Source organism: Ictalurus furcatus, chromosome 3, assembly GCF_023375685.1.
Source record: "Ictalurus furcatus strain D&B chromosome 3, Billie_1.0, whole genome shotgun sequence".
Taxonomy (NCBI): Eukaryota; Metazoa; Chordata; class Actinopteri; order Siluriformes; family Ictaluridae; genus Ictalurus; species Ictalurus furcatus.
In genome coordinates, this window is record NC_071257.1 from 6,998,982 (window position 1) to 7,143,160 (window position 144,179).

Sequence of the window (144,179 nt, forward strand, 5' to 3'; positions counted from 1 at the left end):
AATTGGTATCATTGTTCTCGGTATGACCAACGGAATCTATCAAGACCAGCCTCATGACAGTAGGCAAAAGGAATAGCTATTAGCATTTTTGGAAATAGCATTATAATTTTTGACCACAAGGTGGTGCCAAAGACACATGCCGAGTTTCGCAACGATTCCCCAAGTCGTTCATAAAATACAGCATTTTATAACTAAATTCAAAATGGCCGACATACAAAATGGCCGACATAGGAATGTTTCATATTATTGGAATCGGTATGCCCCACTGAGTCTATTTGATGATTTTATGACAAACTGTTCAGAAGTTATAAGCAAAAATGTGTTTTTTTGATATCTCCTGACCACTAGGTGGCACTGTTCCGAAACGGAGCAGGCACCCTCTACTCATGATACCTATGATAAATAATAAGTTTGGTATGAATACGCTAACGCCTTACGGAGATATACATTCACGTCCATTTCCGCATGCTCTTGGTCGAATTCGTTGAAGCGCCATTCGAAAATGGTACGGTTTATCAAAATTCTGTGAATAAAAGTGTCTCTAGTTGATGCAGGCCAATTTTCGTGCAAATCGGACAAACAGCCTAGGATGAGTTCGAAAAAGTAGGTTATTCAGAAAATTCAAAATGGCAGAAAAATTTTCATGATGGAAAATGACATCATAGGGTGCAGTCGAATCGTTTTGAGCCAAGGAATCAGAGGAATTTCATTTCTAGGACTCAAAAGTTACTAACATGAAGGTGAGTGCTAATTTGGACAGTTGGTGGCGCTGGAGGGATTGAGTTAGAGACTCCAAATTTGCTGTATTAACAGATCAAACAGGACTCTATCTGTGTGCTAAATTTCATAACTTTCCACAAGAAGTGGTTCTATGGGCGGCCATAGATACAAGAGAAGAAGAAGAAGAAGTTCTTTTTATATGTTTCAAAGAACATTAAAAGGGGAAAGTGGATATAAACATTGCAAATTTCTAATGATTTTTTTGTTTGTTTTTAATCTTTTTAAGTCATCAAGGGTCCGGTGTGGAAAGAGGTATCAGCTCTAAAGACACTGTATTGTAAAAAAGATTTGAATATTGCTTCAGGTTTTCTGTTTTTTTAGGAGGTAAGCCAAGGCTTTATAAATATTTTGGATGATTATTTCCCAGTTGATCCATATGCTATTTTTGGTAATATTAATATAAAAGTTTTAAGATGTATGTGGGGCACGGTGGCTTAGTGGTTAGCATGTTAGCCTCACACAACCAGCGTTGGGGTTTTGAATTCCACCTCCGCCATCTGTGTGCAGAATTTGCATGTTCTCCCCATGTTTTGGGGGGTTTCCTCCCCCAGTCCAAAGACATGTGTTGTAGGCTAATTGGCATGTCTAAATTGTCCATAACATGTGAATGGGTGTGTGATTGTGCCCTGCGTTGGGTTGGCACTACGTCCAGGGTGTCCCCCGCCTTGTGCCCCGAGCTCCATAGGATAGGCTCTAGACTCCCCCATGACTCTGTGTAGGATAAGAGGTATGGAAAATGGATGGATGGTTTAAGATGTTTGTTTGATGTTAAGATTGAGATGTCATTGAGTACTGCTATAATGGGGGCATGTAAGAGATGCTGAGGATGTCAGATAACGTATAACAGAAATTTTGATGTGAAAGTATAGCCAAAAGCCTCACAGTATGATGTATAGATGTATGAAGTGGGTGAATCCCATACAAGTGAAGTTTGTGTGTTGCACTATGGGTTGTACTGTATAAAATCTGTTAGAGTTTTTAAAAAAGTGCTATTCCATTTGGTAATTAAACTGAACATTAAACTGACAAACCAATTTTGAACACAATTTATTTTAAGCCAAATCTACTCCACACAGCTATTTTTCTTGCAGGTTCCTGGGGTCACTGTCTGTTTGAGAAATATTAACTGTAGGCCTCAGAAGCACTCCTTCCCTCAGGCTGCACGTGAACACTCATGTAGTATACTCGAGAAGTGCATGAAGCAGTGGCAGCTCGTCCAGCAACATTTTTTGCAATTTGACAAATATAAGCCAATGTTTGTTTTGCTTGCCTTTCTTTATGTTGCCCAATCATGAGGCAGAGAGGTCAGTGCCCAGCTTAGCTCCAGAGATATTATTGAACCTGCTGGACAAAAATGGGAACTGCAACAAGTGTTAATCAAGGCTCACTGAGGCAGGAATCAAGGTGTCCTATGCTCATGCTATTAACATTATCAGTGGAGGAGGAGCAGCAGTGGGATAGTGGAGAATCAGGGTTCTCAGGGTCACCATTTTTACACACGTGCAAAAAATTAGCTACAAACTCTACATATGAGAAAATGTCTTTAACAGAATTTTCAGCTGGCATGGAATCTCTGAAAACCATGAAAATGCAGCAGACCAAATCATTTGAAGGAGAAGAAAACTGATGCATCACAAACAATAAACATATTTTTACTTTATTCTGCATGCTTACTAAACCCTGCTGGGCCTGGGACAGCTTCCCTCATCCCCCTGTGATGGCAGAGCTGTGCCCAGGGGCACTTAGCCAGTCTACCTACTGGCATGAAACCTAAGAACCTGGAGGAGAACATGCAAAATCCCACACGGACAGTAATCCAAGGTCAGCTGTGAGACAGCAACATTACCATGCTTATTATCCTTCCAGTGAGCACCGCCGATTTTGCTCTATAGGACTTCTGGCCACGGATGTCTGCGGCATTGTCACATTGGCATTGAACACTTTTCTGTTGCACAACTCGGGAACCTACAATCTAGTATTTTAAGGGGTTTTTTTCTCTGTTGGAAAAAAAAAAAACAACAACTCTATGGCCAAAGATTGTGGACACCTGAACATCACACACACACACACACACAAGTCATTCTTCCCCAAACTGTTGCCATAAAGTTGAAAGCGCACAATCGGGGGGTGATGGTCAGGTGTTCACAAACGTTTGGACATAAAGTGTGCCTTAAAAATCCACCATGATCTACTTAAAGAAAGGCAACCTACAGCTTTTGGAGTGGCCCTCACAGTCCCCTGACTTAAACGTCATTGAAAATACATAGGTAGATATTAAACATGAACTAGGAGCGATCTGCAAGAAAGAGTGAATGAAAAAGAATAGAAAGACTCCAAACTGGTTACAAAAGCATTTACAAGCTGTGATATCTGCCAAAGGGGTGTTACTAAGTACTGTGTGTGTGTGTGTGAGAGAGAGAGAGAGAGAACATTCGCCACAATGCCTATAATGCAATTACTATTTTACAGGTTTATCAAACATATAATAACTGTGCATGAATATTTGTAGAAAATATTTTTGTTTTTTTTAAACAGCATGCTGCAGTGTGTTTACTTCATTTCACTTCAGAAGTCAACAAAATACGTAATTTGGTCAGGGGTGCCCAAACCCTTATACACAAACGTAGCATGAAGTCAAATGTGACAGCCTCTGTGACCTATTTTTGTTTGAGGCTGTGCTGTTGTTATTAAGGTTGTCCTGCGCCATCAAAATCTCTGGTTACAAGCTGCTGCTGGGACAACAGCACCTTAAAAACTGTATTTTAGAAATAAATAAACAAAAAATAAATAAAATAAGTGAATAAAGAATTCACTTGGATAAATAAATCTCGATTGAATCTTAAAAGAGCATATTGTAAATATTCTTTCATTAAAAAAATCACTGGCCTCTCAACTAAAATATTTAAAATCACAATAATTAATGAAGAAATGACTTCTGCTTGTGTGTACGATTTAAAGGCACTGAGAATGTTCTTATGACAATAATTCAATTGAAATGAAAATACATTTCATCCACCCTGTTGAATACAGATATGATTTCAAAGAAAAGCAACAAAAGATGAATAACAACTTTCATATGGCACATATTAGATGGTAAAATATATTGGATTTACTAATGAACCAGATACATCACTCCTCAGAGGACAAAGGCGATGCGCGCGCGCGCGCACACACACACACGCGCGCGCACACACACACACACACACACACACACACACACAGGGAACAAGGCAGGGTGATCATTCCTGAACAAACAAGATCATACAGGTCATAGACATGTCCATATTTATTTATTTACAACTATTTGTGCAAGAGAATCAATTTCAGTGATTTGAAGAGTAAGTGGTATAAAGCTGTTCCATAAGGATACCTGGCCTTCGCTTCTAACCCCAACGTGCTACAGTGTTTCTCCCTTTAATTTTGTAGTGTTAGATTAAAAAACAAAATAATAATAATAATAATGAATTTAAAACGGTTATAATAATCTACTGCTATTTTAACAAAGATCCCGCCACACTGACCTACAAGAGCTAACGGGTTTTATTCATGTCAGCAAAAATGGTTTGTCCATAAATATGCAGGAGGAGATGAGAAATGCCACGATAATGTGTGATATTCTAGAATAAAACTAAACTTTTAGTAGAGAACGTGAACAATGGGAACAGAAGCTAGTGATGGTATTAAAAACAACAAACAATGTGCTCTGATTTGATAAAATCATTTTATTGTATCAGTGGTTAGAAGTCATGATGATAAAGGCCTAGAATCTATTCGAGATCATTTTTCTGTGCAGCTTTATCACTGACATAAAATAAAAAATATTTTTTAAAAATCAGCATTTCAACACCTTGGTCTGTTCGCAATAGAGATATATATATATATATATATATATATATATATATATATATATATATACACACACACATATATATATATATATATATATACACACACATATATATATATATATATATATATATATATATATATATATATATATATATATATATATATATATATATATATATATATATATATATATATATATATATATATAGAGTTTGTAGTGTACCACACAATGGATAAACAATATGAATATAATTTAAAAAGTGTTGCAAAAGTGCAATGTGTGTGTGGTTTTTTTTTTCTACTGAAAACTGCACTTAAAAGGAACCCATACCCAATTTTAAAAAATAAAACAAAACAAGGATAACTAACAGGGTTTATTGTACCTAATTTACACGCGGAGTAACGTCCAAAAGTGGTGCTGATGCAGCTGCAGCTCTCATTCCAGTTATAAGACGTGGAAATGTTCTGTTAGCCCTTGTTCAAATTCAAATATAAAAAACACACCTTAAAAAGTAAATATGAACCACCGACTAATTGATTTGCTGTATAAGACATTAAAACATGTTGTTCAACTGCTTTGTAAAACCACAAATATTTTTGCAGGAATAAAAATGCTCATTGATTAAGAAATATGCTATACATCTTAATTTTTTTTTTAACGCCCCCTCCAGGTTTAACACCACCTGAGCTGCCACGAGTACAAAAAGTATAGATTATTCACAAAGATCTATACAACAATTTTTAAAACCAGTAGGTCCAAAAATAGCTGGGCTCAACGTGTCCCGAAAGACTTGGAGAAAGAAAGAAAAAAAAGAAGAAGAAGAAGAAAAAAAAAGAAACATCCACCCAGTGTTTAAAAAACAAAAAATTAAAAATAGCATGTAAATATATAATTGGAGCTTCTGTCAGCATTAGTATAAGACTTTATGTAGTGCATCTACTTATTTTAACTTATGTGTTTAGAAAAAACAAAGTTTTTTGTTTGTTTTTTTTTAAAAAAAAGGGCTGGATTGTAAAATTAAAAAAGAAAAAAGAAATTGTGCATTCCATGGATTATTGCTCTGAAGATTAAAAAAAAAAAGAAGGCACCTATCATGGTGGTCTTTCCCTGATTCAGGATCTGAGGAGATGTAGGAGAGAACAGGACAGACCCAGCACAGAGAAAGGAGAGTCACATTCAAGGGAGAAAAAGCACAGGGAGAAGGCTGGATGAGGTGCATTGTGGGAAGACACGATGGGGACTGCGCCATCTCGGAGGTAAAACAAAGCGGTCACACAGATGTAGTCACTCGGTCCACAGTGTTATTGACCTCGTTTTTGTTGGAGTCCAGGCCTTTGGCAGCGTTCAGATCGTTGCGGAGATTCTCCACCACCTTCTTCATGCTCCTCAGCTCTCCGGGGTGCGGCGTAGCCCGTCGCAGCAGCGTTCCCTACGACAGAGGAAAAGAAATAAAGAAAACAAGACCATCATTGGAGGTACACGAGCTATAGTTATAGACACCTAGTTATTGCTATTCATCACATTCGATCCATCACCGTTCCAAAACGGTTTCTTTCCCACGCTTGTCCTGTTACTCGGTTATTGATGAATCATTCATTCCTGGCAACAGTTGAGCGTACATGTTTGCTGGTCAATTGTCTGTTTTGTACTGTGTTATATTGAATTTTTTTGTGTAGTCACTGAGTTGCCAAGTTATTATTCTCACAGGGTCATGTGATTAACACGGCAACAGCTGGACCACATTCCGCTAATAATAATAATAATAAAGCTAAATGATAAAATGGCAGGTGAGTGTAGGTACAAGGTCAGTGTATTTAATAACAGAAAGGCTAACTTGGTGCATATTCTGCATTTATAACCTATAGTATCACTATACATACACTCACTGGCCACTTTAATACAAACACCTGTACGGCTGCACAGCTGTGCAATTATCAGACAATCATGTGGCAGCAGCACAGTGCATAAAATCATGCAGATATACATCAACGGCTTCAGGAAATGTTCACATCAAACATCAGAGGTGGGGGGAATGTGCTCTCAGTGACTCAGTGGCATGGTTGCTGGTACTTGAAGGGCTGGTTTGAGTATTTCAGAAGCTACCAATCTGCTTGGAATTTCACAGCCTCTGGAGTTCATTCAAAATGGTGCGAGAAACCATCGAGTGGCGGTACTACGAGTGGAAAGGCTTGTTGATGAGCGAGATCAAAAGAGAGCCTGATAGCCAGACTGGGTCGAGCCGAGAAGGCGGCTACCATAACGTGGAAAAAAAACATAAAAAACATGCCGAACCTGAGAAGACGACCACATTTTATCTACATGATTTCATGTATTGGATAACTGCATGAATGCGCAGGGATATACCAGTGAGTGTATAAATCTGTACTGTACTATTAGAAAACCGTTTAAACAATTCTCACAGGTCCCGGTCACATAGCAATACAGGTTTCTGCTCTACTCTTTTCTTACAACAGTGATACATTCATCACAGAACAGGGCAGGGCTATGTTTATAAAACAAGGCCATTTGACTGACTTTACTCCCCAATTCTCAGTGTACCATGCCAAGTACAGAATAAAACACCACAGGTCTGCTGTTACAGACAAATAATCAACGGCAGTGACTGAAGTCGAAGTAAGGCCCTAAAGCAAGGTCATAGCTTTAATTACGGATCCAAAATCAGACTCTTAGAGGGCTTTCGCACTGGCAGCTCAGTCCGAAACAGAGCGCGGTTTGCAGGAAAATTTTGTAATGTGAAAGCTGTCATGTGGACCAGGAAGCGCAGCGCAGTACCGAACCTGAGACTACCTGTAGGAGGTGGTCCAAGTTCGGTTGCTCTGGAACCGAGCCACGATTCCGGTGAATATGAGCGCAACTCGCACTCGGGTCCGCGCATGTTCAGGAAGTAAAGTAACCCGCGCGTGCGTTTTAGCCGAGGACGGCGCCATTACGACGTAGTTTCCACAACACACGTGTACCAAGAGCGGCAGGGGAATTTTTGGGACACAGAAGAGGTCCACTGCTGCGCATAATATCTGTTGCACCTGCGTTCGATAAAAATCAAGTGAGTCTGAAACCAGACCAACGCTGCAGGGGGGCGCCCGGGAACAATCGCACTCGGATTCGGGCCGCAGCAAACGTGAGCAGTGTGAAAACTACCATACTCAAAGGCTACCTTATGCTTTATATTCTAATTTTATTACTTCCTAAGTGTGTTTCATACCACCATGGTCACTCCCTGTATTAACAAAGATGAACTGTCAGGAATTTCTTGCCATTGGATTTTGTGTTTATACACTTCGTTATTTTTGCTATTTACTGTATGCACTTCATTCATTTAGTCGGGTTTCCAAGAATTCTAACAATCCTGACTCGGCAACCTACAGCGTAATCTCGGAAATCCACAGGCGTGAAATTTTCCTCACTCAAACTCGGGATTCTGACACTCTGACATAAGCGTTTGCACATTTGCATTTTAATTAACGATACAGTAAACACGTGCATCAAAACCAATCTTACAATTAGATGGTAGCAGTAGTAATATAATAGTAATAATCGTCCGAGTTGTTATTTCAGTTTAACATCACACACACACACACACACACACACACACACACACACACACACACACACACGGAAGCTCAAGCAGGTGATACGGAGTCCAGCATTTCACAATTCTCTCACCTGTTCATCGTCATCGTCATCATCGTCATCGAGGAATCGGATGGTGCTCATTCTATTCGTGGCTCTGTTGTCCCACGTGTCATCAGCCACATCGTTCACGAGACTCTCCAGAGCGCCACAGCGTGCCAGATTATCAGAGCCTACATACACACACACACACACACACTTTCCACTATCACGTCTCACCTCACCATTCCCAAAATATTTTCCCACAGCTGAAGGTTAAGCCAAAATACAGTAACCTCAACTGAAGAGTTCACCTGCGATACCCAGCAAGTAAAAAATGTCAGATTAGGGCTCAGATTATACTCGACTTGTATAAACCCGGACTTATTTAGAGGCTTTGTGCAAGAGTGTCTGTGCTCTCGCTTGATCTCTATCTCTCCCTCCCTCCCTCCCATCTCCCCTCAGTGACCTAGCCTCCATGGGTTTTCCACGCTCATCAGTCCGTGTCACGACAAATGATCATAATCCCTCGGCCTAAACAAGAAAACACAGCTGCTACTCAGAAGAGGTTAAGAAGTGACAAACTTTCTATTTGTCTTTATCGACACTACATTTACATTCATAGGCAAAAATATATATAGATGTATGAAATTAATTCTGGAGCACTCAGTGCACAGCAGTGGATGTGATGCCACTTGCCACTGTGGTCAGTGCTTAATAGCGACGAGTGTGGTTAGGAAGAGATAAGCTTCTTTAAGCCATGCAATCCAGTGGGTGTACATAAAACAGCTCAGGCGCAGAGAGAGAAAGTGCCAGACAAGATCAGAGATTTTAGGCTCTGTCTGCTTATCAAACATTCCAAAAAAATGTATTCTTCTTCTATAAGAATATGTGCTAGATAAGCACAGAGCAAATTGAAATCATACAAGCCATGGCGAGTCAAGTGCAGCAGTTTAGGGCTCTGATGTGGAAAATTATTCGAAAATTACGACAAATATAATTGAAAATACACATAATTGAATGATCCTTCCCCATGATTGCATACGGGGCGGACCATAATCCCTCACGATAGTATAAACCAGCGGTCACCAAACCTCTTCCTTGAGATCTACCTTCCTGCAGGTTTAATCTCCAACCAAAATCTAACACACCTGTTTTAGCTGATCAATTTCTTAAGGCTTCCAGTGATTAGCTCCACCCATAATTGTGCCCACCTGACCATCTAAAGTCTTCAGGAAGGTAGAACTCCAGGAACAGGGTTGGTGACCAGTGGTATATAGCACCAATAATCATTTGGCAGACATGTACACAAGGCAAGATTACAGTTTACAGTTAAGGGTTTTGCTCAAGTCCCAACAGTCATGGGAGATGAAATAGCTCTGTGTTCACTAAAATGGAATCTTAACTGGAGGTACCAACATTGCTAACAAGAAAATTCTAGCAGACAGACAGAAACAGAGAAAGGGGTCAAACATCTTAAACCAGTAGAGGTAACATACGCAAAATATGTTCAAACATCATACATATTTACTTTGAAGTATAAAATGCCCAAGTCTAATAACCATACCATTTCCCGGAGTCATTTTTTTATTTATTTATGTGAACAACAGGACTAGCAATCTTTCTTAGTAACGTGTTAGGCACCTTTTTCACTCTCGCAAGGCTGCTGAGGCAGAAGGACACAGATGAGCACTTTCTCCCCTGTGTCAGGATTCACATCTGTCTGGAACGTGAGCAACGGCTGAGATTGATTCTCCGACAACCAGAGAGCTTTGAGCCTCAGCGTGGTGAGAGACATGGGTAGATAAGTCAGCCTACAGAAAACACAGGGGACAACATGCTCACGCTGAGCAGAGACCTTCTCAAACACAGGAATTCATACATACAGTCGAGTGCCAATGTTTGCATACCCATAGGACAAAAAGAGAAAACGAAGAAATATAAAAGATATGGGGGGAAACATTTGGTGAGTTGTTTTTCTTCATTATCAAAAAAAAATAAATTATCAAATGAACTATTAAGAATGAATAAGAAGAACTCAGGGATACCTCCACCACCACCAAGTCTTGTCCTTTCCTTTAGTCTCATTACTAATCTGTACGTCTCAGACTCAAATATCCTTAAAATACATTCCTCAAAAAGCAAGAACGCTATTGAAGAAAAACTATTTCTGACATTTGACCTTGTTTGGATCAACTCTAAAATCTAATATCAGTTCATCTGCTGTGTACAGTCATGATTCTATATAAATCCTACAAAACATACTACCTCCACCACGTAGTGGCTTTTAATTCCCTCAGTTGTAATATACTGGCTGCCTTGCAGTTCTCCCTGTAGTTCTCACCTCGTTTCCCACTGAAGATAAGCAAGGTTGAGCCTGGCCAGTACCTGGATGGGACTGGCCTCTGATGGGATGGGAGACCTCCTGGGGAAAACTAAGGTTGCTACTGGAAGTGGTATTAGTGAGGCCAGCAGGGGGTGCTCACCCTGTGGTCTGTGTGGGGCCTAATGCCCCTGTATAGTGAGGGGGACACTGTATTGTAAAAACAGCACAGTCTTTCGGATGAGACGTTAAACCGAGGTCCTGACTCTCTGTGGTCATTAAATATCCCAGGACACTTATCGTAAAGGAGTAGGGGTATAACCCCGGTGTCCTGGTGAAATTCCCCCACTCCATTCCCCTTCTCCATCATGGCCCCCTAATAATCCCCATCTCTGAATTGGCTACATCACACTCTCCTCTCCACTAATATCTGATGTGTGCTGGGCGTTCTGGTGCACTATGGCTGCCGTCGCATCATCCAGGTGGATGCTACACACTAGTGGTGGTTGTGGAGATCCCCACCAATACAATGTAAAGCACTATATAAATGTAACTGTAACTAACTATAACTTGTACCCCACCTTAAGCACATTTTTTCAAGGGTTAAAAAACAAACAAACAAATAAACAAAAACAAACATTCATTAAGCAACGGTGAAAATGAACACTATATGATTAGTTCAGAATATACTTGCGTTACCATACAAATTAAATATATGAAGTAAATGATGCGTGACCTGAAAATGACTCCAATTTAAACAATGTATTCTTGAGTCATATTGAATTCATACAACTGCACCTGCCAAATATGTTAGTATGCAAGTGTGGGAAGAAGATTTATTTATTTATTTTTTACATACAAGTCAGCGTGACTATGAATGCCATCTCTGATCACAATGAAAAGTTGCAGGGAAATAATAATGGCTTTTGCTGGGTCATTCATATCTGCATTAGCATTATGTGCTACATGCTTATGGTACTTAAAATATGCCAAACCCAATTTACATACCACTTACTGCTGTGTTGTACCCACTAGTATGTTTAGACAGAACAAATGTTATAGGTGTGTTTATATATTTTCTATATTCGTATACAGGGTCCTGATCTGCCTTTTCAAATATCGGTGCCCCCTGTATATTTGGGGAACAAACGGTACCTAATTTGGGGTTGAATTATTCTGGGATTTACCCCTAACAACTCAGGCTTACAACTGCCTAACCTGTTTCCAGACAGATCAAAAACATGCAGCTCTGTAGCCTGTGAAATTTCGGCGGGGATGCGCGTCAGACGGTTGTCCCTCACACACAGCACATTCAGACTGCTGCAGCCTCCTATCTGTGAAAAAGAAAAAAAAAAACAAAAAAAAAAACAGATGCACACAAACATGTCAGAAGTAATAGCTCTAGAGAGGAAAGCATTATTATAGGAGCTTGGGAGTTGAGTGTAATAATATGGGGCAAATCAGTCATGACCAGGAATTAATCTCTTACAGCTCTCAATGTTCAGGTTCTTGAGAATCCCAGGCTATTATTAATGCAGTCCTGAAAGAAGAAACTGGAGAAAGGGCAGGTGGCAGACATTTGTTTGTCTTGATATGCGATCTATTTTACAATTGAACAAAAGGATGGATAAAAGAATGCACACGTGAAAAACAGCACCCCTGTAACACATGCAAGACTTGGTGTGGGATCTATACGCTGCTGATGGGGCTGATAGCGGGGCCTAATTTTAGAAGCAATTAGTGGTGATCTATAGCATGGCATTAATGGACAGCCAGACAGCGACAAATCTACCTTCCAGTGACTGAGCCTGACATTATATTATATACACAGAGAATATAAACAGTATGTACACCCGTAACCCGATCTCAACATAATAACACAGCAAGAATATATAGAGATAAGTGTTCAAAACTCATCTCTGTTACCTGTAAGGTGGGGAAGCTTATGTCTAAGACTGGACAGAACGAGCAAACAACAAATCTCATCCAAATAAAATGTATTAGAAAAGTAGGCCAGGAGTGTTAAGAGGATTTAAATGCAGTACATCTTACACCACCACACCTTGTATTTGAAAAAGTATCATCTCTAAGTAATCTGGATACTGAATATGTGGTGTGTAACAGCATGATGGAAATTTGCCAGCGCGTGGTGTGTGGCAGCACTGTGTGAGGTCAGACAAACAGCCGAGTGGCTGAACACGCTCGCTACACAATCTGAATCAGTGTGACACTGGGCTATTGTTTCAAGTCTGAGAAAGGGCTTTCAGATTGCACATTAACCACAGATTGGCCTCGCTTTGCCCAAGCGCACTGTAGCTACACGAGTGTGAGAGAGCCAGGGATGACCGACGCGGCCAGAATACAGTGTCATGATGTGCCAGTTTTGTCATTATACAAAACATGATTGTGATTTTAAAGTCTAAAGTGGCACAATATACAACCCCGATTTCGAAAAAGTTGGGACAGTATAGCAAATGCAAAAAAAAAAAAAAGAAAAAAGTGTCATTTGGAAATTCAATTCACCATGTACTACATTGAAAACACATTGTTAATGCAATATTTGCTGTTCTGCTTAATTTATTTTTTGAAAATATATACTCATTTCAAATTTGATGACTGCAACACACTCCAAAAAAAAGTTTGACTGTTTATCTCTATATAACATCACCTTTTCTTTTAATAACACTTAAGCGTTTGGGCACTGAAGACTCCAGTTGGTTAAGTTTAGCAGGTGGAATTTTCCCGCATTCAGCCATTATGCATTTCTTCAGCTGCCCAACTGTACAGGGCCTTCGTTGCCTTATTGCTAAGTGCCATACATTCTCAATCAGAGACAGGTCAGGACTGCAGGCAGGCCATGCTAACACCCGCACTCTCTGCTTACGCAACCATGTGCTTGTAATCCGAGCAGAATGTGGTTTGGCGTTGTCCTGCTCTGGATGGCAGCATATGTTGCTCCAAAATGTGTACATATCTTTCTGCATTAATGATGCCCTCACGGATGTGCAAGTTACCCATGCCATGTGCACTGACACACCCCCATACCATGACAGACGCTGGCTTTTGGAACTGACGCTGATAACAGCTTAGATGGTCATTTTCCTCTTTGGCCCGGAGAACACGACGGCTGTTTTGTCCAAAAACTATTTGAAATGTTGACTCGTCGGACCACAAAACATGATTCCACTGTGCTACTGTCCATCATAGATGAGACCGAGCCCAAAGAAGTCAACGGTGCTTCTGGACAGTGTTGATGTATGGCTTTCCCTAGGTAGGTTTAAGATTTCCCATTACTAGAACCAAAAGGCCCAAACCTGTTCCAGCATGACCGATGTCTCTGTGCATAAAGCAAGGTCCATGAAGACATGGTTTGCCAAAGTTGGAGTGTCGCTTGACAGGTCAGAGCTGTTTTAGCAGCACAAGGGGGACTTACACAATATTAGGCAGGTGGTTTTATGTGTTTATACATTTACATTTATTCAATTGTTTATCTTTAATTTTCGGTCCAGAGCACATTATTCCAAAATAAAATAGAGTTGTTTGGCCACAGTAACAGCAGAAATGTTTAACGGTGACCAAAGATCGCTTTTCAGGAGAAGCACCTCATACCAACCGCTCGGTGGCGGAAATGTTATGGCTTGGGGTTGCTTCACTGCCTCAGGGACTGGACAGCTTGCATTCGTTGATTCAAGTATGAATTCTGCATCATATCAATGCAAAGAGTTCTTGAAGATAACGTGAAGCCATCTGTCCAAAAGTTGAAGTTGAACCGAAAGTAGGCCTTTCAACAGGATAATGATACTAAGCATACTAGCAAATCCACCAAGGAACGGATCAAAAAGAAGAAATGGAGGGTTACGGAATGGCCTAGACAAAGCCCGGATTTGAATCTCATTGAAATGTTGTAGGGGGGATTTGAAACGAGCAGTACATGCAAGAAAACCCTCAAACATCTTCTAACTAAAAAACTATTGCCTGGAACAGTGGTTAAAATTTCCAGCAAGCTTGATGGACAATTATGCAAAATGCCTACAAGAAGTTATTTCTGCAAAAGAGAGGAATACTAGCTTCTGAGGCTAAGAGTGTGCTAACGTTTTCCACAGAAGAATATCACATCTATTGATATTTCTGTTGAATAAATGTAAATTATTGAAAAAGCTATTTTTCCTTGAGGTTTTGTTCATGTATATCAAGTTGATTAATGGGCACTGTTTCAAAGAGGATCAAATGTTTGCTTGTTCAAATATGTCAAAAAAGCCAACAGTTTTCATGGGGTGTACTTATTTTTTCCGCATGACCGTATGTAGCTAGGAGAGTGAGGAGTGACCAGTCAATAGGTCATGGGAGTTCAGAATGCTGATCATTTTCTGTGAAATTGGTCTCCCTTGAAAGCGAAGGAAAAAAGAAGAAACATCTCTTTTTTGACCCAATGACAGACCCTGGATCAATACAGAAATCATTTATTCAATTTCTTGTGAGAGAAGCAATCAGCGTGAAATAGAAAACTAAAGGACAATTGTCCCATGCTTTTGTTGAGAACCTTTATACAACCCCTCACTTGCAGCAGCGAGATGCTCAGAGTAATATCAATAACATTACAATTGCTTGTGGTTATTTTGACAGCATTAGTAAGTACAATAAGTAGAAAGTGTCAGCATGATAGTGTCACTAGTATACACACTCTGTATACTTACCGACCACCATTAAACACACCTGTCTTTTGGATTATAAAATTATACTCAACCTAGCATTCGGATTGAGCAAATCTACTGAGGCTTGTCTCGGCATCACACACACTACCCTACCATTCGACCACCGTGTCTCGTCACTGCTGAGCCAAAAATGGTTCGCCACTCAAATAATAAAGGCTAGGAGTGAAATAGTACATACCTCTTTGGGTAAAGATACCAAACGATTCCTGTCACAGTTGAAGTTTGACAGTTTCTTAAGCTTTCCGATACTTCTTGGCAACCTCTGAGAAAAGCAGATATGAAGACCATTTTATACAGACCTGAAGCTTTTATGTCTTTATTATTAGCCAGCTTGTTCAAGTAACTGACCTCTTGATGAGATAAAGGTACATTCACATGGCTGGAAAATGGTAATGGATGGCACTTTTCTAAGTACTGAGGTCAACACCGAGGTCATGTCATTTACAGTAATAATCTAACAGATCTCTTAAGCACCCTCAGGCCTCATTAAAATCCATTTCAAGGTCCAAATGGCCCTTATAACAAAATGAAAAATACTGCAGTGCCAAATGTGGAACAAGATGGCTCACACATCTTAATTAAGTGGAATGTGTGTGTGTGTGTGTGTGTGTGTGTGTGTGGAGCTCACCAGCAGTTGGTTCTCCGTCAGCACCAGTTCTGTAAGACTTTCGCAGTCTCCAATGCTCTCGGGCAGTTGGACCAAGCGGTTCTGATCCGCTTTCAGAATGGAAAGGCGTTTTAATTTTCCTGTGGGCAGACATGAGCGATATGGGATTAAAGTTTAAATGAAAGGTCCTAGGAGAACAGGTGCTCTCATATTCACCAGCAGATATTTTAGGAGCATGTTCAGAGTTTTGGGGGGGGGGGGGGGGGGGGTTAGTAGGCAGAACTAAGCGTAAGGTTTAGACTTAAGTGGTCTTTTAAGATTATTACTTGTTACGCTGTATGAGATGATCTTGGTCGAATTCTAAAACAGATTGAGCAATAAAGTAAATTACTACAATGTAATAAAAAAGATACTGCGATATCCGCAATGTTTCTGAAAAGGGTATTATGACATAATTTATCACAATACCCATATCATATCCAAGTATCACACAGCCCTAATGGCCACTATTGTATTTGTATTATTTTCATGTATCCTATATCCTGTCCTCGTATTGTTGACTTTTTTAATCATATTAAAATCATGACATTATGTTTATGATCATTTTAATCTGAGTGATATGGTGAAATAAACATGTTAGGAAAAGGCCAGGTGTTAAGTACAAAAAGCTGAATTTACTCCTCGTTACGTTTATTTAATCTTTTATTTGCTTGAAAAGCCATCACGAGGTGGCTCGAGCACGTGAAGAGTTTCTGCGTGTTTATTTCCGTAATTATTGCTTACATTGCAAATAAATTAAATATGTTGTAAACTTCAAAATTGGTTTTAAAGTTTGATTATTCCACCTAAATCAAAAGACATACCCAATGCAACATTCATTGCTAAACAGTGAACAGAACTTGCAAAACATAACAATTATGAAAATTGTAATACATCTGGGGGGTTAAAAGGCAAATGGAAGAAATGTACACATGGCAGGATCATATAGCATACTACTGTATTTAGCAGCAGAGTCAAAAGGATGATGCCAATGGTGAACGCACAAGCGTCTTCTGTGCAGAAAGATGTATAATGACTGACCTATGCCCTCTGGCAGGGCATCGATGAGGTTCTGGGACACCAACAGGTCGGTGAGGGAGAGCAGGCAAGCCATTTCCTCTGGGAGGTGCTCCAACTTGTTCTCAGACACATCCAGACAGAGCAGGTTCTTCATGCTTCCTATCTCCTATGAGAAATGAGGAAAATACACACGTTTAGAACTGCCAAGAATCAGCCCATAAGCCAGTGTGTGATTATAATCGTTCTTCTTATGTATAAACTCACAGTCCATACTTGTTGCTACTGTTGGTGCTTTCAGCTACTACATCCTTTTGCCTATTATATAATGGCAACTGTACAGACAGGAGGAGTTTGTTTTGGAGAATTTGGGCAGGTGATTAGTGATTGGTACAAGTTGTTGATTAATCTAGTACTTATGGAGAACTAGACGGTGCACAACTACTCATTTTTTTCTAGTCAACCAGTCATTCAAAAAGTAGTCAAAGACTTGTCCTTTTCCATTTTAGGAAATCGCTATTTTATTTGTGCAGCAAAGAATGTGTCAAAGTATACTTTATTTAACAATCATACACAGGCTGCAAATACAATTTCCAGTTGTTTAGGCTAGACTGTTAACCCCAAAAGTAAAAAAGTTGGTGAAATAAATGTGCAAAATAATACATTCACGTATCACATTACACTCCTTGTAATCTTCGAGTTGGCAGCTTGGTTAATTTTGAAAATCTGAGTGCACAGTGAGGCACAGACACACCTTATAGGTTAATAATACATTGATCAGCCATACATCGAAAGCACTGACAGGTGAAGCGAACAACATTGATTATCTCATTACAGTGGCACCTGTCAAGGGGTGGGATATATTAAGCAGCAAATGAACACTCAGTTCTCAAAGTTATAGAATGATAGAAGCAGGGGAAATGGGCAATCGCAACGATCTGAGCGACTTTTTCTAGAGCTAAACTGCGACAGGGCCATGGGCACCCGAGGCTCACTGATGTGCGTGGGGAGCGAAGGCTAGCCCGTCTGGTCCGATCCCACAGAAGAGCTACTGTAGCACAAATTGCTGAAAAGGTTTATGCTGGCTATGATAGAAAGGAGTCAGAACACACAGTGCATCACAGCTTGCTGTGTATGGGGTTGCGGAGCCACAGACCGGTCAGGGTGCCCATGATGACCCCTGTCCACTGTCGAAAGCACCCATAATGGGCACATGAGCATTAGAACTGGACCATGGAGCAATAGAAGAAGGTGACCTGGTTTCATCAATCACGTTTTCTTTTACATCACGTGGATGGCCGAGTGCGTGTGCGTCGCTTATCTGGGGAAGAGATGGCACCAGGATGCACTATGGGAAGAAGGCAAGCCGGCAAGCCGGCGTAGGCAGTGTGATACTCTGGACAATGTTCTGCTGGGAAACTTTTGTCCTGGCATTCATGTGGATGTTAGTTTGACACGTACCACCTAGCTAAACATTGTTGACCAAGTACACCCCTTCATGGCAACAATATTCCCTAATGGCAGTGGCCTCATTCAGCAGGATAATGATCCCTGACACACTGCAAAAATGGTTCAGGAATGGTTTGAGGAACATGACAAAGAGTTTAAGGTGTTGACATGGCCTCCAAATTCCCCAGACCTCAATCCAATCAAGAATCTGTGGGATGTGCTGGACAAACAAGTCTGATCCATGGAGGCCCACCTCGCAACTTCCAGGACTTAAAGATCTAGTTGAGAGTTCCCAAAAGCAGAAATTAGTGAATGCATTAATCAACTAGTTGACTAGTCTATGAAACCCTGTCCGATATACTCAAATTTTGCAAGTTAATATTCTTTCATATAAAAAAAATCCAACACCACATTCAGACAGCTGTTATTTTAAGCTAAAATGTTTAAAACTAAAACGTACCTGGTACTGTTGTTTGTGACAACAGAGACAATGTTGACTGCAAACTTTGTCGGCCAATGTTAAAACAGAAGGAGTTGAATCTCAAATGTCATATGTTAAGTACAGTTTATGCTTTACAACTCCATTATGTTTGGGAAGTGGAAGCTCGGTGATTAAGACATTGGACTTCTGATTGGAAGGTCATGAGTTCACATCCCAGCACCGCCAAGCTGCCACTGCTCAAGGGCCCACCAAGGCCCTTAACCTTCAACTGCTCAGACGTATAAATGAGATAAACGTAAGTCGCTCTGAATAAGCACGTTTGCCAAATGCCATAAAAGTCAAATGTAAATGTAGCCTATGTCCTGTGTACAGGAAACCATCTGGCCCTCATAGCGCCAACTAAAAGACGGCAGATCTGATGTGTTTACGAAATGTAAAAACGAAAATCTAAATATCAGCAACAAGAAAATATCCCTGTGGGTGAATAAATCAAAATGAATCTGAAACGTGTGTGATGAATTTGTGACGTTTCCATTTATATCCATAAGAAAAGCTGCATTTGAAAAGAGTTACGCTGACAGATAATCTCACTCTAGTGATAAGAAAAGGAATCTAGTGCTTTATTCCCAGAATGGCGATTATCTGTATGTACTCCTTCTGCCATCTTATTGGACATGTGACTAATGTGGCTAGTCATGCATATTGATCTACTTTCTTAATCTTATGCCTCTGGCATTTGGGCTTGTGGTCAGTAACACAGCTTGGCCTTTCAGAAAGCCTTAATCTTCTGCTACTAACAATAACTTTTTTTTTTTTTTTTTTTTTTTTTTTTTTAAAATGATCCCACCCACTGAAAATCAAACTGTGATTATCTGTTTTTACCAGCTGGTAGTTAATTCTTTGTTTAGCATTTTGAGATGCCATGTAATAAACCATGTAATTAGATGAATACTGCAGTACCTGCAAAGAGCAAACACATCCGGTTGAGAATGCACTGTGTGTGTGTTTTTTTGCTGCTGTTTCTCACTAAAGATTTCTCTATCTTTATTTTTACATTTTTCCTCCTTTTACACGTTTAAGGTTTGTTTTTGAGTCTGATGTACGTTTCATTGTTGCCATGTTTTTGTCATGTGTCAAATTGATTTGTTTCACGTCTTTGGGTTTCTTTCGCCATATTTTTAACATGATCTTCGGGTTTGAGAAAGGCGCTATACAAATGAAATTAATCCGTATTCCTGGTTGCTTTGGATCCGGATCCATGTGTGGGGGAGAGAAAAAAAAACACGGAGAACCTGGAGGAAATCCAGACGTACCAGAGAACATGCGAAATGGCACACAGACAGTAACTTAAGGATCGAACCAGAGACTGTGGACATACAACGCAACAATGCTACTATGCAACAAAGGGTGTAAACATAATCTGAAGGGGTTTTTTGTTGTTGTTTTTACCCTCTCTCAAAACATTGGCGAAAATCAACTTATCACGCATTTCAGTACAAACAAAATAGTTATTTCATCGCCACAAGTCTGTTATAAGATTAGTCAGGATTAGTTGGGTTTCTGTGTGTAGAGTATGTGTGAGCAAAGCGATGGGAAAGGGATGTGTGAGCCCCCTGCTGGAGAAACACCTCCAGTAAAAAGAGTTCAAACTGTCTCAGTTTTACTTGCATTGCCAGTATTAAAATTTTAATATCATCCTGATTACAAACGTGAAGCATCAGCAAATACTGCAATATATTTAAAAGTATAATATTGAGTTAAACGCTTATCATACCATGAATGTTTTCTAACACTGGACCCCCTCACACACAGTGGCAATAAGAGGACCTTAATGAGAGCATTTCAGGAATACTCTACCTTTGGTAATTCACTCAGCTGGTTTCCATCCAGCCACAGGTCCTTCAAGCTCACAAGGCATCCTATTGTCTCGGGCTGAAAGAAATCAGTGTTGCACAATTCAGAAAAACGAGGAGTAGGTGACAATCACCAGTATGCGCAGGAATGCAGAGCTATGCAAAACATTTGTTAACTGACACTCGAGTCTGTTTCAGCACATTGCTGTCTCTGCTGATTCACAAAAACAGGAATTGTACCAAACATGCAAAGAAGTTGAGGCAAATGTTCACATGAAGGAATTCAGTGGCTGTATTTTCTCAAAAGGTTTAGCTGAAAAGACTTAATTAAAACGGAATTCCAAAACCTACAGAATAACATTGGGTTCTCCGAAAAAATAAAGCAAATGAATAAAGCAGAGCTTACCAGATTATACAGCTCATTGTTCCCTACATCGAGTTCTTCCAGTCTGTGTAGCTGGGAAAGAGATCTGACAGAGGCAACAGATAATATAAAAGTGTGAAATCAAGCACGTACGCGCAAGCGCACACACACACCCACACCCACACAGTGTACTTACTCGGGTAAATATGTTAGCATGTTCTCTCTGAGTTCCAGTGATACCAAGTTAGTAAGGCTGAAAAGCACAAAAAAGGTATAAATACAAATTCTATGCATTTTAAATGGCAGCACTGTGAATTATCACTAAAAGTATTTATTATTTGAAAATTTTAAATGGGGTGTGTATATATATGTGTGTGTGTGTGTGTGTGTGTGTGTGTGTATATATATATATATATATATATATATATATATATATATATATATATATATATATATATATATATATATATATATATATATATACACACACACATACATACATATACACACACACACACACACACACACACACACACACACAGAGAGCAAAGAAAGGGCTTTTATTTCCAGCAAATTTCTTAACATGTGTAAATAATTGTATTAACATAAAAACATTCGACAACTGAAACAGAAACTGAAAAAGTTTCAGACATTTGATGAACAGAAATGGAATAACGAGTCCCTGAACAGGGAAGGGGGGGGGGGGGGGGGGATGTCAATATTAAAAGTAACAGTCAGTATGTGGTGGCCTCCAGCTGCTTTAAGTACTACAGTGCATCTCATCCTCATGGACTGCACCAGATTTGTCAGTTCTTGCTGTGAGATGTTACTCCACTCTTCCACCGAGGCATTTGCAAGTTCTCGATCACGTCTGGGGGGACACATGGTTAAATGTAATTTTCCACTGTAAGGACAATCAGCTGTCCTTCCTGTCTCCTTGTAGCACCGTCTTAGGCGTCTTACATTACAGACATTGCAGTTTATTGCTCTGGCCACATCTGCAGTCCTCATGCCTCCCTGCAGCAGGCCTATGGCATGTTCATGTTCATGCAGGTGAGCAGGAACCCTAGGAGTCTTTCTACTGGTGGGTCAGTAGAAAGGTCTCTTTATTGTCCTAAATGATTGTAACCGTGAGCTTAATTACCTACCGCCTGTAAACTCTTCGTGTCTTAAGGACTGTTCCACAGGTGCATGTGCAATAATTGTTAATGGTTCATTGAACAAGCATGAAAAACATTGTTTAAGCCATTTCCAATAAAGACCTGTAAAGCTTATTTGGATTTTACAAAATGATCTTTAAAATACAGTCTCCTGAAAAAGTTTATCTTTATTTCTTTTTTCTTTTCTTTTTGTAAAAAGTAATCTAAGCAATTGAAAATAACTTCTATTCTATTAACCCTATTTCTAGACATTATTACTCATTTCAAGCTTTGTAATTTTCTTATTCTATTGGCAGATCATTTTGGTCTTTTTAAAAATAATTGCTTAAAAGGAGTGCAATTATCTGACAATAGAACAAGACCACATCAAGCTTGAAATGAGAACAAACGGCATGAAATAGGTTTAATATTCTTATATTAGGTTTATTGTGATCATATAATAAATACTACAGAAATTTGACTATATTTAAGGTACAACTGTCTGTCTACAACAGACAAACACAAAAAAAATCTGTAGATTTGTCTTCCTCATGAACATTGTATCAACGAGAAAATGTCACGATGAATGGCGAGCGTTTAGCCTCCTCTGTAGATTAAAGTTCACCAGAAAAAAAAAAAAAAACTTGCTATGTACTGCTGTAATTACAAGTCCATGTATATGTGGGTGGAAGCAGCATCGGAGGGTCAAAAACACATCAAACAAGTAACAGAGTAAAGGTTTAGTGCATTTATTCATCTGGCACATGCCTATACCCAAAAATACAACCCAAGCATAAAGCTCATTAACTGAGGGTCTGAGCAACTGAAGGAGTGTACCAGTGAAGCATTGGCACTCTTAGGATGTGAAGCTTAACCTTTAAGTATGATGTATGCTTCCATCCGAAACAGGCTTCTGATGAAGTACGCCTCGGATTGGGTGGAGCGCTCTCGGAAATGGCCGCGTGTGATTGTATACTATGACTTTTTAGACTTAAATGTGCTTATTTATGTAGCCTAAACATGAAAGATTACTACATTGAACATATGTCTAGGCTGCTCAGTAAATGAAAGGTGATTTCAATTCAAACATGAATCATTCTGCGTAATAATACCTTCAAAATATATTTAAACGATATCGCAGTCTATTATAGGGTGCACAAAAGCAATTTACCATTCATGTCTTCCCAAATGGGTTTGCTCATTTCATGACGGAACAACGTCTGCTATAAAGAAGTGGAAGCGCCATTTCTTTTTTGAGCAAGACAACGGTTTAATTGTCTTAATGTAGTTGATGTGTTCTATTAAAAAATACTAATGATAAAAAAAAAATAGTAATATTTAAGTCGGAGGCTACGTTAGGGAAATGAAACCACAGAGTTGATCACAGAAATAAAACACGTGTCATGCTGTTATGGGAAAGTGATCAATGCTGGGGTGGCGTGATAGTGGTGGTACCATGCTGATTATGATAATTACAATGATTTTTTAAATTATTATTATTAATAAACAAGTCACTCTTAACTGTTTACAGGTGCATTTCACGTTAAGGAATGTCTGCAAGACAAGTTCATTCCTGTTACCAGTTACGTTATAAACTGTCGTTCCCTCACCAACCTCCCTTTTTTTCCCCTCTCATGTCATCTCATCTGAAGTTAATAAGACACACACACAAAAAAAAAAAAACACAGCTTGTCATATTAGACAGAAACCAAGAAAGTCCTCTCTTCTGAACATAAGACACCTGACAGTCCTTTCCAGAAATGTTGCGTTACATAACGCCTCCTTCTTTGTTAAAGAACAAGCTTTAATATATTTATTTATTATAAATATTAGCTTATGTGGAGCATTCTGCCATACAACTTCCTGTTAATGAGCTATATAAACTTGGAATTACTGTCACAGCCGTGCTGGTACAGAAAATTAATGCGCTTTCTGATTCAACGGCGAGAATTCAACTGTGGTATAAAACAGCTTACACATGTTATATATTTCCTGTCGTTTGGTTGGATCATCTTTCAAGTCGATTCTACTAGAAATGTTTCTTAAGAGGAACTTTTTGTAGAGGAGCTTGTTCTTTTTTTTTTCTTTTTTTTTTAAGTAGCTACCCATTCAAGTTTTGGGTTGTACTAAGCAGAACACTCAGAATACTTAGAAGCCTATAATTTCCCATTAAATATTACCAGTAATTCCCAATTTCTCCTTGCTACTTACTGCCTGCCCCTTATTTGATCACAAAGACCATGAACACTCTGGTTTATTTTTTTCCCCTCAAGTTTGTTCTGGGCTGCTCTTAGCAGCAGTTCTGAGAATGCATCGAGAAGGGTTGAGCTACTAAAAGAAAAGCCAGAAAATTCACTGTATAAAATTCACCTCAACTCCCAAAAGTGGAAAGAAAAAAAAAACTCTGAAAGTTAAAAAATACCCCAAACTGAAGCAGCCTATTCAACTTCAGCATGCTTCAGCATACATCCAAAGAACACCACATCCATCGCTCAAGTTACATCATCAGTGTAATTTATGATTTGAGTGTAGAAAGCCACAAGGTGTTTCCCTGGCTCAGACTTCAGCTTAGTCACATTATAGCCAGGAAACATTAAGATTTGAGCCATATGGAGGAACAAAAAAAAAAAAAAGTAGAGCTACAGGCTATTGAAGCCGCACACAAAGTAATCAGGGAATGAAAAAAAATCAAAGAAAAGGATACTTGGTAGGTTTTGCACAGAATTCAATATTCTATACAAATCTTCAGGAATTACATGTTTTCAAAAAAAAAAAAAAAAAACTTTGTAAGACTATAACCTTCAATCAATTTTACGTGCTGATTCGAAACAATTAGTTTCACTAAGAAATGTTTTACTACACAACTAGAAGACATTTATTCATTTAGCACATGCCTTTATTCAAAGCGACGTACAATTGAGCTGAGAAGATGAAGGTTAAAGTTTTGACCCAAGGGCCCAGAAGTGTCAACTCGGCAGAGCTGGGATTTAAAAGCACAGTAGAACAAAGCCTTAACCTCTGAGCTCTAATAATACTGTACACCGTGTTCTAAATGGATACACAAAGACACAAAGAGACGCAACACATTTTCATTACACAGGCCCTTATAAGCTGAATCTAATTCTTACCTTTCCCTTGGTCATAAATCAAGAAGAAACAGCAACAGCTCTTTCAATCCACAGTTCAATCCAAAACAGCCAAAACTAATCTGTGTATGATGTAGTAATGGGGTAAAAAGACCTGGAGTAGTAGTGGCTTGGTGATCAAGGTTCTATGATAAAGAGTGTAAAGTCACAAGGTCAGATCCCAGTGTTGCCAAAGAGACCTGCATAAGAATAGAAAAAAATTAAAATGTTTTTTGTTTTGTTTTAAATTTTTATTGATTGGGGAATGGTGGCTTAGTGCTTAGCACGTTTGCCTTGCACATCTGAGGTTGTGGGTTCGCCTCGTGTGTGTGTGTGCACGGGGTTTGCATGTTCTCACCATGCTTGGGGGCTTCCTCCGGGTACTCTGGTTTCCTCCCCCAGTCCAAAGACACTTGTTGTAGGTTTTACTGGCATTACCAAATCGTCCATAGTGGGTGAATGTGTGTGAGATTGTGCCCTGAGACTGATTGGCACCCTGTCCAGAATGCCCCCTTGCCTTGTGCCCCGAGATCCCTTGGATAGGCTCCAAGCTCCCCCACGAGCCTGTGTAAGATAAGCGGTACAGAAAATGGTGTATGGATGGATGAATAGAATTTAAGTGACAATTTCATTTGTGCAGCCTAATTGCTGGAGGGATTTCTTGTGCTGATGGGAGAACAGAGCAGGGTGGAATGGGGAGAAATACGGCCTAAAAAAGCAACACGGGGCAAGATTAAACCGACAGAGCACTGTGGTTTATAGCTATAAATAATATAAAAAACCTCCTCGATGACAGGCTTAGCATCATCGTGAGTTAGATTGAGAATTCACCCCACGCCCCGCCACTCTCACCGTGATTAACTGAGAAAAGTCATGAAACAATTTTGTTTCGAGACGTGAACCTGGGCTGCTGCCAGCAACAACATTCAGGATGATTCCTTCCAAACCAGATAAACCTGGTGCTGGATTTGTATAATGTTGAAAAGGAGAAAAGAAAACACCCCAGGTCATCATACCGCTTCAGGGAAATGCAAAAGAATTCAAACACACTTTTGTCTAATCAGAATAAAAGTGGTTGTTAACACTGCGGACACGATCATGAACGATTCGGTCACTGATCGATTTTCAGATTCGTGCCTAACTGCAGCTTCATGGGTTATTGTTTGGCATGCGGCTGCAAGCGTGTCTGGAGCAGCAACCATCCCAACACTCTGCTGGCAGATTATTCTAACATTTCCAATTCGGTCAGACTTGTTGATCAGCTGTCAGACAACGTGAGCAGTCTGACCAACCGAATTTCCCCAGAAACATGAAGGTGTTCGCATGGCAACAAGAACAATGTCAACAAAACAGCGTAATGACTGCACGAAAGCCAGGTTAGTCGAGTTGTCTGGCAATAACATACATGCCAGTATAGTATTTCTTTTTCATCCTTCCTTGACCAGCAACAAGAAGGAAAAAGAAAAGAAAAAAGACGTTAGGAGGAAACAGAGAGCGCCTTATATTTCAAGGGAGAGCGGTATGGGCTCTGCACTGAAACTGACAGATTGAGGGCTGAGGGGGAAAAAAATAAAAAAATAAATACTCTCTAAACTTTTAACCACTGAAATTTTACAGTGGGCAGAATAGTCTATATAGGGCGCGTTTCACAGCGTGAGCACTTGCATTATTTAGTGTGAATGCTGTAGTAATTGGCTGGACATAAGCAGTGATTGAAATGAGCAGTGCAAGGTCTATATCGGTCTAATCCACATTTCTGATAAACAGACTGCTTTAGATGCTTGATCATTATGTGTAAACGAATACACGCCAGACATCTAATAATCTACTGAATAATTTTTATGTATCAATGATTTGATGTTCATTTGATTACTAAAACAAGACTTCCTGAGAACTTGTACATTTGTGTTTATGTTTAGCTTGGGGAACAGATGCAGTTTCACTATGATGAAACCTGAGTGACAGCTGAAAGTAGCTAGCAGACGCTCGGTTTAGCTGTTTGTCTGCTGCTTGCAGTTTCACTATGATGAAACCTGAGTGACAGCTGAAAACAGCTAGCAGACGCTCGGTTTAGCTGTTTGTCTGCTGCCTGGCCACAACTCTGGCTTGACACTGATTAACTAGGCCTGATCTAAGATTATGAGCTATTTTTCGACAAGAATTTTGAGCAGCACTTTCCCCAAGTGGGTTGGATACTGTCCCACCCTAAAAGGCCAGGCCTGCCCTCAAGAGCACTCCAATTATATATACAGCCCACAGTGTTGCTTTCAGTGCACCACCTGGACTTCTAGCAGTTCAGCAACAATAACCTGCTGGAAGATAAATCGTCACGTCACACTGGGGTGGGGCCAGAGCCTCCACTAGATATTTTCAGAGAGCAAAGTTTTCTGCTTTGCTTTGATTACCATCATTAACAGTGAAATATAGTAAGAGCCATCATCTGTTCATCATCGCAGTCTGTACAGCATAGGCCGACACCCATGAGACCCACACCCATGAGACCCACACCCTATACCAGTATCATTATCGATGCATCTCTAATCACAATACACAAGATGTATCATTATTATAATTACTTAAACCTTTTTAAGGTTGATTAAATACGTATAAATGTTTCCATTCATCAGCAAAACGGTACCGCTGCTATGAAGTTATTTTAGCTTCACCTTTACCTATCCTAAGAACCTAAGTACTAATTAAAAAAATATTTTAGAAAGAAATTACTTACAATAACTTAACAATTAGCATAAGTGTGCACGCCCCTGGAATAATACTCTGTTAAAGCGCTTTTACTTGTAATATAGCACACAATCTTTTTGGGTGAGAGTCTACCAACTTCGTGCATCTTGATTTAGCAAGTTTATTCCATTCTTCCTTGCAAAAAAAAAAAATTCTCCAGATTGATCAAATTGCAAGGGGATTTCCTGTGCACAGCCCTCTTCAAGGTCATTCGACAGGTTTTTCGATGGGATTTAGATCTAGGCTCTGACTGTATAGAATTAAATTTGTGGCAAAAATATAGAACATAACTTTTCAAGAAACAAACAAAAATGAAACGAGAATAAAAAATGAAAACAGTGAACTCAGTGGCAAAAACACGACATGGTCTTCAAATAAACAGCATCCTTTGTTGACTGTTTTCTAAGCTTCGTTTTTGCTAGTCATGGTTCATGAATGAGGTTTTCGTGTACGCTCCACAAGTTTACGTTCACCATTCTGCCACAAATGTCTTGTGTGGGTGGGGCTTAATAGCAACTTAATTTCATTGGCTAGTGAGATTTGAATCGACAGCTCCCTGACCAAGAAGCAGAGACTTCAGTGTCATGAATTTTGGAGAGCGTTCTGGATTCGGTTTTCTGTATGGTTATTGTGTTTGTACTCTGTAGTGGAAATTACTTACTCACTTAGTCAGTATATTAATTCAGAATTAATATTTAAGCTTTGGATGGTCTCATACGACCAGATGAGCTCTCAGGAGCGGCACGGAGCGGTTTTGTCGTCGTCATCCTCCTCCTCAGCTGGACACTCGAGCTGTCGATCCAAATCTGACTATCCAATGAGAGTAAATTGCTGTTAAGCCCACCCACGGGCCAGAATGGTGAACATAAACTTGCGGAGCGTAAACAAAAACTTTTAAAGCGTAAACGAAAACTCTGCCAGCGCATTCATGAACCGTGATTAGTGAAAAGGAAGCTTAGAAAACTGTTAAAGAATGCTGTTTATTTGAAGACCATGCTATGTTTTGGCCAGTGAGTTCACCGTTTTCCATTTCAGAGTGGGTTTTTCTTTTTCTCTCTCATTGTATATTTTGTTTATTTCTTGAGAAGTTCAATAATTTTGGCACAAATTTAATTCTATCCTGACAGGGCCATTTCAAGATATTGATCTGAAGCCATTCCCCTTTGTTGACTTGGATGTGCACTTGGGTCGTTATTGTACATGAACGCAAACATTTTTTTCTCATCTTCAGTTGTCTAACAGTGTCCCAAAATAGACTGGTGTTTGGAGCTACCCATGATTCCCTCTATCTTGACTAGAGTCCTAGTTCCTGCTGAAGAGAAGCAGCCCCATAGTACAGTGCTGCCACCACCATGCATTTTCATTTTCTTTTTCCATAAAACGTTGAGATTTGTTTTTCCACTTAAGGCTAGAAAAAGATCTGACAAGTTATCCTGATTGCACTTGCATCACAAAAAGCTACTATTTTAACAGGAGTGTGTAGACTTTTTATAGCCACAGTAGGTTGGTATATGTGTGCGGCATGTACCACACATGCTGTTCCTGGCTTGAAATGCTACGAATTATAATATTTATAATCGAAACACTACATGATCTATACTTCAGCCTGCACCGTGCTGAAGCAAAAAAAAAAAAGTGTTCTTGGGTTTAAAAAAAAAAAGAATAGTTCTAACTGCCACTGAGCACAAGCGAACAGATCAATGAAACTTAAGAACATTATTTGATCATATGCAAAGTCATGTCATTCCTGAGGTAAAACAGGAATAATGCTTTGAAGTGCTTTCTTCCCGTCCGTTATTAAAATCATCCAGTCACTTTGATTATCGTTAGGTTTCAGGTCTGTGCTTCATGCTGGCTCTTTCAAGTGACTTTGTAGGCCGAAAGCACTCGCCGCTGGAATCAGGTAGGTATCACTTCAAATCTGGTACCGTTCTGCCGCTGACACTAATTAAGTGTCCGTGGGTTTCTTTGAAACCGGACTTTTCTTCATGAAGTTAAGAAATAAATAGAAAATTGTGGATGTGCAGAGTTTCGGTGAAAAGAAATTATTCATGCTGTTTGGAAATACAGTGTTATACAGTATATATTAGCGTTTAATATAAACAGTATATTATATAAATATATATATTACAAATATATACATACATACACACACACTAGGGATGTCACGATACCAAAAATCTAGTAGTCGGTACCGATACCACCAAAAGCACACGATACGCGAATACAAAGTCGATACCACGGTGTGGTATAAAAATAAAATAAAATGTAAAAAATTTTCCGCACACACACACACACATGCACCTTATACTCTGAATGCAAGCATTAGTATAAATTCACTGATATGGTGGCAGGTAAAAACGATTTATTAAAAGCATGAACATTTGAATAATTATTAGTGACATTAGGCTACATTTAGCTGACAGGACACAGGCTGAATGGAGATGTATTTTGGCCCATTCAGAGGTAGTTTATAACAGTGCAATGCGTTAGCGTCGTTAACAAATAACTGTCTATCGCAAACATTACATGGAGCATCTCATTAGCTGGTTTCACGGCCACAATGCCAGCTGCCTCAAACAAACATAATATAGGGACCGTCTTTCAGGTACTTCAGCAAATTCCAGGTGTTTCCTCGCTTTGTTTGAAATGAACGACAGCATCGGTTGCACCCCGGCTTCACAGCATCAATTATGTTTGTTGTCATCCGCCTCGAATGCGAAGTATTTCCATACTCCATACCACCTTTCCTCTCAACAAGTTGCGGCGGAGCTAAACTTCTGTAGTTTTTCACGTGTGCTCGTAGTTGTTGTTGTTCTTCTTCACCACTTTTGGACCAACTAATACACTTGCGCATATTTGCTGCCCCCATCAAGTCCGGAAGAATTGCAACCTCGGTACCTCCATTACAATCAGTTTCAACGCTCCTCCAGAAAAACAAGTACCGTCACGTTTTAAGAATGTTGGTACCGAAGTATTGGTTCTCGTGACATCCCTACTATACACACACACACACACATATATATATATAAATATATTATATTATATATATATATATATATATATATATATATATATATATGTATGTATGTATGTATGTATGTATGTATGTGTATATATATATATATATATATATATATATATATATATATATATATATATATATACACACACACACACACACACACACACATACATATATACACACACACACACATACACACACAGCCTTTACATTATCCCATAACACAGTACAATATGGACACGGCTATCTTATGAGTCCTTGTGAACAGCCCAGCCTTTCTCTTCACGTAAACAAAGGTCTAAAAAAAGGTCTACCTAAACAGCTTTCTGATGAATGGAATAACTAATGTAACTCAAGTCCTGGTTCATGAGGGTTGCTGGCTGGGTGTGTGGAGGGAAAGTGCAGCTTTATACAAATGAATGTGGGTATACGGCATTCGGTGAAAGTAGCTTATGTGCCACATTCGTAAAAAGCTATTGACACACACACACACACACACACACACACACACAGTCAGAAAATTACATAAATCACATCATGTCATCACACAAATGTCATCAGGAGGACAAAACCTGTCATCTCCCAAATCAGCCACTATGTCTAATAATGTCAAATCTCCCATAAAACTTCAGAGGGAGAGGGACAGTGCACCGTAGCTACATGTAGCACAATGCTCGAAAACTTTTTTTTTTTTTTTAAATTCTTTACAAATATGCTATGCCAATGCAAACTCAATTCCTACAAGTGCCAAGTGGAACGCAGTTCTTTGAAAATAAAGCAATCAGATTGTCAGAGGCTCCATTTGATTGCATGCAAGATAGAGCAATGAAGTTAGCGGAAATTACACAGGAAATGAACAGAGTCATGGCACGATGAGAGGGAGAGATCGAGAGAGACAGAGGGAAACAGAACCGGCATACAAATATCACAAAGCCGCCAGAGGAATGACACATTTACTGCAGAAACGTTCAATCAAAACACAAACGATGTGTTCGGAGCAAGCTGACCTGATCCAAGTTTATGGTGTATGTCAGCATTTGTGTACGGACAGTGGCAGGCTGCCAAAGAGAAAGTGGACTTTTAAGATTATATTTAAATAAATATTTAAATAAATAAATAAATAAATAAATAAATAACCCAATTGCCAGTGTTGTTTCTTGACTGTGTCGAGCGAAAATGAAAACAAAAATACCAAAAGGTCATTGTGCCAAATATATTTAAACTGTCAGCTAAGAGACTAGTAATTGTTGCAGGAAAGTTTGCATACATGTGAAAAGGTAATAGCAAATTTATACTACGTGTTGGAACGGAAATTTTTAAAAGACATCTTGGGAAAAACTGTGGCCACGAATGAACCATGGAACGTCAATCAATTCAAAATTCAGCAGATTAAGTTGAGAAAAAGCATCACAGTCTCATCCACACACACACAAAAAAAAACATGCCTCATAAATCAACTATTGTTAAAATTCATACAATGTCCCTAAGGGAGTCATTAACACAATGCGTAATCATTGAGTTTGCTTTAAGCTGTACGGCGATATCTGTGCCCCCCCTTCAACATTTTCTCAGCAGGCGAAAGGGAAATGTATGCTTACTTTCCAATGTTATCAGGAAGCGCTTGTAAAGAAATGTCATTGATGGAAAGACAGGTTAGGTTCCGCAGTTCAGCAAAGCTCTCCGGCAATCTGGGGGGGAGAGAGAGGGGGAGAGAGAGGGGGAGAGAGAGAGAGACACGGAGAGAGAGATTCTGTTTGCTGAAATTTGAGATACAGTGCAACATTCCTACAATATTACAAAGTTTTACATGGTAAATTGAAAACAATAAAATACTGAGACTAAACGTAGTCGGTATAAAAAGGAGGAAAATGCATGTCAGTATAAACTATCTAAAAACCCGAACAATTACAAGGATAAACATGGAAGCATATGCCTTTGAGCAAAAGCCAATAACAGTTCTAAGGTCTTGTTTACACTAGTGCGTTTTTGTTTTAAAATGCATAACTGTTGCTACGGTTGCGCATGTCGTCTCCACTACTCTGGCGTTTTCGACCGTACACTACTCCGGAGACTTTTGGAAACGCCGAAGACCCCGGTTTGGTTTGAAAACTACGGGCCTGCGTTTCAGTGTAAACAGACCAAAATGAAGACTTTTGAAAAACGAAGGTGTGGCTCCGCCCACACTCACCCCCTGATTGGGTCTTCTGGATCATCAAGCTTTGCTGGCTTTGTTGTCATTCTTAGCAGCCATCGTGCAGTTAAATTCTGTATTTTATAATACTGCAGCTGCCCACATGCGCAAGAGGCGAGCTACGATTAGAGCAATCGCCAACAAATCTCATTTCAAGCGGCGTAAACCCTACATGGAATGTCTGCTTTTTGCACCTGCCGGTGACTAGCAACCAACTTCCTGTTTACGCTTGTATGCGCGTGCCCAGTGTGCATGAACGATCATTTGACATGTGTATTCGGTCGTGTAGTGTGGACGGAGATCGTTTCTGAAACACAGCGGAAACGCCAATGTGGACGAGGATCATGTTCAAACGCACTACTGTAAACAGGGCCTAAAACTGTGGCAGAGAGGACAAACAAAACTGACAATAAAGAAAATAGATACAATCCAAAATCATTTTAAAAACCAAACAAAAGCAATTATCAGGATATCACAGTAACCACAGTCAAGTCCACAGGTCCATCAGGGTTCTCATAAGATCAAAAGTAGCACATGCACGCACGGCAAACGGCGCAATCAGTGTGGGGACACTTTTGCTAATCACGCAAAAAGCACCAGCAATCTAGAAAAAGCTGTGCAATCACCCGAAATCAGAGCCCATGGTTCTCAGAGAAGACGCAAGAGAACTGCTGAAAAGGCTAAATGTATGCACAGATGGATTAAAATGGAGAAAATGAAATCAAACATAATTTAGATGGAGGGGAAAAACACACAAAATGCACACAGCTGCTTTATCATCAGGCCCTACTCTACGATGGTAGAGTCAATCACTAATAAATCTAAGCGATGATTTGCCAGCTATAGTCAGAGATATAAAAGTTCAAATGTGTTAAATGTTTGTGTGAGAAGTGCAACAGACATCTTTCAATTACCTTGTCAAAGGGTTTCCACTAAAGTCTGCTACTTGAAGGGCTTTGCAATAGGAAATGTTTTCAGGAATCTCGATAATGTCTGCGGAAAACAGAACACAGAGGGCGAGAAAAAGTAGTTACAGTTGTAATAAGGGCAACCCAGTTACAGTACAACATTAGTTTACTATATTAATGTACTCAAGAATGCAAAGCATCTTTCTGTAGCAGGGAGTGTACACTGATTCAGAAGCAGGTCAAAGTTCAATGCATTTTGCTAGAAATGTTTAACAAAAGCGCTTCGAGTCAGCCTCAGCACACGAGACGTGAAACACGGAACGGACTCGAGGGAAACGGCCATTTAAGTTCATCTGAGCCGCCGCAAATTACGGCACGGCCTTGCCAAACACGGAGTCCGGGCTGTAAAAGTGCCGTATGAAACTTGAAAATAGTGTGCAGAAAGGGGGTAATTATCATCCCGTCCATGTTCCCAGCAGAGAGAGAAATAGTCTCAGTGATGTCAGTGCCACAGCTAATCTAAGAGAGCTTAAAATAAACAATAAAACAAAATAAAAAACAGAGAAGATGCAAAAAAAAAAAAAATACACAGGGTGTGTGCAAGCAAGTGTGTGGGAACCGATTGTGAGGAAAAAGAGCTGTTATTTAGAATAATAATGCGTCCAGTAAAGAAAAAAAAAAACAGTCCTGAACAAAATAACAAGGAGGAGAATCGAGGTGTTATTGCTATAAAGATTTAGTATTTGAACGTTTTTAAATGTTAATGAGCCCATAGTGTTATACAGTCTCGGCGTTATGCCGTCCGAAAAGTGTTAAAAAATAAAAAATAAATAAAAAAATTATGCCACTTTCTTATGAGTAGAAAACCAAGCTCATAATTCATCACAGTAATCCACCATGAGCTCATCTTCAAACGGATTTTTTTTTTAATATTTAATCCCACAGAACCCCGGCTAAAGCTGAAACGGCTTTATATTCAGTATATAGTTCCTTGCATAAGGATCTCTCCCTTGAATTATTCCACATTTTGAGTTTAATAACCTGGAACCCAGATGAACGTAATGAGGGTAATTAAGCTACACAAAATAGCCCAAAATATTGATGTGGGACAAAAATATATATCGTTTGCCAAATCATTTACAAATAAAAATAAATACATAAAAAAGCCACACACACACAAAAAAAAAAGGCGTGACTGCATGAGTATTCACACCAGAGAAGTGCCCACGAGGTCAAGCGTAACTCTGAGGGAGCTGGAGATATCAATAAGTTGGGCTTTACGGAGGAGTGTGAGCCTTATGAAAACACCCTTATAGAGTTGGAGACTCAGCAAACAAGGAAAAAAAGGTTCTCTGATTGAACTTTCTGACTAGCACAAAGCGCTATGTTTGGCTGAAACCCAACACTGCTCATCACCCGGAGAACACTCTCCCCACATTGAAGCATGGGGGTGGTAGCATCATGTTGAGCTAGCCTTCTCCTCTTTGCTGCTTCATTGATTTATCCCCTCCTTACTGGGTCAGGGACTTCTGAGTGACTGCTTCCTCTTGGTAGAGCCTTGGTTGTGCCATACTCTTTCCGTTTCTTTATAACAAATTTAATAATGCTCCATGGTATGTTCAAAGTTTGAGGCATTTTTTTGATTGATACTTTTCCTGTTTTTATACATACTTGGTCTTCATTATGCTGTTTGTTATGTTTTGAGATCACGACATTTTAGTTGCACATAGGTGGACCCTTCAACTTCAACTATACATGTGACTTCTAATGGCAACAGAACTAATTTAGGGGTTTCACACCAAAGGGGGTGAATACTTATGAAATCACAAGTTTGTTTGCTTTCAACCAATACAAATAATAAAATACCTTAGATTCTTTTCCACCTATATCAATATTATGACTATTTTGTGTAGGCTCAAGACATTCTATAATCCCAATTAAATCAAAGTTGTAACACTACAAAATGTGGAAAAATCCAAGGGGGTGAATATTTATGCAAGCCACAGTAAATGCTCACTAAATATACCATAACATTATAATGTGTTCTAGGACCTGCACAGCATGCTATAAGCAATGAAAAATATCTTTTGGGATTCATCAATAGAAAATAATACAAAATCATATTACTGCCATTACACATTATTATTACTACAAAGTCTTCTCAAGTATAAAGTATCCTCGTTAAAATGATTCCACATACAAGTACATTTCAATTCAAAAGACTTACATAAAAAGGAAATGTAGGGCTCCCAAGTGGCAAACAGAAAAGTGTTTGTCCTCTCAGTGAGTAAATGTAAATATTCTGTAATGCAAGTTCATATGATTTTCTAATCGTTTTTGCTCACGGCTACATTATTAAGGCCGATTCATGAAATCTGATAATGGGTGGTCGGTGAAGATGCGTTCGAGGCATATAAAAAGCCGAGGGCTGAGTGTCTATACATTTTCAGCCGTCCATATTTGTGTAATGATCAGCGTAACGTTCCTCATTGCAACACTACATGTATTACAGTGGATACAAGTCTACACACCCCTATGAATAATGAAACAGAAAATGAATATGCAGAAAATGAAACAAAGATACAAATATTTTTCCACCATTAAAGTGATATAGCACCTAACTTAACTGACAAACAAATAGTGGGGAAGGAAGAAAAGAGAAAAAAAAAACCTTACACTAACCTGGTGTGTACCCCCTTTTACAATAGATCACATGACTATGCTCAAAATTATGCTCATGTACAAAAGTAAATATCATACACCTGTAATCAATGGTGACCCCCCCCCCGCCCCCCAGCGGTTTCTGTAGGATCATCTTTGTTTCATCCAACTGCTTTGGATGAAACAACTGTTTCATCCAAGAGGATGTACCTCCAAAACTGATAAAAGGACAAGAAGAAAACTTATCAGGGAAGCTTCCAAGAGACCTACTGCAGGAAAATCTGGCAAGTACTGGTCACTTCCTGCATGACAACAATGTCTTGTGTTTTTCACATGGACAACGTAGTAGGGTGGCAAGAAGGACGCACAACAACATCCAACCCACCAAAATTCTGCCAAACCATGTGGAAAATGGTGTCATGGTCTGGTGAGACCAAGGTAGAAGTTTCCAAAAGAAATCTTTGGCACAAAAACAAGACAACGCATCATCCAAAGATCACCATACCCAGGGTAAAGCATGGTGGTGGCAGCATCATCAGCTTATCTTCAGCTGGGACTGGGACTCTATTCAGGATAGAAGGAATCATGAACAGCTCCAAATACCAATTTATTTCGGCACAAAACCTGCAGGTATCTGTCAGACATCTGAAGATAAAGAAAAGCTTCACTTTTTTTTTTATATCCACTGTAAATGCTAAGCTAACCTAAGAATATTCCATTGAAAGTGCATGAACTCAAAGGAGGAAAGGAGAAATCAGGTTCACTTACCGTTGCGCGAGACATCAAGCTCTACAAGCTGCATGAAGTTGGCTATCTCAGGAGGAAGTCTCTGGATCTCGTTGTCGCTCAGTCCCAGCTTCCTTAACTTCACCAGCTGGAAGAATTGCTGAAAAACAGCAAGCAAATGTTGAGTCTCCATTTTAAAGCAAGCACAATTTTTACGAGTAATGAACGGCAATAAATCTTATTCCTCTACTCCACAAAGGTCAAAGCCAGGAGCGATGTTTCCGTATGTACAGTTCTCAATTTCTAAGTCAATTTCCAAGAAGCAGGCAACACATCCCTTTACAAAAGCGCACAAATCCTGTAAAAAAAAATAAATTCTTTCAATCTTAAAATATCTTCAGCAGAGACTCAAACACACTAATCATGCGTTTGAAAATTCACAGTCTTGTGTATGGTGCACAGAAAATAGCAGGCAAATTTCTTTGAAATCTCCTTAAAAACAAATTCCAAAATGATCATTAAAAGATGCTGAAAATTCCACTGAACACGTCAACTAATCAGCTAATCATCACCCTCGGCAAACAAGCGGCACAAACATCAAGCCATTCAAATTCTGCAATGTCACACAGAGCTGTAACGGTCAGTGAGTCGGCAAAGCATGAAACAATCCAAAAATGTCTGTAGACAGGCCATGATCGATTCTTTTCCCAAAAAGAACAGTTGAGCAATTAAGATTGCCCAGTGGCCTGGCAAAAACAGCTCCGTGTGCCCGTCCACCGCTGATGTAATCAGCCATTTAACGCTTTATCTGCCCTACTTCTACAATTCCTCCATGGTGGCTTTCATCACAATTGCAGTCTTATCCACGATTACAGGAACTATACAGATACGTCACCTGGCTTCTGTTTGAATGGATGTGAACTGCAGCCTTACAGGAAGTGTGTAACAAAATCTTACAAAGCCATCCAGATACCGACCCGTAGAAACACGTAGCCCAGACTTTCATTCAAAAATAAAGTGCATTATTATTCATAACGCAAAGTGCCTCGATGCCTTAATAAAAACTCAAAATTAGCAATAACAGCCTTTTTTTGTGTGCTCCAGCACCAACCCTTGACAGTTCTTCCTGTTTGTCAGTATACACATAATAGGATAGATAAATAAGATATATTATTAAAGTTGTTATATAGCCTGTCATATTGTGTTCAATTCCCACTACAAACAAACTTGAATTCACAACCTGAGAAAGCATTCAATTTGTTTTTCAGGCTATCTATGATTCTCCATGCTCTCCAGGAAAACTGCTGGTCGTCAGAGGCTACGTACACTTTCAAAGGAAATCATTAAATGCTACTGAATGCCAAAGATTCAAAAATAACTGTCGGTCTTAACACGAGTATGCTGTCTAATTGTGCACGTTGATACACGACAGACGATGTGTCTCTTCAAAATAGGCTCATCACAGATTATTATCATAAACGCAACTACAATTAGCAATTTTGTTGCTCCAACTGTTGATTTTATGCCACGTTTAGAATACAAGCGCCACAATAATGCCCATGCAAAGGCATTCATCAACAAAGAACAGAATCAATTTCATTTGTCTTTTAAGTACTATTCAGAGGAGATACGTCTGTTAATGTCTGCTGCTGGAGGATGTCTGTAGAAATTATGACTGAATGTGTTATCCTTTATTATAAGCACTTGGTTCCCAAACGTGCCAAAAATGTCATGTATATTTAATTGTTGTCCATTTTAAACTCGGACAATACTTCAATTTGCAGGGGGGACAAAGCACACAACTTCTTTTCAAGATATAATTAAGCATTACGCTGAATTACACTGAGATATGACTAAGCACTCACAAAGTGGTAGGGGGCCTCCGTTTGCTTTCGAAACAGCCTCAATTCTTCATGGCATGGATTCCACAAGATTCCTTTGAGATTCCATGTTGGCATGATTGCATCACATAAGTCCTGCAGGTTTTTCAGGTGCACTTTCATGCTGTGAATCTCCCGGTTCTACCACATCCCAAAGGTGTTCTATTGGATTCAGATCCGGTGACTGGGAAGGCCACTGAAGAACACTGAACTCATTGTCATGTGCATGAAACCAGTTTGAGATGACTTTTGCTTTTTGGCATGGAGCATCATCATGCTATAAGTAGCCATGAGAAGAAGGGCAAATTGTGGCCATGAAGGGATGCACATGGTCAGCAACAATACTCAAATAGGCTGTGGCATTCAAGCGATGATTGATTAACACCACCTCCACCAGCTTGGACTGTTGACACAAGCAGGTTGGGTCCATTTTTACTCTGTTTTTTCTTTATTGCACCGTTCTGAGTAAATTCTAGAGATTATTGTGCGTGAAAATCCCAGGAGATCAGCAGTTACAGAAATACTGAAACCAGCCCATCTGGCACCAACCATTATGCCGCAGTCAAAATCCGTGAGGTCACATTGCTCACCATTCTGATGGTTGATGCGAACGTTACATGAAGCTGCTGGCCCGTATCTGCAGGATGTTATGCAGTGCACTGCTGCCATGAGATTGGCTGATTAGGTAAAAGCTGAATGAGTAGGTGCGCAGGTGTTCCTAATAAAGTGGTCAATTACTGTACTCTGAGATTATAAAAGCAAGACATGCGAGAGATATACACATTAAGGATTTAAGTGTACCCAATTGTGCAAATAGCACTCTGGGGATTGGATGGCACATTTCATATATTTGGTATTTTATACTTCTGAATACCTGCAATCGTTTTAGCTGAATAGTGCAGTTAAAGTTCCTCGCACCAACCAAAAATACATCACGGGTGCGTTTCGACAGCAGCCAACAGCAACGCCTGAAAAGAACCTTGATGTATGCAGTCCTTAGCCATCATGGCGTGCTGTTATTAGAAGAGTATTCTGAGCCTGTCTTCCACTCACGAATCGAATGCTAATTTATGCTAATTCTTTTTTTTTTTTTTAACCGTACCAGAGGCTGAGGAGAGGAAATTCAAGACAGATTGTGGATGAAAAGGTGATGAGGTTCCAGCAGGGTTCCTTGTTATTCTTTTTCATCCAAGACCAGCAATGACTTAAAGCTGAATTAAAAGGAAACACCTGAAGAGTCCTTTAACGATGAATGTGCTGCAAGCACTCACGCTGCTATCAAACTTATATATAACATGGACACTTGATTACCGTACAATGCACAACCAGGCCTATCACTAAAAATTAATAAATAAATAATACATACATCTCAAATGCTGTCTGGCTTGGAGGAAGGGAAAAAAAAACTATTTTAGTTCCTTATCAGGGTCACGCCCATGTCACTAAACAGAGGCGCAGATAAGCCTAGCAACAACTAAGAAGAGCTCTAATAGACACAACAACACTGCTAAACAGAGCTCCCAGCTGGCTCTGGCTCTTTAGTTGGGAGGCTAACATTTGCTTGCTTAGGTTCACTTAGTTATGGGGACACATTTCAAATTTGAATTTCAGATTTAGATCTGGATTTCTGTAAAGCTGATTTTGTGCCTATAGGGCGGTGGTAGCTCAGTGGTTAAGGTGTTGGTCTACTGCATAGAAGATTGTGAGTTTACAATCCAGCACTGCCAATCTGCCATTGTTGGGCTCTTGAGCAAGGACCTTAACCCTCAATTGCTTAGATGTATGAATAAGTCGCTCTGGATAAAAGCGTCTGCCAAATACCATAAATGTAATGTAATGCATGTCCGGTGTTAAAAGCGCTTTATAAATAAAATTTAATGGTTTGGAGTTCAAGATAACAGCTCTGAGTCTTCTCCTATAATGCCTGATGAGGTTGGAGAATACATGGCAAGGGATCTGAGACCCTTCCTCCATACAGAATCTCTCCAGATCCTTCAAATTTCGAAGGACACAGGTTTTCTATGGGTTTTAAGTCAGGGGAGTGGGATGGCCATGGCAGGACCTTGATTTTGTGGTCAGTGAACCATTTTTGTGTTGATTTTGATGTATGTTTTGGATCATTGTCCTGCTGGAAGATCCAGCCACGGCCCATTTTAATCTTTCTGGCAGAGGCCGTCAGGTTTTCATTTAATATCTGTTGATATTTGATAGAGCCCATGATGCCATGTATCCTAACAAAATGTCCAGGACAAATCAATCATCCATATTTTATTGTTCTGCATTTTAAACTCGGCCAATACATGTAGTGTGTCCCAAATGACATATTATAAACTATACACTTATACTATACACCATACACTCTGTTGTCTAGTGTATGAATTTTAGAAGGGTAGTATTGTCTCAAATGGCAAACATACGGTATTGTACTAACCAGAAATATATGCTTTTTCCCGGTCGAGTGCAAATTACGTCAAACAGATAACAAAAATAAATTGGTACATTTTACTGTTCAAATTAATGTTTCCTTTTATGCCCAACAAGACCTCAGTCGCAGTCATATGGAGGCATAATCGTCTCCGCAGACGGATTTTGCTTGCACAATTTAAAATCAACTTAGTAAGTTGTGGTTGTGGCTATGGCTGTTGACAATGTAAACATCTTTTTTCATTCCTTCAGCACCTGAGCCTGAGCTTTGTAACCCTTCCCAGACTGATGTATTTCAATCACCTTCTTCCTCATCATCTCTGGAATTTCTTTCAGTTTTGGCATAGTGTGTTACTGGGTAAGACATTTTAACCAACTTCATGCTGCTGAAAAAGTTCTATTTAAGTGTTGATCTGATTGAACAGGGTTTGCAGTAATCAGACCTGGTTGCGTCTAGTCCAGCTGAACCCCATTATGAATGCGGTTCCATAGATTTGGGGAATTACTGACTACGGGGGGAAATACATTTTCACACAGGCCCAAATGGTATTGGATAACTTTTGTAATTCCATAAATAACTATCATTTAAAAACTGTATTTTGTGTTTACTCAAACTTTTATTTTATCTTGGATTTTGTTTTCATTTCTGAACCAATTTAGTGAGATATACACAAAAACAGAAAGAAAAAAAAAAAAACATACCATTTCACACCACTGTACACTCGCCATTCTGGCACAAATCTCAAACTTTTGAAAATGCTGACTTAATGATTGTCATGTGATCTCCACAATTGTAAGACAGCGGAAGCCACCGTGATGTTGCTTTCTGCAGGAGTTATTTTAATTTCATCTTAAACGTAAAACATACTAATTTGCAGACTTAACTAAACTTGCAGGTTTATGTTGTCAAATCAAACAAAAATGCCAAAAATGCTGTCAAGGTCATGGGTCAAACACCCAGTGCACATGTAGTTTTCTGTCCTTTTTCGTGTTTTCTTTTTTTTGTCCATGTGGACAGGAACCACTTGGGGAAACAGACTGAAAGCTAGTTTGGCCAAAACATAAAAATAGTGTTTTTAAAACGATCCATGTTAGTGTGGATTATGCCTATGACTACGTTTACATGAACAGCAACAATCTAATTATTGATCTTATTCTGAATAAGGCAATACTTTAATTAAGGTGTTTACATGAGTTGCTTTTAGAATACTCTTTTCATGTTCCCGTTTAACATGTTATAGATCATAGTTTGATTAACAGCACACGTCATTACGTCACCACACCACGCTATCCGACGTTCCCTCCAGAATTTCACGTATTGACATGAGGTTCGTCTTAGTTATGGTACCATATACAGTTTTGGGTGTGTTTATTTTTCATTTTACGAAAGATTCAAGTGCAGTTAATTATTTGTCATGCTATACGTGCAAATAGATGACTGCTTGAAGCCGTGGGCTGCGTCCCCACCGCGTGCTTACCTACTATATAGTAGCCGAGATACATGTATTTCGCCTACTATATAGTAGGTAAGTACGCGGTTTCGGATGCAGCCGTGCTCTCTTGTTTGCCGTAAAACAGTTGAGCGCTGCCATGTGTGTACGTGTCCTGTCGCAAAATACGGTGAACACTCTCACACGACGTTAATAGTGTGCTTAAGGTGTGTACATGTCTGTAATACACATTGATAATGCGACTAAAACAGGAATACTCCACAGGTCTTAATTCCATTTGTGTTTACTTCGAGTATGACTTTAGTCGGATTGAGGTCATCAATAATTGCTGTTTACATGCTAGTTTCTTAATCAGAGTATTGTCTTAATCCGGTTAATATTGGAGTATTTTTGTCCACGTGAATGTACTGAATGATAACTATACACACAGTAAACATCATCAGGTGGAGATTTAATTTTAACTTGGTGAATTGTGTTTAAAAATTATTATTATTTTTTTTAATCTACTAAATACTAATATCAAACAGTAACTATATAGAGATAATATTTGGTTATCTAGGGCCCAAGATTGCAAGAATTGATATTATTTAATCCTATCCATACATCAATATATGCCGAGTAAGATAAGTACAGGATTCTCAGCCGTCAACATGTCTCATCCTTCTTTTTATTAAACCTTATGCCTGAAATACCCTTAAAATATACTTCAAAACAAGAAGGAGGCTTCTGAAGAAAAGCAATTTCAGATATATGACCCTGATGTGACCATGACCCTGTTCATTCACTGGTTAGAAGGAAACTCCATATAAATCCTACAACCATTCAAGCACTTGTCCTTGAGATTGCGTGCTAACTAGGGACGGGAGATGTAGACTTAAAACTATATCACTATATTTTATGCTGGTTTTTTTACAGCAACGATATTAATGACGATATGAAAATAGTAACAATATCTTCTGGCTTTCCTCATATTCTGGTCAGTATTTTTGCTTGAAGTGGTGCAGCATATTTGATGCGTTTCCACCCTTTGTTGATTCGGTTTTGTGATACTCTTTACAAATCACAGATGTGAGCGATTCGCATCTGATCTTCATCCGAACCACTACCATGTTAAGGAGGAAGCTCCGTCTTTGGCGATTAATTCTTATTCCTCATCTACATTTTTATGGCATTTGGCAGACGCCTTTATCCAGAGCGACTTATCTCATTTATACAATGAGCAATTGAGGGTTAAGGGCGTTGCCCAAGGGTCCAACAGTGGTAGCATGGCAGTGCTGGGGCTTGAACTCCTGACCTTCTGATCATTAACCCAGCGCCTTTAACCACTGAGCCACCAATGCCCTGGGTTAGGGTTAGTGTTAAGGGTTTGAACTCCGCCTTCCGCCATGCTTGTTCTCGTTCTACATGCGAGATGCACACGTTGCAACACGTAAACACGTCACTAACTATGCTGTCAATATCGAGATCACAAATTCTTATTGTGGGTTGGATTGATGATGAGACAGCCCTAGTGCTAAAGAGAATCGTTATATAAGACAGACATGGGGTAAAAACATAGATAGCACCCACCCCTCCCCCACCCCAAAAAAAAAGGGGACTATGAGTTACTGAACATGACCAAGCAAGCTACATATCTGTGTGATAAAAGCTATTTAAAAGCAAAATATTTCTAACATTTGCCCTTGATCTTGTTTGGATCGATTCCAAAATCTAATCAGTTCATCGGCTGGTTAAAAATGATCATTCCATATAAACCCTACAAACATCCAACCACTCGTCCTTCAGATATACCTGGTGGCTTAGGCAGAATAATTGAAGGTTATTCACTCGTTACACAAAACACCTTTATATTTAGATGTCTCCTATCTAAGCAGAAGACATTACTCTTTTTCAGAATTGCAGCCGTATCAGCACGATCCTGGACACGCCTCCAGCACTTCCTGTGCAAGAACAGTCAACATACAACCAGGTGACTGTGCGTGTGTGTGTGTGTGTGTATGTGTGTGTTAAGATATTTGGCCTCCAGAACTGCTCCAATAAGCCTCGACACCATTCTTCCCACAGCGTAACAGAAACCACCAGTTTTTCCCTTTTCAATGTGCCGTCTGTCTGTACGGTACAATATGCAGCATAATAAAGACAAACTGAGAACATCACGGCCTTGGTTTTAAAATAAATTAATACATAAATCAGCTCACCTTCTGTGTAACTAAATCCCATCATGCATCACTGGTCTGTGTTTTGAAAATCGTTGTGATGAGTGTCAGACAAAAATCTCACTTGTCCAGTTCCTCAAGCTCAGCCTGCAAGCTGTAAAGTCTCCTGAGAGACACCACACCATACCAACAGCAACATCAACAGCAACAGCAACAGCAACAGGTAGATCACACTGAACTCACGGTCTTATGACTGGAACCTTCTGCCCCAGATCTTAAAATTCTAATAAAAACACGCACATTTCCATTACACTGCAGAAGATTAGCATGTATTTACTTCTCTGTGGAAGAGCTCTGGAACCTGATTGAGGCCTGTTTGTGATTGACACAGCTCAGCAGTACAGCAAACACAACAACTGTTTGTGGATGACAATTTACAAGGAGTAAACAAAAACTAGCTTTTTTCCCTTTCTGTTTTTTTTTGTTTGTTTTTTAAAGCTTTAGGTATACTGCTAAATAAACACATTAACAGACAGCCGAGTTTGCAAATTAGCATATTAGAAGGCCATTCCAAATGGAAGCCAGAAAAACTAGAAGCTCTTGCTTATACAGTATGGTACATTGGCATGATCTGCCTTTTTAGCTGTAGAGCTGCAGCAACTAATCCATAAAATCGATACTAATCGATTATGAAAATTGTTGTCAACAAATCTCATTATCGATTAGTTGGTCTGCATGCGGCAAGGAGTAAATACATTTATTCAGGTAATACTGTCTCAAATGGAAAACTAGCGGTTTTTTACTAACCGGAAGTATAAGCCGCTTCCTAGTCAGTGGCGCATGATGTCATACGCACATAACGCGACCCCGATAGCTTTAGCAGATACCCAGAGTCACCGACAATGACTTTCTTCACTTTACTCTTTATATACTTAATTATATACTTAGTTTATTTTATATACACAAGTATTTATGCATCATTTTTATGGATGCACAAAAAACACTGAATTAAACTACAGTCCTGAATGAATAATATATATTCTGGTATGTGTGTGTGTGTGTGTGTGTGTGTGTGTGTATTGGGTTCTTTTCAGTCTTATATAACTGGACAAGCATTTGTGTAATGTTTTAGTCTGACGTTTATATTTGCAAACACTCAGTTTGTGGATTTTATTATAAATAAAAAATTTTTTAAAAAATGGTACTGAAAGCCCCCCATCCAATTAATCGAAAAAATAACCAGCCAACTAATCGATTATGAAAATCTCTATAAGGCCATGTGTTTCCAGTTATATCTGAATCAAATCATTCTGAATGTATCCGGTAACAAGCAGAACTCAACCGGGATGGCTTCGCAATAAACAAGTCTATTGCTTCCTGACTGCGTGATCTACCCTTAAAATATACATTAAACAGGATGGAAGCTAAGATTTGACCTTGCTATGGCCGTGACCCTGTTTTGGATCAATTCCAGAATCTATTCAGTTCATCCACCGGTTCCAATGATGATTCCATACAAATCCTACACACGTTTATCCACTCGTTCTAAAGAGATAATGCTTATGAGAATCTCAGACAGATGGATGAATGGATAAACAAACCCAAAAATAAACCTTTCCAATACTAAAGTACTGGAGCCTGACCAACATATGAAATCAGTAATGCTGGTCCAGGTTATAAATCAAGTTATGAATCTGTGTGTGTAAGGACGCTTTCATCAATCACTGAAACCACTCAGGAACGTTTGGCACTACACCACGATAAACACTTAACCCAGACATCCATCTTTTTGCTTTCAGCTCTTTTTCATCAAACCCATATTATACGTATAGTGAAAAGTGACACTAGGCCTAAAATGTGGTTTAGAAAAGACAAACTCTTCAGCATAAGTGAACAGTTAAATGCATCATATCCTGTTTATGTAGACATAATGTGTGTTTATCACTTGTCAAATGTTTACTTATTTAGTCTAGATGCGCCATGTCGCTGAGGCAGGCAGTCAACGATCCACACACTTAAGCAGGCATGGACAAATCAGTAGCCCGAGTGCCCACCACAAGCACATTTCATGTCTGAGGCAGTTTTATATTTGTAGTTCCCCAGCGGACAAGTATGTTCAAAAACCCCACAAGGCGCCAAGACAATTCATGTTTTCATTTGGTATGTAGCCGTGTTAAACCTCAACGTGATTCACGGTGGTGATAGGGTAAATATAACAACACAACACATGCTACATTAACTATAACACGTGCTACAATACATACAGTCAGCTTGCAGTTTCATACGGAGAAAAAAAGGATATCTTTTAGGTGTGATGTGTGGACAGAACACCAAAACTCAAAGCCAAAACAATGGACACCGACATGATGCAAACCTGATGTGGCCTTTTAGACACTTTGTTAAGAGTAGAATAATCATTACACATTCATTTCACTTAGTCCGTATTGACTAGCGAAGTAAGTCTTCATACATTATTACATTATGTTATTTACCAGTTTTAATCCTAGTCGATTAAGTTTCCAGGCAACCAAAACGAGGCATTTGGGCTTTCACTTATAATAAATTTCTGATGTATAAATGTGTGAAAGTGTGCAGTGGAATGTGTAACAAGTGTTAAATTAATAGCCAGTTAACTTGAACAGCACAGCAGAGTCCGACAATAAATCGATAACAAATCAGAGTTTAAAGACATCAATATCAGGCGAACACAGAGATTCAAGGGCATAAACGAGAAAAACGGGCCAAAAGGATGAATATCGAGAGAATGACCAAGAATAATGCTCATTAGCAAATAAGATATTTATTACTGACAACATAATCAGTCTTCTCTTTGCTAGAGGCCATACCACTGGTGCATACTGTGATTTTAAACACAATTCACAGCATGTAGAAAGTGAGAGGGAGAGGACTGAACAGGTTTATATGGAGGAGTTTATGCTCCACAAATGAAAAGGAAGTAGACATGGAGTATTAATACCACAGCAGGTCAGATGGGGTCATGTTTTAATACACGTCATGCAGAGATGGTGTGAATGTAAAAGGGTCCAAATATAAAATCATTCATACGTCTTAAATCATTTTAGCGTGTATTAATGTGCAATGGGCACAAATAACTGACTAGCTGACAAAACTTTGCCAAATCTGGTATTATTTACTTGAAGGGATTTTTTTCTCCCTAGTTTGGTCTTGCCAATTTACACCCACTAGCTACCTCCATATGAAGCCAACCTCACTAACGCATCTGGAGGAAAGCTGCCCTCTTTCGCATACATCGTGAGCTCACAGAGACCCACGATTGGTTAGTGCTTCTGTGAAAGATGGAGGAGAGAGAGTATAACATCCCTCCCAGTTTTGCACTTTAGACTCCCAGAGAACTTGCGTACTGTCACACCATTCGAAAAGCTTTACTTACTTTTACTTCAATGTTTTATTCATTATATATAGTGTTCCTTGCACGACACATCAAGTGATTTATGTTTTTAAATTTTAGTTTTTTGTTCTTGTTAGTTGCAAATAAAATAATTCAGTCTGTTGTATTTAGTGTATAGGGTGAAGTAGCCTGTTTACAGTAAGGTGACATACAGCTATAAAATGCAGATTACAAGAAACATGACGGGACGTTTATAAAAACACAAACGTGGCGCTTTGGCATTCCTGCCCTCTTTGCTGTTGGGTTGTTTACACTGCCGGTAAATGGCACCGCCAATCATTTTCCAATGACACGCCCAAACAGTTGACCTTTTTGTAGCTTGTAAATATGAATAAACTGTACTTTTAAAAAAATTATATCTACACACACACACACACACACACACACACACACACACAAATACATATTATATAATTTATTTATTTGTTTGTTTGTTTATTTATTTGCGCACACACACACACACACACACACTACCCTCCACTAATATTGGCACCTTTGGTAAATATGAGCAAAGAAGGATGTGAAAGATTGTCTTTATTGTTTAACCTTTTGATTAGAGCTGCAACAACTAATCGATAAAATTGATAATCGATTATGAAAATCGTTGTCAACGAATCTCATAATCGATTAATTGGTCTGCATGCGGCACGGGGTGCGTTTACTCACTGCGTTACTCCGAAAACACGCATAAGAGAGTAAATACTAAAGTTGTGTCCCAAATGACGTACTATACATTTACACTATGCACTGTGTACTCTACCGTCTAGTGTATGAATTTTAGAAAGGTAATTTCGTCTCAAATGAAACACTAGCGTTTTTTACTAACCGGAAGTATAAGCCACTTCCTAGTTGATGGCGCATGATGTCATACGCACGTAACGTGACGCCGCTAGCTTTAGCCTAATACCCAGAGTCAACGACAATGACGTTCTTCAGTTTACTGTTTATGTCAGAGTTACCTTTCGTAAAAAGTCATGCATAAATACTACTATATAATATAAATTTATATTCATTTATTTTATACCTAAGTATTTATGCATTATTTTTATGGATGCAAAAATGCACCGAATTAAACTACAGTCCTAAATGAATAATATATATTCTGGTGTGTGTGTGTGTGTGTGTGTTGGGCTCTTTTTTAAATATAGTCTTATATAATTGGACAAGCAGTTTTGTAAAGTTTTAGTCTGAAGTTTATATTTGTAACACTAAGTTTGTGGATTTTATTTTAAAAAATGAAGAAAAAAAAAAGGTACTGAAAGCCCCCCTCCATCCGATTAATTGAAAAATAATCGACCAACTAATCGATTATGAAAATAATCGTTAGTTGCAGCCCTACTTTTTGTTTAAAAAAATTCAGAAAAATACTCTGCTCTCAAGGATATCAAACAATTGCAAACAAAAGACAGGTTTATCAAAATATTTTAAATATAAAAATATTCTTTGTTAATTATAGGTGTGCAACAATTATTGCCACCCTTTTAGTCAATACTTTGTGCTACCTCCCTTTGCCAAGATAACAGCTCTGAGTCTTCTCCTATAATGACTGATGAGGTTTGAGAATACATGGCAAGGGATCTGAGACCATTCCTCCATACAGAATCTCTCCAGATCCTTCAAATTTTGAGGTCCACGCTGGTGGACTCTTCTCTTCAGTTCACCCCACAGGTTTTCTATGGGTTTTAAGTCAGGGGACTGGGATGGCCATGGCAGGATCTTGATTTTGTGGTCAGTAAACCATTTTTTTGTTGATTTTGATGTATGTTTTGGATCATTGTCCTGCTGGAAGATCCAGCCACAGCCCATTTTAATCTTTCTGGCAGAGGCCGTCAGGTTTTCATTTAATATCTGTTGATATTTGATAGAGCCCATGATGCCATGTATCCTAACAAAATGTCCAGGACAAATCAATCATCCATATTTTACTGTTCTGCATTTTAAACTCGGCCAATACATGTAGTGTGTCCCAAATGACATACTATAAACTATACACTTATACTATGCACCATACACTCTGTTGTCTAGTGTATGAATTTTAGAAGGGTAGTATAATCTCAAATGGCAAACTTACGGTATTGTACTAACCAGAAATATATGCTTTTTCCTGGTCGAGTGCCAATTACGTCAAACAGATAATAAAAATGAATTGGTACATTTTACTGTTCATGTTAATAACAAGACCTCAGTCACCGTCATACAGAGGCGTAATCGTCCATGATGCCATGTATCCTAACAAAATGTCCAGGTCCTCAGGCAGATAAACAGTTGCAAAACTTTAAAGATCCACCAACATATTTACCCGTGGGCATGAGGTACTTTTCCATATGGCTACCTCTCTGTGTGTGCCAAAACCACCTCTGGTGTTTATTACCAAAAAGCTCTATTTTGGTTTTATCTGACCATAGAATCCGATCCCATCCCATTTGAAGTTCCCGTAGTGTCTGGCAAACTGAAGACGCTTGAATTTGTTTTTGGATGAGAGTAGAGGCTTTTTTCTTGAAACCCTTCCAAATAACTTGTGGTGATGTAGGTGAAGTTGTAGTTTGGATTGTAGTTCTGATTGTAGTTTTGGAGACTTTCTGACCCCAAGACGCAACTAACTTCTAATTCACAATTCTCCAGCTGTGATCCTTGGAGATTTTTTGGCCACTCAAACCGTCCTCTTCACAGTGCGTTGAGACAATATAAACACACGTCCAATTCCAGGTTGATTCATAACATTTCCAGTTGACTGGAAATTCTTAATTATTTCCCTGATGGTGCAAATGGGCATTTTCAATGCTTGTGCTATTTTCTTATAGCCGCTTCCCATTTTGTGAAGCTCAACAACCTTTTGCCACATCACATCTGTATTCCTTGGTCTTACCCATTGTTATGAATAACTAACGGAATTTGCCCTGTGTTACCTTATAATTACACACACACAAAGGCTTTAATTATTCCATCCCTTCTTGCAATATTAGCCAGGTGTTTTATTGCAGAAAGTGAAGAAATCAGTCCACAATTGTTACTTTAAATCAAGTCTTTAAAATCTTCTAAAAATTGACAGGCCTTAAAAAGAATAGGCTACCTCTCTGCTATGTGCCACTCCTGTTTGCTCTCCAAACAGCTAAACAATTTCATTAACTTAAATCAAACACCCTACAGCAGTCTGTAAAACGAGGCACAAAGAATAACAGCAAGTCTATTCAGGAATGGCAAGCAAGCATTTCATTGTATCTATATGTGCCACATTAACCTGCATTCTGAAGTCAACTTTAAAGTTCTGTCATGTAACCAAATCACATGATGTACAATGTGATTACATGTTTTACCCAAGTGCAGGTTTTTATTGTTTAGAAGAACTGTATTAAAGCTTATTTAAGTTGTTTCAAGCTTGTATATGAAGGTAAAGATGACAAGGCTGCAAAATATATAATAGCTTGGGGGGGGGGGGGTTCCAGTTTTTCTCAAATGTTTCAATATTCTATAAGCAAAAAAAAGTAACAAAAAGAACATTCAACTAATAAATGAAAAACAGCAGTCGAATACAAATAGATGGTCATCAGCTCCGTTTCGAAACTGCTACGATGTGATTTGTACTTAGCTACACATTAGCCTGACAGCCAGTGCCTGCGTGAAATTTGAACTATTTCTGGACCATCCATTTGGCACGCTGCACTTTCCACATTCTCACATTTTGCATTTGTTGAACAGGTTCTCTCCACTCCCCCTGACCCCCCTCATACTTTTCAGACTTCAAACCATAGTCCTTATCTCAGGGAACTTTTTTGTTTTGTTTTAGACCACATTCCCTCTGTTAAGCTCAGTTTTTGTGTAATTTTGTATTCTGTTCTTGTACATTTCCTGCCATAGGATGGGGAGTAAGGTGGGTTTCTAGTTTTTAAGAATTAATACTGCATATGCTTTCTTCTTAAGTATTTATGTTTAGGAATAATACATACAATTACAAATGTACAGGGGAAAAAAACAAATTTGTTTAATGTCTGCCATATGTGCTGGGTTATCAAAATAAACTGCTGTATATTGTAAATGAGAATTACATTCACTTACAAATAATGTGAAATTTCACGTGTGATTATGTAAAACTCATGAATATTTATAAATTGAAGCAGCAGCTCAAGTGAAAATGTCACACATACGGCTTCAAGTCAGTCACTTTACGCAATCACGAATCCACAAACTAATTTTACCAAACTTCACGTGTACTACTACATTTTAAAAACATTACTTAACTGGTTAAATATCAGATGAACAATACTAAACAGTATCCGAACTGTAAATTCTCCTAGCTAGCAGTTTAGCTGACTTCCCTTGTAAAGTGAAAATGCACTAATTACCTATCAAAACATGATTTCTTGTTCTCTTGTTTTGGGGTGTCTGTAATATTTATATCCAAGTGCGAACATTCGTTTCAAGTCAACTTGGAAAGCTGCTGTTGTTGGGCCTACCTCAGCTCTAGAAATCTACTTTATTTGATTTGTAAATCACTTTTAGCAACAGACATCTTCACAAAGCAGCTTCACAAAAATCCGGATGCAGATTTATAATTAGATCCCTAATGAGTAAGGACACAATGGCAAGGATAAACTCCCTGAGACAACAAAACCTTGACAGGAACCACACTCAAATGGGAACCTGTCCTCTTCTGGATGACACCGGATAGAGGGATTATAAATCATTACAGTATAAGGGTGTAGAACAGTAATAGTAAACAATGCTAAGTGTGTTGAAAAGATGTCTTGGGATAAGTCTTTATGATTACAGCAGCAGTTACTAGGTACAAATCTACAGCATCCAGGTGACATTATACACAAAACGGCAGCCAGGCCCATAAATATCTGGCCACTGAGAAAGTTATTTTCTATATTAGCTACATTACATATATACTACATATATTACTACAGTGTATTGGAATTGAAATTATATAATAAACATAAATTTGAGGGTATATAAATCCAAATCAAGTCAACAGAGTAGGAATTACAGCAATTTGTATATGCGATCCCGTCTTTTTAAGAGAACCAAAAGTTGGACGATTGGCTGCTTAGCTGTTCCATGGCATTCCTTCATTATTTCACTTACAAGTAATCAGATAAACCATCTAGAGTCGATTTCAAGCATTTGCCATTTGGAATCTGTTGCTGTTAACTCTCAATATGAAACAGCTGTCACTCCCAGTAAAGCAAGCCATCATTAGGCTGAGAAATCAAAACAAACTCATCAGAGGGATAGCAAAAAACATTAGGTGTGGACAAATCAACTATTTCGTACATTATTAGCAAGCAAGCAAGAAAGAAAGAAAGCAAGAAAGCAAGAAAGAAAGAAACCCGTGAGCTCAGGAACACCAAAAGGCCCGGAAGACCACAGAAAACAAACACAATTCGCCATAAACAGCCAATGACAATTGTTTCCCTGGTGAAGAAAACCCCTTCACAACAGCTGGCCAGATCAAGAACACTCTCCTTGAGTTAGGAGTATCCTTGTCAAAGTCAACAATCAAGAGAAGCCTTCACCAGAGTGAATACATGCTTAACGCAAGATGCAAACCATTGGAAACCATCATCACTGGAACTATTTTACTTTACAATAATTTGGTAAAGGTATCAAATGTACTGAATACCTGTCACTGCCCTACATGCCAAATAATCTCCGCGTGAAGAGGAAACCCATTAAAAAGCCTGACACTAATTATAAAGCGAGGTTCATGCATTAAATGGTTAAAAGCAGGAATTCTTCACAGCACTATTTAAAAGCGAAAGTGAGATGTACTTCCGCGAATTTTGGCTTACGTGTTTACACATGTAGGCGATCAAATAAGTAACTGCTCAAGTTTGTTCATTTAACCACCAACTCTTTAAAAAAAAAAAAAAAAAAAAAAAAAAAAAAAAAAAAAAACCTTGTTCTGAGTTGTTTTGGAAAAAAGAACTTGATAACACCCAGGTTGCAGTTCTTGTTTTGAAACAACAGTATTATAGCAACGGTCCTGTGATCAGGCTACTCACAGTGGTTTTCCAGTGATTCTATTTGCTTTAGTTTGTTTTGTTAAGCAACAGGACTTATTCGCTGGTTTGGAAATATAAAAATGGAAATGATGGATAACACGAACATTGTTGCCTTGCTCTTTCTCAAGGAACTGTATACTATTGACATGTTATGGGGAAAGGTTCCAAGAAATCTAGATCTACAGATTTACATTTTTATATTGTCAAAGCCGATTGAATATAGCCAATTTAGTCAGTAAAATGAGGAATCAGTTACGGTCACATATTACCATATTCTCCTTCCCCGTTCAGTGACATTACTGAGACCTAAACACCACTGGAGATTAACTGGTTGATGATGCCGAGCTGGGTCAAACTGTCCTCTAATTAGGCTGAACACATGTTTAGTCAAAGTGGAGCTCCAAAACCACCATTTTAGTTAGAACTCTTCAACTTTCTGCTGATCAGAAAGACTCCCCAATTTATCTGATATCGGTTCAGTGAGCTGCTGTGGAATTTGATTACTTACATGTCAAGGAACACTATAAGCAGCTCTTCTGGTCAATTTAACAGCTTTGCACAGTGCACTTGGCATCACTATTGCAACACACATTAAGGGACATGAAATTATGAGCTTAGTCTTAAAGCCCTCCCATATAAAGTATTTTTGTTGTTCTGAGGCACAGCTGGGAGATTTCGATTTTTGGACAGTTACACCTTATCCATATTTGCAGGTGAGGTAGAGCCCCGCCATATATAACAGACATTTAAAATCCTCATTCACAAATCCATACATTTTCAATTCTGTTGAAATAATCAGTTAGCCCTTTTGGGTGACCAACAATTTATTTAAAAACCCGATATTCTGTTGAATTGCTCACCTTTCTAGATGTTGTGTGGAACAGCGCTCACAGCCCCATTGAGCTCTGTAGTTATTATATCATAGTGGCCAAAATGGGAACTGCAGCAAGTGCTAATAAAGACCCATTGGGGACAGAACCATGCTGCCCCATGCTCCTTATATTTTCATTGAAAGAGGAACAGTGGACAGGACAGTTACAGAGTTGCCAGGGACACAGTTTTACATAAACCTGGGCTAGTTTCAAAATATTCTGTTGCCACAAAAATGTTATCTGTTAGCACGTTGGAATTCAATCTAATAAATTGCCACACAACAAAGGCAATGTGCAGACAGTGTGTCTATGATGTACAGAACTATTTCTACTTCAAAGATTTAAGCCGATTTAAGATAAAGCTGCTAGCACTTCAACCAAACACATCCCTTAGTTTGTTTAATCTAATATTATTGCCTACCAGCTTGTATAAGAAACAGGATTAACCAGTTGGAATCATGCATTTTTGCCATTTTCTGCCTGAAAGCTACTGACCGAGCTGCTACAATCTGAGCATACGGGTACCAAGCCCTCAGCTAATAATCCACTGCAGGTTTAGCTACTGCAGGAGGAGGGGGAAAAGTGCGTTTCTGGTTTTATAAGGTAGGCTGTCATTTTCCTTATTACAGCATGTTATTTCAATCATTTTCAGTGTAACTAAAAACAGTGTAACTGTGTCAAAAGGTATTTTATTTCCCGACACCTATTAAAGCTATCGATATGGCAAGATTGGCTGTCGGTGGATCATGCCTTAAATTAATAAATAAATTCTGAATTGCACAACTGCTTCTACTACCATCTAGCAGCATTCCCAAAATGTCAATTTAATTGTACATATCATATGGTGATTTTATATTTCATGGTTACTCCACTGTAAACACTAAAACTGTAAACATAAAGATATACAGGGGTGCTACATAAATGCCACTATTTGTTTAGTGCACCAAAGATCTGTAACTGTACTCAAATTTAAACCAAAAGTAATCATGACCTGAAACAGAAGAGTATGGGTTGTTTTGTTGGTTTTTTTTTTTTTTTGGGGGGGGAGGGGGTCCCTGATTTTCACCCTAATTTAATCATGGTCAATTCCCACCCATCAACCAGCTCTCCCCTATCACATGACCATGTACCCACCAAGGAGGGCAAAAGCGATCACGTACTACTTCTAGGGCACGTGAAACCAGCCGAGCACGCCTTGCTATGATTGATAGAGGCGAGAGAGTATGCCACCCCTCCCTCTCTCTCTGAGAGTACGGACAATTTTGCTCCCTTGGACTCCCGGCCACAGATATCTGTGATATCGCTTCATTATAACAGGGCGAATGCTTTTCTGACTGCTGCGTTTTCGTTCTAATTTATTTGGTTCTATTTCCCAAAACATATGCAAATTCATAGCCTAATTTAAACCACCGTGACCCTGACCAGGCAGTAACTAAGGATGAATGAATGAAGCTGATAAATGCATCGTTCCCAATTACATTAATGAAGGTGGTCTTTTTTCATTCTGCAAGCGTTCGTATCTGAAGCTTGCTCACACGTGCAGGAAAGTAAAAACCTCCCATTCGCATGACTTTATAGTTGCGTAACGCGGGGGATCCCAGTGCGAGATCCGATGCGCATGTCTAGTCTCAACCAGATGCCTTGCGAAGCTAACTATGTCTGAGATAAGGCCTCGAGACACTTTACTTTGAGTTAAAATTTGACTGATTTGACCGCCTTACAGTTTTATTACGCCTGTCAAGTTATAAGTTACTTCTCTCCTGAAATGTCTCTGGCCAACGCAGGCAGTGGAACTCTTCAGAGGCCTGTGAAGATCATGTTTTCTGATACACACACACAGTGAGGTCCAAAAATCCTTTTGTTTGGCATTCTTTTGCAATTTAACACCAAGGTTTAATACCAATAATGTTAATCAGCAACAACTTGTGTGAAAAATTTAATCTTAGAAATATCGACATGAATTTCAGAGTTTCGTAGTATTTGATATGTCCTTTTTTTTTCGCTTTAAGGACAGTGCGCACTCGAGCTGAACCAGACTCCGCAAGTTTGTGCAAAACCCGATGATCCATTTTAGATAAAAATCCATCTGTGCGTCATATGAACAAGTGCTTCGGGGGGGGGGGTTTATTTTGTAGTAAATCTGTAGAAATCTGCATGAATTTAAACACAGTGACCTAGAAAACTGTGCGACATATTGAATATTGAATAGCCAAGCTGTTGCACATTTCAGTTCTAGAACTTTCTGTTTATCACCAGCATCAAATGACAAACAGAAACAGATTTCCAATATGGGCTCAGACTTATACATACATACATATATACATATATATACACACATATACATACATACATACATTATATATATATATATATATATATATATATATATATATATATATATATATATATATATAAAATCAACGTTCATCATGAAGTGATGCCCTGTAGGTAAACTCCATCAGGATTTAATAATCATAACTTTTAACATGTCACTGAACTAATTCTGAACTAGTATTGGTTTATCTTTCGTCACCTGAAGGAAAACCTGACTCTACAATCACATAACAACAAAGTTGTTCAGCTTGGAAGCTTCATGACTAGTTAAATCTTTGTTTATGATTAAACCTGGAAAAGTTTTAGGCCACAGGTGAGCTGGTGCACTCTGTGTCTCAAGTCATACACAGCCACAACATCATCATCATACTCATCATCATCATCATCATAATAATAATAAGGAAAGTATTTTTTAAAGAAGGGTTCAGTAACTATAACGCTGTTGTGGACGCCAGCTCCTACAGCAGTCGGTTGAAGTGTTACTAAGTGAAATGGTTGTCACACAAGCAGCTGAATCTTCCTCACCTTGGGTAAGTCTCGGAGTTGGTTCGCGTCCAGCAAAAGTTCTTCCAAACTGCGGCTGTAGCGATAAACGTCGTCCGGTACGTAGAGCAGCGAACAGTGGCGCCGGTCGATGGTCTCGACATGACGGTTACACCGCCACAGAGGGATACAGTGAAACATCCCGGATCTCACAGGAGCGCGCGCGACACTCACGAGCTCCAACTAGTCAAGTCAAAGCACCCGCAACTTACAGTAAATAAATAAATCAATCTCTCGGTCAACCCTGTCGCGGTTTTAAGCTACTTTCAAACGCAGGACGATAATGGACCAGGTCCCGGGCCGGGCTTCACCACCACTACACACAGTAACATGGGCTAAAAACAGCGCAAGTCCACGTCTCAATCGTCGCCCCTTCCATCGTTCTCGGCCAGTCTTTCCTGCAGTGTTGACAAACTTCCCATACTTTGTTCCGCGAAACCATTTACATGTCTCCTCGCGTCGTGTTTTATTTTTTTGTTATTTTATTTTTTCTGCGTCCCGTAGTGTTATTTCCTTTTAGTCCACTTTCTGACCCGGAAAACACTCTCTCACTCACTCACTCACTCACTCTCTCACTCACTCCTTCATTCCAAGCTGGCGTCACGCTTTCCCGGAGCCCCTCCCACTTTTAGCCCCGCCCACCCCTTGGAAAGCGGAAGAGAGGGAATTGTGATTTCCCTGAGCCCCTCCCACATTTAGCCCGCTCATCCCCTTGAAAAGCGGAAGAGAGGGAATTGTGATTTCCCGGAGCCCCTCCCACTTTTAGGCACGCCCACATATGGAAAAGCGGAAGAGAGGGATTTTTTTTATTATTATTATTAATGAAACAACAGTAGGGGAATACAAAGTCGTACAAAAACACTTGAATCTATAAAACAGTAAAATCAAAATTCTGCATCTTATATCCAAAATCAATCATACATCTAATACATCAAGTATCCTTTTTAACAGACTTAACAGCTTTAGGATTATTCTGTATTGACATTAGAGAGTTGTAAAAAATTCGTTAAGTCAGTAGAAAATAGTCAATCATTTGGTACAGTTAACATATACTTTGCTTTAGGCATATTATATTTCCCAAATAAAATAAGAATTTTGGAAGAAAGGGAATTGTAATTTTTTCTTGGAGCCCCTCCCACGTTTAGCTCCGCCACCCCTGGAAAAGCGGAAGAGAGGGAATTATAATAATTCCACACGGAGTTCAGGAAGAGTTTAGCTATCGAATGTGCTTGTTGCCTTTTTGCTCACTGAAATAAATTAGTATTTTGTTTGCAGCACCATTTTCACACATGTTAAACACGTTTACGTGGTTAATGCACGTATTAATGACAAATTCATGCCCTATTATGTTGAAATATCCAATAAATAATTCTTGAATATTTCTGCAAGTGCATCCAGTGGCTATAAAAAATAAATTCCCCTCACCCCATCAGAGCAGATTTATTTCATGAAAATTACTTAAATACAGTACAGTGCTATTCTGGTTATTTATTGGAACAATAAATCTTTTTATTCATGGACTTTATAGCTACAGAACACATAAGGTCCAAGGTGACATTATTTATTGGCGTTATTGATTAAACCCCTTCAGTTCAAGTGGCCAGTTAAATAGGCTAATAACTAGAATTCAATATATGTCAGAGCTTTGATAAATGTAAGTTGTGGGCTGTAATAAATGGTGCCTATTGGTGAATTTTAATATCTATCAATAGCTTGATGAATTATTAGTAATACCTTATCTCCTGAGGTCATCAACATCATCATCATCATGATCATCATCATCATCAGTAAGTCACTCTGGATAAAGGCATTTGTTAAATGGTGTAAATGTCAATAATATTAAGGCAAATTTACACACACACACACACACACACACACACACACACAAGTAGGGAGCTGAATTAGTGATTTACATTTTTTTCAATTCCATAGTGTTCTAATCCTTTTGCTTAAAATAAATAAATAAAGTGCCCTGCGATGGACTGGCATCCAGTCCAGGGTGTACCCCGCCTTGTGCCCGATGCTCCCTGGGATTGGCTCCAGGTTTCCTCGTGACCCTGAAGAAGGAGTAAGCGGTAGAAGATGGATGGATGGATGGATAAATAAATAAATAAACTTATGGTTCTGTTGTCTGAAATGTTCTACAATATATTAGCCAAATCTAGAATGTCACTCTGTGTCATTCAATTAAATTCAACTTTATTTGTATAGCACTTTTAACAATGGACGTTGTCACACAGCAGCTTACAGAAATATATAAATACCGGATATAAATGTTACGTTTATAAATGTATCCCTAATGAGCAAGTCAGAGGTGAAGATGGCAAGAAAAAACTCCCTGAGATGACATGAGGTAGAAACCTCAAAAAGGGAACCCATCCTCATCTGGCTGAAACAAAATAGTGCAATTATAAATCATTTCTCTTCTATAGCTGTAGACGATATAGTCAAAAAGTGCAATTGTGTAACCAGGAACCTATGAGCTTGTGACCAACGTATGAATATGAGCATCAGAGTGATTTCCAAAAGCATTATAGTTTTAACTTAAAAACTATTGTATCGAACTGAAGTTATTAACTTTTCAATGATGGAGACTTGAGAGCAAAACAGTTTTCAGCAATTGCAGTCCTAAGGCTATTCAAGGAAGAACATCCACTGCCACATCCACAGCCTGACACAACCGTCACTGAATGGCTCTATGAATCTACGACACCGGGCTCGTAACAGTTAGCCCATAGTGTCGCTTCATACCATTTTGTGTGTTCTTCTTATGACCACTAGTGGTGTTGCTGCGCTCAGTTTCAGAGAAAAAGAAACAATAATCCTCTTTAAAACATTTGTTATCAGTAAATAAGATGATGTGGGCGCCAAAAAAGAAACCTTGAGAAAACAGAGGGGCTTCACCCCAATGATACAATCCGCCCCTGTCTATAAATTAAAAAGAATGCTTCATGGATGGTTGGGGTCCCCAGACCCCAATTTGAGAACCACTGACATATGGCACCCAACCCTGTTTTATGTAAAATATTAGAAATAAGGTTATTTTTTGCACTATGTGATGGACTGGTATCCCAGTCAGGGTATTCCATTGTTCCCAGTAAAGTCTCTGGATCCACTGCACTACTGAGCCAGTGAGAGGGTATTTTTGCTTAGGATAGAGTTCTCTGCAAAAGATTGCATCCCTTGTGGTTTCCAGATAGAAAAAAAACAAAGGAAAATGTACATGTAGGAAACACTTGATATCCTAATAAAAACAATTCCAATAAGTTAAAAATGAAATGTGTTTGTATCCCACAACAACTCGACCCCTTGATCTCCAGGCATTATGTGAAGAAAGCAGATCATTTCTATCTAATTCAGGTTAACCCTTTCTCACAGTACATTAGCATTCCATTTCGCCAGCAGAATGGAAATCAACTTTATCTGACATTTTCAGTCAGTATATTACTTTATCACCGCAAGTCTTTAAAAAGATTAGTCAGGACATTGTTGGGTTTCTGTGTGTAGAGTATCTCGACTCTGTGTTTAGCTGCTGGTGAGCAGGGCGATGGGAAATGGAAGAGGTGTGAGCCCCTTGCTGGGCAAACAATTCACACCTCTCCACAATAACATTGGTACAGAAATAAAACAGACTGTCTATCTTCATTAACCATTACTGTGGAGTGTAACACAAATAAATTCAAAGCTGAACACGGGCACCCCCAAAACAGGCAGAAGTTCCATTTTTTGGCCTCTGGTAAAAGAGTTAAGCCTATCTAGCAGAAATTTCCTTAGCAGTAGTTACCTGACTGACGTTGACTTACAGTGTCACAGGAATTCCATTTACAGGTTTTAAGCGACCTTGTCATTCACAAACATCTGCTAGGAAAATTTATCTACAGTATCATGGCAGGTTGTTTCCTGCTCATCTTCTCTGACAGAATGACAGACACCAAATTGAACTTACCTGTTTAAAAATATAAGTATAAAATAGATTTAACCTAATTTAACAACCATTAAAACTAATAGACTAAATTATAAAACACTGGACATAATGCACAGGCCAATCGCCTGGTCATCATCATTAACTTGGCTACAAAGACCCTGGTAATGCCATTCCGCTGTATGTACTAAAAATTGTCCTCAAACACATATAATATCATATAACAGCACACACCATTGGCAAACATGCTGTGGGAAAATGACCGTTACGCAGTGATTTACATAGACTTCAGAGCCTTAGCAGCTTTTAATGTGGCTTTTTTTTTTTAACAGAAAACACTGACACTCCATTAAACTCTCCCTCCATGGGCAGAGACAGAGACAGGTGAACATGTCTTTGTCTCATGTGACCAGGCATCATTCATTAACTCGTGTATTTATTCAGTGTTACTTTTAAATTAAAGAGATTAGACACCTAAAATAGGTTATATATATATAAATATATATATGTATATATATATATATGTGTATATATATATATATATATATATATATATATATATATATATATATAAAGTGGAGGAAATGGTCATATACTGTATGTCCTCGTTGCATATTCCCATAACTACACAAGCAGTCATTATCCATGTCCATCTTGGAATTTGGTGGCTGTTGTTAAGGTTCTTCAGGCTACATGTCATAGAATTTACTTTTGAACATGGAGATTTGGTTTTCTCTGATTAATACCATTTTGGGAAAGTAAGCATTTAATACAGCCTGTGGTACAATTATTCAAGTAGAACTTTGTACTTTACAGTTACCTTTATATAGCGCTTTTCTAGTCACTCAAAGCACTTTGAGTGTCTATAAAAGCGCTATATAAAGGTAACTGTAAAGGGGAATTTCCTAAACCACCACTAGTGTGTAGCATCCACCTGGATGATGTGACGGCAGCCATAGTGTGCCGGAACATCCACCCATCCTGGGATTTTTAGTGACCACAGAGAGTCACAACCTCGGTTTTGTGAGTGCAAATACAATTCACAAAACACTAAAACACAACTTCAGTCCCGAAATGCTGTGCTGTTTTTACAGTATAGTGTCACTATACTGGGGCATTAGGTCCCCACACAGACCACAGGGTGAGCGCCCCCTGCTGGCCTCACTAATACCACTTCCAGCAGTGACCTTAGTTTTCCCCAGGAGATCTCTCATCCAGGTATTGGCCAGGCTCAATCCTGTTTAACTTCAGTGGGACAACAGGCGAGAACTGCAGGGAGATATGGCTCTGGCATATACTTGCTATTATATGTACTCAAGTATCAAAACTATTTAAGTGTCAAAGTTTTTTTTAAAAATACAATTTCAAAAAAAGTTAGAATCTTTTTATGTTGCTCTACATGTTTTATACCCACGAAAGCAAGTTTGCTTGGTCTCAACAAAATTTCCAGGCCCATTACATCTCAAAAACAGAACAAAAGCCGTGACACACTTTTACTTCAATATACTACTTTTTTTTATAACACTATAATCTATTATACACTCCATAATCCCCTTTCCCCATCCCAATCTTTGCAATATTTTACAACAGAAACGGTTCTGTATATTGAAGATACACTCTCTGCAGTTTCCTGTTCCCTTTGTTTGCCATATCCTATGTTTGCAAAAAAAAAAAAAATGGATTAGATTTCATTTCGATTATGTGCTTTAAAACAAGATCTCAGTGTCCATTGACTACTTTTATACTAGTCCAAAGAAATCATGCGCCGAATTGTTTTTCACACCTTGCTCTAAAACGAGCAAAATATGGCATAAAAAAAAGCAGCCCTGGAAATACCGAGTGAAAGCAAAAGTCATTTTGCAGATTTGCAACTAGTATTTGAAGCTATCCATGATTTCCCTCTATGTTGACTACAGCCCCAGTCCCACTGAAAAGAAGCAAACCTATAGCATGATGCTGCCACCAGCATGCTTCGCAGGGGTTTAATGCAGTGTTTATGAATGCTACTCAACTACTCTGTTGATAAAATAGTTCAAATGATTATTTTTTTAAAAAAGATGCAAAGTTACCACCTCGCTTCTACCTTACGTTGCATCACCTTTCGACATTGACAGGTTTAAATAGGACAAATTGATTCTGCAAGGCCTGAGGCATCTGCCACTTAATGTGCCACTAAATCGCTCATATAATGAAATTTGAGGAGGCTGTCATTTGACCTACCACAGTTTGTGTCTGACCTGTCACTTCACTTGATAAAGCTTAAGGATTTTCACATGTTGACCGTGGACTGTAGCTAACCACTGGCATGACATTAGGCTTTACATTAAATGCAAAAAGCAATGGGGCTTTTAACACAGTTCATTTTGCAATTTAGTTTGGCTGGGAACTAGTGAACGTAATAAAGATATTAAAAATTCAGTCACTTCTGAGTGACAACAAAGTGTGGAAGAAATTACCATATTAACATGGTAATACATGTGGTATTTACATCCCCAACCCCATCCCCTGACCTTCTTCACCAACCCCCCCCCCCCCCCCCCCCGGGCCAAATTTCTATAGCATTTCAACTGTATTGACTGTATGAGTGTATGACGACGCATAACCTTTGAAATTGGATGTACTGTAATATTTGAAACCTATTAACACAGAGGGCAAGTGCAAACAAAAACAGGAAGCATTGAGGAAGTAATTAAAGTGGGATGCCAACAGGGTCATAAATAGTTATACAGACTCTGGAAAGTAATAAATAAATTCGAAACAAGGGTGGACCTACTTTTTTTTTAAATTATGTCATTTAGGGTGGCAGCACATTTGCAGCGTTTAGTCCTTTTGAATCAAATCCTGGTGCGTTTCCATCTTGGTCTTGATTTGGTTCATTTAGGATGATGAGAATACTCGGATGCCTAAACAACCGGTCCGATACAGTTTTTCTGTGTGATTTGTATCATTTGTATCAAATCAGGTTCCACAAATAAGTATAACAGTTTTAAACACAAATATAGTAATAGCAATGTGTCATTTGCAGTGGGAATGTGCTATTTAAATGATGAATTTACTAATATAAATGGCTTTGCTTGATAAATTACACAACATAAAAATGTGTTGCAGTTTTCTGTCAAGCATTTGTGTTTTATCCTATCCATTCATCCATCCATCCTCTATACCGTTTATCCTTTTCAGGGTCACAGGGAACTTGGAGCCTATCCCAGGGAGCATCATGAACAAGGCAGGGTACACCCTGGACAGGGTGCCAATCCATCGCAGGGCACACAATCACATACACATTCACACACTATGGACACTTTAGACAGATATGATTTTAGATATGATTAAGGACTATTTGGATGGGCATGTGGGGCACAACAGCAGCATGTCTCAGTTACGTGCTGGTTTTTCTTTCGTGAGGAGCACTATTCATTCCAGTAATGCTGTTTGATGGAACCACAATATGTCATGCTGAAATGTATGTTTTGGGCTGTAAATATATTCAGAGAACTATTATTTTAAAGGTTTCGCATTCAAGATAGACATGTTTGCATTTTTCAACCAATGTGTCTTTTGTGCTCCTAACATGACTCAAATATTAAATATTTAAGCAAATATTAAAGCAACTTAAGTTAAAGCAATTTAAGTTAAATATTTGAGTTAAATATTTAAGCAACTTTTTCATCTTATTGATTTTTAATTGTCACTACATCTCATTAGTTTTTTGGGGTTTTTTTGGAAAATATAACCAAAGAACAGGTATAAAGTAATTAAGGAATGTTTATTACTAAATGTGTAGTGAAATGATCAATGTTTTATTTATCAATCAACCATTTTTAAAGGATTTTATTGCAACAACATCTAATCTAATCCAAAAAGCTCAAATCATTATCACTCTAATTAGGCGCTTGTGGCACACCACATATTTATGTTTTCCAGTCAATACTAGCACTGTCTATGAGTCTTTTATCTATAGACTTAACAGTTTTATCCTCCGAGTTTCCCTGCTTTTAATTAAGTATTCACTTAGGAGCCATTTGTTTTCAATCTGTGGCAATAATAACGATTAAACTGTAATAAAACATAAGAAACTTTCAGTCAATTTTCAACATTCGACTGTCAGCGTATTCATGAGGAAATGCTCGTATCTGAACACCAGTGACATTGAATGCTTAAACCTTTTTAAAAGTGCACTGTTAAATTTTACTTGGTAATAGTAGTAGTAGTGCATTTAATAATATTACTGGAACTGAAATACAGGGTGTTTACAGCATTATGAGGCACAGCTAAAATTACAACGGCACACTGTAAATCATTACAGCATATTCTTTTGATCTATTATTAGATTAAAATCTAATATAATCTAATATTACTATAATAATACTTTTTTTAAAAGTGCATTTCACGACACTCAAGGTCACTTCATAAAAATAACATGCAAATACAATTCACAAAACACTAATAAAGCACAATATTATATATATAAATTTATACATATGCATATATATACATTATACAATATTATACATAAAACATATATTATAATTAAGTATTATGTAACCATGTCACAGAGAATATACAAGCCTGAAGAAATGAGTTTTTAAAGAACTTTTGAATCTTGAAATAGATTCACAGTTGTGGATGTGATGGGGAAGTGAATTCATGAGCTTAGGGGCAATGTGAGTAAAGGCTCTTCCAACCATGGTGGTAAAGTTCATGTCCGTAATTGCTAGTATAAGTTCCCTGCAACTGCAGTTGCCAGCCAGTTTTACTGCAGCCATATTACTCAGACGCTCATTAATTACTGAACTCAAACTGCTTTCAGACATGGGGGACTCAAAGTCTTGTAAATCCACTCTAATTAGGCCTCAGAAAATGCACAAGTATTTATTTAAATTTGGAAACCCACACAGAGTTCCATTTTCAAAATCGCCTCCACTCCAAGTGCAAAATGAAAATTGTGAATAATCAATGAGCATATGCCTCACTCTTGTCTGGGTTTTATTACTATCAAAATAAGTTTGCCGTTACTTTCTGCCTGAAGACACACCTGAAAAAAATTCATACCCATCCACACTGACCCACTCGATTCATCAGGGGAGCCTTCAGTCTGCAGCAGAGGTTATTAAATCCAGTTCTTGGCCTTCATGTCAGACATTGAGCCTGTCCAATGCACCTGACCCAACTCCCGAAGGGTTAATAAACATCTGATGAGCCGCTTAGTTGTGAAACAAATCTTTGTTGTCACAGGGACTATATCTGAGAAGCACTGGGCTACAGCACTAAAGCATTCAGACGTGATTGTGGCTATGCTCTACTCCCTTCACAGTGAGATCTCTCAATATGCCACTTCATGGCGTAGGAGTTGAATGTTTTGGAATGGACTACAAAGTCATTTCTCCAAGGTGAAGTCAGTATTTTACTTTCACCCAATCACTGACAAGGATATCAGTTTGTACAGGCAAATGCACGACACCCATGCTCAAGCTGATATCAGTTTCAGGTTGCAGTTAAGAGATTGCAGTAACTCGGAATATATTATTCGGAATGAACAGATAAGGTGTTTAAAACAGATAGGAACAGGAAACGTGCGGCTCCTTTTTTGTTGTCTTTTTTGTTTTTGTTCATTGAAGAAAACTTGCCAGAAACGTTCAGAGGGCATTTACTCACTGCAAATTGTCTGAGGCAGTGGCAAAACCATGACTCAATATATCGATATTCAGAGTAGCACTACTTTCTACTCGTTTCTGGCCCCATCCATTTGCTTTAATTCAGCACAAAATCAGAGCCTTTAGCCTTTAGCCTTAGACCACAGCCTTTAGTTTTTCCATAGTGTCAACACATGTTGAAATGAATCAGATATGCAAAGCAGGATCGACAGTTTGTTTGTTGTTTGTTTGTTTTTTCAGGCATACTATACTATACTATACATGCAAGCTGCTCCACATTCATTAGCATGATTTGCTGTTGTTATTATTGCTTTATTAATTATGGCATATACTTGTGTTCGTTCTCTCTTTTTCAACAACACAATTCAAAATGCTCTGCTGTGAATTAGTTAGACACACAAATAGGATGCATAATACCAAAATAATATACAAAATACCCTGATTTTATTTTACTGGGGTACAGTGACTTAGTAGTTAACAAGTTTGTCCCACACCTAGAGGGTTGGGGGTTCGAATCCCACCTCCGCCCTGTGTGCGTAGAGTTTGTATGCTTTGGGGTTTTTCTCCCTAGTCTAAAGATATGTGCTTGATATGTGCTTGATATTGGCATTTCAAAATTGTCTGTAGTGTGTGAAGGTGAGTGGGATTGTGCCTTGTGATGGGTTGGCACCCCATCCAGGGTGTCCCCTGCCTTGCTCCCAGAGTTCCCTGGGATAGGCTCCAGGATCCCTGCAACCCTGTGTAGGATAAGCAGTACAGAAAATGGATGGATGGGTGGATTTTTTTACTTGGTAAAAGCTGCTTTGATGCAAGCTGTTATTTGGGAAGAATTTTAACCTTTCCCCTTTCAATTTTAGCATTCGTGAAGAGGTAGTTTTATTGAGAGAAAAAAAAGCAATTCAACACAGGAAATTAATTTGTTTCTGAAGTTTCACTTGACATTATATCACATAACACCCACTCTCTGTAAAACATGTTTTTTCTGTGCCACCAAGCCACATATTCAGGCCAGTAATTTAAAGCCAGTGTAATTGGTTCTGCCACAGCCTTGACCTGGAACTTCAGCATGTCTCCATCAGTCATATCTGTGGATGTTTCTGTTGCTGTGGATAGAAAGGTGAAACTTCCTGAAGGTTCAATAAATATCCCAATAGTATTCTTGTTGGCACACAAACATTGCCTGTAGACAACATTCATTTAACTATTATTGTTAAATATTCAACATTCGATGATTATTACTATTCCCAGTTGATAACTGACAATTTAATAATGTTTGGCTGAATGAATAAATGTATGACGTGTCATTTTAAATGAAAATGAACAATCCTAACTGACTAAGGTGTAATCTTACGAGTGATTATTTAATGAGGTTTAAGTGCAGCATATTGATGCCTCCATGTGTGTCATTTATACGCAAACGTTCATTATTCATATACTTTTTCTCCCTGATTAAAATGCGAGATGAGCCAATCGAAACAGTCTTACGAACTCTCTGATGTTAACCGACACCGCCTCCTGTCACAGGGCTCTAGGGACTCGATGGATATCCTGCTTTCTGTCAAGGTAAATGGAGAATATTTTGAGTTCATTCATATGAAATAATGTCTATTTAATAGAGATGCAACCAAAATATTTAGCCCAAAAATGGTCAAAAGCGACACCGTTGATTTTCAGGTCAAAGAGAAAAACAGGGGAAACATTTTGACCTAAAAAGACTAGATAGATCTACAAGAAAGGGATAGATTTAACACTTTAGAAATATCATTAATGGTGACCTCAGTAATGCTCTTGTGGTTGAACGAGCAAGTCCTCACAGCCACGCTCCAAAATGTAGTGGAAAGCCTTCCCAGAAGAATGGACGTTATTATAAAAGAAAAGGTTGGGGGGGGGGGGGGGTTGTACTGACTCCATATTAATGCACAACAAGCACATCTAGGTTGTGACAGACAAGTGTCCACATACTTTTTGCCAGCCTTATAGTGTATATATACTCTATTAGGACATTTCATGGAAATTATATAAGGTACATAGGATGGTTGAATTGAGATGTAACATATTTAAATAAGGATCAGTGTAAATAAGGGACTGGTAGGACATGCCAGAAGCTGATCCATCATTTAATTGCCAACAGAATCTACCTTAGTATGAATAATGAATAGAGAAGTGTGTGTGTGTGTGTGTGTTTGTGTGTGTGTGTGTGTGTGTGTGTGTGTGTATTCCTTGGCATGCCGGTAAGTTTACCAGCCAAAGTCTGGTGTGTTTGCTAGATCAATGGCAACAGATGCTCACCTGCAAAGGGAGAGAGAGAGAGTGAAGAGAGAGAGAAGAGAGAGAGAGAAGAGAGGTGGCTTTGTGTCCCATTTGTTTTCTGATCTGATGCCTGGACCATTTTAAATTGATCACTTTTGTTGTGTCATTGCTTGGAAGTGGGGCTAATAGTCCCAGCCATCAATCATGTAATGTGGGCGGAGCTTAGGCTCCATACCCTTCCTAAGAGCTGTTATTGTGTAAGAAAAGTAGGGGCAGCCAAAAGTATCTTCAGTTAACAGAGACAGAAAAGAGGCTTTGTGCTGTGGCCAACTTTTTGGCCGACTTCTACACAAGGCAATAAACACTTCGAATACAGTCATGAAGAGGCACCGAGTCAACGAGAATTTATGAAAAATTCCTGTGGGAGTGTGAGACTCGCCCAGCATCTGCTTCTGCTCCTCTGGAGGAACAGCAGCCAATATACTGTAGAGGCCATGAGAGGATCCTCACCTTGCACAGGCACAGCTGCCTGGAAACACTGACTAATATTATATTATTATTATTATTACTACAAAGAATTATCATTTTAGTATTATAGAGTTACAATATCACATCACGTTTATTGGAATGGTGTCCATCCATCCATCCATCCATTTTCTTTACCGCTTATCCTACACAGGGTTGCCTATCCCATGGAGCTCGGGGCACAAGCCTGGGGACACCTTTGACGGGTTGCCAACACAACTGCACACACCAGAGTACCCGGAGGAAACCCCCGAAGCATTGGGAGAACATGCAAAATCCGCGCACACAGGACAGAGGTGGGAAATGAACCACCAACCCTGGAGGTGTGAGGCAAACGTGCTAACCACTAACTTTATTGGAATGGTGTGTTAAATCTTAATAATAGGTACACTGAATATTGTTATCATGCACACTTCATAACGTTGTCACTGCACGAGGAAACTGTCTAAATATTCAGCATTTAGGGCAGGCATGTCCAAAGTCCGGCCAGGGGGCCAAATGCGGCCAGTGTTCAAATTTCCACCGGCCCGCAGCCTTTGTCATAAAATCAGTAATTTGCGGCCCGCCAGCACTGTTGACCACAGTATAAAATACACGCGTGGAAAAAAGCTATTTTATATTTCACCAGAAGATGGCAGTAGCCCTTTGGCTGCACTCTCGCTGCGTGACTCTTGTGTGACCTTGCGCTTTTTCCCTCTCCTTTCTCCGTGGACCGTGATGACGCTCCAGACCACCTGCAGCTGGAGCTCATTGAGCTGCAGTGTGACGCCGAGTGTCACAGTCGGCACCAACAGCTCCCTCTTGTCAACTTTTACCGCCAGCTGGATAAAGGCAGGTTCCCAGAGATTCGAACATTTGCTAAGAAAATGCTGAGTTTGTTTGGCTCAACATACTTGTGCGAGAAGACATTCTCGGTTATGAACATTAACAAGAACCGCGTGAGGACGAGACTAAGTGACTCTCACCTGCGTGACATCTTGTGCATCAAAACCAGAGTTTTTGAGCCAAACCTGGCCTATTTACTGCAGTCCAGATCTCAGTATCACCCTTCACATTAGTGCAGGAAAGTTATTTGTTTAGTCTTCTGAGGTGAATAAATTCTAAAATCTCAGTGTATTGATTTTTTTTTTTTTTTTTTGTGATGATCAAAACCACAGTTTTGAATATGAGCTGAGTCTTTTTAATCTGTGTATCATTTGTTTTTGAATTGACAATCAAACTGGGTCTCGTAAACCCGACAAATTAAATATTAAAATCTAATTTGGTCCGGCAGCCCATTTTTCCATTTTGTATTTTCGATCCGAGTATAAAATTGAAATAATGGAAAAACATGACCTTTTTCGTTTTTGATCTCCGATTCGAAATCAAATAGCATATTTTTGTTTTTTTGATTGTCAATTGAAAAACTAATGAATGAGTGATACAAGGATCCATATAGCCCTCAGTGTTTCTTACTTCTGAATAAGATAACTGTTGGTTATTTTCCTGTTCACATGTTTTGAATTTAGAAGTTTACAGTGAGCACTTAATAGTGAATAATATGTAATGTTTCAAATGAATATAAATATGTTTAATCTTCCCACAAGTTTTTTTTTTTTTCCTGACAGACATTTTCTTCGTTTTATGTGGTCTTCAAATATGAAAGGCAGAGTGATTTTGGTTAAAAACTTGTTTAGATTTATTTGTGTCCTGTGTGAAGAAATGAAAAGCATGCCATTTGCAATAAAAATTTCATGAAATAGTTCATTTGCATTTAATGTTAATTGTTCAAAGAATGTCAGGCTGAATGGTCGGCCCCCACACATTTTCACCTCACCAAATCTGGCCCTCTTTGCAAAAAGTTTGGACACCCCTGATTTAGGGAACTTGGTAAACTCTGTCCTATTTAGAAGGTTGCATAAAGAAAGCTGTCTCCTATGTAAGAAATCATTACAGCTTAAAGGGACAGTTCACCCAAAAATGAAAATTCTGCCATCAATTATTCACCCTCATGTCGTTCCAAACCCATAAGACTTTTGTTCATCTGTGGAACACAAATGAAGACATTTTTAATGAAACCTGGGAGATTTCAAGGTCCAAAAAGTTCATAGTAAAATTAATCCAGGTGACTCCAGTGGTATAATCCTAGTTTTATGAAGTGATATAAATGCTTTGTGTGTGCAAAAAAAACCAACTAAAATTAAGTCTTTATTTACAAAATATCTTCGTGTGTGGGCATGCGATACCACTCAACCACAACCCTCATCACCCCCACCCCAGGCCGGTGAGTTTGTATGTGACTCACACTTAAACTGTGATGCCATCATGCGAGGCACCTGACTGACCATTGTCCTGATTGCTCTGCGGATGTGCTGCAAGATGATTCACATTCAGGAGCTTCTGGAAATCTGCACACAGACACTGCAACGAGTAACTCATCCAAAGAGCGTCAGGCAAACACATGCAGTCTTGGGCTGCATCCCAAACTGGATATTACTGTGATAAAAGCTGATTATAAAGGCTTTTTCTTTTTGTAATATGTTATGGCATGCTATTTGTAGTGTGACACACTATTAATCACAGCACTGGTGGTTTGGGGCGCAGCCGTGGCGAGACTCTCTAACAAAACACACACAAATTCATCACTGATATAAAAATCAGACGGTTGTTACTCGCACTGCAGCTGGGCGCTCTGTGTGGAGGTCCGATTTTTTTGAAAAACATTTTTTCCTTTCCCAGATCAAAATCGCCTAAGGTACCACTAGCAATATTCACCTCCTGGCCCAGAGCTGAAGCCACAGGCTTTATTATCAAATCATATATGGTAGTACAGGTTCGTAGTGGTTCAAGACATTTTTTAATCTATACATGTCAACCCAGCACAATTATGTGTTCATTAGCCTTACACAGTTTGTGTGTAAAAAATGCATTACACATTTACTGTGTCTGAAGGGTGTTACATCAAATGACTTTAAATTCTCCACACTGAACCTTTTCAGAAGATTTTGAAGGTGGCATGTGGTAACACTGTTGGAGCACATGCAGGATTAAAATCCACTAGATGGAGACAAAACATTGTACACCAGCTCTGTATGCCATAGTCACAGTATATATATATATATATATATATATATATATATATATATATATATATATATATATATATATATATATATATATATTTAGAAGGTTGCATAAAGAAAGCTGTCTCCTATGTAAGAAATCATTACAGCTTAAAGGGACAGTTCACCCAAAAAATGAAAATTCTGCCATCAATTATTCACCCTCATGTCGTTCCAAACCCATAAGACTTTTGTTCATCTGTGGAACACAAATGAAGACATTTTTAATGAAACCTGGGAGATTTCAAGGTCCAAAAAGTTCATAGTAAAAGTAATCCAGGTGACTCCAGTGGTATAATCCTAGTTTTATGAAGTGATATAAATGCTTTGTGTGTGCAAAAAAAAACAACTAAAATTAAGTCTTTATTTACAAAATATCTTCGTGTGTGGGCATGCGATACCACTCAACCACAACCCTCATCACCCCCACCCCAGGCTGGTGAGTTTGTATGTGACTCACATATATATATATATATATATAGGTGCATTTTATTTTGGAAAAGTTAGTTTTTTCTGTACTTTAATTCAAAAAGTGGAACTTTCATATATTCTAGATTCGTCGCACATGCTGAAAGTGAAATATTTCAAGCCTTTTTTTTTTAATCTTCATAATTACGACTGACTTCTGATGAAAATGAGACACAGGCTGATTGCCTCTATGCCACGCCACATTGATGCAGTAATTCATGCAAAAGGAGCTCCAACCAAGTACTGCGTGCATAAATTAACATACTTTGCAGAAGGTCGACATTTCTGTATTATAAATTCTTTATGCTAATATTTTGAGTTTATGTGTAATGTATCTAAATTATATGAAAGTTCCACTTTTTTAATTAAATTACGGAAAAAAGCTAACTTTTCCACAATATTATATTTTTTGATATGCACCTGTATACTGTGTATATATACACTGCTTCTTAAATGCTTTCAGAGACATGGCTATCATTGGTGTGACTAAATTCTGATTAATAATTATAGGATAAATAAGGAATCGGTGACTCCAAGTCCTAATAATATGAATTCCGAAAATACCTGCAGAAATATATTCATGGCAAACTATCTGCAATCTCTGAATTTCACAGCTTTCATTAAAAGCTTCTAAGATCATCGGTGCTTATCGATTTGTAGCAAATGATGCCAGTCTTATTCATGAAGTCACTGGCTGAATGCCCTGTGTATTAAATAAAAATTCAGCCTTTCACCCTTAAAAGCACATGTGTAGAAACCTTGCATGCACAGTGCATAACAAACTGAAAAAGGAATGTCAATTATATATATATATATATATATATATATATATATATATATATATATCATTTGACCATCTGAAAAACTGCATGATATAAGCCTCATGAAGCTACTTTCTCACATTGCACTCTACTTGTCGTCTTTTTCTCAGCCTTCAGATGGGAAAGAACGTCCTGCAACTTGTTTTTTTATTTAGAGGAAGTGGCCCAATGCGTAGTGGAAACTCATTCAGATTAGTGTACTAGTTGAAGCAGAGCAGCCATGTTGCTAACCTGTTCCACTGCTTTCTTGTTAGTCTTCATTATTCCCTCTACATTTCCATCTACACCTGCAAGCATCGGTGAGTCCTGCTTTTACATCTCTTCCAACCTCAATATAATATTCATAACATTGTCAAAAAATGCTATTGATTCATTTGTGTTTCTTGTTTAAGTTTCTGCTGATGCGAGTCACCATTTTGTTCCAGAGGCTGATATAGTGCAAGTGAAATATCCAAGGCACCCAGTAAGGAGAACAGAGGGACAGTCATTGACTATCAGATGCAGAGCAGAGTATAAGGAAGAATCTTGTGGAAGCATCTCAGTCATGTGGTGTCTTTGGGCGACACAAGATACCTGTAAGCCACTTACTGACCCAGACAGATACTTAATCAGTATCAATGAGACTATAATCAGCGGCAAAACTGTGTTCAGGCACCGAGATGCTTTTGTTACATTTGTACAGCTGAGTCTCAGTGACACCAGCTTGTATCAGTGTAATGCTGTATGTCAGTCCACTAGATCCACAGCTATGGGACATCTCATCAACGTCACTGTAACAGGTATGAGCTTTGTTATCAATAGCTAAAAACCGAATAGATCAAAGCTTATGAACAGTTTCAGAATTTCACCACTTTTAAGTACATACAGTGCTCCTAATATAAATTTCAAAGAACTGTACATTTTGAAAAATGTGTCAAAATATAGCAAGGCGATACGGTTCATGATGAACCAAAACATCTCAAGGACTACTGGTTGCTGAAATAGACTTTAATTTACAATAAATGAAAGTAAGGGATATGCCATTGAGTCCAATTTGAATGAAACAACAAAAGAGCTTTTCTTTTTAGATGTTTAAATGATTACTTGGTTTTCTCGAAGTAAGACAATAGATTTTAACCTATTACTTTTTTCTGCCTTCCACCTAAAGATGGTAAACTTTTCACTTCTGTTACAACACTATACTATAATGTCATTTTAAAAAAAAAAAATTCTGTTGTTAAACATGGCCATGTAATGGGTCAGCTCCGTTAATTGTTCTACTTTGTTTACTTATTGGCTTTTTACAATGTATATGTCCGTTGAACTTTGTAATTTTTTTTAATATTCTAATCAGGACAGGATGCAACAACGAAGACAATCTTCAAAGGCGACACTAATAACGGTCTGAATGCTCTTAACCAGAATGAGCGATGCAGTGTGGATCTGTTTCTTCTGACAATTAGCATCTTCATCCTTTTATGGATCCATACACTGTGATCACTTCATTGTCTTGGTACAGCAAATGAAGTAAATAATAAAACTTTATTATTATAATCATACATATCATTTCAGTGGCATGTTCTCCTTTTTCCCTGCTAGTTATGTTGCATTGCTCATGTTGCACTAAAGTGTGTATTCTGTGGCGTAGGCGTAATGTGTAACCAGTAGTCTTAATCTTGAAAACTCAAGCCACAACGACCTGTAAGAATCTTTCCGGCTCTCTGCACTTTTGTGTACATCTGTGCACTGCTCATGAGCTCAACAGGAAGCAGGGTACATTTGAAAAGCTTGTAAGAGTCCATAATATCTAGTTCAAAGGTTACTGGCAGGTTTGTTGTTCAAGTCAGATTTTTAGTGAAGCCTCTAAGGCACAAAAATAAATGACCAGGTGTTTCCCTATAACCAGGTTTTTAAATAGCGCAGTTGTTCTATTTCTTATCATGAGGGAACAATAATATGTGGTTTATGGCAATTGCAAAATCTCAAATGGCCTCTTCCTGTGGTAATCACTAAAGCTATTTTCTCACTCTTCATCACATACAAGTCTCTGTTAGGTAAACATTGTTACAATTCTACTGATTAGTAACTTAATACCAATAATAAGATGGTAAAAGTTGCTTTTTTTGCCTTCTTTTGCTTGATTTGAGAAACAGAGAATCGGTACAATCTATCTTGCTCTCTACAGCTCTAACTCTGTAAACTTTAAACTCAATTAAAGGATGATGTCAAGCTTGAAAGAGGAGTGGAGGATTGAATGAGGTCATCTGTCAAGCAAGTTATACACTTAACCTTTTATGCATAATAATAATAATAATAATAATAATAATAATAATAAAACATATCCAGATGTGTATTACTCAAAATTGCATGTAATATAAATTTGGACTCTGCAATGGGCTTGGCCCCCCATCCAAGGTGTCCCCCACCTCGTGCCCTGAGGTCCCTGGGATAGGCTCCAGGCTCCCTGCGACCCAGCAGTACAGAAAATGGATGGATGGAAGGATGGATAAATTTGGACTTTTTCAAAATGTTATAAATTAATAAATAAATAAATAAATAAATAAATAAATAAATATAAAATGGGATTTCCCTGTGTAGGACTACAATACATGAAAGTCATCAGGAAAATTTGATAAGCCGGTTTGGGCGTGTTACATCAGGCAGCTGATTTCGGAGATCATTTTTAAACAGCTACAGCATTCATTAGTTGGGTTTTTCTGTTTGATTGTTTGTTAGTTTACTTACTTACTTTAGGATACTGTGTAAAATGTTTGGAAAGATATAACAGAGACATGCATTAGTGAAATGTCAAATAGTCTAGAGAACACCAGGAATCAGAATAATGCTTTATGTTAAATTACAGTAATGGTCTCAAGTGATTTGAAGTTGATTTACATATCTTATATTATCCTAACAATAGACATAAATGTAGAACCTATGCAAGTTAAATTATCATTCTAAGATCTTGGCTGAATGGAAATTTTACCAGCTCCAGACTTCAATGACATGCCATGTGATTTTTAAGGCGTTTCATTCGGCCAGTGAACTGCATACAGAGTTATACATTGCTGGAAATCACTCATATTTAAACGAAATACCGGTTACCCTGACCTATTTTATACCACTTAAAAAAACGGGACAGAGAAATAACAACTTAGCACTTGTGGTCAGCCATGTCTACATACTGGAAATGTACTGTGTATTTTTAGTCATTAGAAATTACTACCTTAATACATTACAGGAAATGATTACATTTCAAAAGCTTCACAGTTCTTGGACACATCTTCAAAGATGCATGGTGTGCTCATAACCTCTTATGTCTTATAAAAGTAAAAGACATCACTTGCCAGATGCTGCCGTTTCACAATGACAATAAAAGGTGAAAAGGAAAAATGTGGAGTCTCAATTTTTGGGCGTTTGGCCCTCAAGGGTTTTTTTTACCATATTGTACAGATGTTCCAAAACAGCAAATCCCCAAGACTTCATGCATACAATAAGGCCATGATTTACTAAGATTCCAAATAACGCAAGCTGACATGAGTGAGCAAATTGTGCGCAGAAAAAAAAGGGTGTTTTGCAGCTATTTCGCAAAGAATAATAGTGTGATTATGTCACATGTTAATAACTGTAGAAAACAATATGAAGGGGAGACCAGAAATAGTTGTAACATTGTGTAAGTTGTAACAGCACCAGATCCCCCAAGCAGGTCTAGTGATATGATCACTAATGTACAAACTCACTTGCTTCCTGCATGCACAGTGACATAGCTGTGTGAACATAACTGCAGATTCTACAGTGAGAAAAGACATTTTCAGGTAAGAAGGTAAAAAATTTTTTTTACCACATTCACTCTAAAAAAGAATACACTGCCTCACCTTTAAAAAATAAAATAAGGTAATAATTTGTATGCACCTTTTTAAGTAATTCCTACAAAGTCATTATTAAGTAAATACCATGCGACTTTTATAGTTAGACTAACCCAATTTGATTTGACCTCTAATAGCTTAATTACGCTGAACCAACTTAATTTTAATTACAAAGTTTTGGTGGTATTAAGTGGTCAAATTACTTAATTTATGGTATTCTAACTTCTTTATTTTGTTCCATTCTACCTCATGTGCATGCAAATTGTTACCTTAATATTTTTTAGTATTAGTAACTTAGTTCACTTCAGTCAGAACAAATAACACATAACAATTCCAGTTTTATGATCAAACTGTTTATTATAAATTAGGCAATTCTCTAATTTCTTCATAATCTGGACCTCAAATGGTGGATTCAAATGGTGGATTGTGATACTTTCACCCCTGCCCTGTGGAGGTTGTTGACGATGTCACTGACTGTTGTTTTGGGGGTTTTTTTCACAGCTCTCACAGTGTTTCTCATCAGCTGTTGTTGTTTTCCTTGGCCGACCCAGTCGGTGTCTATCGTTCAGTGGTTTCTTTCTATGTCCAATGTTTGTGCAATGCCTCACAGACTCATTCACACCCTGGGGCAAGATAGCATAGGCGATCCACCAACTGGTAGATCTATGTGTGGTGGGAGAAAACCCGGAAGAATCCTGCACAGATTCAGGGAGAAAATGCAGTTCCACATAAACAGTATCCACATAAACAGGTAAACTGGTCTATATGAACCATACATATACACAATACAACATAAATCCACTTGGAGGAAGGAGGAGGGATTATGATTCCCAATTAATTTATTTTTTATTTCTGCAAGGGCCGAATTAAAGTGCATGAAGTTTCTCCCTGCAGACTTTTAAGTCTCAATATGTTTATTAGTGAATAGTGATGGACATTGAGTATTGACTTGCTTTCTATTTCAAAGCCACTCTAGTGTTTCACTAACAGTGTTGTGTGTAATGACTGAAAGACAATATGCATGTATTTTTGGTTAAAGCACTGTCTTTAAAAATATTCAAAATTCAAAAATATTACTTCTTAAAACATGACCTTGAGAGTTCAGAGTGATGGCCTAATGTAAATGATGTACTTCAGTGGTGTAATTTAGTGTGTAAAATGGTGCTGTCTCACAGAATTCTGGTCCACAACAATTAGATTTTCAGACTATAATATGAAGATTTCAGACTTTTTATATTTACAATTTTGCTATGGATATTTAAATGTATATTCACAATTCTCAGAATGTTACGGACTTTTCTACGGTTTGGGGCCATTAACAAATTTTTCAGGGGCTATAAATATCTTCATTTTGTTATTCGTAATTTTTCACATTTTATTTACCAATTCAAGGTTCCAGAAATTCTTGAAAAAAGGATTTGTATATGAGTGAAAAATTCATTTTGTGTTGTGTTGCTTTTTACAGGATTATTATATACATTGATGATTAAAAATAATCACAATTAGGCTGAAATAGGAGCAAATGAAAACATTTATTAATTAAGCAAACTATATAAACACTATGTAACAACTTTTTACAAGTCATTTTATTTACAGCAGTCATCTATACAGGATCCTTAGGCTACTAAAAGGAAATAAGGGATAGAGTGCTGAGGGTTAGAGTGCTGAGGGATGAGGGATGAGTATTGAGGGATAGAGTGCTGAGGGATAGAGTGCTAAGGAATGAGTATTGAGGGATAGAGTGCTGAAGGATGAGGACTGAGGGATAGAGTGCTGAGGGATAGAGTGCTGAGGGATGAGTAATGAGGGATGAGTAATGAGGGATAGAGTGCTGAGGGATGAGTATTGAGGGATAGAGTGCTGAGGGGTGAGTATTGAGGGATAGAGTGCTGAGGGATAAGTATTGAGGGATAGAGTGCTGAGGGATGAGTGCTGAGGGATAGAGTGCTGAGGGATAGAGTGCTGAGGGATAGAGTGCTGAGGGATAGAGTGCTGAGGGATAGAGTGCTGAGGGATAGAGTGCTGAGGGATGAGGGATGATATGTTGCACTGGTCTTCAGTCCAGGGTTCTCTGTGCAGACCTGTTAATGAAGAAAATAGACTTTTTTAATATTAAGTTAATCAAAAAGAACAAAATCAATTTATACTTACTAGTGGAGAGCTTGAGCAATGTAGGGAAAAGCATTGATGGAAAAGAACAAATATGAAATGCAACAGAGGAAGAAAAGATTCATTTTGGGGGTCTAATTATAGCAAGAAAGTGTTCAAGTTGCAATCAGGTAGAGGGTAGAGGGAAGGACATTGCTCAGAGCTTCCCCAACGTGTCCATCATCAGCACGACATGCTGCTAGAGGAGCCGTGAAACTGCACTGGCTAAGGCTGCTGGGTCACTGTACAGCTCCAGGGGCTGAGAAAACAGTACTTCACAAAGCACTGTCAGCTCATCCTATTGACAAATTACACACACAAACACACAGAAATCCAACATAGCATCACTGAGTTAGAGATACAACACTGAGAAATTGTGTATCATGGTATCTGAAGATATTGAACACTTACAATAAGCATTGTGAAGTACAGCTCTGCCGCAGGCTCCCACACGTCCGGGTTCCACATGCTGATAAACGCATACAGGCTCTCCAAGAATCCTCCCTCACACTTTAAAAATATCAGCGTTAAAAATATGGGAAAACAAAATGACATAAAATACACCATGTTTGAAACAACATTCAAGTATCGCTTTAAAATCTCCTGATAAGACACTTACTGCCTCAGGAGCTGAGTCGTTCGTGACGTAGCCGAAGAGAAGCAGCTCGTAAAACACGTCCACGAAGTTGTAATTGTGGAGCTGCACAGAGGAGAAAAGTTACAAAAGGAAATTTGCCATACATACTGTAGTCTTGTTTTCTATATAATCAAAATCTTATATAATGAAAAAATCTGTCATTTTACACAGGCATCTGCAAGCTTACCTGGGCCTCAAAGAGCTCCGTCACAATAGATTCCTGATTTGATGGACTTGTCAGGAATCGAATCAGTGACTCATAGGCCAGCTGCACACCAACCACATCCTGTTACAACAAACAAAAAAATTGCTGTAACACACTTTGGCTATGGTGTTCAACGTGGCTACTCGTTTTAAACCCTAACAAGAAGCAGTATGTAAGCCTAAGTGTGTCCAGTAGTCCACGAAAGTTACACAGATGATGTACTACATGGGACAAAATTTCCAAGTATTGTATATCCCAGTGCCATCTTCATCACATACATTTTATTTGAATATTTGTCCTTAATTCTTAGCAGGCTGTAGTTAGTTATTGTATGTACACTGCATGTACACACTTGTGTTTTATAATGGATGCTAATGAAGTTTTCTTCACTGCCTAATTGGCAGTTGTTGTTTTTATATTTAACCATTAAAACATTAGCTGAAAGTAAATTGGGCACAAAAATAAAACGGTCCATCACCATTCTGAAGTCACCTGGTTGTTAGCTGCTGCCAGACGCATCGCGATCTTCTTTCCCACCACAAACAGGAAGTTCTGGTTGTGGATGCTGGCAAGCAGAGTCTGAACATAAGACAGCACACAATACAAGTTAAAGCAGAGTATAATTTCCCTGCACAATAACAGCAGCTAAACAACGGTTTTGCTCACGGAGAACACCTCACGGAGAGCACACAGCTTCAGGCCGGTGTCTGTAACTCCTCTCCCTAAAAGATGGTGGATAAAAACAAGAGGTGTAAATACTTAGTGTGCCTTAAACATACATGACACCATTAAACAGTGAAGAGGCTCGTACCTAATAAAGGGCACCTCCAACTCCAAAAACTTACTTCTCTCCTCTTTCTCCTGCAAGCCACATTAGCAATGAGTCATTAAAACTCCCACAGTAAATTTTACAGCCTGACATTCAGGGGAATAGCAGCATATGTAAATACACATCAGGTCTGAAACACGGACTTACCTCAGAGTCTGGTTCACTCTCTGCATCACTATAGGGAGAGTTATCATCATGATCCTGAACCCAAGTGGAGGTGTTCACCTGACCATCTGCTCCCACAAACAGGTACGTGCAGGTCACCTTTTTCAAGGGTTGCTGTTAATTAAAAAAGACAAAAACAAAAATCGACACTGCAGACAAATAAATGTACAACTGACAAAATTCCATAACTTACTATCTCCATATACACATCGTGACAGCGTAATAAATTTACCACACGGTCCTCAAATGGCACGGTGACAGCCTCCATGCAGTTACAGGCAATGAATTCTGTAACCCTCCCAGATACACACTGAAGAGAACAATTTAACGTGAACAGAATTAGTCACTGCAATTAACAAAAGTTTTGTGATGCTACAACGAATAATCCCTTACCTGTATGCCAGTGAAACAATCCTCGGTGTTGACATGATAAGAGAATCCCTGCAAATAATAATTACAAAAACTCAAGATCTCGTGCATATAATCATCAGTAATGTCAATTCTCTTCATCAGAGTAATAAAGACTGATTACCTCCTGATCCAAGTAACAGGTTTGGGTGGATTTATACCAACAAAGCCGACGCTCTGGACCCCTTATCATGTCGAGGAAGTATCTCCTAATGTCCACTGACTAGAAATAGAAAGAACAAAACAAAACATTAGAGCTTGTAACGAACAGTGTGTGTGTGTGTGTGTGTGTGTGTGTGTGTGTGTGTGTGTGTGTGTGTGTGTCTCAGCTGCAGGACTGTAAAATACCTCAGACTGTGAGATGAAGTCTGAAGAGAGGAACTGAATATTATATCAGGCACTGCTCAGCTCACCAGCACTGAGAGGCTGTGAAAAGTAGCGCACGAAGAGCAGAAGCGCTTCTTATCACAGCAGTTTCATACTAACACATCTAACGTTCGGTCGCTATCCTTACAGTAAAAACAACTTCCATGATCGACTTTAGTAAATAAATGAAATGTTTGGTTACCAGAACGACAGCTGAAGGTTCATCGTGGGGTTCAGTGGGCAGCAGCTGGAGGTTTTGTTCAACGACCTTAACACACACAAACACACTTAGACAGAAGTAGTCCACATGTTTCAAATGGAGTTCAAATATAACTTTATAACTAACACATACCTGCAGGACAGACAGAGTATCTACAGTATCTCCCGGCACATTTTCAGGCTCTGCAATAAATGAGTTTTATGGGACATTCATTTGTATATTTAAAACCAATTTGACCAAGTTTATTAGTTAGTGACATTAGGATAAATATTGTATTGTGTTGAACCCTTAAAATGGGTAGGCATGTTTTCCAGTGCACCAGCATTCAGCTAACTCTTAAATTGTATAATTCATGTCCAAGCATTAACAGGAAAGGAGAATAGTTTACCAGCTACTCATTTTAATGTTTAACTCTGCTCAATATAATATTTATCTTACTCTTAGCTGCCAAGCTAAGTAGCCAGGTTTGTTAGCAGTGGAGCTAATGTTAGACCAGAGTTTCCCCCCAAACACACAGATGATACTCTGGTGTTAGCAAGTAGAGTTTTTTTCCTAATTAAAAACGTATTTTATTTACTAATGTTAAATGAAAACACGTCTGAACATGAGAGAGAGAGAGAGAGAGAGAGAGAGAGAGAGAGAGAGTGTACAGGTGACATGATTAAACTCTCTAAAACCTCCTATCCATCACCCAAATCTGTATAAATATTATACTGTGGAATTATTAAAACCTTTAACCGAGTTCAGCAAGCTAATTACCTTTATATTCACTATGATATTGTGTAAATGAAATAATTAGCTAAGTTCTCCAGGGAGATAACATACAGCTGTAACAGAGTTCGTTAGCGCGCTAGCTGGCTAATCTGAAGCTCCTCCTACCGTGAGGAGGCTGAGTGCGGTCAGTAGCAGTGCTTCCTCTCCGCAAGCGGCGGTAAACGCAGTAACCCGCACCGGCAGAGAGCACGAGCAGCCCCGCAGCACAGGCGATCTCCCGCAGAGTCCAGTGCTTCACATCCGGAACAAATCTCCCGAAATTCATCGCGGTCTTCGTCCTAACTTTCTTCGTATTCTTCGTGTAGAGTTGATGAAGATGAAGCTTGGGGTTCAGTGTCTTGCCCGTGGAGTCATGTGGGCCAGGAATCAAACCGCCAACCCTACGATTAGTGGACAATCCGCTCTACCACCTGAGCAACAGTCGCCCTAAGAAGGACAACGATTTGCAGCTGTGCTAACATAATTGCACAAGGGGTTTCTAATGGTGAATTAACCTTTTAACATGATAATGTAAGATTAGCTAACACTAAATACAGGGAATACACAGCTAATACTAAACACATACTTTTTGCCACTGGAACACAGGAGTTGCTGGTTGGGCCTTTCCATGCCTACGTAGCTATTCCATTATTCCAATTATGAACGAACTCAGACTTGTCTCACACACGGGTAAATTTCTACTTGAACTTGACACAGACTCTGACATTTTGGACTCGGGTTTTTTTCAGAGTATAGTCTGCATCATGTGCAACATGAAAAGAAAGATAAAAAAAATAAATAACAACATAAAGTTAATATAAGAAATTAATAAATGTCTCTCTGCCTGACCAGGGGGCTTCTGTACACATGTTTCAAGTCTCATCCTGTGAGTACTGAATTGAGTTCTCTGTAGTGGCTTATTACACTTGGACGGTCAAATACACACACACGTGTCAAAATGCAGGTCTGGCTGAATATTCATGTAAACACAGTCGGTTATATCTTAAGTGAATGTAAACAGTTGGGAAAAATCTGAGGTGTGTCAATACAGTATATTGGATCTGTGCATTATGTCTTAAAGTGACAGCAGTCTAATAAACCCACTGCTGTCTGTGTCATTAAAGTTCATCAAAACAACAAAAGACAAAGAGAAAATCACTCACTCACTCATTTGACTCAACAACTTCAGTAAATTTAATAAGAATCACTGTATATGTCACACATTGAAGTCTATTTTATTTTACATTTAATCGCTTTATTCAACTTCCGTAGTATTTCTTACTTGAATACTACTGATAGACCTGAGAAAACGTATCGTTATCATGAATAAGATTGTAGTCATATCACCAGGCCCTAAACATTAGGATTTGGTGATTCCAGTCTCGAATTTCACGTAAAAATGTGAAACGTACTTAATGTAGTAAATATCATAAACCCTGTTTTTTAAATTCCTAAAACGACAAAAAGTTACAACAACAGAGCTGTGTTCAAAAATGAGTTTGCTGTCATTCATAGACAGATTCAAAGCAGTAATAAAGCAAGAAGCGTGTTGTTATGACATGCTGCTGAATGTAACTCTACTCTGTACTCCAGGGGTGTCCATACTTTTTGCAAAGAGGGCCAGATTTGGTGAGGTGAAAATGTGTGGAGGCCGACCATTCAGCCTGACATTCTTTGAACCATTAACATTAAATGCAAATGAACTATTTCATGAAATTTTTATTGCAAATGGCATGCTTTTCATTTCTTCACACAGTACACAAATAAATCTAAACAAGTTTTTACCAAAATCACTCTGCCTTTCATATTTGAAGACCACATAAAACGAAGAAAATGGCTGTCAGGAAAAAAAAAACTTTTGGGAAGATTAAACATATTTATATTCATTTGAAACATTACATATTATTCACTATTAAATGCTCACTGAAAACTTCTAAATTCAAAACATGTGAACAGGAAAATAACACCAACAGTTATCTTATTCAGAAGTAAGAAACACTGAGGGCTATATGGATCCTTGTATCACTCGCTCATTCATTTTTCAACTGACCATCAAAAATCAAAAAACAAAAATAGGCTATTTGATTTCAAATCGGAGATCTATACACCCCTGATAAATGGCAGGTTTTTGTGATGTATTAAAATAAAACCAAGATAAATCATGTCAGAAGTTTTTCCACCGTTAATCTCTCTTTCGTAGAATCTCTCTTTTGCCTGCTCCTGTTTGGGGTCGCCACTGCGGATCACCCGTCTGCGTATTTCAAATCTGGTAGGAGTTTTACGCCAGATGCCCTTCCTGACACAACCTTCCCCGTTTCCAGGCTTGGGACCAGCACTGACTCCTGCAACCCTTCCAGTGACTGGGGTCGGTTGACTGGGAATCGAACCCGAGCCACAGCGGTGAGAGAACCATCCTTTAGGTTCTCAACTAGGTCAGCTGAGCCACTCTTACTGTATGTCTTCACAAAGATGCAAGCTGTCAACATATAAAAAGTGCTGACCCGATTTGGATTTGGTGACCCAAAAAGTCTGCGATTTGACATCGTGCTCATTTATTTAATTTAACCTGTGGTATACTATGGTAGACAACTAAAATAACTAAGAACCATAACCAAATATGTATGGGCCTGACTGTACATACCTACATGGAGGAAATAATTGAACCAATTCATTGATTAATTTTGAAATAATTACAAAGAATGTATAATCTTATTGTAAAATAGTAGTGCAATCTGTTGTAATGAGATTACCTATCTATAAAAATATATATAGTGTGCTTGTTCTGCCCAATGGTTTATTTCAATACTGAATGTGTATTATGTGTTCTCTCAGCGTTAAAGCTGTCGGCTTGTTCATCCAAAATACACATTAAATACTGATTTAAAAAAAAAAAACAAAGCCTCCTCAATAGAATGTGAATAGAATCTCCCTTCCAAAACTATGGTTACATGGAATTCTCATGACATCACAGTGCTGTGGTTCACCTGCTGTTCATTCCGTAGATCACAGTTTCACAAACAAAATGCTTTAGAGCAGGGGTTCCCAAACTTTTCCAGGGCAAGGCCCCCCAAATGGCATTAAAATTTGACCGAGGCCCCCCTTTTGCAAGATGTCTTTAAAACACATTAAAAATACAGACTTCTGTATATATCCCCCTTTTTTTCATTAATAATTACATCTTACATCTTTACATTACATTAGGAATTGATTGTGTATGTGTGTGTGTGTCTGAGAGTGAGAAAGAGAAAACATACATTTATTTATTTTTCACACCAAATTGTTGAGGCCCCCCGGGCGTCCCCTGGTGGCCCCCACTTTGAAAACCACTGCCTTAGAGTATCTCAATGTTTCAAAGCAACTAGAAAGCAGCAAATCAAGTGTTTTTAGGATGTAGGGTGCAGTGTTTATGGTGTAGGGTGCCGTTTTTAGGGTGTAGGGTCCAGTTTTTAAGGTGTAGGGTGCCGTTTTTAGGGTGTAGGGTGCAGTGTTTAGGGTGTAGTGTTTAGGGTCTTTGACTGCCTCCATTCATGGTCTTTTTTATTTTGTAATTTCAGGAAGAGTTCCAGAAACTGGCGATAAGACTACAGAGGCTAGAACAAAAGGTGAGGAATCACACAGACACACACACACACACACACACACACACACACACACACACACACACATACGCTCTGCAGCTCTGCTACATTATTTTCATGTGATTGAATTGAAATGAAATGAATTGGCCAGTAAAAGGAAATAAAGCGCTGGGGAATGGGACGACTCGGCCTGCTGCTATATTTGTTTACGCTGACTCTTCATCACGTCATGAACATTTTATTGATTTTTGATTTGATTTCTTTCGCAGGATATTGATGAACTCATACGCAGGGTGCTCAGCCTTTACCGAGCTGATGGTATTGGAATGGCAGACTACGTGCTGGAGTCTCTAGGTAACTCTCACATCCTTCACATCTAAATGAGTCATTGGGATTTTTTAAATGAAAAATGGGATAAAACTGGAGCCCTCGTGTACTGAGTGGTGTGACAGAACTCTGTGCTCAGTCACTCTGTGCTCAGGAGATCACAAGCTCCAATCCCAACTGTGCCAACTGTGTGTGTGGGTAAAAAGACCCAACTGACAGTTCCATGCTGTAACACTACAAAGTGTGCAAATGCACACTTCCAGGGAGGTGAATACTTATGAGATCAAACAGTTTTAGGTTGTAAGACAGAGATATTATACTGATATTAATCCTACTGTCTCATTTTTAATACATTTTCTTGTTATTTTCTTTAACTGTTAATGAAAGTGTGTGTGTGTGTGTGTGTGTGTGTGTGTGTAGGCGCCGCTGTGATGGCCAGTACAGAGACACTTAATACTAAATACTGCAAAGTGTTCGGCATCAGTGTATGGTGCAACAATAATGGCCCTGAAACAGCTATACAGGTAACACACACACACACACACACACACACACACACATACACACACACTCACACACATACACGTACACCCATGTACACACACACGTACGCACACACACACTCACACTCACACACATACACATACACACACACTCACACATACACATACACACACGTACACACATACATACATACACACACTCATACGCATACACACATACACACACACACACACACACACACACACCTACATACACACACTCATACATACACTCACACACACACACCTACATACACACACACATACATACACACAGACACAGACATACACACACACCTACATACACACAAACACACATGCATACACACACACACACAGATCTACATGGCTGTATTTATATATAACGCCATTAGTTGCTGTGTAAATGGTTTAATAGATGTCTTTTGTGTGTGTGTGATCACAGCTGGAGGTCTTCCCTGGGAAGTGTTGGGGATTTAAAGGTCATCAAGGTTACCTGCTCATCTCTATGCCCTACTGTGTACGCATCACCCACGTGACCCTGGAGCACCCGCCCCGAGTGCTTTCATCCCATGGCCACATAAGAAGTGCGCCAAGAGACTTTGCAGTTTATGTGAGTCGACACACGAACACATAAACACACATTAAATATCACACCCGAGCACAAATAAGCTTTAGAACTTTTTGTGTACTGAAGTTTTGATATGTCATACTTTATCTAGAGAATAAATTAAATCCACCAACCAATCAACGATAATAATGTTTTAATGCTATTTTCTGTTCTACAATCTAAAAAACAATATTTAATAATATTAAACGTGACAATCGACACTTTATTACATGTCTTCCAGGGAAAGGTTAACAAGAAAGATGGAGGAAATCTTCTCTGAGAATTCACTTATGACCAGGACGGAGAACTGATCCAGACCTTCAAAATTCCGGTGAGAAAGAACAAATTTTCTTTTCTTTTTTGTTTTCCCAAAGTCCACTACTGAAAACGTTTAAAGAAATGGCATTTCTCAAAGGAAACATACAGGTTGGAGATAAGCGATACGTGACGAACGTACGTGGTAGTGGACTTGGACGTCTGGAACATCCTGTATATTATATTGGGATGTTTGTGTTTTTCAGAACTCTACGAGTGAGGCTTATGGACTGGTGGAGCTGAGGATCTTCAGTAATTGGGGTCACCCTGAATACACCTGTGTGTATTGCTTAAGGGTCCACAGCCAACCTGTCTGGTAAAAAAGGAAAAGTACAATCAATGATTTGTACAAACAAACAAAAAACCCAAATATAATACAAAATGAAAAATGTCATATATATGTACAGTGCATCTGGAAAGTATTCACAGCGCTTCACTTTTTCCACATTTTGTTAGGTTACAGCCTTATTTCGACACTCCCCAAGCAACCTGATGGAGCTTGAGAGGTCCTGCAAAGAAGAATGGGAGAAACTGACCAAAAATAGGTGTACCAAGCTTGTAGCATCATACTCAAAAAGACTTGAGGCTGTAATTGGTGCCAAAGGTGCTTCAACAAAGTATTGAGCAAAGGCTGTGAATACTTATGTACATGTGCTTTTTTGTTTTTTATCTTTAGTACATTTGAAACTCAAGAGAAAGTGGGTCATGCAGCAAGTAAATGACCCTAAGCACACAAGTTGTTCTACCAAAGAATGGTTAAAGAATAAAGTGAACGTTTTGGAATGTCATGTTCCAAGTCAAAATCCTGACCTTAATCCAATAGAAATGTTGTGGAAGGACCTGAAGCAAGCAATTCATGTGAGGAAACCCACCAACTTCCCAGAGTTGAAGCTGTTCTGTACTGAGGAACGGGTTTAAATTCCTCCAAACCGGTGTGCAGGACTGATCAACAGTCACCGGAAACTTTAGTTGCAGTTATTGCTGCACAAGGAGGGTCACACAGAAATACTGGATACTTGGTGCTATTTTTCCTACTTGGAAGTTTGTAGATACTGGAATGCTGAATGATGAAGCAGAAAATGGCAGAATTACCTTTAAGCCGTCTATCCTGCGACTCACCTGCATACGTATGTGTACGTACTCATTATGGGGCTGGGGCCCCATGTCTTTTAAGCAGAACCATCCATCTTGAAATGGCCTACTCATTGGATACAGATTCCTGTATTCTGGCCCCTCAAAAATTCATATGCAGAAGAGGTCAAGTTTAGGAAATGATATCAGACAAAAGAACAAATTACATAGGAGTAGAGCAAGAACCAACAGAAGGTCTTGCTCAGCTGAATTACAGTCAGATTAAACATGCAGTGCTGAATGAGGGACTCAAATGGAGTTTTAATCCTCCCTCAGGAGCTCATTATGGAGGAGCATGGGAAAGGGTTATCAAACTATTAAGATGGTTCTGTATTCTGTCCAAAAGCAACAAGTTTTAGATGATGAGGGATTACATACAGCACTCTGCGATGTAGAGGCTATACAATGATTGTCCTGTTACTACAATATCTGATGATGCCAATGATCCTGAGCCTCTCACACCTACTCATCTCTTATGGTTAAAAGGAAAACCATTTCTGCCACATGGACTGTATGAAAAACAATTGAGATAGAGATGGAGACAACACCAGTATATTTGCGATTTTTCTGGATAAAAGAACATCTGGCATTAATGAAGTGAGAAAGAATCTAAAGCCAGGAGATATAGTTCTTGTCATAGATGATACTTCACCCAGGAGTTCTTGGCCTATTGGACAGATCACAGAGACTTTACCTGGTAGCAGAGGATGTGTTCGACGTATCCTTGTCAAAACAAAGTCTAATATTCTGGAGAGACGGACCAATAAACTCCTTCTTGTACTTCTTTGTCTTCTTCAAGAGGTTACATAGCAGTAACTATATTGATTTATGGAGTTCATGAGCTCAATGGACAATTCTACTATTTTAAACCAATTTCTTTAGAACTGTTAATTTTTTGTACTTTTCTGCAATATTGTTTCCTGTGGATTATGTATTTTGTAGATCTTAATGGCCTGTACATTTTCATGGCTCCTCAATAGATTCATATATTTAATTACCGTAACAGACATTATGGCAAATAACAAGGCAGAGAAGTAGGTGCCATAAAGTTACATATATGAAATTATTGGACAATGTATCAATATTTTCATTAGATGATTTGGTCCAGTGTCTGTTTCAGTACATGTTTCTGCATTGTGTTTCCCTGAGGGAGGATTTTGCACCTGCATTTGCTACTTCCTGTGGGCAACCATTTTTTACAGTTGCGGTAATGGGTTGTAAGTTTTTTGACCTACATGTGAGAGTACTTTTGAATGGCCTAACTTGCTTGTTTTTAGCTTTGTAATTGCTTTCTTCCAATAAAATGTCAAGATTTTCTCTACTTTCTCTATTAGTTTCAAATAAATGAAAGGAAACCAGTACATAAGGAATGACTTGATTGAAACATTTGGTGTTTTATTACTAAAATCTTGCTGTTTGTAGCAGTAATATTGATTATAGTTTTATAGAAACAAGGTTTCATGTCCTCCAGTCAAATTTTATTGCCTGTCCTTACCTTCCTTTGTGTGGGAGGATATTTGTGTATATAATCATTAATAATTTCTTTTAATATCATGCACAGAATACATCCCAAGAAAGATATGCAAAGTTGTTTTAAAGAGCATAGAACAGTTGTTTTGTTTTTTGTCATGAGGAATGGGAAACTATTGAACATTTCATTTTAACAATCCTTATACATTCAAGTTTTGGCAGAAAATAGTGCAATTTCTTAACGAGAGACTGAAATCTTGTTTTAGGTTTATATAAAATGTTACACAGGCATGATGGGAATATAACAAGAGGATACATTTATATTACTGGTTTGTTTTTGATGCTTAGGAAATTTCACATTCATCATATGAATTATAACTTACACACTGTATATTTCTTTATAATGCATTGGCTTTATAATGTAATTACCAAAAAAAAAAAGCTAAATTCTTTTTCTCGTTGGTTTAGTATGACTCCAGGTTTTACCAAATCTTACAGGTTTTCAGTCACCCATCTTCATATTTCCTTTACAGTTAGGTTGACAGAATTAGGAACACAAGCACTATTTACAAGCCACTAGATGGAGACAAAGCTTTTAGCACCAAGCACTGTAGGCCATAGTCACAGTCCACTGTTCAACAAGAAGATTTTATATGTATATACTCTGAAACATGTACAAACACTTAGTTTAGTCATTTCATTTATTCAGCCATTGCATTTCATAACAGCACAATCAGTAGTGTTTTAATGCAGATTGAAAGTGCATAATTGTCCTTCCATATAGAAACATGTACTTAGAAGTAGGTTAAAAAAAAAAAAGAAAGAAAGAAAGAAAAAACTAAAGGGGGGGGAGGGGGGGAGGGGCAGCATCATGACAACATTAAAGTAAAGTATTTATACATAATCCATACATTTCATCACCTTCTTCCTTCATCTGCGTCCAAGCTTTTTAAAGGCTTTCAGAGACTTGGCCATCATTGGTGCCACTCCTATGGTTTATAAAATAAATAAATAAAATAAACAAAATAAACACCACACATGCATCGCAAAATGAGGCTCAGTTAATCTAAATCCTTACAATATTAATCAGTGAGGTGAACGTCAACTTTTCACCAACAGCAAATGGTATAACATTTAAGTGTTACATTGTAACAACTTGGCTGACTGCACAACACAATAAACAGACCAAGCTGGCTGAAAAGAAATGTCCCTCTGAAAACTAGCAAACCAAATCATATGAAGTCCCTCTGGACAAGAAACATTTACTTTAAAAAGTCCTTCATTGTGACTGCTCTTTACATCTCACAGCTGTCTGTTCCGTTTCTTTTAACCATATGAAAAGATACATTCTTTGCATGTTATAATAAACAATAGGGTTTTATGAATTCTGAAGTCATACATTCCTTTGGGGGGATTTTTGCAAGAGTAAACAGAACAGACCAGTTTATGTATATGAGAGAGCTTTTTTTTTTAAAAGCCAGAAAATTAAATGATCCAGTCCTCAAACATGAAAACAAAACTGTACTGCACTATAAAAAAAAAAATATATTGTTGTAAATATATAATTTATTTTACAGCAAAATATTATTTGATTATTATTTTACTTGATTCATCTGTAAACTATTAGGCCTCTATCCTGCCTCAGTTTCAAAGCTGGTTTAGATCAAAATGAGTAAGTATATTGTAAAGAGTACATTAATGACCTTTAAATACATTGCCGAACTTTACTGTAAAATGTTTTCAATTATTTACTTTACTGGAAGCAATTACTGTAAATTAGTTTTTGGTTGTTTTTTTTTTTTTTTTTATATAAACACAATAACCCTGAACGTAGCATCAAGAGCGACACTTGCAAGATAGAAATCATATACCACTACGTGTAGCTTAAAACAAGGGCTTCCAGCTCCAGTCCAATTCTCGTATCAGGCCTCCTACAACAGAAGTTCATTGGACTTCATTGTTCTAAAACATAAAAAGACATGGACACGCTTACGCACGTCTGATCCTTCGTGGATCTTGAGGCTGGCTGGCTCCTGATGCAGTGTTAAAAGGCTTAGGAGGCTCAGTGAAGCCTGGTTTACTTCTATTCTCGGTAATTCTTCCACTGAGTAGAAAAAAAAATAAAAAAATAAATCACAAACAGTGATGATTGGCTTAACATACTGTAGTTTAGAAGAATGTGCATACTGGAGAACATGGCCTATATAAAAAAAAAAAAATACATAAATAAAGTAACTTAAAACAGCAACAGAGATTAACGATAGGGTCCATATAGTCCATAGTCCTAGACTACACAGTTCAGGAAGTAGGCTTCGTCCTAGGTTATTATATCGTAAATCACACCTAAGGCATTTACTCCATAGAAATCCCACTCTTGACCCAAAACTATGACTGCACTCAATCTTTACAGGGAGCGGGGGGATAACTAAATAAATAAATAGCATACAGACAGTATCCCCCCCCCCCCCCCCCCAAAAAAAAGTTACTTCTAAATAATCCTAACTTAAAACATTCAAAAATGGTTAAAAACCTCAAGGTACCAAACCTACTGGATAATTAAAGCCATGTCAGTCAGACCTGGTCAGAACTGACCTGAGTTTTTCTGCGGCATGAGGGACCACGGGGCCTGCTGTGCCATGGAGTTCCTGCTGGATACGCACGTTTCTAGGCGGCTTGGCAGCTGAATGAATAAATGCCATCTTCACCTGCCTTCCTGAGGAGGAACCGGGGAAAAAAAAAAAAAAAACAAAAAAAAACACACACAGCACAGCTGGGAAAACCAGCTAAAGCTAAGAGATGACATTTGACACAAGAAAACAAATGCTCCAGTATAAATACAATTTTGATCATTTGATCAAATCAACAGGCTGGGAAGAATGAACTTAAGATTTAATAGTCCCATCTAGTTTACTTTAAAAACTCTAATTCATTGTGACGATTCTTTGAATACAACAAGGCAGCTTATTAGAATTTACACTTCAGCAATAAATCTGTTCACACAACCATGCAAAAAAAATTTAAAAACCTTATCATTTAAAAGACTAAAACACCACCAGCTGTTAACCACTGTGACCAAATAATGCTGAGGTCCCAACAAGGGTTCTTTAATACAGTCACACCTCAGGCCATAATACAAAACGTCATCTGGCAGTGAAGCTTTTACTAAAGTCACATGGCTGACAGCTGAAGTGTCGCATACTACACATTCTGGGTTAGATAAAAGTGAGTGTAATGGTCCCTGGAATATAATGCCAGCACTGGCTGACTGCACAATTGATCACCAGCTCATTTCACCATAGCTTCACTAAAACTATTCATAGACCAAGCTGACAAACAGTCAGCAATATGCCAGCAGGTGCCCATTTATGAGCGTTCCAATTTATTTAGCAAATGGGAAGGCTCTTTGTAATTAATGCATGGCATGACGTTGTGGTCCCTGCTTCACTGTACAAAAATGAACATGACCAAACCGTTGTGTCAGACCAACTGCACGGCCCAAAATCACTCAGTTACCTTTGGGCTTCCCAGATTGGGCAGAGACAATACTCTTGGTGAGCTCTTGTAATTTGCGTTCTCGTTGTTCAAACAGTCTGAGGTACATCTCCTTCCAAGACTCGTAGTCCTCCAGCTGGGCATTCCTAAAGTCCCTGAGGCAGTGCCTCTCCCACAGATGATCAGTCACACCTATGTACACCTTCAGGGCAAAAGGTATGAAGGGGAGAGAAAGAAAAAAAAAAGAAAGAAAGAAAAAAAAAAAGAAACACACAGAGAGGGAAAAAACCCCACAAGCTAAAAATCTAATACTAGTTGGGATTGCAAGAAGTTCACATTATTTTATAAGAACAAACATGTGGTACTTAACCAATATCCAGGTAATTTGCTCTGAATCGGTCATTTTATTTCTGTTCAAAAAATTTTCTTAATAGAAAGCTATTGCATATGTAAATTAGTGAAAGTTTACTGGCGGACTGAACCCAAGTCTAATCTTCCTGCTTTAAAGCCACATTGACTACTGTTTTGAAGGCAGTTTCTTCCAAATTATATTCTGAACAGTTTTTTGCCCCCAAACATACAAGCAATATACACCTAACCTTAAACGGTTGCTGACCATTATGCTTAAATATAAAGAAATTCAGTCACTGCCTAATTATATTATTTCCAAATATTAAATATATTATCAACTATAGCCTCTAAAATCTAAATAACTTCAACTGAACAGGGTCACCATGCCTAGAAGCATGTGAAATGTAAGACATGGCAAAGAAATGAGTGGCTAAATGACAGTGTATCCCTCATTTTAAACCCCTACAGGATTGCATTCTTCAATCCGCAGCAGCTGCTCCGGTGTACACCTTTCCAGCACCGGCTCCAAAATCTCAAATGGGACGCCTCCAATTTCATAAAGTGCTACAAAGAGAGGAGAAGAAGAAGAAAACCTCAGACATTCATCTCTCAAATCATAAGTAATCCCAAGATGCTGAACCAGATCACTCACAATCGATGTTGTTCTGCAGTGTTCTGATGCATTGCTGGTACAAGGTCATCATGGAGGGAAGATACACAACCTTAGCCCCAGAATACACCTGCATCTTCTTATTCAGCCGCTGACCAGTAAACACTGGGGCTTCTTCACGGACCTCGGCTGCCTTTTCTTCAACTGCAAGTTGCAATACGAACATACAATCACCCGCCAGTTTAATAGGAACATCTGCACATTCATGCAATCATCCAATATGGGGCAGTAGTAACTCTGTGGTTAAGACGCTGGACTAATGACCAGAAGGTCAGGAGTTCAAATCCAAGCACCACCAAGCAGTCACTGTTGGGCCCTTGAGCAAGGTCCTTAACCCTCAACTGCTCAGATGTATAAATGAGATCAGTGCAAGTCGCTCTGGATAAGGACGTTTGCCAAATGCCATAAAATGTAATCCAATCAGTCACTCATGTGGCAGCAGTGCAATGCATAAAACAGATCAAGAGTTTCAGTTAATTATCACATCAAATGTCAGCATGGGGGGAAATAAATAAATAAATAAGTTCTTGGTGAAATAGATGCTGATGCCAGACAGGCTGGTTTGAGTATTTCATTAACTGTTGTACACAACAGTTTTGACTTTACACAGAATGGTGCAAAAAACATTCAGTGAGCTGACAGGAACTCGAACAGTCACTCTTTACAACCATGGTAAGCAGAAAAGTATCTCAGAATGCACAACAGAGCTTGACAGCATGAGGCAGATAACCTACAACAGCAGAAGACCACATTTGGTTTCACTCCTGTCAGCCAAGAACAGGAATCTGACGCTACAGTGGGCACAGACTTGCCAAAACTGGACAGCTGAAGAGTGGAAAGAGACCATGTGATGTTTTACAATCTTAAATCTCAACAGTGAGTCTGTGCCCACTGTAGCATCTGTTCCCTTTTTTGTCCTGGCAAGAGTGCCAAAAAATGGACACCAATAATGTCTTGATTAATTGATCGTATATGAAGTGCATTAAACCTTTGAGTAATACCTCCCCAAACTACCCACCCACCACTCTCTAACCCTTTACCCCCCCGCCCCACCATATAAAACCTAAGCAGCCTGAAAAAGTTTTTAAACTGTCTGAAAAATAAATCACTTAATATACAAAAACAGAAATCACTTTAGACTTTACCATGTAGAGTATACATAAAATGTAGATGAATGGCAACAATGACAAACCTTTCTTTTCTGTAAAGTACTGATATTGAGAAGGATCCTCACACTCAGGAGAGATTATGGGTAACGGCACATTGAGCAAGTCCATCACACTTCTCTTTGAGACCTAAGAAACAAAATGCATCCAATCAAAAATGAAAACAGCAGTAGTTTTAGAATCATATCAATAATTACTATGTACATGTACCACTGTCGCTGAGGCTTCTGTTATGGATTTTCCGGACTTTGTGCTGGAGTCACGCACTTTGACATCCTGTTTTCGGTCAACCTTAATGCGTTTCAGGTTCTTACTTTCACATAATCTCTTCTTCCTTTTCGGAGCTTCAAGATCATATCTCAAGTATTCCTCAAAAGACATGGATGGTGTTTCGAAGTCATCGCTCTCAAGGTTCTTGTCCATCTCAACTGCTTTTTCTTTAGTTTTCTCATCTTTTTTCCCCCTTTTTTCCTCACTCAAATCACGTTCCTTCAAAGTGGTACGTTTGCCTTTTGTGGACATTTTAGGCCGGTGTTTATTTGTTACATCAGAAACTTTATGCTTGCCTTCATCCTTTCGCTCTGTATGCGCATTGCTGGTTGATTTCTCCTTTGGCTGGAATAATTTTCCATCCATGATTGAAATCTGTGATACGAGGCCCACATTGGACTCTTTCTTTGCACCATCTTTCTTGTTGTTTATGCAATCTTTCAATTTGTTTGCAATTGGCTTCACTTTATTTTTACCATCAACATTCTTTGAAGGTTTGTGTTCAGAGCCTGACTTTTCATTCTTAGGCTTCCTTTCAGAACAAACTGTATTCTGTGAAGCCCGACTCCTTCCTTCTTGGTCCGTTTGTTGAATTTCGGTCTTCGATGGGTCCTTTGGTGAGGGAGGAAGTTGCTGTGTAATACTTAAATATCAAGGAGAAAATGATTCATTACACCAAATGATACTGTGAATATGGCATTCTTCATATTTAATGATTAAGAAGTATTTTTAAATACCTCACCTTGGATTCTGAACCAGTTTTTTCCATCGATGCACTAATGTCTTGGCCACTTCCCCTGCATCGTCATGTTTGCGAAAAGAGTTCACCACTTTACCAATTCCAGTCTCCTAATCGCATAAGAAAGTCTCAAGTTTACACCAACCTCAAATTAGCACTGCATTTATTAGAAATCTTGAAAAACAGATCATTTCTTACAGCAAGAATTTCAAGGGTTATGTCTAGTTCTTGAAGCTTCTTCAAGGTCTTCACAAGCTACAGTTAAAAGAAAATCAGCACATATATATAAATCAAGAAATAATGAAAAAGTTATAGTATTCATGTTTATGCGGTCAATAGCTGAATTAGACATTGACTTGTTTGTAATCTATTCAGTATAGTAAATTAACAGTTTTTGTTTGTTTTTTTAGACACAGGAATCCAACACACTCCATTTAAGGAGAGCTGCCAGGTCCATCTTGACACTTCAATAGAAAGCCAGATTGTGCTGAACAAGCAGTCACTATGAATGGCAAAAACCACACATGCAGCTACTCCACTGGCAATGTGCTATAATTGGGCAATGTCACTACATGCCACTAAACAGGTTGTACAAGAACAGACACCATGCATGTGCAAACAACGTAAATTATTCAAAGGATGTGGACTTTCAGGGGTTACGACTTATAAAGCAGCAAAAAAATAAAAAAATAAAAATTGACCACACCATCATGGCAAAGTCATACAGAACAACTAATCGCTTTACTGCTTTCCTCTTGATTGACAACTAGACAGGCAGAGAGACAACTGCTGTAGTATTTTTAGGCCAGGACACTAGCACCCCTACCCCCTCTACCATGTTCCCACTCAGCAGGAGCAAAAAGGCTGTCCACCTACCTGCATCAGGACATGCCACAAACCCAAACCAGCAGCCATGAATGTGCCTCAATACTAAACAAACACCTAAAGGAAAAGAATTACAGCAAATCTGGAGCAATAACCCACCATTTATACACATGTGGAACCTAGAGCATAGCTGTACAAACTCAGCAACCCTGTATTCCTCTCTGTCATATGGCAGCCTGTTCTATATCTGCCTGTATATTAAATATCTGTATCTATTTGCACATCTTCCTTCAGCCACACTAGAAACCCTAACACGCGGTGTTTGCATGCTCCAGACAAAAGCTGTCCAAAATCTATTCCAGTCGTGTTTTGAGCGCCACGGTGCTAGAAAAGTTTCATGTCTCCTGTTTGTGGTGAGCAAAACAATACCGCGTGTCCTTCGGTGCTTTCTTTCAGCTGAAGTTTCAGCTCCAGCACTTTTTTCATGTCTGCCGACGACATGACGGGCGACAGACTCACAGCAAGCGGAAAAGCAGCTGACTACAGCCGGCATTTTTATACAGGCGGAGACCGGTTCGTCCTACAAAACGACCACGTTCTTCATAAAACAACACTGCAAACTAGTTTGTGCTGTTTTGTTAAGTTTATTACTGCGACCTTATCGGTAAATGCGTACAACATAAAAAAAAAATAAAAAATAAAAAAAACATGGGTAGTGTATTTTTGATAGAGTTAAATTATATTGTCATTAAATACTTCCAACATACTATAGGTGGCGTATGTTGATATGCTAGTCAGAAAATTAGCAGTAATGCTGTATATATGAAGAAGAATGTACAGTAGTTAGTGCATGCAAAAGTGAAACGCGCATGCTAAGAAATTTTTGGTCACAGAACAGGTACAAATCAGGTCAATAATAAACTTTTTTATTTAATATGCACATTCTGAAAGAAAACATTAAGTTTAACATTAAGCTACAGTAAGTTTAAGTGAACATGTACTGTTTATTTGTAAGGTCAGGTAACATAGAAAAAAGATAATAGCCATGTAATTAAAAATAATAACTTTAGGCCTACAATTTTGCCACTTCACAGGTCGCAAGTTAATTCATTTAATCTAAGATTCGGGTGATACTGCCTTTTCCAAGACAACTGCATCGTAATCTAGGCCTGTTTTATTAATACGATTCATCATAACAATAGTATAGTCCAGGGGTTCCCAAACTTTTCCAGGGCAAGGCCCCCAAATGGCATTAACATTTGACCGAGGCCCCCCTTTTGCAAGATGTCTTTAAAACACATTTAAAATACAGACTTCTGAATATATCCCCCTTTTTTATGTTGTTTTGTCTGTTTATTAGAAAGTTAGGTATAGCAAATGTGATTTTAATATGTATTGTTACAAATAACATGTTATAGTAATGCATATATATATATATAACAAATCATGTATTTATTTTTCACATCAAATTGTTGAGGCCCCTCGGGCGCCCCCTGGTGGCCCCCACTTTGAAAACCACTGGTATAGTCTACATACAAATGAAGTATATACATTGTTAACATCATTTGTGGTATGAAACATGTGTTGATATTACAGTGTTGTACTTATATTAGCATATGCCACAGTTAATACCATGTGCTTCTCTGGATTAAACCTTATGCAAGATATTTGAAAACATTTTATTTTGCTCATGCTGTCTCACAGCAATTTGTTAGTGCCTTGAATCGTGAAAAGGTGGATTATTAATATTGATAGCCTAATATAAATCGTGTTTATTAATACTGAAAGTATTATTAACAAGATGTTAATAGGCTCCTTAACTTTTATAATTATTAGTTAGTAATATGCTTCATTATATATATATATATATATATATATATATATATATATATATATATATATATATATATATATATATATATACTAGTGGACTTTATAGTAAAGTTTTATGAAAATTTGTTTACTTTTCATGCTTAAAGGCACCTAAAGGGGAAAAGACAGGAGTCTTATTGCGCAATCTTCTTGCTCAGTGGAGGGAGGAGGGGTCTCTCTCTCTCTCTCTCTCTCTCTCTCTCTTTCTTTCTCTCTCTCTCTCTCCTCTCCTTTCCTGCACACCAACGTGGAGGTGCTAGTCTTTCCCTCACCGGCACCCACTTTATCTCGGCATAGGTAAGCTAAAGCGTCTCCTTTATTTATACCTGCTCAAAATGCTCAAAAACAGATATTCCTATACTCATCAGTGTTGTTTTCTTCTTTCATTATAGTTAAACATGTATCTAGGGGACTGATAAACACTGAGTTGGAACATTTTTGTTTTATCTTTACTCGTGTCTCAGTCAATGAAACAAACTGGGGTTATTCTGTTTCTTAGAATACCCTAATGACACTTCTCTAGTTCTTAGAGCAACTGTCACTTGTGATCACTTTTCTATTGAACATGCTAGGACGCATTCTAAGGGATTGTAGAGTAATTGAAGCTAAAAGAAATGTTGTATGTGAAGTTTGCTATATTTTAATATATATAATTATACATAAAAAAAATAGTTTAGTAAAAAACTAGTTTGGTGCATGTGTGCACGCGGTTGTAGGCCATGTCACAAAGCCTATAAAAGGACTGTTGGTGTAAAGGATCCAGTGCTGCTGCTATTCCTGGACCTGCTAGTGATAAACTGTGACAGATGCAGAGGCATGTTGATGCACAATATCTTGCGATAGCAACTCTTTAAAGAGAACATCCTGCTTTCTTTTTTGTTTTGCTCAAATGTGGAACGAATAGTATTCTTATATATAATGTTTTATCACGGTTATAAAGATAACCCTGCTGGGGGAAAAAACAATAGCTAGAGAGTACTTTATTGATCACCAAGGGGAAAACAGGCACAACACAAGAGCAACAGGGAGGACTAAGACTTAACAGTCCACAAGACTTTAAAAATGCACAATAAACTCACAGCATACACCACAAATAAGCGGGAATACAAATATACAAATATATGCAGGTTTAAAACTGTACATCGGCATGTTTGATGAGCAGTTTTGTTAATGTGTGTATAAAAATGAACAGTAGTCATAAGTAAAGTCATAGATAAAGTGGCAGTGTAAGAATGTGCAGTGATCATACGTATAAAAAAAAAATGTGTGCAAAAAACACCTCATAGAATTTGCAATGGATTTAATAGTTATAATGGAAATTTTATTGGTTTTAATGGAAACTCTAATGGTCAGTATGGGTCTCTACTGGTAATTGGTTGCCTTCTATTGGTGGCATGTTATGTCTAGTGGATGTAATTAAAGACCAATAATGGAATTGGTTTTACTGGTTAGCTGATGGTTTGTAATAGTATTCGTAGTGGAAACCATTGGAATTTCTGTGATGGTTTCTATTGTTGTTGTTTTTCAGCAGGGATGGTTTTGAAAGCCTACTTTATGTTTTCTATAGTTCTTTATAAAAGGCCAGTGTCATCTATAAAACAGTTGGCATTGTAGCATTACGTAGCCGTACACAATGAAACATGTATGGGAAACCGTGGGATCCCATAAAGACTTTTCTTTGTCTCTGAGTACATGTTGTGTACCTCTAGTGTTTACTGGGAAGGTACATGAGGTGTACCTTTTATTAGCTTTTAGAGTAAAGTCCCTGTGATGTGCCTTGAAATGTGCCGCGTTATTCTATGTGTTGATGTAATTTCCACTGAAAAAGGAAGTCAGGGCGGGACATACAGAGTGGCCCCTCCCTCTTTTTAAATAGCCAGTAAGTGTTTAGCTTACCTCACAGCCCGGTCTAAGCCATACTTGACACTTAGTTCCATGGATTTTTATATTTTGGGGTTGGGCCACTTCAGATTCTAAAGAGCATTTTATTGGACAGAAAATCTGATGAGTACAGAATGATGTCATCAGAATTGTTGCTCCGTATTGGTGGTAGAGAGAGACTGTAAATTTTGAACGCATATATCTTCTAAATGCAAATGTTGTCATTGTTTTGGAGCACACTAACTTAAATAATCTTAAGACTAACAGATTCATACTAAAAGCCACAAAACTTCGATTTTAAAGGTACATCAGTGTTTCCAGGTTAAAAAATACACACAAAAGGTACAAAAGATCTACCCTTGATGCTACAATGGCAGTAAAAAAAAAGTACTTTTATTTCTTAGAGTGCAATTATGTCATACTTATTATTTAAATATACCATATCATTAAAACAACTGTTATTTTTCATAAATGCTAAACAGTTTTGTGAATATGACCACTCATTTTAGGTCTGGGCTGTGACCCGCTGCTACAGTCATGGCACCCAAAAAGAACAAGGCTGCTAAGAAGAATAAAGCAGACATCAATGAGATGACAATCCTGGTGGAAGACAGCCCGGTCAATAAAATCAATGGGCTTAACACTCTTCTGGAAGGTGGCAATGGCTTTAGCTGCATCTCAACTGAGGTCAACGACTCCGCTTATGCTCCTAACCTCCTGGAAGGCCTTAGCAACATGAGACAAGTCAGCTTCCTCTGTGATCTGACAATAGCAACCAAGTCCAAGTCCTTTGATGTGCACAAAGTTGTGATGGCGTCTTGTAGTGAGCACATCCATAACATTCTCAAGAAGGATCCAACCCTTCAAAAAATTGACCTCAATGAGCTGTCCCCGGTTGGTCTGGCCACGGCCATCACATATGCCTACTCTGGAAAACTGACCTTGTCACTCTACACCATTGGCAGCACGATTTCTGCAGCTATGCTTTTGCAGATTCAAACCCTGGTTAAGATGTGCAGTGACTTCCTAATGCAGGAGATCAGCGTTGAAAACTGTATGTATGTAGTCAACATTGCAGATACATACAACCTGAAAGAAACAAAGGAGGCTGCACAGAAGTTCATGCGTGAGAATTTCATTGAGTTCTCAGAGATGGAACAATTCCTGAAGCTCACCTATGAGCAGATCAGCGACTTCCTAACAGATGACTCCTTGCAGCTGCCGTCTGAGCTCACAGCCTTTCAGATTGCCATCAAGTGGTTGGACTTTGACGAGAAGAGGCTGAAGTACGCACCAGACCTGTTGACGCACATTCGCTTTGGCACCATCACACCTCAGGATCTGGTCAGCCATGTGCAGACTGTTCCCAAGATGATGCAAGACCCAGAGTGTCACCGTCTTCTGGTGGACGCCATGAATTACCATCTGCTGCCATACCAACAAAACATCCTGCAGTCCAGAAGAACCAAGGTCCGTGGTGGCCAAAAAGTACTGCTTACTGTGGGTGGGCGACCTGCCTTGACTGAAAAGTCCCTCAGCAGGGACATTCTCTATAGGGATGAGGACAACATTTGGAACAGGCTGACTGAGATGCCCGCAAAGAGCTTTAATCAGTGTGTGGCTGTCCTGGATGGCTTCCTATACGTTGCTGGTGGTGAAGACCAGAACGATGCTAGGAACCAAGCAAAGCATGCTGTCAGCAATTTCTGCAGGTAAATGTTTTCCCTGTTGTGTTCCTGCCTGCTTTTCAGAAATGCCTTGTAATGTTGCCGTTTTGCTCAAATTGACTGAGAAATGTATGTTATTTTTCCACACAGATATGACCCCCGATTCAATGCATGGCTCCATCTTGCCAGCATGATTCAAAAGCGTACGCATTTCAGCATCAACACCTTTAATGGTCTCCTGTTTGCTGTTGGTGGACGTAACTCAGATGGCTGCCAGGCTTCCGTCGAGTGTTATGTTCCATCCTCTAACCAGTGGCAGTTGAAAGCCCCCATGGAGGTACCAAGGTGCTGTCATGCCAGCACAGTCATTGATGGCAAGATCTTGGTAACTGGAGGTTACATCAACAATGCCTACTCCAGGGCTGTGTGTTCTTATGACCCATCAACAGATAGTTGGCAGGATAAAAACAGCCTGAGCACTCCAAGAGGCTGGCATTGTTCCACCACAGTTGGCGATCGGGCTTATGTTCTTGGTGGTAGCCAGCTTGGAGGGCGTGGGGAGAGGGTCGATGTCTTGCCAGTTGAATGTTTCAACCCTCATTCAGGCCAATGGAGCTATGTTGCCCCCTTGCTCACAGGAGTGAGCACAGCAGGTGTGGCCACACTGAATAATAAGATTTACCTCCTAGGTGGATGGAACGAGGTGGAAAAGAAGTACAAGAAATGCATTCAGGTATACAACCCCAACCTTAATGAATGGACTGAGGATGATGAGCTACCCGAAGCTACAGTGGGCATCTCATGCTGTGTTATTACCATCCCTACCCGTAAAACACGAGAGTCCAGGTCCAGCTCAGTATCATCTGCTCCCGTCAGTATATAGGTGACAGGATAGGATAGGGGAATAAAGCTAGCTTGATAATGCATCATATAATTTAAGCTTTTCCTCTCAACTGTGAAATACTTTTCACATTCAGGCTAGCCATACACTATAATAGAAAACAAAATTATATAAAACAAAAATTAAGCAAAAATAACATTTTCTAAAACATATTATAATTTCAGTTCCATATTCTCTTTTCATTTTAGTAAGCAAGTAGATATTAAAACAGTTCAATTTATTATATAAACTCAATGAACAGTATGTTCTTTTAAAGTTGGATAAAACCTGGAATTATTGTTCAGTGTGCTGAATTTTTGTGATGAATTTGCAAGTATTAAAATGGCTCATAGGTTGTAAGAACGCTGATATGCAATTAGGTTTTCTTTTGGAGATTGACTTTTTTGTGTTTTACAAACAGTGGAAAGAATTTTCTAATTAAAAATATTTAGTAATAATTCAATTAATACTTGTCTTTTAAAATGGGGCCAAGGCTTATAATTATTACATCAGCCCTTCTCAATAGCTTTTGAGACACTTATGCAGTTGGCAGTACATCATGAAGTATGCAGAATATGATCTGAAGTCACAAAGGTATGATATTTATGTACTGAGTTCCAATGAAGCCAATAATAAACAAAAGCTATCTAGCTAACTATAGAACATTAATTCAATTGATGACTCACTATTAAATACTGCTCTTTGTGATGTCATAAGCTAGTATAATAGTTTATGTTAAATAGGCAATGGTGGTGAAAACTGAGCATTTCACTTTAGGTAGTCCTACCTGCCAGGTGTAGGTATAATAGCAGTTTAATTTTCCATCTGACAACAGTAATCAATAGACAACAGTAAAATATTTAAACAAAAAATAACTTCAAAAGAAGCTTTAGAAGAGTCAAGGTGGAAGTTGAAAGCTTTGACAGGGATGGTGTGTTTTTGTAAAATGACTCAGCAGTTTATGGAATCAAAGCTATGCACCTGAGCTATGTAGGCAGCAATGATTTCTGATTATTTCTACAGCTCATGATTTACAATATCCATAGGTTCTTGGAAACTGCACAATGTGACAACTGCACAACATCAGTATTATGTTTTGAAACTGTGACTGATTTGAGAAGAGAAACGTTTGTATTTATGCCGATTCATTGTACATGTCCAAGTTCTGCATATTTATTAAAGGTTCCTATAAAATGTTGCTGATGTCTTTTTTAGTAGTCTTGTTAGAATTTTTTGTGTGTGTGTGAAAGTACATATGTTGAAAATAGTGAATCTACCACCCAAGAGTGTACCCAAATGTTCCCAAATCTGAGTGCTTCTGAGGCTGTAGGAGGTTAAACCAGGTGGTCAAGATGGTCTACCAGCTTTGCCTGTCTTTGGCAGCTGATCAGACCCAACAGTAACTCTTCAAAGGTATTTTCATAGGAAGGTGTGGCACACTCTTAAAATACATGTGGTAAAAAAAATAACACTCTTAAAATATATGTGTTAAAATAATTTTTAACACACCAGTGTGTTAGTACATTTAACACACACTGTGTGTTATTTTTAACACATCTTTGTGTGGAAATATTGAACACATCATGTGTTCATTTATAACACACCTCTGTGTCTAGTTAAGGACAACAAGTTTTGTGTTGCTTTCAACACAGTGTGTTAGTACATTTAATACATGCTGTGTTAGTACAGTGGTTTTCAAAGTGGGGGCCGCCAGGGGGCGCTCGGAGGGCCTCAACAATTTGGTGTGAAAAATAAATTCTCACTCTCAGACAACCACACACACACACAATCAATTCCTAATGTAATGTAAAGCTGTAAGATGTAATTATTAATGGAAAAAAGGGGGGTATATTCAGAAGTCTGTATTTTTAATGTGTTTTAAAGACATCTTGCAAAAGGGGGGCCTCAGTCAAATGTTAATGCCATTTGGGGGGCCTTGCCCTGGAAATGTTTGGGAACCCCTGTGTTAGTATATTTTCACACACACACACATATATGTGTTGTTTTTACTTTTCCTCCTACAATTATCTTAAAATGCAACTTGTTTGTATGCTAAAATTCTACTAAAATGCTCACATTTTAAACAAACTGGTAAAAAAAAAACTGCATGAAATTCAGGTGACATTTATTAAAATTATTTAAACATTTGACAGATGTAAGAATTGGAGTTGATGCATCTTCTTACAAATCTCCCTACCATCTGGGAAGACAAGAGTCCCACTCCCTTCCATTTGAAAAGCTGTAAAAGAGCAAAAAAGAGTGCAGGTTAGTTGTTAGCTACAAAATATGGACAAATGCCTTTGGGCTTCAAATGAGAAATTGCATTACAGAATCCCATATTGTGTCATTTTGGAAATGTGACCTCCAATCTCCTAATGAACAAAACCAGAAGTAGCATATATATATATATATATATATATATATATATATATATATATATATATATATATATATATATATATATATATATAAAGAAATAAGCAGTGGGCCTAAAACAGAAGATTGTGGAACACCAAACTTTACCTCAGTATGCATAGAGAAGTCACCATTTACATCTATGAACTGATAGCGATCAGTGAAGTAAGACCTGAGCCAGGGCCAACAACATTTTCTAGTATATCAAGGAAAATTGTATGATCAATGATATCAAAAGCTGCACTAAGGTCAAGCAACACAAGCAAGGAGACACAACCCTGATCAGAGGCCAGTAGTAGGTCATTTACCACTTTAACCAGCGCTGTCTCTGTGCTTCTGTGTCTCATGAACGTTATTCCTATATAAGTACGAGCATAGTTGCCGTGCTACAAGCTTTTCTAAATCTTGGAGATAAAGGGGAGATTTGATATTGGCCTATAGCTGGACTATTGACTGGGGTCCAGGTCAGGTTTTTTAATCAGGGGTTTGATAACTGCTAGTTTAAATGATTTGTCAAGTTTCTCTTTTGGTTACAATCCTAGTTAATTTTGCTACAGTGTAGAATAAGAATCTAGGATTATTTACTGATCTAGCAGCACTAAGAGATTGTCTATAGTTCCGGAGGCTCCCCTTCAATGCTGTTTGAAATACTACCAAATTGGTTTGACACCATTTACGTTCTAATTGTCGAGTGGTCTATTTTAAGGTACGTGTTTGATCGTTATACCAGGGTGCTAGCTTTTCTCTATAATTATTTTTCTTTTAAGTGGGGCTACCTTATCTAGTGTGTAGCAGTACGTTGACTCTAAGCATTCAGTCACCCGATCAAGTTCTTTGGGATCAGATGGTGATCCAATCATAGTTGATAGCTCAAAGAGTTTATTGATAAAACTCAGTAGCTGACATGAATGTACGTTTGACGCGGTAGCATGGCGAGGTGCATATATTATGTTCAATACTCAATTTATACCAGATGAGATAATGATCTGAGATAGCTTCAGACTGTGGAAATGTGACTATATTTTCTATATTTAATCCGTATGTTAGTATCAGGTCAAGAGTGTGACCACCATTATGAGTGGGTCCTATTACGTTCTAATTGACCCTTATTGAATCTAGAATAGACACAACCACTGCTCTCAGAGAGTCTTCCACGTTATCAAAATGAATATTAAAGTAACAAACAATGAATGCTTTGTCTAGAGAAACTACCACATTCAAGATAAAATCTGCAAATTCACCAAGGAATTCAGAATATGGCCCTGGGTGTCTGTAAATAATAATCGACTCGGTAGACTTATTTTTTGTGGCTACATATGTTATACTGGTATGAAGAACTGCAACGGAGTTGAATTTATGACTAGGTTTTTGTATGACATCTAGATTATCATTATAAATGAGTGTGACACCTCCTCCTCTGCCAGTTAGATGAGACTGATGTATATAACTGTATCCATGAGGACTGGCTTCATTTAATGCTATGTACTCATTTGGTTTAATCCATATTTCTGTTAAACACATCATATTAAACTCCTGATCAGTAATGGTTTTACTAACAATAAGTGCTTTAGACGTAAGAGATCTAATATCTAACAGTCCTAGCTTCAGATCAAATGTGCTGGTTGTGCATTCAGTATGATCTAATTTTATGTTAATTAGTTTACTAACACAAACTTTCTGAAAATGTCTACATTTTTGTTTAGCCCTAGGAACGAACAAACAGTCTCGATATTGTGGAACCTAGGTGACGACTCAGTGCAGCTAGCAGAGCGTCGGTTTAGCCTGCTTGTCTGCTCCCTGGCCTTGGCTATGGATTGTCAACGATTAACTAGGCCTGTTCTGAGACTATGTGCTATGCTGCAAGACATGAGAGCAGCACCTTCCCGAGTGGGCTGGATACCGTCCCACCACAACAGGCCACCTTTGCCGTCAAAACTACTCCAATTATCTATAAAGCCCACATTGTTTTCGGATCACCACCTGGACATCCAGAAGTCCAGCGACCATAACCTGCTGTAAGCTATATCGCCACACCATATTGGGATGGGCCAGAGCAAACTACTGCATCGGACATCGCCTTTGCTAATTTACACACCTCTACTACGTTACTCTAAGTAACCTCTGACTCATGAAGGACTATATCATTAGCTCCTACATGATTAACTATTTTTTAAAAACCTGTGCTTGCCTAAGACCCTAAGATTACCTGCTATGTAAGAAGAGAAGAAGAAGAAATCTACTAAATTAGTATGTGATTGGATCACTATATAATACACTCACTTATTAAACAATACATTTCACTTATTTAAAAAGCTTTAAGTAAAAAAAAACCCTTCTTATTTATTAATTTATTTATTTTTTTGCAATGTCATGATGAGCGCGACACTCCAGCACCAGCGCCGTTGTCTTGGCAACAGCCTACATACGTTGGCCCGCCTCATAGTGAAAAAACCGCGGATATTTGCTGAGTCATAAGATGACGCACATAACGCAGTCACGTGGACTCTATCAGTCGCGTCTCGTGCAAAACTGTCCTCAAACTGCACACGGCTTCTCATAGTGCGGCAGGCAGGTAGTGTGTTCACCGAGATTTAGCGTAAACCGTGCGTGAATCACCCGTAATAGTCGCTGCTTTTTTTTTTTTATATCCTGCAACCATTGCGAGTTTTGTTTTTCCGTCGCTGGTAGTTTACATACCGTGAGCTCGCACGAGGATACTAGCGTGGCGCACGCGACATATATATATGCTCATGTTCCTCGAGTATTACAGAGGAATAAATATATATATATATATATAAACCGTTAAGGCCTCTCTCTCTCTCTCTCTCTCTCACTCTCTCTCTCTCTCTCTCTGGCGGCTAGCAAGCTAGTAGATACAATTAGCTGTCGCTTCTTTCCCTCGCGTGTTAGCGTTTTATTTATTGCTCGAGTGAGGCATTCGTTTCGTCCTTCGGCGACACTAAATCCAGTAGCTGGTGTTGAGTCTCCTGTCCGTGAAGGAAAGTTTCCGCAGTTCGCGCTAATGGGCTTGCTGTCTCAAGGCTCCCCGCTTAACTGGACAGAAACCAAGAAATATGCCGACCACGTCAGAAAACACGGCATACTGCAGTTTCTCAACATCTACCACAAGGTGAAGGACCGGCAGAAGGATGTGCTAAAATGGGGAGATGAGGTGAGTGAGTTGTTCTCTCAAAGGCAGCGGGGTTTCAGAAAAATTAACTCGTGACTGCATTTCAAAGCGTACGTTATTTTTTATTTATGTTTTTGAGACAGGGGAGGGGTGTTTGACGTGTAGCTACATGTAGTGATGTAACTCGGAAACAACGTTGCTCAAAGGTTATCCTTTCTAAAACAAAAGGAGCAACGTTAGCTTGCCAAGTGAGCGGCTGAAACCCAAACGGCCCCCTCCTCCCTGCACCAGTGCCCTACATTTATACGGGCCGGAACGATGGCCCCTGCTCCCTACCTAGTGTCCTGCGGTCCAGGGGCAACCTTGTGAGGCTTGAGCGCGTGCAGCAGGTGCAAAGTTCATCCACTTTACCACAAACCACTGTAACTTGTTTCAATACAAGACGGGTATGTTATGTAATGTGTTTTGGTTTTGCTGTATGTGTCACTTGGATTACAGCACCGTAAAACACTTGTATAAACCCGTTGTTACACTTCCTTACCTTAATACATATATTTTTAAAGTCCTTTGATAATTGCAATGTCTCTTTATGTTTTTGCTGCTTTTAACTCAGCCGCATGTGGACCCCGGGTTGGTCACGTGAATCATGTTTTCTATTTTTTTCCTTCTTTATATAAAAATGCATGTTTGAAAACATGTCTTTAATGTGTTATAGCTGCATAAAATGTTAAAAACTCAATCAAAAGATGCCAGGTTTTTTCCCACTCATGGATACATTATGAAACAGAAACTTTTGAAGAAAGCTTTAAGCTCCTCCCACTTCTCCAAATCACCTCAGGTTATATATGACTGTGTGTGTATTACACTTTGTCTTTGTTGTAGTCAAAATCTAGATTTCCTGCATTCTTGAAAATTTTGCTCATGTTCCTCGAGTATTACAGAGGAATTTCCTGAAATGTTGCATATTGCTTGGTTTACATAACGTTCTGCACTTAAAATGTCAACATTAATAAGAACGCGTAGTACTTTCTTACAGAAACGATGCAGAAAGGTTTGTTTAAATATCATTTCTCTAAAAAAAGTTTTGTTCCCCCCTCGAGTACATTTTCGAAAATGCGTATTTTGCCAATATCAAAAGATGAGTTTTGAGTTTATTACATATGCAAATTCAGTTATACAAAGCTACATGTGCGTAAATACTTGCATTTACATTTATTCATGTAGCAGACGCTTTTATCCAAAGTGACTTACAAATGAGGAAATATAAGCAAAATACTTACAGTAGGAGTTTGGTTGGATTCAGACTTTTTGGAGAGAGAGAGAGAGAGAGAGAGAGACAACTTCATGGATTGCATTTTGACAGTAGCCTAACACAGCAAAGTGGAAGAACGATGTACACAGGAAGTAGTTTTAACTGAATTAGTAAAAAATTGTAAGTTCAACAAGGACGGTTCATAAAAGGCGGAACATAAAAGTTGAACGACAAGAAACATAAGAGTGTGTTGCTGAGTGCATGCTGGAATGTTGTTGGTTTTAGATTAATCCCCTGGTCAGACAGTGGACTCAGCGTTGAGGCCAGACCAGAGATAAAAATGTGTGAAAGAGACCACGGCGGTGTCCTATAAAGTCTTGTAAAAACTTTTTACATCAGACTGGGCGTGTAGTAGATTTATAAATCATTATCTGGATTATTTAAGAATCAGCAGTCAGTGTAAGATGCGCTGGTTATATAACCTTTAGTGGGGGGTGAATTTAAAAGCTTTGTTGGTTTGGGAGAGAGGAACATCCCTGTGCAAACATTACACGTTTGATCAAAGTCACTTGGGTCAGTTTATGATTTATTTCAATTATTGTTACACCAGATGCTCCATCAAGATAAAAGTTGTTGTTTATAATGTTGTTAATATAATATTAACACCAATAATCCACAGATGAATGCTTGGAGAATTCCACATTGCACTTGTATTTTTCACAGTTCTTGAATTTTATTTATTTATTTTTTCTCTCTCAGGTGGAGTACATGTTGGTGGAACTGGATGAGAAAAATGAAAAAGCTTGTCTGGTTCTGAATGGAAACAAAGTGTTGGACATGCTGCAAGAAAAGGGGGAGAAGGTCAACCCCAAGTGAGTCACTACTGCCCTTTGTCATGTACTCTGTTCACCCGAGCTCATATAATATAATAATCATTACCTGCAGCGTAATTCATTGTTCCAAGAGCATCAATGCTGTATGTATTTCATTGTGTGCGCACCGTGTGGCATATCCAGCTTTTTAAATGCTTATACAGTAATAATAATCACCTATGGTGTTTTTTTATTTATTTATTTATTTTTATCATTGTTGTTTTACAAATCATTAAGCACTCGTCGAAGTGCTGTGCATGTCTTTTTATAAGCATTCTATCATGTGACTGTGTCATGTGACTTGTGTTTGCACAAGTTTTCATGAACTCTTGAGACTCGTGTATGTGAGGGAGATGTTTGGCCAAACCCAACACCAGGAAAACACCAGTTTATAGTAGGACAGCTGGAAAGCCTTAGCCTGTCTGCTGCACACACACCAAAGAACTACTAACTATTCCCTTGATACTACACACAAACATCGATACTACACACAAACAGATACTACATTACTTTGCATACGTGTTTATTTTGCCAGGCTAATGTAATTCTGCCTTTCCCGCACATGCAAATGTGAGGGAGGAATCTGCTGCCATTCATATTTATGTATGTTTTGTGTTTATCTACAGCGGAGAGGCATAATGGCTAGCACCTAGATGCAAATATGTGACAAGCTGAAAAATTATCACGGAGTTGATAAGTCTGTTGTTTGGCTTTTTTTTTTTCCCCCTCTCTCTCTTTTTCCTACAATGATTTGCAGCCATCCAACCCTGTGGAGGCCAGAGTATGGCAGCTACATGATCGAGGGCACTCCAGGACAGCCTTACGGCGGGACAATGTCAGAGTTCAACACCGTAGAAGACAACATGGACAAGCGGAGGAAGGAGGCCTCGTCTGTGCTCAACAAGGACGAGACTCTCTGCACGATCACGTCATTCCCCAGGTATCATGGAGCTGACAACATGGAATGCACAATGCAACAGCAACTCCTAATCATTTGCTTTGACCAGCAGTGATGCATACATTCTTCTGGGTGTTCAGTTTATTCTGTGATATGTATTACAGGAACAGTGACTGAGAACACTAAATCCAGTGTCAAGTGCTAGTGGACAATTGGCCAGGTGCAAAAGGATGAGGCTGTGGGGGGGGGAAATACTGACATTGAAAGTACACTATATGGCCAAATGTTTGTGGACACCTGACCTTCACACCTAAATGTGCTTGTTGAACATCCCATTTCGGGTTTATTCCCTCTTTTTGTTGTTGTAATAACCTCCAATATTCTGGGAAGGCTTTCCACTAGATTGTGGAACATGGCCATGGGGATGTGCCCATTCAGCCTCAAGAGCATTAGTGAGGTTGCATCACAAATTTTGGAAAAAAGCTGCCGCAAAATCAAGCTGTGACGATCACAAAAAAAAAAAACAACTGTATGGACTGCCATATGAGTGTGATGGTCTGGTGTCCACAAACATTTGGCCATATAGAGTAGGTTGAGGAGCAGAACCATTTGGAAGATCTTTACTAGCTAAGACATTTAAAGTAGGACACAAAACCGGTTGATTATTCAACCTTCAGGATGGTTCATGCATAACATTCATTCCAGAGAGTTCCAGTAATTCCTAAATGAGCCTCTCTTTGTATTTGAATATCCTTGAATGCCCCAGATTGCATATACAAAATGATCTCTAGTCTGGGGGGGGATGTGAGAAACTTACAAGTCGTTGTTTTTGATGCGTCAGCTAATTAAACCATTGATCTGAATTACACTTTCAAAAGTGAACTGGAGATTTCTGTAGCCATCTGAATCCTGCAAAATGTATCTGCATCATAATCACCCTTGAACCCAGAGACTGTTGTTTATAATAAGCATATGTTATTTAAAATGTTTCCGATGATGTAGATATGAAAATGTGTTTACATGTGTAGACACGTTTTGCATTTGACAGCTGAATCTTGTGTTTCAGGTTAGGTTGCCCGGGTTTCACAAAACCAGAATACAGGCCAACGCCTATTGAGAAAGGAGTGAGCAAGTCCCTGTTCTTTCCTGACGAGGCCATCAACAGACATCCCCGGTTCAGGTCAGGGTTCTTGCTTTCTTTTTGATTTCAGGTGTATCGACTACAGCAGGTTTTTTGCATTCCTTCTCAATAGGAGCAGTTTTATCTAACAAAGCTCCAAGGGTGTGGACCCTGATAATTTTATCTTATTTGCCTTGAGGGTGTTTTTCAAAACAGGAAAACGCCATTGTTTATAAAACTAAAATACTTTGTCCTTTAAAGAGGCTGTGAAACTATAATTATAGTCTAATAGTTGTATTATTATTATTATTATTATTATTACTGCAGTGCTGTAGAGGTAAAGTAGTGCAATTTTCTACAGATGCACAGAATAACAGTTTAATTGTACATCTATTTCAGCACTTTGACCAGGAACATTCGTCACAGAAGGGGGGAGAAGGTGGCGATCAACGTACCCAGTGAGTCAATATCACCTCATCACCTCTTTAAATACCATAGAGAGACCCGCTTGTTTTTGTTTAAATTGCGTTGTTCTTTATTGAGAATTAGAGCAAGGAGTAAATAGATCGTACCTCTCTGGTCATAATGATTAACCATGTCATGCGAAGGCAGAATTGATGTATGATGTATAGCGAGATGGATACAATGCATATTTTGTGAAGTTCAACTGAGAACCTGATATGCGTTGTTCAAAAGCGAGGTGACTCGAATTACCCTTTGACTCGTTGCTGTGCAGGTGTAATGCTATCCAAGATCGTCTTACTGTATAAAATGGAAATTCCATTTCCACACAGAAAGCAATATGTTGTGTATTGTGAAATGTAATTTTGTGAACCAGGGAATTTATCAGCATTTGCATCTTTGTTTTCGTAGTTTTCAAAGATCAAAACACACCAACTCCTTTTGTGGAGACGTTTCCCGAGGACGATGGAGAAGCGACTAGTGCAGCTCTCCCTGACCACATCTACATGGACGCCATGGGCTTCGGAATGGGAAACTGCTGTCTGCAGGTAGGGCTGCAACTAACGCTTATTTTCATAATCAATCAATTGGATGGTTAATCCCATCAACACCCCCCCCCCCCCCCCCCCAAAAAAAAATAACACAACTTTCGATACCTTTTTTTTCATTTATTTAAAATAAAATCCACAAACTGAGTGTTACGAATATCAACTTCAGATTAAAACTTCACATCAACACAACTGTTTTATATACAGGTGCATCTCAAAAAATTAGAATATTGTGGAAAAGTTTCTTTCCATAATTTTATTTAAAAAGTGGAACTTTCATATAATCTAGATTCATTACACATAAAGTGAAATATTTCAAGCCTTTTTTGTTTGTTTTAATCTTGATGCTTGCAGTTCATGCACATCAAAAATGGGTTGCACCCCGTCACTTTCCGATTGTGCCTCTGTCTGATGGTGACTGAGCTCATGTTGGGCTTAAAAGGTAACATTGATTCTGGGTATTCTGCTAAAGCTAGCGGTGTCGTATTACGTGCGTTTGACGTTATGTGCCATCGTCTGGGAAACGGCTTATACTTCCTGTTAATGAAAAACCGGTCGTGTTCCATTTGAGACAATATTATCTTTATAAAATCCATACACTAGACGGTGGAGTGCATACTGCATACTGTGCATACTGTAAGTGTATAGTACGTGATTTGGGACAAAATTTTGGTCTGTACTATCCGATGCGTGTTTTTGGAGCAGAAGTAATGCAGTGAGTAAACGCACCCTGTGCCTCGCATAGACCGACTAATCAGTAATGAGAATCGATTTTCATAATCAATGATTATCCATTTTATCGATTAGTTGTTGCAGCTCTATCTGCAGGTGAAGATATTCATGCAGTACATTAGACTAGATCTCACCTTTTTATGAGACTTATGTAATTAATGCTGTATGATTTTAATGTGCTGTCCTAGGACTATTTATGTAAAGTGTCTTTGAGTATCTTGAAAAGCGCTCTATAAATAAAATGTATTTATTATTATTATTATTATTATTAGTTTTTGCTAACAAGGCTTGTAAGAAAATGTAAACAGGTTACACAGGTTAACCGGTCAAATGTTGACTCTTCTGCTGTGTGAATAATTGTAAACTGTCCTACTGTTATTTAGGTCACATTTCAAGCTTGCAGCATCAGGGAGGCTCGATACCTCTATGACCAGCTGGCTACCTTCTGCCCCATAGTGGTGAGTAATATTACAGATTATTTAAAACACCCAAATTTGAACTTTTACTGAAGGCTTGTCCTGTGTGACAAACTAGAAAGAATGTAAACCTGTTAGTTTAAAATGTAAAATGTAGACGTATAACAGTTAAACGTTTAAACACACCCGATCAAGGGTTTTCTTCATTGTTTACTAAGTCAATGCTGCGTGCTTGGATGGGGAAAATAAAATAAACAGGGCAAGATAAACAGGCAGCACTTCACTGAGGAGTGAACTCATAGTAAAGGGTTCAAATATCTCTTCAGATATATGGAATATATCTGAAGTAATATTTGTAGTAAATATCTAAAGTAATATTTGAAAAGTCAGATGAACATATTTGAAAAATTTAATGCATATTCAATATTTAAAAAGTCAGATGCGGTGGCGTTTCATGTCACGAAAGACCTGTTCCCTATTTACTCTGTCGAGAAAGAAGGGTTCACTGAGTTGTGCAAAAATAGTAACGGAGCCATCTATAGCACATAGTGCAAGTAATGTTTTTTTATTATTATCGTTTATTTAAATTGGAAAAATAGTAACAGCGCCATCTACAGCAAACAATAGTTCTTATAAATAAAGAATATTTCAAAGTCCACTCTAATAAATATAAAACTTTTAAAATAATTTATGTAATTTTTCAATTGCAATATGTAAGAACAACAAAAAAAATCATAGTTGAGAACCAGTCATAAATATCTCCCAACCCTGTTACACACTCCAAGCATCATCTCAACGACCTTAATGAGGCTTTTCTCAAATAGCGTCGATCATTTGTTGGCTGCTTCTCCTGAGTTCTAAATGAAAATTACTTGTTGGGGAAACTGGGGTAATTTAAGTTAAGTATATTTTAAGTGAACACTACAGATGGGTGACAAAGGAATAACCTACATGACGTGTCTTAGCTACGGCTAAGTGTTCATGAAAGTGTACGTTATGTGTTACTGAACGGCTTCAGAGCAACTTCCCACAGATTCTACAATCTCTGGCACTGTACTGGAGATATTCCATCTGTTTGTGTGTAGATTGCTATGACCTTGAAACTCCCCAGATCTGAACCTAACCAAATACCCAGAGGAGAATGTGTGTTATGCAGCGGTTCTCCATAGCAATGTGATTTTTACATAATTTTCATACTCGTCAAACCGCCTTATGTTTGGGGTGGTGGAATCATCCTGGAAGCGACCACTCCCATCAGGATAGAAATGTTCCATAACACGATTTAAGTTGGAATAATCTCTTGACTTGCAGTTACTCGTCTTTCTAAGGGATCAAGTGGACCTAAATAATACGAGCCAAATGCTCGTATAACGGTAGTATAATGGCTTCCAGTTTTTATGCCACTGTGACCAAGTGGTAGAGGCATTATGCTTTTGGTTGGTCTGTCTGTCCAAGATTCCCGTCAGTGAGACGTCTCAAGCACAAGTGGCTGAATGTTTTTGTAGGACTTGTATGGAATTACCATTGCAGTGAGCAGATGAACTGATTTTATTGGAGATATTGGCATTGAACCACACAGGGTCAAAGCAATATCAAACGTCTGAAATAGTTTTTCTTTAATGGGTATTTCGGGCGTACGGACTAGATTTGTTGCCGGCCCTTTTAATGCCATTGGTGTCGACTTCTACTTCTCCCGTTAATTTGTGACTGATCTATACTTATTAAAACACACACTTTTTGATACATTATTCATTAACTTCACTATTTACATTTGTCTTGTCTTGCAAGCAAAATTCAGTCATAAGCCTTTATCAGAATCTGCTGTGTCCTAACTTTGGACGGGTAGTGTATATAAACAGACTATAAATGCAAGATGCAAACTGTATCTTAAAAAAAACAACATAATATTTATTTTATTTATTTTATATAAATGTGGTAATCCTACAAATTGAACTAAGAGCAGTTCATTTCAAATTAAAGCAAAAAAAAATTCAAACTGTGTTAAATGAAGGAATTAATTATGTATACCCTGTTTTAATGGAATGTGTGAATGAAAAATCTGATACTGATTTAGTCTAAGCTCTGTAAGCATTTTTAGTTTGAACTATAGTTTTACAAAGTGTCACAATATGTGCAGATGGCCCTCAGTGCTGCTTCTCCGTTCTATCGCGGCCACGTGTCGGATATCGACTGCCGCTGGGGTGTTATTTCAGCCTCTGTGGATGACCGGACTCGGGAAGAACGAGGGCTGGAGGTCAGAGCAACAGTTGAAAATGATGTAGAACTGTATACTTGTACTATACAAGTCACTGCAGTGAATTGTATGCCAAGACTTTTCTTTCCATTTGTGAAATTCCTCTAAAGCATGTTTGCCTCTGTGATCTTGCCCTTCAGCCTTTGAAAAACAACAAGTTCAGGATCCACAAGTCAAGATACGACTCCATTGACAGCTACCTTTCTTTTTGCGGGGAAAAATACAACGATATCGAATTGACGAAAGATGATGACGTCTACAATCAGCTCCTTGATGCAGGTAAAAGGAGAGCAGGATTTTACATTATGCCTTTGTAATAAAAGCTATATGTTAATACTGAGATATTTTGCAGGCATTGACAAATTGCTGGCCCAGCACATTGCCCACCTCTTTATTCGTGACCCACTGTCGCTGTTTGAGGAGAAGATTCATTTGGACGATGAGAACGAATCAGACCACTTTGAGGTACTTGGTGTATAAATGTTCAATTATAAAAAAATATATATATATATATTTTCAGTATTTCCTTGTGAATGCAGACACTTAAAATAAATAAATAAATAAAAATATTAACAAAATGTCTGTAGTAACTTTTTTAAAAATTAATTTAATTTTTTATTATCCCCCCCCCCCCCCCCCCCATCCTGTTCTACAGAATCTTCAGTCAACTAACTGGCAGACCATGAGGTTCAAACCACCTCCTCCGAATTCTGACATAGGATGGAGAGTCGAGTTCCGGCCCATGGAGGTGTGCAGCTCATCGAAATGCTCCTAAAATTTTAATTTGATCATTGTTTACATTTTTTTAAAGTATTTTTTTTACATTTACAGACATTTACTACAGTCAATGGGGTCTTTTGTTGTTTGTTGTTGTTGTGCAAAGGTGGTAGAACGGTAACGGTATGAAAAGTATCGTGACCAAAACTATTACGGATATCAGTATTATCATGGTATTGTTAAAATGTACAAAAAGTACTGATACACACTGAAATCATTTAAACAGGTGTTATATTTGACTATAAAGTGATGGATGGTTGTCACTAGGCTTGCTGCGATACACGGTGTTCGGCTGCACACTGATTACATCACTGCGGCACCGCCCCCACTGTCATTTAGCTTTTTTATAGTAATAAAAATCATTTAGTTCAGTTAGAATGGATGCTAAAATTAAAAACTGAACGTGTCTGCTCAATTCAGCATGAGCCGAACAAGTCGGAGTCGCAACACAGATCAGCAGACATCAGATTTCTTTTTATCACGTGACGAGAACGAGGCGAGCTGACTGACAAGACTATGGCGGAAGATTTGGTTTGATATAAGCGAGTTTGTCGTTGTACAGTTTTGTTGTTGTTTTTTCATTAAGAATAGTAATAAACCAGGGACATGCAGAGAGTTCTTCAGGGGCAGGGGCTATATCACCAAAGAGCTAATTTTACTACTTCACTAACTTTAATTTAACTACATATTCTTATCACCCTTGTTGACACTGTAAAGAGACTGCATGTGGTCACAATCATGACTATGAGAATGACACTACTAATATAACCTAATGGCACTTTGTTTACATTCATAGAAATCATTACAACAAAACGGCAACTTCTAGTGGAGAGTTGAATCCAATGAATCATTAAAAGAAAATGTAAACATTATGAAATGTATTACTAATCCACAAATGTAGTGACACACCCACCATATGTCACTTACTAGAAAGTCAGAAAAACTATTAATTTCACAATTAAATTTACATTTGGCAGCAGCACTCTGATTTCCTTGAAACTGCAGCACTGCTTGCTGAACTGGCTTTTTAGTCTCAAATCTTTAAGCTGTCTCTTTCTCTGCTTCCTTCTTCAGTTTTTCTTTAATTTCTCCCATCTCTGTCTGTTTGTCATCGTGCTTTTACTGACTCTATAACATACATATAATATAGCAAGGTTACTTTCATGTTTGGAAATGTAACGAGCTTGAATAGCTAGTTCCCTCTCAGTTAAGTTAATTTGAAAACTACCGGTGATGAGCATATAAAATGCTGCTACTATTACGAAAAGGTTAGTAGAAAAGCTAGTGGTTTCAGCGTACCTGTCCGCCTGTTGAAGCAAGACTCTAGTCGGACTCGAGTTAAATAGGAATATTCTCTGGCTTTCTTGTGATTTAATTTGCTGCTGTTCATTTAATTCGCTCTCAGGTTCATGTGAATTCAAATGCTTTTTGCATAATATAATTGTTTATTAATTAATGTTGAGGGGCACTTTTAAATAATTTAGAAAAAGGTCAGGGGCTCGGGCCCCCACCCTCCGTTCTGCATGTTCCTTTAATGTACCCACCATTATTCAAGCAACTGCCTCCCAAATTGCCGCTAATTCACAAGCGGAAGTGAAATGCACACGACATTCATAAGCTATTTAAAACTATGGGGGAAAAGAGGAAAAGGCGCCAAAACCCCCTTTCGCAGCAACTTTCTTGTGGCAAGCTCTGCAGACAGAATTACCATCTTCTATTAAGCTTCCCCTCAGCATATTTATAAAATCCAAAATATGACCACACTTCGGATTTGCGTCAGACTCATGCTGAGTGTGTGTGGACCGCATTTACCGCAAGTTTTATAAATCACAGTCTTTATGATGATTAACGATGAAACCGGTAACCGTTTCATCCCTAAAAGGTTCTGTCGGTATCACTCAATTCATACAGTATCCACAGCTTAGCATGCTAGTCAAATAATGATGGATGTTTCTAAGACCACAGTCTGTGTGCTACAGCTGCTACAACTTGTAGTTTGTACGTGTATAACGGAAACCTTTCTCTCACACACAGGTTCAGTTAACTGACTTTGAGAACGCAGCATATGTTGTGTTCATTGTTCTCCTTACACGAGTGATCCTTTCCTACAAGTTAGACTTCCTCATTCCCTTGTCGAAGGTTTGTTTGTTTTGTTTAAATAATTTTTTTGTTTTGTGTTACAAAGGCCGTAACGTTTTTGGTCATTTTAATTTAAATACGAGAACATTGTTTTAGGTTGATGACAACATGAAAGTTGCCCAGAAACGAAACGCGGTGCAAGAAGGCATGTTTTATTTCAAGAAGGACATTTTTAAAGGTAAAGAACAGGTTGTTTATGTATTCACTGAACTGACTCAGTGTCAATATGAATTGAGAATCAAAATGCCTGCTTATCAGACTGACATACCGTTTATCCTCCGTCAAGGCTGCAACCCACTCCTTGACTCCGCTTCCACAGCCACCCAGAATGGCGTAGAGACTACTGAGGATCATGAGGAGTACACTCTGATGAGCATTGACACGATCATTAACGGCAAGGTAAAGATACTTAAAGCGTATTTTACCTTTTAAAAGATCAGTTTGGTAAGGTGATGCTTGTGTTGTCTTGTTTTTGTCTGTGAAGTAAATGTTAATTGTAACATGTCTTCAGGAGGGTGTGTTCCAGGGACTCGTACCAATTCTGAACTGCTACCTGGAGAATATGGAGGTCGACGTCGACACGCGCTGCACCATCTTGAACTACCTGAAACTCATTAAGAAGCGAGCATCAGGTATGCACAGGGCTACACTTGAAATGCCAAATACTACAATTATATTCCTGCATATTAGAGTTTATACTGCATGCCCTGCTATATACTAAACGCACATGAGCCCTAAATGTGACTTAAAGATGATTCAGCACAACCAAAATGTCGTAGGTTTCTTAGATAATGTGAATGCTGTGATCCAACATATCACTCAAAGAAGCACCTGGAATGTCCGAAAGGATGCTAGGACGCGTTAGGGGATGCTCAGTGGAGATGCTATTGAACACCTGGTTAAACTTTTTGAAACACTGGTATTCGAATCCTAATATCACTATTTGTGTATTTGGTACGCCATAACAAGCTATGTTGACATAATGGCAGTGAGAATATATGAGTAAGTAAAGACTAAAAAAAGATCTCAGGAGTTTGCACGTTTCACCTTCAGTGGGCGTGAGTGGGTGACCAGATTTGACAAACGAAAAATAATACATTCCCAGTAACATCCCGTACAACTCCAGTCTTGAAAGACAGCGAACGCAAATCGGGTACCTCAGGTTTGTAAGCCCATTTTATACTAGAGGTGACCCTGCACGCATGGCATGTCAGCCACACTGATGCTTTTCATTTTAATCACCGGCTAGTCGAGCATTCATTTCCCTTTCCATTCACTGGTTTATAAACATCTGTAGTAACGACATGCACATGCCAGTGCTATATTATGACTACAGGCTGTTTTTTTTTTTTTTTTGGTTTTGTTTTTTTTTTTTTAATATTACATCTGTTAAACATGTGCCTCTTCCAACAACAATAACATTTAATTGCTGTGAAAAATGATACTTGATTATTTATTACATATTCAGTACACTTTCCCCCTTTCCTAGCAGTCACCTAAAATCCATTCATTACCTCTTACAAATATCCAAACAATAAAATAAACCTTGAGTATCACCTGATACTGATACACATCCAATATTGTTTTCTTTAAAAAGTAATACGCTTTCTTTTTATATATATATATAAAAAACACACACAGTATATATATATATATATATATATATATATATATATATATATATATATATATATATATATATATATATATATATATAACACACACACAGTATCTCACAAGAGTGAGTACACCCCTCACATTTTTGTAAATATAATGACCCCAAACACACCTCCGAGACGACCACAGCCTTGCTAAAGAAGCTGAGGGTGAAGGTGATGGACTGGCCAAGCATGTCTCCAGACCTAAACCCTATTGAGCATCTGTGGGGCATCCTCAAACGGAAGGTGGAGGAGCACAAGGTCTCTAACATCCACCAGCTCCATGATGTTATCATGGAGGAGTGGAAGAGGACTCCAGTGGCAACCTGTGAAGTTCTGGTGATCTCCATGCCCAAGAGGGTTAAGGCAGTGCTGGAAAATAATGGTGGCCACACAAAATATTGAGACTTTGGGCCCAATTTGGACATTTTCGCTTAGGGGTGTACTCACTTTTGTTGCCAGTGGTTTAGACATTAATGGCTGTGTGTTGAGTTATTTTGAGGGGACAGCAAATTTACACTGTTCCACAAGCTGTACACTCACTACTTTACATTGTAGCAAAGTGTCATTTCTGCAGTGTTGTCACATGAAAAGATATAATCAAATATTTACAAAACTGTGAGGGGTGTATTCACTTTTGTGAGATACTGTGTGTGTGTGTGTGTATGTGTGTGTATATATATATATATGTGTGTGTGTGTGTAATTTTTTTTATTTTATTTGTACATAACACATTAAACGTCTTACATTGTAAATATAATTAGATCAGGTATAAATATAATAAAATCAATCCTAACAATGTAAAACTCGTCAGGTTTAGTTTTGTTATTTATAAAGCACATTTAAAAACAAGAAGTTGAAACCAAAGTGCTGTGCAAGTAGTATAAAACAGATTTAAAACAAACATTTAATAGTATTAAATACCAGTGGACAAATGAAACCCTCAGACCGAATTAAAAGATAACGAACAAAAGTGGGTCTTCAGAGAAGATTTGTACATGGTAATAGAGGGGTAAGATCTAATATGAAAAGGGAGACTATTTCAGTGCCTGGGGGCAGCTACCAAGAAAGCAGGTCACCTTTGGTTTTAAAACGTGAACGAGGGACTAAAAGGAGTAGCTGACTGGATGATCGATGAGATCTTGCGGCAGTATACGGGGTAAAGAGATCGCATATGTACTGAGGAGCAAGTCCATGTAAAGCTTTAAAAACAAATAGCAGAATTTTAAAAACAATGCGGAAATTGACTGGCAAACAGTGTAAAGAAGCGAGGACAGGAGTAATAGGCTCGCGTCTTAATCTAGCTGCCGTATTTTGTACCATTTGCAAGTGATCTAGAGCAGTTTTAGGCAATCCAAAATGGAGAGAGTTTCAGTAGTCTGGTGGCCTCCAGCTGCTTAAAGTACTACAGTGCATCTCATCCTCATGGACTGCACCAGATTAGTCAGTTCTTGCTGTGAGATGTTACTTCACTCTTCCACCGAGGCATTTGCAAGTTCTCGATCACGTCTAGGGGGGACACATGGTTAAATGTAATTTTCCACTGTAAGGACGATCAGCTGTCCTTCCTGTCTCCCTGTAGCATTGTCTTAGGCATCTTACAGTACAGACATTGGTTTATTGCTCTGGCCACATCTGCAGTCCTCATGCCTCCCTGCAGCAGGCCTATGGCATGTTCATGCAGGTGAGCAGGAACCCTAGACATCTTTTACTGGTGTTTTTGAGAGTCAGTAGAAAGGTCTAGTTAGTGTCCTAAATTATAGTAACTGTGACCTTAATTGCCTACCGCCTGTAAACTCTTCGTGTCTTAAGGACTGTTCCAAAGGAGCATGTGCAATAATTGTTTATGGTTCATTGAACAAGCATGAAAAACATCGTTTAAACCCTTTCCAATAAAGACCTGTAAAGCTTATTTGGATTTTACTAAATTATCTTTAAAATACAGTTTCCTGACAAAGGGACGTTACATTTTCTGCTGTGTGTGTGTGTGTGTGTCTGTGTGTGTGTATTGAAAGATACAACATATAATATAGTTCACCTCAGAGTTTGTGATTTGTTACAGGGCTCATTGGTGTATTGACATCATCTTCAGTGTCAGAATGTCCGTTTTCTAAAGGCCAGCGTGATTAACAGCTACCCGATGTTATATTGCAGTCCTTAAAGCAACCTCGTCTCACTGAAGTCGAGCAGTCTTAATTGAGTAGCAAAACTAGATTTAGCTAGTTTTGCTAGTAGTTAGTTTCAGATTTCCCAACTAACATCATTACTATTACATGACGATTGCATATTATTCATTGTTGATGTTCAAGTGTTGCCATAGGGCTTTTTAATTAATGTCTTATGTATGCTTCTAATTAACCACAGGAGAACTGATGACCATGGCGAAGTGGATGAGGGAATTCGTTGCCAAGCATCCACAGTACAAGAAAGACAGCGTGATAACTGACAAAATAAACTATGACCTGCTTTGTAAGTGCGACCGAATTGCCAAGGGGGAGGAGAAGTGCCCTGAGCTGATTGGTAACCCTGTGAAAAGAGGAAACTGAAGCAGAAGGAGAACTCCACGTCATACAAGTCCCCCCCTTTTTTCTTTTTTTTGCATGAAAACTGATGACCAAAATGTTTCACAAGATATAAGAGATTATTCAAGACAAATTAAAGTTTTAGAGTATGGATTAGAGGGCTCTGCCAGGTTTTTTTTGTTTGTTTGTTTGTTTGTTTTTGTATATATGAGATTTTTTTTTATTCTTCTCAAAATCTAAATTATTTTAATAACTTTAAGATCAATGTTATTGGGATCAGGTGTGTATATTTTCTTCTGGTTTCTGACTAAAAATCCTGCACTGAGGTTGTGTTTATATAAGTTTATATAATTGTAGCATTTGCACATTAGTAAGTTTACTTTCCACTGTTAAAGCATACTGTAAATATACTTTCAATCAGTTAACAAGTTTAGGTGACATAATGTTTTCTCCATATGCAGGCTTCCCCCCTCCCCCTTTTTTTTTTCTTTTTAATACAAAATTACTCTTGATAAAAGTTGTGGCTTGTGCTTGTCCGTGCAAAATGCAAAACACCACATGTGGCTTAGTAATGATGTTAAAAGTATGTTTGGTGTTCAGTTTAAGATACCATTATTGGCTGATCTTTAAGGCAAAAAGTGTCAGGTTAAATGGACTCTGTTCAGATTATTTACAGTTAACTAGCATTAAATTAGATTTACGTTTAACTATTAGTACTTTTTTAAGTAGTGGTTATATTTTGGAGTCATCCACTAGAGGATGCACTTTACTGAAACACTGTACTATGGATTTTTTGTGCAAAGACCAAAATAAGAAAAGACTATGCCTCATTTGAGTACATGGCTTCAAATAAAGTGATTCCTATACATATTAAAAAATAAATTTTTATATATATATATATATATATATATATATATAAAAAAAATTTTTTAAACTTTGCTCATCATATCTCTAACACGTTTTAATATTGCATACCATTGTTGTATTAAAAACACGTGAAAGATGATATCCAGAATCCTGTGGAGTATTGATCAATATCCAACATTGATTTTATTTATTATTATTATTATTATTCCTTTTTGCCGTAAACATTTAGACAGAGTTTCACGCGACACAGTAAACCTGTTGTTATTACAAGTGTCAATAAATCCTGGAGTAACCCCTGTCCTGTACATGTTAGTGTGGAGTAGGGTTAGGATCCCGTGCGTTATAATACTATTACAATAGTAAGTCGTTCACATAAAGGCAGTGTTCTTGTAGCGCTTTGCGCATGCGCAGTACGCGCCGGCTGTTTTCCAGCGCACTGAGAGCAGCGCTGTGATTGGTCAGTTAAGACTCCAGACGAATGGGGTGACCGGCTACAAGAGATGGGTGAAACGCCTAGTGAGCGCGGGTTCTGTCCTAAACCCAGTGCACTAGTGAACAGTGAGTGAAACTAGTGCTCGTTAAAGTTGTTATATATATATATATATATATATATATATATATATATATATATATATATATATAAAAGAAAAGTACATTTTCCCCACATTGCTCTCGTGAAAGTCCACTCCAGTGACATGTTTATTAAAAATAAATAAATAAATAAAGAGCTATGACTAAATGATTCGTTGAATCCACTATCTACAGAAGTGTTTCTAGGTGTTTTGTACAGGTTGTACATGCGCATGTTTACATGGAGGACTGATTAATCTGGTTTAGACAAGCAGTGTTTGATTTTAGAAGAGCATTCTGTGATATTGCCTCTCTATCTTCCATCTTGGTGTAGTCGGAAATTGCGTCTAAGTGACCGGGTCTAGTTAAAAAAAAAAAAAGTGTTCGGTTTTACATCCAGTAGAAATCCTGCAGTAGTAGACTTTGTCCCATCAGGCTTTTGTGAGGCGTTAAAACTGAACTGTTATCACACGCGTCTCTCTTCCTCCACTCTTCCTTCACTCTCTCACTCACACTCACTCACACACACACAAACACACACTCTCTCAGACTGAAACAGCGGGAACGGGGACCCCAAAGGACGTCCATCCAGAAGGAGGTACGTTCACAATTTTGGACGCACAAATCCAAACCAAACCATTTTGTTCTTGCTCTGCTCGCTGTTCATCCTGTGAAATTAAATACCAAGCAGTTTAACGCGTTCACGTGATGCTGCGTGTTTCATTGAGCGCTTTCATAAATGGCGTTTGCTTCAGAAAACAACCGTTTTAGTTACGCTTTTTTATTTTTATTTGTTTTGTGTGTACAAAGCTAGTTTTAAGGCGTTTACGTAAAGTAAAGAACCGCAAGGCTTGTCAGCAATAGTATGTTGGGGGGGGAAAGTGTGTGTGTGTGTGTGTGTGTGTGTTGGGTCTTCTCGTTTCTTTAGGAGAACTCTAGAAAGGTGTTCGTGTCACGTGGTTTGCAATGGTTTCCGTGGTTATGTAAAGTGTGTAATGATGAAATCAAAAGTTACAGTGAGTTACAGCGTCACGTGACCTGCTGCTGTTACAGCGCACTGAAATCTCCTTATATGGTCATATTAGTAGCCCACAATTCTTAGATCCATGCCTTCTTCATAAGCTAAGGGCTATTTCTGATATTACTACTACTATTATTATTATTTATAATAATAATAATAATAATAATGGGGGGGGGGGGGGGGGTTCATGGTGGCTTAGCGGTTAGCACGTTTGCCTCGTAGCTCCGGGGTTGAGGGTTCAAATCCTGCCCCTACCCTGTGTGTGGCGTTTGCACTTTCTCCCCCTGCATTGGGGGATTCCTCCGGGTACTCCGGTTTCCTCCCTCAGTCCAAAGACATGCGTTGTAGGCTAATCTGCATTTCCAAATTGTCAGTAGTGTGTGTGCGATTGTGCTCTGTGATGGGTTGGCATCCCATCTAGGGTGTCCCCCGACTTGTTCCCTGGGATAGGCTCCAGGCTCCGCCACAACACTGTGTTGGATAAGCGGTATGGAAAATGGATGGATTATTATAATAATAATTATTATTATTCTGTAACTGTTCTTTCCTGGTCGGGATTGTGGTGGACATGGAGCTTATCCAAAGGAGCATTCACCCCAGGTTGGGACATCACAGGGCACCATGTACACATACACGAAAAGCAGCGAGGTCCACATTGCAGAAATGTGTTCTATCTCGCAATGCCTAACGTGTCATCTCCGTCATGTTATCCTTATATTCTTCCGTAAACTGCTCTGACTTCATTTATTTGATTATATGACCTGTTGATTTCAGCCTCCGTACAGAAAATAGGAAATTTCACAATATCTTAGTTCTTTTTTTTGTTTGTTGTTTTGTTGACGTTTGCACTCGTATTGCTTTAAAATAAATCATACTCTATTGATTTAATATTAAAAGAAGGATAGTTTGCAATCATATCACTATTTCTTACAGAGCATAATTTCTCGTGTAATTTTCAAAATTGTAGAGTAGAAATCTTACTGTTAATAAATTGTCTGTTTTATCTGTATGCAAACAGTGTCCAGAATCCAAACTTTACTGTGGTCCCCAATCCAGAAATGTGTCGTAGATGATGTATCATAATGCTGAATGTGTACTACATCAACTACTAAATTTGAGTTATCTTTCCTTTCTTCCATAAACTGCTCTGACTCCAGATAGACCGTTTCATTTTATTGCGTTTACACTCTAAGTTCACTTCTTGTCACTTGAGTTCTAAATCGCGTTACGTGATACTACGCCATCAATACAACAATGCACTTTACATCTATTGTAGTATGTTATTGATATGTAACATTAATGTGTAGCAATGCAACAACTTAAAATGTAACTAATATTAGTGGTGTTAGTTAGGGGCAGTGGTGGCTTAGCGGTTAAGCCTCTGGGTAATTGATGAGAAGGTTGGGAGTTTAGGCCCCAACACTGCCAAGCTGCCACTGTTGGGCCCTTGAGCAAGGCCCTTAACCCTCTCTGCTCCAGGGGCGCCATGTCATGGCTGACCCCAACCTCCTAACATGCTGGGATATACGAAGAAAAAGAACTTCACTGTGCTGTAATGTATATTTGACCAATAAAGACTCATTATCATTATTAAGTGTTTACTTAAAGCCAGTTACGGCTCATAGCCTACTCACATTTATCTCATAGCTATTTCAGTTAGCCTATAATATAATAATAATAATGTGCATTCAAGAAGTTTAATTCTGGTAATTCATGAGAGCCAAACATAAAAGCCATTTAAGACTTTGGACAATCCTAAAGTGTGGATGTAATAGGTGTGTGTGTGTGTGTTTGCAGTAGTGCTGTGATATGTAGCACTTGGCAAGACACATTTCACACTTTATCTCCATGAGTGTGTTGCTACTCCTATTGGATGTAACAGTTTTCAGCTCCAGTTTGCTTACATTTACAAAAGCATAAGTAACAAAAATAGTATTTTAATAATAATGTATGTCACATTATACATTACATTACTTGTTTAATTAGGCATGGAACTAGGGTTAGTTTAATTAGTTTAGTTCTCAGCCTCAGTTGGCTGTGCACGCACGTCTCTTAAATTCCTGCACAAAACTATTCCTAAGTGTTTATTTAGCTAACAAGTCAGAATAGCAATAGTCTTTGTATATGTAAAGCTAGTTGACCATTTATTCAGCTTTCAGTTGCAGTTTGCATATCAGTGTGTGGTTGTGTCCTACTCAAAATATTTTGTACAAATTATTTAAACAGCATATGAATCACCTATTGTGACTATGTTTGAGCTATTGGATTAGTTATGTTGTATCCGTTCAGTGGAGAAATCGGCTTTCCACTGTCCTTGTCAAATTGCTAAATCTACTAGAGAGAGAAATGAAACATGACCCCTCAACAATTCAAATGAATCTCTCTACTCTTTTCCACAGGCTAGAAATGGAAAGCTTTAACCACATGCTGAACAAACATATTGACTCATGGATGGGTCCCAGGGGTAAGTTATCTCCCATTCCTGCCATAATTTACATGTAGTGCCTTGTATGCAAGCAAAGCAGTGCACGACTGGCACCTTTCAATAGAGCGTGTGGAGCTCATACCTTCTCAGTAGTCCAGTGTACTGTGTAAACACACTCCATGCTTGAGTGATTGCTCCGTGTCTGCGTTTTTTCTTCTTCAAAACATGCATTTGCTGACCTTTCCTCACTACTTTTCTTTGTAGTTTTTTTGTACATTTACGGCATTTTGCAGACACCCTTATCCAGAGCGACTTACATTTATCTCATTTATACATTTGAGCAGTTGAGGGTTAAGGGCCTTGCCCAAGGGCACAACAGTGGCAGCTGGTAGTGGTAGGGCTGGGGTTTGAACTCACAACCTTCCAAACAGTAGCCCAACATCTTAACCAGTGAGCTCCCACTGCCCTGTGATGTAAAAAAAAATAAAAATAAAACCAAGATGAATCATATCGGCACTTTTTCCCACCTTTAATGTGATAATAGCAACCAGCAAAAGTCAAGTGACGAACCAAATAGAAAGGTTTTGGGGGAGAGAAGAAAAAAACATAAGATAAAACTTTACAATAACCTGGTTGTGCAAGAGTGTGCAGCCCTTAACTTAGTTTTAACTATGTTAACACACTCAGTCTTTTTGGGTAATAATCTACTATTTTAGCACATTTTCATTAGGCAATATGGCTATTCCACCCTCTCCTTACAAAAATGCTCAGATCTGTCAAATTGTGAGGAGATTTAATGTGCACAACCTTCTTCAGGTCTTTCCACAAGTTGTAGATAGGATTTAGATCTGGGTTCTGACTGGGCCATTCCAAGATTTTTGACCTTCTTCTGAAGCAATTCCTTTGTTTGACTTGGAGTTGTTATTGTGTTATCTTCCGTTGTTGTGCTGGGGGTTGTTATTGTGTTATCTTCCAGAGGATGTTTTTTGTTTCTTTAACAGTGGGCTGCAGGTTTTGTACCAAAATAGATTGGTAGAACAATTCCCTCTATCTTGACTAGACCCCCAGTCCCAGCTGAAGATAAACATCCCCATGGCATGATGCTGCCACCACCATGCGTCAGCAGGTGAATCATTTTTGGGTGCTAAGTTCTTTGCAGACCTTGGCTTGAAACAGTTGGATGAAACAAAGAATGTGTCAAGAAAATCCTACATTTGGGGTTCATCAGAATCACTTCATTGATGACATACGTATGATAATTACTTCCGAACATGAGTTTGAATGCGATTGGTTCATTCTGAGCGCAGGCACATGCCCTGTTATATTAGGGCACGTACATTCATACAACCAGGTTATTGTTTTTTTTGTTTTGTTTTGTTTTTTTTTTCTTAAAAGGGTTCTATTTGTTTTTCACTTGAATGTTGCTGTATCACATTAGAAGTGGGAAAAGATCTGACGTGTTTTATTAGGTACATTGTGTAACAGAATATAGAACGACAGGAGAGAAAGAAAGAAAGAAAATTCTGGTGTACATAAGAAACCATATTGTACTCGCATAAGGTGCAAAGTGACCAAGTCTCACTGTACATAGAAATATATGGTACAAATTGGCAAGGAAAGCACTTCAGCGGCATTGCTTTTGTAATTGCCACCGTCTGTAATTTCTTGTGCTGCATGTGATGTTGCCGAGACGCACTTCTGTTTATTGAGGGGAAGTCAATTAGGAAATGTTATAAACAGTACTGGAACTGATTCTGTAATAAGATTAGAGCCAGTACTGGCCTGAAACACTGTACGAGATCAGATTTAAAATGATCACAACATACTGTGAATGCACAGGCTGTTGACTGACATGACTGATCTTGCCCATGAACATGCTAGGAACTTGTGCCAATAAGCTTGTAGAGCAGGGTGAGGGAGTGGGTGCAGGAGCCATACCAGATAGTCCATTGAAATGCAAGATCAACTGATGAAACATGTGCAATCAGTATTTCCAAATCTAAATCAATCCATTTAGAATGGAAACACTCAAGTAATTGTTTTATCTTGTTGCTTCACTCAATCTTGTGTTAAAGGTTTAGTGAAAGGTTTAGTGATGACTTGGTAAGGCTTTACCACTTGGTAGATTCACTTAACTGACATTATTTAACATGAGCAAACCGTGTATGTCAGCATTAACACATCATAAGTAGCAGTAATAAACAAACAAACAAAATCGGTGAGTAAAATAAAGTCCACAATGACCAATATGGACCAAACCCCCAGAAACCTGTTTGCTGTTGTTACCTGGCAAATTTTAAAGGAGTTTTAATATTTATATCTGGGACAAGAGAGGAAAGTTCTTGGTCTTGCCCATATATATATATATAAAAATGTGTATATGTGTGTATATATGTGTTACACAATACTGTCCATTTTACTGCCACAGCCTCTCAATAAGGTTAAAGTTTGGACTGGGCCACTCCAAAACCTTATTTTCATAGTTTCATTTGAGCCATTCAGAGATGGACTTGCTCTTGTGTTTTGGATCATTATGTTATGTCTTGCTGCATAACCAAATTGCACTTGAGCTTCAGATCACAGCCTGATGACCAGATATTCTCCTTTTCAAGATTTCTTTGTAAGTTCAACACACAAAAGGGAAGCTTCAAACGGCCTTCAGGAAGGGACCAGGCTAAAATAACAAAGTTCCTCTGATTTTTTTAGGAGGAGTACTCCTTCAGCTTTCCAAAAATATCATTAGAATAAACAAAACTTTCACCTCACTCCCTTTCTAACCAAAAACAGGAGAAAACACAAACAAAAACAGCGTCCACCTCCCTATGGATTCCAAAAACAACTATAACGTAAAGCTCTCGCTTAGGAGTATCGTTATATGCCTAACGAGTAAAACGGGGGAAAATACACAGGCTTACTTAATCTACTTTGATGATTGAGCAACAACTTGTACGCTAACAGAGGTAACAAACCCTAAGGGCAACTATAGCGCACTTGCTAAAGTCTGGGGCAGAAGAAAAGTGAGTTTCGTCTCCTGCTTTATTCACAAGCTGTCCGTCCAGCAGCCAATCAGAGCAGGCCAGCAGTTGATGGTAACTAGAGTCAGATGGTGTCCATTACGCTTCAGATTGGAGAGAGAGAGTCAGAGAGAGAGAAACAGCAAAACACTGTCACAATACCCAGCACATACACATGATCATTAGTAAAGTGCATTACTGTGGACGTATAATAAACAAATAAAGGAATAAACGCCCTGGGACGTAACGGTGAATAATGTTCGTTAAGGGAACTTTAATGTAATAGTGTCCTCAGCAAATGAAAAAGGAATTACTGGATCTTTTGATTGCTTTTAGTTCCTGATTAGGTTATAATAAAGTCCGTGCTGTTCATCATTACTTTGTGTTATATAGTGGTTGGCCAAATATGGGTTGTGAGAAATACTGTTATACTATACTTTAGAAGCACTTCTTGACAGACCGTTTTTATTTAAAAAATGAGTCTTAAAGGACTTAAAATATCATGTATTTTTTATTATTATTGGATCTCAAACACTCTTCAATTTCTGTACTATTGTCTGCAGTAGCACTTGCAGTGAGTGTTTCTTTGTCTTTGTTTTGGCCTGATTTACCTGAGCAGTGTGATCAGTTGAAATGATAAAGAGGGGAAACTGATTCAGGTGGTTTTTTTTTGTTTTTTTTTTGCTCTTTATCTTTTCAGATCCTCGGGTCAGAGGCTGGCTACTGCTGGACAACTACCCACCCACTCTGGCCTTCACCATCATGTACCTCCTGATCGTGTGGATGGGGCCGAAGTACATGAGGAACAGGCAGCCTTTCTCCTGCAGGGGGATCTTAGTGTTGTATAATCTGGTGCTCACCTTTCTCTCGTTTTACATGTTTTATGAGGTGGGTGAAAGGATTTATTTGAGAGATCAGGTCAATGAATAGTGAAATAATTACTGACATTGCAGAGATAATGTCCAGGATGTTTCACTCTCAGATTAACAAGGTGAAAGCACATGAGCGTGTTTTGTGTTTTTATTAAGTTTCTTTTTGACTTGGCCAGACAGTTACTTTCAATAAATATCCGAGATAAAAATGCAAGTTTAAACTTACTCCGGCTTAAAAAGAACAGCAAAACTCCTAGGTTATGACCGTAAAATCTCACATCCTGCATATTATGCAAGTTATGTTTTAATTAACCTGATGATTACTCTCAGCCTTACGGCAATGAACAACATGAATTCTACAGGTGGAGGTAATTCACCTCTCTGCAGATTGTGACTGTGAAAATCACTCTTGCCCTTCAGCTAATTGCATTAGATTTCTGAAGTACTGCTTATCTGTATTTGCTGTTTTATCCTTTTGTTTGCTGCAAATCACAGAATCGTTCTGAAGTGATTCTCCAGCAAAGTTTTGCGCACCATATACTGTTATATGGAAACTATAAACTCGGAAACTGTTGTTATATACAGATAAGGAAATAAAGAAAAAAAAAAAGGAACTTAGTAAGTTGTTTAGCCACGACAAGGCCCCACAACAGTCATTGCAGCTTGGCACAGATTCTGCACTTCTCTACTGCTTGACTGGATTGATGAACACTGTTCTTCCAAACTACATGCCTTTTTAATTAGTGTTTAGTGGATGGAGGTGGAGAGTGCTGTGTAACGTCGCTCCAAAATCTCTCATAGTATAATGCTCCCCAGTATAACAGAGCCACTGTTTTATCCTTTAGTCTGTCACTCGTCTGTATCTACATTGTAATCGGGCCATTGTTCATTGTTTTCTCAACACCGTGTCACATAGAAGTGGACATGCGGAGATCAGGCCCGATGGATCGGCATGTGTGGTGCATTATGATGTTTGATCACCACTTGGACTAAAGTCCTCCTTAAGATCAAGCCAACTGTCCAACTCAACACATGCAATCAAATTTTATGGCGATTTTAAGCGTGATTTGAATGTCCTTATGAAGAGGTCAAACACATGAGTCTAAAGGGCTAAAGGAAGTAAGTAAATAGTTCATGAAAAGCTTCACGGTACACAGATATAAGAACACATAATAATAATAATAATAATAATAATAATAATATATTGGGATGTAATAATCAAATAATGATACCAGGTATTCATCACGAACCAAAGTTATCTGTGTAGATATTTCTGTCCAGTCATGTTTACTGCAGTTTAGTAATAACGATTGTAGTCATTTCCTTAAAAAAAAAAGAAAAGGGGGAAAAAAAGCAAAATATCTTAAAATAATGGTCAGATGAAATGGTCAGAAGTGAGGAAGCCGATGTTAACATATAGCACACTAGGGGGTACAAAGCACATTACAGCTTGAGACATACTGGACCGTTACTTATTGGTCACTTAGTGCTGGCCCTAATAAAGTGTACACAGCATTTGTACTTAATTGAATGAGTGGTCCTGTTTGTCTTAATTTATGGATTTATGTTGGTTTGTTTTGTTTTTGTTTTCGTATATTTAATATTTCTTCAACAGGAAACCACTGGCTTTCACAAAATTTTCATTGCATTTGTGTGTGTTTAATTAGAATTTTTAGCTATTCAAACTTGGTGAGAATATATACTGTATATACAGTGGTGCTTGAAAGTTTGTGAACCTTTTAGAATTTTCTCTATGTCTTAATAAATATGACCTAAAACATCATCAGATTTTCACACAAGCCCTAAAAGTAGACAAAGAGAACCCAATGAAACAAATAAGACAATAATTATAAGGCGGGCCTTACTTTAATTGCTTAGAAGTTACCCTGAGTTCCTTTGTGACCTCGGAGATTTGTACACGTATTGCTCTTGGAGTGATCTTTGTTGCTCGAGCACTCCTGGGGAGGGTAACAATGGTTTTGAATTTCCTCCATTTGTACACAATCTGTCTGACTGTGGATTGGTAGAGTCCAAACTCTTTAGAGATGGGGTTTTTTGTTTTGTAATTTTTTCCAGCCTGATGAGCATCAACAACACACTTTCTGAAATTCTGAGAAATCTCCTTTGTTGACTTCCACAAATGCGTGTCGTGAAGATCAGTGTGATCGACGTGTTGATCGATCCCTGTTCTTTAAATAAAACAGGGCAAATTTAACTCCTGACCCTGGAGGTTTACATACTTTTGCCACTCACAGAAATGTACTATTAGATCCTTTTCCAAAATAAATAAATGATCAAGTATAATATTTTTGTCAGATTTGTTTAATTGGGTTTTTCTTTTTTCATTTTTGGGACATGTGTGTAAATCTGATGATGTTTTCGTTATATTTATGCAGCTATATAGAAGGTTACAAAGGGTTCACAAACTTTCAAGCACCACCGTAGGTGCTGTAACTCATCGCAAATTATTTGATTTGAAGCTGACCAATGGAGGTTTATGTCAGTCGGTTTTCTTTTGCGTAACTATACACACACCGATTAGCACGAGTAGGATATGAACGTTTTTTTGTTTGTTTGTTTTTTTAAACTTACCGGATGAATACCAGATTACTTGTGTAAATGTTCCTATCGAACGATTTACGAATAAACCTGTTTATACACAGCTTGATATGATTAAATTACAAAGATTCTCAGCCGAACAATATGTTAACATGTCAGTATTGTACTCTAATATTCATATATTCAAGTAGGAATGGTGGCAGGGCAGTGAGAAATTTTCAATGGATCTGACTGATCTGCACATCTACAGATCTAAGTATGTGATGTGAAGCACTTTGTGGATTTGTGTTTCCTGCTGATTTAAACTTTCCTCATTCACTGCCAATACAAGCCTTACGTGTTCTATAGACAGCCATCTCACTGACTAAGGTGCATATTTAAAGGGATTATCATGAGCCTGTTTTGGATTGTTAAAATGTTCATGCCCCCTGTTTTCTCTGCAGCTTGTGACTGCTGTGTGGCAAGGCGGCTATAATTTCTTCTGCCAAGACATTCACAGCGGAGGAGAGGCCGACGACAGGGTAAAACATGTACACCACACCTTCAAACGTGACTTGTCTGTTGCGTACTGGGTCACATCCTGCGCTTTACAGATCCAACCGAGTCGTTATTACTCACTTCCTCCTGAGGCAGTCTCATTGAGCAGTGCTTTCTGTGGCGCTTATGTGGTTGCCAGATTAATGACATCATTGGCTGGTCTCAGAAAAGCACGCAATGAACTTTGGTCTGAATCAAACCAACCTGGGATCACACATGCACACACAAACACAGGTGTCATCTAATTGGCAGCAGCAACAAGGTAATCATGTCCCCTTAAGCGTCATAAAAATTTCTGCTGTGTTTACAAAGCCAATGATCCGTAGATTAAAGGTTTATGTCAATCAGTACGTTTACATGGACAACAATAATCTGATATTAACCCGACTAAGACGATACTCTGATTAAGAAACTACCATGTAAACAGCGATTTCTGATGACCTTAATCTGACTAAAGTCAGACTCAAAGTAAACACAAATTGAATTAAGACATGTGGAGCATTCCTGTTTTAGTCGCATTATCGACGTGCGTTATAGACATGTACACACCTTAATCACGCTATTAACGTCGTGTGGGAGTTCTCACCGCATTTTGTGACAGGACACGATCACACACGGCAGTGCTCAACCGTTTTACGGCAAACAAGAGAGCACGGCTGTGTCCGAAACCGTGTACTTACCTGCTATATAGTAGGAGACATGCATGTATTTCTATACTATATAGTGGGTAAGTTTGCGGTTTCGGACGCAGCCCACGGCTTCAAGCAGTCGTCTATTTCAGTGCATGTGCTACACCTATTATTATTATTATTATTATTATTATTATTATTATTATTATTATTTGTCTATGGCGTTTTGATAACAATAAAACTTAATATGGTTTTATTCATCACAGTATACTACGATACTAACATAATCGTCAGCCATCCATAGCTGTGCTGTCTGGGTGGGAGAGATGGCATTGCTCTCTATGAGCTCATGTATGTGGAAGAAGACGGATAGCGCTTTTCTTCAGAGTGTGATACTCTGCCCTGTGACCCAGCAGTTTGAAAAAGATGTTGGTGGTTGATTTCACATAAATAATATGTACCTGTAAAATCTGTAAAAATAAACATGCAGAAAGAACAGAATAAGGTTTTTGATTGCGATGCGGAATGATGTGTTCGTTATTTACTGATTTGCTCTGTAATCACCAACGTCTCTGCAGATTATTCGCGTGCTGTGGTGGTATTACTTCTCCAAGCTCATCGAGTTTATGGATACCTTCTTCTTCATCCTGCGCAAAAACAACCACCAGATCACCTTCCTGCACATCTACCACCATGCCACCATGCCGAACATCTGGTGGTTCGTCATGAACTGGGTGCCATGCGGACACTGTGAGTGTCGCTCATTAAAAAGAAAACAGAGAAATATGTTCCTATTTTAAGTGCTGTTCCTAAAGCAATAGTCAACAAGACAATAATGTACCACTTCCAGACACTCCTGGAATAAGCACAGTGTTGATCATTCTAACCCACAGTTGTGTGTGTGTGTTCGGGAGCTGGAGTAGGTAATCTTTTTACCATAGTCTGATATTGATCACTCTGTCTCGTGAACTCTAGGTCACACTACAGTATCTAATCAGTTGGGCTTTATACCCGCTAACTTTAATACAACCTGCCAAGAGAGAACAAGTTAAGTCAGCATTCTGATCTGCAATGAATTGTTTTGGATTAAGTCCAGAGTTCAGCGGCTCTCAAATTAGTGATGTAACCAAATATGAATACGTTATTTACAATGAACAGATAATGTCTTCTAAATGAACACAATTACTGATTCGAATTTTTTATTACTATTATTTTTTTTAGAAAGCTTGCCAGAAAGGTTCAAAGGGCATCTTTTTGAGATTAGACATGTGCAACAAGGGACTAGGGACACTTTCACATGAAGCTTATGTAACAAAGAAGGAACATGTTTCATAAGCATTATAATGTGAATGTTTAAGGTTCATTCATTTATCCTTAGTAAGCGCCTGGTCAGGGTCACGGTGTGTGTGTATGTATGTGTGTATGGTAAAAAAAAAGTTTAGGCCACACCCACTTTGAATTTAAAACCGAATACGCTTACAGATATTGTCATTGAAATATTTGACTTTACGGTGTCTTTTGAAGTACAAGCAGTTGCTCTTCTAGGTCTGCGTGGTATACAATGTTTGCAAAAGCAAACAGAATTTTCCTAGGTGCATCAGCCATAAAATATCCTCTCTCTTTTTGCTTTCGCCAGCCTATTTCGGGGCCAGCTTTAACAGCTTCATCCACGTGCTGATGTACTCTTATTACGGACTCTCAGCCGTTCCTGCCATGCGGCCGTACCTGTGGTGGAAGAAGTATATAACACAAGGACAGCTGGTGAGCTGCCTTTCATTCAATCACTTGTATATGTTTTACAGCGATTCTGCTCAGGTGGTTCGTCATGTAATCTAAAAGAAGATGAACTGTACAATAAAGTAACAAAAATGTACAAAAAGGTCATTTTAATCCCTGTCACCTGATCTCCATTTGCAAGCATGTGAATGTGGGTTGTTGTCTTGTCTGTCTTTTTGTGGGAACTGTTGAAAATAGGATGGATTAGGTATTTTAATACATTTTACAATCGGTGTTAAAGTGATGGAAAACTGTTGTAACACTTGGACGACACTGATGTTTACATTTACTGAATTGGCTGACACTTTGGGATTTGAAATCACAACTATTAATATTCACCTGTATATTCAGTAGACCGAATCATTAACGACTGAGCCACCAGTGCCGATGATATGATCATTGTCAGCCGTGTTAATATATTGATGCTATATCTATTATGCTATATATGATGATATATATATATATATATATATATATATATATATATATATATATATATATATATATATATATATATATATATATATATATATATATATTGGGGAGCAGTGGAGGTTTAGCGGTTAAGGCTCGGGGTTACTGATCGGAAGGTCAGGGGTTCAGGCCCCGGCGCTGCCACTGTTGGGCCCTTGAGCAAGGCCCTTAACCCTCTCTGCTTCATGGGCGCTGTATCATGTCTATCCCTGCGCTCTGACCCCAACTTCCTGGCATGCTGGGGTATGCGAAGAAAAGAATTTCACTGTGCTATAATGTATATGTGATCAATAAAGGCTCATTATCATTATTATATCTGGATATTGAGCACAGTGCGTCACAGCACTGTTTATTGAAAATACATCTCAAACCTTGTTCTTCCTTGAACAGATCCAGTTCGTCCTGACCATGATCCAGACATCCTGTGCTGTGGTGTGGCCCTGCGGTTTCCCAATGGGTTGGCTGTATTTCCAGATCAGTTATATGATCACCCTTATTATGTTCTTCTTAAACTTCTACATACAGGTAAGAATTTACGTTTGTTGCTGTGTGTGTGTGTTTTTTTTTTCTTCTTTTTTTCTTTTCTTAACATGTTTGTCGCACTGAAATCGATCAAATCAGCTGGGAATCGATACACATTAGGGAACAAAACAACTGACACAGCAAAACGATGTTTGGACAGCAATTACAATTTTAGCAATTACAAAGTTAAAATTTTACTGTATATGTGCCACAAAGCATTTGAAAATAATAACATATGTATTCTGGGAATCCTTGTTTGTTTCCACTGTTCTTTTCAAGTCTTTTAATAGGCAAAAACAAAGCAGTATCCCTAGTATGTTTTCTAAATTACTGAAGGAAGCTTTATTGGAGTTTGATTCGCAGGCTGAGGCATGTAATGTTTATAGCCGTCGTAAACACTGAATTAAATAAGTAAGGAGTAAAAGACAACAGGGTGTGCTGTTATAGGACAATAAATAGATGGTTTTCCTATATCAGCATGTCCTGAAGGGTTTTATTAGTGTTATGCCACAGAACTTCTGTTCAGGAACATAAGCCAAACAAATTAGTTCTTGTGATCACTTACATTATATGGCCAAAGGTTTGAAACCTGATCATCACCCCATATATGTCCTTATTGAACATCCCATTATAGATTTATTCCCCCTTTTCTGTTATAATAACCTCCACTCTTCTGGGAAGGCTTTCCACTAGATTTTGGGAGTGTGGCTGTATGAATGATTTGGGCTCATTCAGCCACAAGACGAGGCCTGAGGTGCAGTCGGTTTTTCCATTTCATGCCAATGGTGTTCAGTGGAGTTTAGGTCATGGCTCTGTGCAGGACACTCTTCACGGAACTCGCTTTGTGCCTTTATACTGGGACATTATCATGCTGGAACAGGTTTGGGCTCTTTAGTTCCAGTGAAGGGAAACTGTAAAGCTATACAACATACAAATACATTCTAGACAACTGTGTGCTTCC

General features: G+C 38.5%; 7 protein-coding genes across 9 annotated transcripts in view; 5 read left to right on the forward strand and 2 right to left on the reverse strand.

Moving 5' to 3' along the window:
* Positions 1-4,988: 4,988 nt before the first annotated feature.
* On the reverse strand, positions 4,989-59,263 carry lrrc1 (leucine rich repeat containing 1). The gene is made up of 14 exons (XM_053620562.1): positions 58,658-59,263; positions 37,623-37,740; positions 34,200-34,278; positions 32,693-32,782; positions 21,263-21,319; positions 21,109-21,172; positions 20,707-20,781; positions 16,983-17,127; positions 15,924-16,042; positions 15,474-15,557; positions 11,802-11,917; positions 9,905-10,074; positions 8,315-8,454; positions 4,989-6,059 (listed from the first exon to the last, which is right to left on the reverse strand). Exons 1-14 carry the CDS (start codon positions 58,814-58,816, stop codon positions 5,901-5,903), a joined length of 1,575 nt encoding a protein of 524 aa, XP_053476537.1. The 5' UTR covers positions 58,817-59,263; the 3' UTR covers positions 4,989-5,900.
* A 16,320-nt stretch (positions 59,264-75,583) lies between these two features.
* zgc:174945 (uncharacterized protein LOC793867 homolog) lies at positions 75,584-77,438 on the forward strand. 2 transcript variants are annotated; one of them, XM_053619911.1, is made up of 3 exons: positions 75,584-75,715; positions 75,809-76,195; positions 76,750-77,438. In XM_053619911.1, exons 1-3 carry the CDS (start codon positions 75,637-75,639, stop codon positions 76,890-76,892), a joined length of 609 nt encoding a protein of 202 aa, XP_053475886.1. In that variant the 5' UTR covers positions 75,584-75,636; the 3' UTR covers positions 76,893-77,438. The 2 variants fall into 2 exon arrangements, with proteins under 2 accessions (XP_053475886.1, XP_053475887.1); XM_053619912.1 differs by having other exon boundaries at positions 75,842-76,195.
* A 10,352-nt stretch (positions 77,439-87,790) lies between these two features.
* On the forward strand, positions 87,791-90,308 carry LOC128605047 (SUN domain-containing protein 1-like). The gene is made up of 4 exons (XM_053620158.1): positions 87,791-88,924; positions 89,318-89,421; positions 89,864-90,031; positions 90,270-90,308. Exons 1-4 carry the CDS (start codon positions 88,897-88,899, stop codon positions 90,306-90,308), a joined length of 339 nt encoding a protein of 112 aa, XP_053476133.1. The 5' UTR covers positions 87,791-88,896.
* Positions 90,309-93,255: 2,947 nt separating this feature from the next.
* eloal (elongin A, like) lies at positions 93,256-101,268 on the reverse strand. Of its 2 annotated transcripts, none has more exons than XM_053620563.1 (11): positions 100,887-101,268; positions 99,831-99,887; positions 99,636-99,742; positions 98,834-99,536; positions 98,650-98,752; positions 97,440-97,601; positions 97,254-97,351; positions 96,458-96,638; positions 95,537-95,657; positions 94,942-95,048; positions 93,256-93,933 (listed from the first exon to the last, which is right to left on the reverse strand). In XM_053620563.1, the coding sequence occupies exons 1-11, from the start codon at positions 100,956-100,958 to the stop codon at positions 93,875-93,877; spliced, it is 1,770 nt and encodes a 589-aa protein (XP_053476538.1). In that variant the 5' UTR covers positions 100,959-101,268; the 3' UTR covers positions 93,256-93,874. The 2 variants fall into 2 exon arrangements, with proteins under 2 accessions (XP_053476538.1, XP_053476539.1); XM_053620564.1 differs by having other exon boundaries at positions 100,617-101,268.
* A 1,252-nt stretch (positions 101,269-102,520) lies between these two features.
* On the forward strand, positions 102,521-107,955 carry klhl31 (kelch-like family member 31). The gene is made up of 3 exons (XM_053620565.1): positions 102,521-102,626; positions 104,720-105,922; positions 106,028-107,955. The coding sequence occupies exons 2-3, from the start codon at positions 104,748-104,750 to the stop codon at positions 106,758-106,760; spliced, it is 1,908 nt and encodes a 635-aa protein (XP_053476540.1). The 5' UTR covers positions 102,521-102,626; positions 104,720-104,747; the 3' UTR covers positions 106,761-107,955.
* A 3,712-nt stretch (positions 107,956-111,667) lies between these two features.
* gclc (glutamate-cysteine ligase, catalytic subunit) lies at positions 111,668-128,787 on the forward strand. Its single transcript, XM_053620566.1, has 16 exons — positions 111,668-112,344; positions 114,314-114,426; positions 115,184-115,366; positions 116,391-116,504; positions 116,844-116,902; positions 117,318-117,454; positions 118,570-118,644; positions 120,740-120,856; positions 120,997-121,135; positions 121,209-121,321; positions 121,512-121,604; positions 123,668-123,772; positions 123,869-123,950; positions 124,059-124,171; positions 124,284-124,404; positions 127,795-128,787. Exons 1-16 carry the CDS (start codon positions 112,195-112,197, stop codon positions 127,974-127,976), a joined length of 1,896 nt encoding a protein of 631 aa, XP_053476541.1. The 5' UTR covers positions 111,668-112,194; the 3' UTR covers positions 127,977-128,787.
* A 982-nt stretch (positions 128,788-129,769) lies between these two features.
* The window catches only part of elovl5 (ELOVL fatty acid elongase 5), a 15,519-nt gene continuing 1,109 nt past the window's right edge, over positions 129,770-144,179 (forward strand). The window contains exons 1-7 of the mRNA XM_053620568.1: positions 129,770-129,987; positions 132,810-132,874; positions 136,550-136,737; positions 139,724-139,801; positions 141,025-141,196; positions 142,083-142,207; positions 143,087-143,221. Coding sequence (XP_053476543.1) covers positions 132,817-132,874; positions 136,550-136,737; positions 139,724-139,801; positions 141,025-141,196; positions 142,083-142,207; positions 143,087-143,221 — 756 coding nt within the window. The 5' untranslated portion in view covers positions 129,770-129,987; positions 132,810-132,816. The remainder of the gene's footprint in view (positions 129,988-132,809; positions 132,875-136,549; positions 136,738-139,723; positions 139,802-141,024; positions 141,197-142,082; positions 142,208-143,086; positions 143,222-144,179) is intronic.

What these genes read in the sequence shown, in the direction of transcription:
- LOC128605047 (XM_053620158.1), top strand. Translation starts at nt 88,897, where the DNA reads ATGGCAGACTACGTGCTGGAGTCTCTAG. An exon ending in CTACGTGCTGGAGTCTCTAG is followed by an intron (nt 88,925 to 89,317) that starts GTAACTCTCACA and finishes GTGTGTGTGTAG; the next exon opens with GCGCCGCTGTGATGGCCAGT. An exon ending in CAAGAGACTTTGCAGTTTAT is followed by an intron (nt 90,032 to 90,269) that starts GTGAGTCGACAC and finishes CATGTCTTCCAG; the next exon opens with GGAAAGGTTAACAAGAAAGA.
- gclc (XM_053620566.1), top strand. Translation starts at nt 112,195, where the DNA reads ATGGGCTTGCTGTCTCAAGGCTCCCCGCTTAACTGGACAGAAACCAAG. An exon ending in ACGATCACGTCATTCCCCAG is followed by an intron (nt 115,367 to 116,390) that starts GTATCATGGAGC and finishes CTTGTGTTTCAG; the next exon opens with GTTAGGTTGCCCGGGTTTCA. An exon ending in TCCTCATTCCCTTGTCGAAG is followed by an intron (nt 123,773 to 123,868) that starts GTTTGTTTGTTT and finishes ACATTGTTTTAG; the next exon opens with GTTGATGACAACATGAAAGT.
- eloal (XM_053620563.1), bottom strand. Translation starts at nt 100,958, where the DNA reads ATGTCGTCGGCAGACATGAAAAAAGTGCTGGAGCTGAAACTTCAGCTG. An exon ending in GGATTGAAGAATGCAATCCT is followed by an intron (nt 96,639 to 97,253) that starts GTAGGGGTTTAA and finishes TTTGCCCTGAAG; the next exon opens with GTGTACATAGGTGTGACTGA. An exon ending in CATGCCGCAGAAAAACTCAG is followed by an intron (nt 95,049 to 95,536) that starts GTCAGTTCTGAC and finishes TTTTCTACTCAG; the next exon opens with TGGAAGAATTACCGAGAATA.
- zgc:174945 (XM_053619911.1), top strand. Translation starts at nt 75,637, where the DNA reads ATGTTGCTAACCTGTTCCACTGCTTTCTTGTTAGTCTTCATTATTCCC. An exon ending in ATCTACACCTGCAAGCATCG is followed by an intron (nt 75,716 to 75,808) that starts GTGAGTCCTGCT and finishes TTCTTGTTTAAG; the next exon opens with TTTCTGCTGATGCGAGTCAC. An exon ending in CATCAACGTCACTGTAACAG is followed by an intron (nt 76,196 to 76,749) that starts GTATGAGCTTTG and finishes TATTCTAATCAG; the next exon opens with GACAGGATGCAACAACGAAG.
- lrrc1 (XM_053620562.1), bottom strand. Translation starts at nt 58,816, where the DNA reads ATGTTTCACTGTATCCCTCTGTGGCGGTGTAACCGTCATGTCGAGACC. An exon ending in TGGTATCTTTACCCAAAGAG is followed by an intron (nt 11,918 to 15,473) that starts GTATGTACTATT and finishes TCTTTTTCACAG; the next exon opens with ATAGGAGGCTGCAGCAGTCT. An exon ending in TTTGATCTGTCTGGAAACAG is followed by an intron (nt 10,075 to 11,801) that starts GTTAGGCAGTTG and finishes TGTTTTCTGTAG; the next exon opens with GCTGACTTATCTACCCATGT.
- klhl31 (XM_053620565.1), top strand. Translation starts at nt 104,748, where the DNA reads ATGGCACCCAAAAAGAACAAGGCTGCTAAGAAGAATAAAGCAGACATC. An exon ending in GCTGTCAGCAATTTCTGCAG is followed by an intron (nt 105,923 to 106,027) that starts GTAAATGTTTTC and finishes TTTTCCACACAG; the next exon opens with ATATGACCCCCGATTCAATG.